This window comes from Callithrix jacchus, chromosome 5, assembly GCF_049354715.1.
Source record: "Callithrix jacchus isolate 240 chromosome 5, calJac240_pri, whole genome shotgun sequence".
Lineage (NCBI taxonomy): Eukaryota > Metazoa > Chordata > Mammalia > Primates > Cebidae > Callithrix > Callithrix jacchus.
The window spans coordinates 69,775,281-69,890,551 of record NC_133506.1 but is presented as its reverse complement, the minus strand read 5'-3'; the positions used below and the strand labels follow the sequence as shown (position 1 = coordinate 69,890,551).

Here is a 115,271-nt window from a genome sequence, read left to right as displayed (position 1 = left end):
AAAGAACATACTTTGTTTACTTTGAATCCTTTAAAATGTGTTGAGGTTTGTTTTACAGCCCAGAATATGGCCTGTCTTTTTCAACGTTTTATGTGCAGGGGGAAAGAATGTCTATTCTGCTGTTGTATAGATGCAATACAAATGTCAATTAGGTCAAGTGGGTTGACAGTGTTTTTCAAGGCTTCTGTATCCTCACTTGTTTTCTGTCTACTTGTTCTATTATTAAGATATGCATATTAATTTTTTTTGAGCTGGCATCTTGCCCTCTTTTCCAGGCTGGAGTGCAGTGGCATGATCTCAGCTCACTGCAACCTCTGCCTCCTAGGCTCAAGTGATTCTCCTGTGTCAGCCTCCTGAGTAGCTGGGATTACAGTCATGTGCTACTGCATCCGGGTAGTTTTTGTATTTTTAGTAGAGATGAGGTTTTGCCATATTGGCCAGGTTGATCTCAAACTCCTGACCTCAAGTGATCTGCCTGTCTTGAGATAGAGCTTCACTCCTCCCAGAGGCCTGCTGGGATAACAGGTGTGAGCCATGCACCTGGACGGAATATTAAAATACTTGACAATAATTGTGAATTGGCCTATTTCCTTTTCTTTTTTTGAGATGGAATCGCGCTCTGTCCCCCAGGCTGGAGTGTAGTGGCATGATCTCACCTCACTGCAACCTCCACCTCTTGGGTTCAAGTGACTCTCCTGCCTCAGCCTCCCAAGTAGTTGGGACTACAGGCACATGCCACCACGCCTGGCTAATTTTTTGTATTTTTAGTAAAGATGGGGTTTCACCATGTTAGCCAGGATGGTCTCAATCTCCTGACCTCATGATCCGCCCGCCTCAGTCTCCCAAAGTGCTGGGTTTACAGGTGTGAGCCACTGCACCTGGCTGAATTTGCCTATTTCACTTTGCAGTTTTATATATTATAAAAGGCTGGTTTTTTAATTCTACTTTTATAGTCATTTAAAATATATTATTCACATAACACAAATATACCATGTTAGAGTGTGAATACACTATGTATATCCATGTAATACAATACTGTTTAAATTTAAATATATCATTCACATAACACAATTCACCATGTTAAAGCTGTGTTGTGTAACCATCGCCATTTAATTTCAGAGCGTTTATATCTCCTGCCAAAGAAACAGTATACCCATTAGCTCTCCTCTCCCCTTCTCTTCCTTCGCCTCCTCTTTTATCTTTGAGTCAGGGTTTCACTCTGTTGCCCAGGCTGGAGTGCAGTAGTACACTCATGGCTCATGGCAGCCTTGACCTTCTCAGCCTCTTGAGTAGCTGGGATCATAGGTGTGCACCACCACACTTGACTAAGTTTTGGATTTCTGAAGAGACGGGGTCTCACCATGTTGTCCAGGCTCATAGCAGTTAGTTTCAATTTAACTCTTCCCACAATGCCTAGCAACTACTAATCTACTTTCTGTCTATAGATTTGCCTCTATTCTGGACATTTCATATAAACAAAATCTTTTAATATGTGACCTTTTGTAACTGGCTTCTTTACTTAGCAAAACATCTTCAAGGTTCATCCATGATGTGGCATGTATATGTATATACATACAGTGAAATGTATTTAAGGCCAAATACATTTCAGTGCATGTATATACCACGTTGCATTTGTCAGTTAATCTATCAGTGGATACTTGGGTTGATTGAACCGTTTTGTTTGTTTGTTTTTGAGACACGGTCTTACTCTGTCATCCAGCTGTAGTGCAGTGGGGCAATCATAGCTCGCTGCAGCCTCTAATTCCTAGACTCAAGTGATTCTCCCACCTCAGCCTCCCAAGTAGCTGCGATTACAGGCATGCACCACCAAATCCAGCTAAAAATACAAAAATTAGCTGGGCATGGTGGCAGATATCTGTAATCCCAGCTACTTGGGAGGCTGAGGCAGGAGAATCACTTGAACCCCGAGGTGGAGGTTGCAGTGAGCTGAGATGGCACCATTGTGCTCCAGCCTGGGTGACAAGAGTGAGCCTCTGTCTCAAAAATAATAATAGTAATAATAAAAATAAATAAATTCATAACCACAAACCTCAAATAGGTACTCCTCGTACCTGGCAATCCTACCAACGTTTTCTAGAAAGTTCATTTTCCTGTTCTCTGGGATGGCTTTTTCATACTCTCTTCTATCTGCACAAACTCCCCCACACGCCTCAGCTCATGGACCTGGCTCACCCTCCATTGGAAACTGGAAGCTGTCAGACCAGATCCACTGACCCTCCCGCCCCTGTGCCCCGGCTTCCTGCCTCTCCTCCTGCAACCACAGAAGAAGCCTCCTGCTGGAGTCTAAGGCAATGACTCTCTGCTGGGTCTCTGGATCCCAGGCCCTCAAGCAGGCTCAAGGCCCTTGATCCAGTGAGAGTATCCTGCTTTTCTCTGCATCATCATTTCTCCATTTCTGCTCTGTTATTCCTTTCTTTTTTTTCCTTCCTTCCTTCCTTCTTTCCTTCCCTCCCTCTCTCCCTCCCTCCCTCCCTCCTTCCCTCCCTCCCTCTCTCCCTTCCTCCCTTTCTCCCTCCCTCCTTTCTTCCTTCCCTTTCTTTCTTTTCTTTCTTTCTGTTTTGAGACAGAGTCACCCAGCTGTGTCACCTAGGCTGCAGTGCAGTGGTGCTATGCCGGCTCACTGCAACCTCTGCCTCCCAGGTTCAAGCAATTCTCTTGTCTCAGCTTCTCAGGTAGCTGGGATTACAAGCATGTTGCCACCACACCCAGCTAATTGTATTTTTATAAGAGGCAGGGTTTCACCATGTTAGCCAGGCTGGTCTCATACTCCCGGCCTCAAGCGATCTGCCTACCACAGCCTCCTAAAGTGCTGGGATTACAGGCATAAACCACTGTGCCTAGCCATCTGCCCTGTTGTTCTCAGTTGCACACAAGCATATTCTAATATCTCCCTTAAGGAAAAAAAGGAAGGGAGGGAGGGACCGCTCTATCAGTTAGGGTCCTGGCAGAAATCGGAATTCCCTCAGATGGTTCAACTGATGACAAGGAGCCTACTAACAAAGTTAATGGAATAAACAAGGATGTTGCAGTACTGAGAGACAATAAAGGTTTGTAGGGCGACAACTCCTGGCCCAGAAAGGACCAAGGGAAGAAATAGCATCCCAGGAGCCATTGAGAAAGCGGCAGCCTGGAAGGAACTGCAGGCGTGGAGGGGGACCCAGCTCCTGCCAGAGACAAAGCAGAGGGAGGGGGCTCTCTCTTTCCTCCAGCCTTCAGTTCTCCTGGCTTTGCCTTCCCTTCACTGCACCCACGTGGAAGTGTTCTAACTGTAAGAGCCCCGGTAATGCAGTGCAGAAGGATCTCTCTCCCGGGTCCCAGAGTGGGACACCAATGGACAGTGAATGATCTTGGGTGGGAGAATGGCCAATGCACCTTCCCTCATCCTCAAATCCCCTTCCAGTTTCTGCCCTTTTTCTGCTTACATTTATAGCAAAATATCTTGGAAGAGTTGTCTGTGCTTGGCTGGGTGCTGTGGCTCACGTCTGTAATCCCCACACTTTGGGATGACAAGGTGAGAGGATCACTTGAGCCCAGGAGCTCAAGTCCAGCCTGGCAAACATGGCAAAACCCCATCTCTACAAAAAAATACAATAATTAGCTGGGCATGGTGGCACGTACCTGTATTCCCAGCCACTTGGGGGACTGAGGTGAGAGATGACTTGAGCCTAGGAAGCTGAAGCTGCAGCGAGCCACGTTCATGCCACAGCACTCCAGTCTAGGTGACAGAGCGAGGCCCTGTCTCAAAACAAAACCAAAAAAGCAACACAAAAAAGTCCCACTGTTTTACTTTTGCAAGTCTGAATTTCCCCATAGACACCCAAATATATTACTGGGTCTTTTAAAGAAAACTTCCTTTCCTATTAAATATATAGTCATATATATTACACATGTATGTGAAATGTGAACAGAGAATTAGGCAATTTGGATTTGGGAGTAGATGAGGTGTCATATTATTGACATGTAGTTCCATAAATCAAAGACTCAGACTGTAGTCATCTCTTTGCCCCCTCTGGTTCCAGCCTCCACGAGGCAGCATGAGGAATGGTTGAAGGGCCAGGGACTGCAAAACAAAAAATAGTTTAAATTTCATTTCAATTTTTTTGAGATGGAATCTTACTCTTGTTATCCAGGCTGGAGTGCAATGGTGTGATCTCAACTCACCGCAATGTTCACCTCCTGGGTTCAAGCAGTTCTCCTGCCTCAGCCTCCCGAGTAGCTGGGATTACAGCCATGCACCACCGTGCCCAATCCATTTCTGTATTTTTAATAAAGACGGGGTTTCTCCATGTTGGTCAGGTTTGTCTTGAACTCTCGACCTCAAGTGATCCACCTGCCTCAGCCTCCCAAAGTGCTGGAATTACAGGCATGTGCCCCCTCGTCCAGCCTTAAATTTCATTTCTTTTCTTTTCTTTTTTTTTTTTTTTTTTGAGATGGAGTTTCGCTCTTGTTACTCAGGCTGGAGTGCAATGGCACGATCTCAGCTCACCGCAACCTCTGCCTCCTGGGTTCAGGCAATTCTCCTGCCTCAGCCTCCCAAGTAGCTGGGATTACAGGCACGCGCCACCATGCCCAGCTAATTTTTTGTATTTTTAGTAGAGACGGGGTTTCACCATGTTGACCAGGATGGTCTCGATCTCTTAACCTCGTGATCCACCTGCCTCAGCCTCCCAAAGTGCTGGGATTACAGGCTTGAGCCACTGCGCCCGGCCCTTAAATTTCATTTCTAACCCTCCTTTGCAATATGATCTTAACCAACTCACTTTATCGCTCTGAGCCTCAGATTTGTGATCTGTAAATATCTGAGTAGGGAATTTGTCATACAGATTAAGTGAGCAACACACATAAAGCTCCCAGCCTCTGAGCCCTGCATGAGTAAGCACACTGGAACAGCACCAATCATTTGCATAGCTAGGGTATTATTTTCCAGAATCTTGCCAGTGATCACAGGCTACAGAAAGAGGTGGTGCACATGGATTTGGGCAGTGAGTTGAGGGCTGGCAGCTGTTTCTGGAAGGTTGTTTGGAAGGGGATGAGGAGTGACTAGAAATGAAGAATGATGTAATGTCCTTCCCAGGGTCAAAGCATTGAAGGGGTTATGACATTCATTCCCACAAATATGAGTCAAAAGAAAACTAACACTAAAAACCACAAAACGTGAAATCTTAATGTATGCCGAAATGAAAACGGTCTCTTTCTAGATGTTCTGATTGTGCCGTTCTAGATAAATTCATTGAAGCCGAATTCATGTTTTCAATGCCCTTGCTCTGTTGCCTGCCTGCAGGAAATGCAACAGGTGTCTGAGCTCAGGGACGAGAATTCCTAGGATCTGAATGCCATGAGATACCTTCACACGTGTGAAATAAGTGATGATCATGATCATGCATTGAGTTGATTTTCTGTTGTCCCATTGTTCTTCAAATTCTTCAAAGTCCTTTCACTTATATCAGCTTGCTTAAACTCCACAGTGGTAGTCAAAAGGGAATCAGTATTAGTTCATTGAGTTTCATTCATGGAATAACCAGAAACAGCCTAGACCTCTTTGACATCAGCTGAACCATCTGCACTGATTATGATTCCTACTAGGACCATAACTGATAGAGAGGTCCCTCCCTCCCTCCCTCTACCCCTCCCTCTTTCCCCCCACCTTCCTTCCTTCCTTCCTTCCTTCCTCCCTTCCTCCCTCCCTTTCTCCCTCTTTCCTTCTTTCTTTCTTGAAGGGAAATACTAGAACAAGTTTGTGTGCAAATGAGAATAAAAGGGATAAAATGATTCAGAGAACAGCAGGATACTCACTGAAATGGAGGCCTTGAGCCCGTTCAAGTCATGGGATCCAGAGTCCCAGCAGAAGGTCCTCGAATCACAAGCCAATTGACCTTGATATTGGTCATTGCCTGGAGACCACCACCACTTTTCAGTCATACACAGCAATGCACCACTCAGGACTCAGAAGTCACCGCTTTCTGGAACCGCTCCCTCACCTCTAGGCTGGCCCAGCTCACTTCTTCCAAGCCAGGAAAGTCCCCCATGCTTGTCCTCAGTGTCAGGGGACACTCAAAACTCTCTGCTTTCTGCCTCTTACACTGGCCTGTGAGCTCTCCGCAGGAAGGGCCCCACTCATATATCACAGTGATCCAAAAAGCTTGGGGTTCATTGTTGAATTGAGTCAGCCAATTCAACACAGAGATCTTTCATAAGCTCGATTTAATGTCCTGGGAGGACCCATTTTATGGTAAGTAGAGTCAACACTAATCTCGTCCCAGGTAGGAGACAAAGACCCTTCTGCTGCCATCACCCACCCATGAACACAACACATATTATGATAACCATGGTGCCTGAAATTCCTACATTCAAGGTTTCTTGTCTTCTGACAGTCTTGTTCCCCTGGACAGGTGGGACTGAGTGATGCACTGGGTGGTTCAGTGCCTGGGTGGGGAGGGGTCTGCTAGAGACACTGGGGCTTATGATGACTGCCCTCCCTGCAGCTCTTCTCCCCATTTTATGGAGGCTGAAATCTGAAAACCCTCATCTGTTCCTGGAGCCCTGGGCATCTGAGAAGAACACTCAGTTGCTCAGTATCCAGGGTCCTTGTGCCAAAATTTTGGTGACACCATTCTCATTACCTTTTTCTTTAGAATTGTTGGCCAGGCATGGTGGCTTATGCCTGTAATCTCATACTTTGGGAGGCCTAGGTGGGAGGATCACTTGAGCCCATGAGTTTGAGACCCTTGGGCAACATGGTGAAACCCCATCTCTACTAAAAATACAAAAAAGTAGCTGGGCATGGTGGTCCATGCCTGTAGTCCCCACTACTCAGGAGGCTGAGGTGGGAGGATGCCTTGAGCTGGGAGGTGGAGGTTGCAGAGAGCCAAGATCACTCCACTGCCCTCTAACTGGGCAACAAGAGTGAAACTCCATCTCAAAAAAAAAAAAAAGTTGTATTGGCAGCCACAGCGTCTCAAAGCTGTAATGCCAGCACTTTGGGAGGCCAAGGCAGCGACTCACTTATGCTCAGGAGGTCAAGACCAGCCTGAGTACCATGGTGAAACTGCATCTCTACCAAAAATATAAAAAATTAGCCAGGCATGGTGGTGCCTGCCTGTGGTCCTAGCTACTCAGGAGGCTGAGGCAGGAGGCAGAGGTTGCAGTGAGCAGAGATGGCACATCTGTACTACAGCCTGAGCAACACTGTGAGACCCTACCTGAAAAAGAAATAAATAGGTTGTCTAAAATGTTTTAAGTTCTATTATTCAATTCTTGTCTCGTGAACGTTAAATTAAGAAATAAAGTCACATATTGCACTTTTTCTGTGGTTGTCAGTGACTCACTCTGTCAGGCTGGGTGTGAAGTGACTCAACAGGACATCCTAAGCTGCATTTCCCGATGGGATCGCGATGGTGCCTCGAGGGAGGGGTTGCAGTGTCTACATTTCTGTATGTGGAGGGAATCTGCTCTCAGCCCCCACACCAGTGAGGAAGCTTCCCTCCCTATCAAAGGGAGTAGAATCCAAGAACATCCTCATCCCAGAATGGCAGTCCCAGGAGAATTCCTAAGGAGAAGGCAGAAAAACTGAGCAGGAAACAGGGAGGGATTGGAAGCTGCAGGGCAACCTCCCCAGAGAAAGGGTCCCGCTCCTCTCCCATCCCCTCCCCACCCATCTGTGCCGACCTCACCCCATCTCAGCATGAAGTTTCAACAACCCCACACTGCAGCCAGAGCAGTCTCTCCACCCACAAGTGTCTAGTGCCTCCCTCTTCAACCTTCCAGATGCTCTCCTCCCACATTGTTGTGGACAGAAACCAGGCAGGGCCTGACAGGGCCAGCTGCATGGGCCTGTGACCTATGCAGTCACAGAGGGCCCCAGCGCTAACGGCCCCACACTTGGTTTAATGCTCTGCTGTAACTGCCTGACATTCCTTATGATGCACAACCAAGAGATCCACATTTCCATTTTCAGTGGGCTCTACAAATTATGTAGTCTGTACTGGTGCCCCGCCTCACCCACTGGGGATTAATCTTTAAGTCCAGGCTTCGAGGCTCAGGAGTGTAAATTAGGTCACATTTCTGTTTAATAGCAAACTTACCAGACTTGAAACTCTCACCTCCATAATCACAGTCTTCAGCCAGGCCCTATGCCTCAGGGTGTCTGGGCCTTCTGGGCCTCCCTTTTGAAAGCCGGGTCTGTTGCACAAACCTGCTGGCCTGGTGATGTGCCTTGGCCAGTCCGATGGTGCCAGGCTCTGGGCAGCAGTCTTCCCCCTGAGCAGCTGCCATCCTACACTGCCCAGGCCACCTGGCTGATGTGGGCTCCAGGTTCCTCTGTAGATGCTCTCACCTGATAGCTAAGGCTGGCGGGCAAGGCTTGACACTCCTTTAGAAGGTTTAGAGAGAAGATTCTCATTTTTAGCTAACATGTGCCAAGCAGCTCCTACACGCAAGGCACTGCTCTAAGCACGTTTAGTGCACACTCCAGGAACCTCACCGTCACAGGATGAGGGAAGTACTATTAATAATTAACGGAGGCTGAGGCAGGAGAATTGCCTGAACCCAGGAGGTGGAGGTTGTGGTGAACTGAGATCGCATCATTGCACTCCAGCCTGGGAAACAAGAGCCAAACTCCGTCTCAAAAAAAAAAAAAAAAAAATTAACGTCTTGTTATTACAAGGAAACTGATGCTCAGGAAAATTAACTGCACCTCGCTGGCCACTCCTTCTCGTCTTCCTCCTGGGTTTACCTCGTTGTCCAACCTCTAAGGGCAGAGGCCCTGGGAAGGCCTCGATTCTCTCCTTTCAGTCCACCCTCGCCCCTGGTGGTCTTCTGCAACCTCACCCAGCCACCTCATCTATCAAATGACTCTGAACTCCAGATTGCACCTGCCTCTCAGCATCTCCCCATGAATTTCTAACAGACAAGCTCAATCTCAGTGTATCCAGACAGAGCTCCTGATCCCCAACTTCCTGCTCCTGCAGACTTCCCCCATCTTAGGCACTTGCTTGGCCAAAACCATTGGAGTCATTCTCAGTTCTTCTCCACCCGATATCTAATTCATTAGCAAATTCTGTCAGCTAGACTTTAAAGATAAATGCACACACAGGAAATTATATGCAGCCGCTCCTTGACTTATGATGGGGTTGCATTCTAATGAACGCACTGTAGGCTGAAAATATCAGATAAAAACACATCTAGTCCACAACCTACAAAACATCATAGCTTCTCCTGGCCTACTTTAAATGTGCTCAGAACACATACATTAGCCTACAGTTGGGCAACATCTAACACAAAGCTTATATTATGATAAAGTGGTGAATATCTCATGTAATTGATAGAATATTGTATTGAAAGTGAAAAACACAATTTTTTTTTTTGAGATGGAGTCTCACTCTGTCACCCAGGCTGGAGTGCAGTATCGTGATCTTGGCTCACTGCGACCTTCACCTCACAGGTTCAAGCAATTCTCCTGCCTCAGCTTTCTGAGTAGCTGGGACTATAGACGTGCCATCACGCCTGACTAATTTTTTGTATTTTTAGTAAAGATGGGGATTCACCGTGTTAGCCAGGATTTTTTTTTTCTTTGAGATGGAGTTTCCCTCTTGTTGCACAGGCTGGAGTGCAATGGCATGATCTTGGCTCACCACAACCTCCGCCTTCCAGGTTCAAGCAATTCTCCTGCTTCAGCCTCCCAAGTAGCTGGGATTATGGACATGCGCCACCATGACCAGCTTATTTTGTATATTTAGTAGAGATGGGGTTTCTCCATGTTGGTCAGGCTGGTCTCAGATGCCTGAACTCAGGTGATCCGCCTGCCTTGGCCTCCCAAAGTGCTGGGATTACAGATGTGAGCCACCATACCTGGGCAACAGAATGACTTTATGGTCACTTGGCATGATTTCTACTACATGTATATGGCTTTCATACCATGGTAAAGTCACGAAAATTGTTAGGTTGAACCATTGCAAATCACAAAGTTCTGTATGTATAGATCTATGGATGGATGGATAGATAGAACACAATACAACTGATAAATTAGACTTGTTCAAAATTCAGAACTTTTGCACTTCCAAAGACATCATTAAGAAAGTGAAAATAGGGCAGATGCAGTGGCTCATACCTATAATCCCAGCTCTTTGGGAGGCCGAGACAGGTGGATAACCTGAGGTCGGAAGTTTGCAACCAACCTGGCCAACATGTGAAAACCCAACTCTACTAAAAATACAGAAATTAGCTGGGTGTGGTGGCAGGCACTGTGATCCCAGCTACTCGAGAGGCTGAAGTAGGAGAATCGCTTGAACCCAGGAGGCGGAGGTTGCAGTGAGCCGAGATTGTGCCACTGCACTGCAGCCTGGTTGATAGATTGAGACTCCAAGAAAGGAAGAAAGAAAGAGAGAGAGAGAGAGAGGAGAAAGACAGAGAGAGAGAGAGAGAGAGAGAGAGAGAGAGAGAGAGAGAGAGAGAGAGAGGAGGGAGGGAGGGAGGGAGGGAGAAAGAGAGAAGAAAAAGAAAAGAAAGAGGAAAAGATAGGACCAGGCTCCGTGGATCATGCCTGTAATCCCAGAACTTTGGGAGGCTGAGGTGGGCAGATCATCTGAGGTTGGGAGTTTGAGACCAGCCTGGCCAACATGGAGAAACTTCATCTATACTAAAAATATAAAATTAACTGAGTATGGTGGCACATGCCTGTAATCCCAGCTATTCAGGAGGTTGAGGCAGAAGAATCGCTTGAACCCCAAAGGCAGAGGTTGTGGTGAGCTGAGATCGCACCATTGCACTCCAGCCTGGGTGACAAGAGTGACACTCTGTCTCAAAAAAAAAGAAAAGAAAATTGGCAGGGCTCAGTGGCTCGTGCCTGTAATCTCAGCATGATGGGAGGACAAAGAGGGTGGACTGCTTGAATCCAGGAGCTCGAGACCAGTCTGGGCAACATGGTGAAATCTCGTCTCTACAAAAACGTGCTCAGAACACATGCATTGGTGGGAGAATGGCTTGAGCCTGGGAGGCAAGCAGAGGTCGCAGTCAGCCATGTTTGTGCCACTGCACTCCAGCCTGAGCAACAGAGCCAGGCCTTGTCTAAAAAAAGAAAGAAGAAAGAAAGAGAAAGAAAAGAAAAAAGAAAGGAAGGGGAGGGAGGGAATGAGAGAAAGAAAGAAGGAAAGACAAGAAAGAGAAAGAAAAAAAGCTTTCTCGGCCCTTTGCCTTACCCTTGAGGCTCTGCAAAATGCAGACAATGGTGGTGACCCCCTTCTATGGTAAACTCTGAGTAACTTTGCTTGTTCTCATTTGAGTGCTTTTTGTTTATTTCTGCACTTTGGACTAGGAGTGACAAGAGTCATGGGAACAAGGGGACAAGTTGAGGTCTATTTTGGAAATAAAACAGGCCAACCTTAATAATGGATTGGGAGGAGGAGCAGGAGGCAGGAAAGAAAAGAGGAGCATCAAGAAGACTCTTAGAGGCTGGTCGTGGTGGCTCACGCCTGTAATCCCAACACTTTGGGAGGCTGACGTTGGTGGATCTCTTGAGGCTGGGAATTTGAGACCAGCCATGGCCAACATGGCAAACCCTGTCTCTCCTAAAAATTCAAAAATTAGGCATGGTGGCACATGCCTGTAATCCCAGGTATTCAGGAGGCTGAGGCACGAGAATTTTTTGAACCCAGGAAGCGGAGGTTGCAGTGAGCCGAGATCACGCTATGGCACTCCAGCCTGGACAACAGAACGAGACTTTGTCTCAAAAAGAACAAAAATTAAAATTAAATTGAAAAAAGGACTCCTAGGTGTCTGGCCAGGGCAACTGGGTGTGTGGTGGCACTGTTTACTGAGATCAAGATTGGAACAGGAGGCTGGCAGGGTGGCTAAAAGCCAGAGTTGCGATTTTCCCATGAGATGCCTATCAGATGAAGGTGCCAAGGACGCAGTTACATCCCTTAGCCTGTGCTCAGAGAGAGACCAAGCAGGAGCGAGGACATGAGAGGGGCACATGGAGATGCTTTATACACCCAGGAACATGGACGATGTCACGGGAGACAGAGAGAGAAGAGACGAGGAGGTTTGGCTTTGGCTTTGGCTTTGGCTTGGCTTTGGGGCTTGGCTTGGCTTCCATGCTTGGCCTGGCTTCCACGCTTGGCTTGGCTTCCAGGGTTGGCTTGGCTTGGCTTCTAAGCTTGGCTTCCAGGCTTGGCTTGGCTTCAAGGCTTGGCTTGGCTTGCAGGCTTGGCTTGGTTTGCAGGCTTGGCTTGGCTTCCAGGCTTGGCTTCACATGGCATTCAGGCTTGGATTTGCTTGGCTTCCAGGCTTGGCTTCCAAACTTGGCTTGCATTCTTGGCTTGGCTTGCAGGCTTGGCTTGGCTTCCAGGCTTGGCTTGCAGGCTTGGCTTGGCTTCCAGGCTTGACTTAGCTTCCAGGCATGGCTCGCAGGCTTGGTTTGGCTTCCAGGCTTGGCTGTGCTTTCAGGCTTGGCTTTTAGGCTTGGCTTGGCTTCCAGGCTTCGCTTGGCTTCCATTGGCTTGGATTGGCTTGGCTTGGCTTCCACTGGCTTGACTTGGCATTGCTTGGCTTTCATTGGCTTGACTTGGCATGACTTGGTTTCCTTTGGCTTCCATTGGCTTGGCTTGGCTTCCAGTGGCTTCCATTGGCTTCCATTGGATTCCAGGCTTGGCATCCATGGGCTTCCAGGCTTGGCTTGGTTTGGCTCGGCTCGGCTTGGCTTCCAGGCTTGGCTTGGCCTCCAGGCTTGGCTTGGCTTGGCTTCCAGGCTTGGCTTGGCTTGCTGGCTTGTCTTGGCTTCCAGTCTTGGCTTGGCTTGCAGGCTCAGCCTGGCTTGCCCGCTCGGCTTGGCTTCCAGGCTTGGCCTGGCTTAGCTTTCACGCTTGGCTTGGCTTGGCTTCCAGGCTTGCCTTTGAGGTTTGACTTCCTGGCTTTGCTTCCAGGCTTTGCCTGGCTTGGTTTGTAGGCTTGGCTTGGCTTCCAGGCTTGTCTTGCAGGTTTGGCTTGGCTTCCAGGCTTGGCTTTGCTTCCAGGCTTTGCCTGGCTTGGTTTGTAGGCTTGGCTTGGCTTCCAGGCTTGTCTTGCAGGCTTGGCTTGGCTTCCAGGCTTGGCTTAGCTTCCAGGCTTGGCTTCCGGGTAGGCTTCCAGGCTTGGCTTTGCTTCCAGGCTTTGCCTGGCTTGGTTTGTAGGCTTGGCTTGGCTTCCAGGCTTGGCTTGGCTTCCAGGCTTGGCTTGGCTTGCAGCCTTGACTTGGCTTTCAGTCTTGGCTTGGCTTCTAGGCTTGGCTTGGATTGCAGGCTTGGCTTGCCTTCCAGGCTTGGCTTCCTGGCTTGGCTTGGCTTGCAGCCTTGACTTGGCTTTCAGTCTTGGCTTGGCTTCCAGGCTTGGCTTGGCTTGTAGGCTTGGCTTGGCTTCCAGGCTTGGCTTGGATTGCAGGCTTGGCTTGGCTTCTAGGCTTGGCTTCGATTGTAGGCTTAGCTTGGCTTCCAGACTTGGCTTTTAGGCTTGGCTTGGCTTCCAGGCTTCCCTTGGCTTTCAGGCTTGGCTTGGCTTGGCTTTCAGCCTTGGTTTCCTGGCGTGGCTTGGCTTCCAGGCTTGGCTTCAAGGTTTGGCTTCCACGCTTGGCTTGGCTTCCAGGCTTTCTTGGCTTCCAGGCTTGGCTTAGCTTCCATGCTTGGCTTCTGGGATAGGCTTCCAGGCTTGGCTTCGAGGCTTGGCTTCCATGTTCGGCTTGGCTTCCAGGCTTGGCTCGGCTTGCAGGCTCGTCTTGGCTTCCAGGCTTGGCTTCCAGGCTTGGCTTGCATGGTTGGTTTGGCTTCCAGTCTTGTCTTGCAGGCTGGCTTGGCTTCCAGGCTTGGCTTGGCTTCCAGGTTTGGCTTCCAGGTTCGGCTTGGCTTCCAGGCTCGGCTCGGCTTGCAGGCTCGGCTTGGCTTCCAGGCTTGGCTTGGCTTGGCTTCCAGGCTTGGCTTGGATTGTAGGCTTGGCTTTGCTTCCAGGCTTGGCTTGGCTTTTAGGCCTGGCTTCCAGGCTTGGCTTCAAGGCTCGGCTTCCAGGCTTAGTTTGGCTTCCAGGCTTGGCTTGGCTTCCAGGCTCGGCTTGGCTTCCATTGGCTTGGATTGGCTTGGCTTGGCTTCCACTGGCTTGACTAGGCATTGCTTGGCTTTCATTGGCTTGACTTGGCATGGCTTGGTTTCCTTTGGCTTCCATTGGCTTGGCTTCCATTGGATTCCAGGCTTGGCATCCATGGGCTTCCAGGCTTGGCTTGATTTGGCTTGGCTCGGCTTGGCTTCCAGGCTTGGCTTGGCCTCCAGGCTTGGCTTGGCTTGGCTTCCAGGCTTCGCTTCCTGGCTTTGCTTGGCTTGCAGGCTTGGCTTAGCTTCCTGGCTTGGTTTGGCTTGGCTTGGCTTCCTGGCTTGGCTTCCAGGCTTGGCTTGGCTTTCAGGGTTGGTTTGTCTTCCAGGCTTGGCTTGGCTTCCAGGCATGGGTTCGCTTGGCTTCCAGGCTTGGCTTCGGATGGCTTCCAGGCTTGGCTTCCAGGCTTGGCTTGCAGGCTTATCTTGGCTTCCAGTCTTGGCTTGGCTTGCAGGCTTGGCTTGGCTTCCAGCCTTGGCTTGGCTTGCAGGCTTGGCTTAGCTTCCAGGCTCTGCTTGCCTTGCAGGTTTGGCTTGCCTTCCAGGCTAGGCTTAGCTTCCAGACTTCGCTTGGCTTCCAGGCTTGGCTTGGCTTTCAGGGTTGGCTTGGCTTCCAGGCTTGGCTTAGCTTCCAAGACTGGCTTGGCTTACAGGCTTGGCTTTCAGGCTTGGTTTGGCTTACAGGCTTCACTTGCAGGCTTGGCGTGGCTTCCAGAGTTGGCTTGGCTTCTAAGCTTGTCTTCCAGGCTTGGCTTGGCTTCCAGGCATGGCTTCGCTTGCAGGCTTGGCTTGGCTTTCAGCCTTGGCTTGGCTTGCAACCTTGACTTGGCTTTCAGTCTTGGCTTGGCTTCTAGGCTTGGCTTGGATTGCAGGCTTGGCTTGCCTTCCAGGCTTGGCTTCCTGGCTTGGCTTGGCTTGCAGCCTTGACTTGGCTTTCCGTCTTGGCTTGGCTTCCAGGCTTGGCTTGGCTTGTAGGCTTGGCTTGGCTTGTAGGCTTGGCTTGGCTTCCAGGCTTGGCTTGGATTGCAGGCTTGGCTTGCCTTCCAGGCTTGGCTTCCAGGCTTGGCTTGAATTGTAGGCTTGGCTTGGCTTCCAGGCTTGGCTTGGATTACAGGCTTGGCTTGGCTTCCAGGCTTGGCTTGGATTACAGGCTTGGCTTGGCTTCCAGGCTTGGCTTTTAGGCTTGGCTTGGCTTCCAGGCTTCCCTTGGCTTTCAGGCTTGGCTTGGCTTGGCTTTCAGCCTTGGTTTCCTGGAGTGGCTTGGCTTCCAGGCTTGGCTTCAAGGTTTGGCTTCCACGCTTGGCTTGGCTTCCAGGGTTGGCTCGGCTTTCAGGCTTAGCTTGGCTTCCAGGCTTGGCTTAGCTTCCATGCTTCGCTTCCGGGATAGGCTTCCAGGCTTGGCTTTGAGGCTTGGCTTCCAGATTCAGCTTGGCTTCCAACCTCGGCTCGGCTTGCAGGCTCGGCTTGGCTTCCAGGCTTGGCTTGGACTGTAGGCTTGGCTTGGACTGTAGGCTTGGCTTGGCTTCCAGGCTTGGTTAGCAGGCTTGGCTTGGCTTGGCTTCCAGGCTTGGTTAGCAGGCTTGGCTTTGCTTCCAGGCTTGGCTTGGCTTTTAGGCCTGGCTTCCAGGCTTGGCTGTGCTTCCAGGCTTGGCTTTTAGGCTTGGCTCGGCTTGGCTTCCAGGCTTGGTTTCCTGGTATGACTTGGCTTGCAGGCTTGGCTTGGCTTCCAGACTTGGCTTGGCTTGCAGGCTTGGCTTGGCTTGCAGGCTTGGCTTGGCTTCCAGGCTTGGCTTGGCTTCCTTTGGCTTGGATTGGCTTGGCTTGGCTTCCACTGGCTTGACTTGGCATTGCTTGGCTTTCATTGGCTTGACTTGGCATGGCTTGGTTTCCTTTGGCTTTCATTGGCTTGGCTTTCATTGGATTCCAGGCTTGGCATCCATGGGCTTCCAGGCTTGGCTTGGTTTGGCTTGGCTCGGCTTGGCCTCCAGGCTTGACTTGCCTTCCAGGCTTGGCTTTGCTTCCTGGCTTTGCTTGGCTTGCAGGCTTGGCTTGGCTTCCAGGCTTGGCTTGGTTTGGCTTGGCTTGGCTTGGCATCCAGGCTAGGCTTAGCTTCCAGACTTCGCTTGGCTTCCAGGCTTGGCTTGCAGGCTTGGCTTGGCTTCCAGGCTTGGCTTGGCTTCCAGGGTTGGCTTCCAGGCTTGGCTTGGCTTCCAGGCTTGGCTTTCAGGCTTGGCTTGGCTTCCAGGCTTGGCTTGGCTTCCAGGGTTGGCTTTCAGGCTTGGTTTGGCTTACAGGCTTGGCTTTCAGGCTTGGCTTGGCTTCCAGGCTTGGCTTGCAGGCTTGGCTTGGCTTCCAGGGTTGGCTTGGCTTCCATGCTTGGCTTGGCTTCAGGCTTGGCTTGGCTTCCATTGGCTTGGCTTGGCTTCCATTGGTTTCCATTGGCTTGCCTTGGCTTCCATTGGTTTCCATTGGCTTGCCTTGGCTTCCATTGTCTTTCATTGGCTTGGCTTCCATTGGCTTCCAGGCTTGGCTTGGCTTGGCTTGGTTTGGTTTCCAGGCTTGGCTTGGCTTCCAGGCTTTGCTTGGCTTAGCTTCCAGGCTTGGCTTCCTGGCTTGGCTTGGCTTCCAGGCTTGGCTTCCTGGCTTGGCTTGCAGGCTTGGCTTGGCTTACAGGCTTGGCTTGGCTTACAGGCCTGGCTTCCAGGCTTGGCTTCCCCGCTTAGCTTGGCTTCCAGGCTTGGCTTTGCTTCCTGGCTTGGCTTCCAGGCCTCGCTTGGCTTCCAGGCATGGCTTGGATTTCAAAATTGGCTCCACGCTTGGCTTGGCTTCCTGGCTGGGCTTGCAGGCTTTGCTCTTCTTCCAGGCTTGGCATGGCTTGGCTTGGCTTGGCTTCCAGGCTTGGCTTCCAGGTTTGGCTTGGCTTCCAGACTTAGCTTGGATTGGCTTCCAGGCTTGGTTTGCAGGCTTCGCTTGGCTTCCAGGCTTGGCTTCCAGGCTTGGCTTGGCTTCCAGACTTGTCTTGGCTTGCAGGCTTGGCTTGGCTTCCAGGCTTGGCTTGGCTTCCAGGCCTGGCTTGGCTTCCTGGCTTGGCTTCTAGGCTTGGCTTGGCTTTGACCCTTTGCTTGCCTTCCAGGCTTGGCTTGGCTTCCAGGGTTGGCTTTGCATGGCATCCAGGCTTCAATTCACTTGGCTTCCAGGCTTTGCTTTTAGACTTGGTTTGCAGGCTTGGGTTGACTTGCAGGCTTCTCTTCCAGGCTTGGCTTGGCTTGGCTTCCAGACTTGGCTTGGATTGGCTTCCAGGGTTTGCTTGGCTTGGCTTCCAGGCTTGGCTTGGCTTGGCTTCCAGGGTTTGCTTGGCTTGGCTTCCAGACTTGGCTTGCAGGCTTGGCTTGGCTTCCAGGCTTGGCTTGGCTTGGCTTCCAGGGTTTGCTTGGCTTGGCTTCCAGGCTTGGCTTCCGTTGGCTTCCAGGCTTGGCTTCCAGGCTTGGCTTCCAGGCTGGCTTGACTTGCAGTCTCGGCTTGGCTTCCAGGCTTGGCTTAGCTTGGCTTGGCTTGGCTTCCAGGCTTGGCTGGCAGGCTTCACTTGGTTTCCAGGCTTGGCTTGGCTTCCAGGCTTCGCTTCCAGGCTTGGCTTTGCATTAAAAGTTGGCTTGGTTTCCAGGCTTGGCTTCCAGGCTTGGCTTCCAGGCTTGGCTTGGCTTGGCTTCCAGGGTTTGCTTGGCTTGGCTTCCAGGCTTGGCTTGGCTTGGCTTCCAGGGTTTGCTTGGCTTGGCTTCCAGACTTGGCTTGCAGGCTTGGCTTGGCTTCCAGGCTTGGCTTGGCTTGGCTTCCAGGGTTTGCTTGGCTTGGCTTCCAGGCTTGGCTTCCGTTGGCTTCCAGGCTTGGCTTCCAGGCTTGGCTTCCAGGCTGGCTTGACTTGCAGTCTCGGCTTGGCTTCCAGGCTTGGCTTAGCTTGGCTTGGCTTGGCTTCCAGGCTTGGCTTGCAGTCTTGGCTTCCCAGCATTTTTTGGCTTCCAGGCTTGGCTTGCATGCATGGCTTGGCTTCCAGGCATGGCTTTCAGGCTTGGCTTGGGTTCCAGGTTTGGCTTGCAGACTTGGCTTGGCTTTCAGGCTTAGCATGGCTTCCAGTCTTGGCTTGGCTTCCAGGCTTGGCTTTCAGGCTTGGTTTTCAGGCTTGGCTTGGCTTGCAGGCTTGGGTTGGTTTTCAGGCTTGGCTTCCAGGCTTGACTTGGCTTCCAAGCTTGGCTTTGCTTCGAAGGTTGGCTTGGCTTCCAGGCTTTGCCTGCAGGCTTGGCTTCTAGGCTTGGCGTGGCTTCCAGGCTTAGCTTGCAGGCTTGGCGTCCATGCTTGGCTTGGCTTCCAGGCTTGGCTTTCAGGCTTGGCTTCCAGGCTCGGCTTGGATTCCAGGCTTTCCTTGGCTTGCAGGCTTGGCTTGTGGGCTTTCCTTGCAGGCTTTCCTTGGTTTGCAGACTTGGCATGGCTTCCAGGCTTGGCTTGGCTTTTAAGCTTGGCTTGTAGGCTTGGCTTTCAGGCTTGGCTTGGCTTCCAGGCTTGGCTTGCAGGCCTGGCTTGGCTTGGCTTCCAGGTTTGACTTCCAGACTTGGCTTGGCTTGCAGGCTTGGCTGCCAGTCTTTGCTTATCTTCCAGGCTTCTCTTGCAGGCTTGGCTTGCAGTCTTGGCTTGGCTTCCAGGCTTGTCTTGGTTTCCGTCTTGTCTTGTAGGCCTTGCTAAGCTTCCAGGCTTCGCTTGCAGTCCTGGCTTGTCTTGTAGGCTAGGCTTGGCTTGGCTTCCAGGCTTGGCTTCCAGGCTTGGCTTGGCTTGGCTTGGCTTCTTGGGCCTTCTGAATTGCTGGGATCAGAGGTAATCACCACCATGCCTGGTTAAATTTTTTTGTAGAGGTAGGGTCTCGCTATATCACCTAGGCTTTTCTTGCAATGCTCTATGTCGTACAGTTTGTACAAACACATGACTTTAGACAAATAAATTCTTAGAAGTGGGGTTGTAGGGTCAAAAACAGTGAATGCTTTAATTTAATAGATGTTGCCAAACTGCTCTCCAAAGTGTTCAGGACAAGTTTTCCCAACAAGTGTGAATTAAATTCTTAGTTTATCTACACTCGTGCCAAGACTGGGCATTGTCAATCATTCAACTCGGTCAATTTTATAGAGAAAGTGATCTTGTATTACTGTTTTAATTTGCATTTCATAGAATAAAATAAAGTTTCCATCAGTTTTTCACATTCTTTGCCCATTTTTCTGTTGGCTTTTTAACCTTTTGATTTGCAAGTGTTCTTCGTATATTAGATCATTTTTTTTTTTTTTTTGAGATGGAGTCTTGCTCTGTCACCCAGGCTGGAATACAATGATACAATCTCGGCTCACTGCAACCTCAGCCTCCTGGGTTCAAGCGATTCTCCTGCCTCAGCCTCCCAAGTAGCTGGGATTACAGGTGCCCGCCACCATGCCCAGCTAATTTTTGTATTTTTAGTAGAGACGGGGTTTCTTCATGTTGGTCAGGCTGGTCTCGAACCCCTGACCTCAGGTGATTCATCTTCCCTGGTCTCCCAAAGTGCTAGGATTATAGGCGTGAGCCACTGTGCCCTCCTTAGATGTCTTATGTAGGTATTGTAAATACTCTTCATTTAAATGTTTTAGTTTACTTTCTTTCTCTAGAGACAGGGTCTTGCTCTGTCACCTAGGCTAGAGTTCAGTGGCATGACCATAGCTACCTCTAGGCTGAAATGATTCTCCCTCCTCAGCCTCCTGAATAGCTGGGACTAGAAACACACACAGCCACACCCGGCTAGTTTTTGCATTTTTTGTAGAGATGGCATCTCCCTTCATCTCTTGGGTGGAATCTCTTGCCTAAGCTGTTCTTAAACAGACTCAAGGAATCCTCTCACGTTGGCCTCCTAAAGTACTGAGACTACAGGCATGAGCTACTGTGCCCGGCTGCAAACACTCTTTATTGGCTGCTTTTTCTTTGCTTGTCCTATTTATTTTTTGTAATGTAAATATAGACAGGCTCTCTGTTGCCCAGGCTGAAGTGCACTGGCTATTTACAAGTGTAATCATGATTCACTGCAGCCTTGAACTCCTGGCCTCAAGTTACCCTCCTGTCTCAGCCTCCTGAGTATCTAGGATGACAGGTATGCATCACCATGCCCAGAGAAGTTTTGTTTGTTGGTTGGTTTGGTAGAGACAGGGTCTCACTTTGTTGTCCAGGCTGTTCCCTCAAGCAATTCTCCTGCCTCAGTCTCCCCCAGTTCTAGCATTACAGGCATGAGCCACCCTATCTGGCCAGCTTATTAATCTTTCTTTTTTTCTTTCTTTCTTTTCCTTCCTTCCTTCCTTCCTTCTTTCTTTTTCTCTTTTTCTTTTTCTTTCTTGAGATAGAGTTTTGCTCTTGTTACCCAGGCTGGAGTGCAACAGCACTATCTCGGCTCACCACAACCTCCACCTCCTGTGTTCAAGCGATTCTTCTGCCTCAGCCTCCCAAGTAGCTGGGATTACAGGCATGTGCCACCACACCAAGCTAATTTTGTATTTTTAGTAGAGATGGGGTTTCTCCATGTTGTTCAGGCTGGTCTCAAACTCCCAACCTCAGGTGATCTTCCTGCCTCGGCCTCCCAAAGTGCTGGGATTACAGGCATCAGCTACTGCACCTGGCCTCATTTTCTTAGATACAAGCATCTTTGAACCATCTGGGATTATTTTGGTATTGAGAGGCAGGAATCCAGCTTCTCTTTGTAAGTATTTATTGAATGAATAATGAGACATTCTGCAGCCCTAAGTAAAGTTGATGGCCTCCTAAGCGATTAGATTAAATGGTTAATAAAGTTGTTTGTCCACTCTACAAATATTTCTAAACCACATGCCAGCATGGCAGAATGCAATGGTGAATAAAATCAGAGTTTCCACCCTGTGGCTATTACAGTTGATGGGACAGGCAGATAGTAGCCAGATACCACAAATGGATGTAACACTTACCAAGGAGATACGTGCCCTGGACGACCATATAATTAAGGACTCTACCCTGGCCTGCGAGGTCAAGAAGGTGTTGCTGGTTAAATAATTTCCTTGGGAAATGCCCTGAGGACCAGCACCTGTGAGAGGGTGAAGCTACCAGGCCTGGCTAGACAGAGAAACTGCGGTGCAGTTGCAACAAAGGCCTTAGCCATTCCCACAGGGAGCTCTGGAGGGTAGATGACCCTTCAGAGTTGCACTGAATGGAGGCACGCGGTCTGGGCTTTTATTGCCCACTGCTTCTCCCTGCTCCAGTGGACTAGGCAGTGGGGATAGGCTGTCCCCAGGCAGCTCCGTCAGCCGGGACATTTCCCGGAGTGAGAATCATCTGCAAGCATCCATCTCCAAGTCTCCTAGCAGCTGGGGAATGAGGGCTCCGGTCCTGAAGTGGACATCTGGGTGGCAGGTCACAGCATCCACTGCAGAAGCCTTCCGTAAAGAAGTTGGGGAGACCTTGAGGACAGTACCGATGGGTAAGCAGAAGTCAACTAGGCTCAGAGAACAAAGACTTTTTCTTGGAGCAACCTGCTTTCTCTAGCACAACATGGCAGGCACAGGCAGGAGTGGAGGCAGGGAGAGTAATTAGGAGGCTGCTAAAGGAATTTCATACAATACGTTAAAATCTGGATATGAGCATATAAAAAATCAGCCAGAAAAGGGAAGTCTCCTGGTGTCCCCAGCCCTCAGAGACAACAGCTATTAAAGTTTCTTTTTGTTTTTTGAGATGGAGTCTCGTTGTGTCACCCAGGCTGAACAGCAGTGGCAAGATCTTGGCTCACTGCAACCTCCACCTCCCAGGTCCAAGCAATTCTCCTGCTTCAGCCCCCTGAGTAGCTGGGGTTACAGGTGCTTGCCAACTCACCCTGATAATTTTTTTTTTTTTTTAAGTAGAGACGGGTTGTCACTGTGTTGGCCAGACTGGTCTCAAACTCCTGACCTGAAGCAATCCTCCCATCTTGGCCTCCAAAAGTGCTGGGATGACAGGCATGAGCCAACATGCTGGCCTACTGCATTTGTTTTCCATCTTTCTTCTCTGCACATTTTATTGAAAAGTGAGGATTTTATTGTAGCTGTGATTTGGTTTTCTGCTTTTATCTATACATTTTTTTCTATACCTTTACCGTTCCTAATAACAAAAGCAGTGCCTGCCAGTTACATAAACTCAGAAAGTGCAAATTTGAATACAGAAATAAACAATACTTCCTACCAGGCGCCATAGCTCACACCTGTAATCTGGCACCCCATGGGTGCTTGTCCATGGTCCAGCTCAGCACCCGGCATGCCAAGAATAATTGGGAAATGCCAGCTATGCAGCTATGCACCGTCACCTCAGGAGGGCCTCTTCTCACTTCCAGAGCTGTCTTCTAGTGAAATGCACAAAGACACTGGGCAAGTATGTATGGAGCTTCTAATCTCCCAGATACCAGAGACACATCCATAGACTGACCGAGTTCCCTGCCTTTGTGCTGCGCTCCTCTTGAGGAGACAGACAATGGTGACATGTAAGGAGCTAAAATGTCCTGAGCTGTGAAGGGGGCAAGCACAGGCTGAAGGATGGAGGCAGCAGGGTCGGGGCAGGTGAAGGATGGAGACAGCAGGGTCGGGGCAGGTGGGGTGACTGGGATGTCTGGAGCCCAGGGCTGGGGCCAGACCCTGCACTGCTCTGCTTGGGGACCTCACTGGGCTCTGAGTCATGAGGGCAGACAGTGGCCAGAGTGAGGGGGCACAGTGCAGCCCTTTCCCCACTGCTGAAGATGCCGCCTTCATGGGGTGGGAGCACAGGTTTTGGGGACTTGAGAGCCATCCTCATCCCCAGGGTGGCAGTTTCTGGAAACAAAAATCCAGGACTTATAGTCCTGAGACAGGGGAGCGCTGGGGCTGCGCGTCCTCCCGTGACCTTCACATTGGGCGGTGAAGGCGTCTTCCTGTTGAGTCTGAGAGAAAAAGAAGTGGGGTCACTCAGGGAGTCAGCTTTCCTCTCACTTAGTCCTCACGGTGGCCCTGCGAGGTAAGGACTGCCAGCAGCCCAATTTACAGATGAGGACACTGAGGCTCAGAGAAGTTACATGGTATGCCCAAAGGGACACAGCTACTAAGTGGCTGAATGGATTGAACCTAGGTCTTTCTGAGACAGCCCAAGCTGCTGATGGAACGCTCCAGCTCACGGATGAGCAGGTAAAGTGCAGCAAACACTTGAGAATGATTTGGCAATATTCACCAAAGCTAGATATTTGCCTCCCAGGAGCTAGCAATGTCCTCCCTGTGCGTGTACCTTACAAGATGTGTCTATAACTTCACTAAAATACAAGTAAAACAATCCTCATAGCAGCACAATTTGTAATAGCCTCAAACTGGAAATTCCCAAATATTCATCACAGAAGAATGGAGTAAAAACCATGGTACATTCAAGACTAGAATATGATACAGCAAAGAAAATGAATACATTACGCCTACACATGCAAATGAATCTCGCACACCTCATGTGTGAGGGATAGAAGTTAGACCTATAAGGACAGATAATGTGTGATTCCATTTACACGAAGTTATCGTCAGTAATAGAAGTTAATCTCAGTAATAGAGTTTACCTGGGGCTGGGGTGCAGGTAGTTGAGCCTTTCGTGGGGCCTGAAATGTATGTAGGGAATCAGTTTCACCATCTCCCACAGATATCAAAATCCACAGATGCTCAAGTCCTGATATAAAATGGTGCAGTATTTGCATATGATCTAAGTACCTCTTCTCATATACTTTAAATCACCTCTAGATTACTTATGCAATCGCCTGTCAGATAACGACACTTCAGTCCATGCCAGAATACATATAGGATGGTGGTCCCATAAGGTTATAATGGAGCTGCCCTATACAGCTGTACAGTCTCTAAAAACTGATATTTAACAAGAGATGGGGTGGCCGGACATGGTGGCTCAAGCCTGTAATCCCAGCACTTTGGGAGACCGAGGTGGGCAGATTACGAGGTCAGGAGATGGAGACCAACCTGGCTAACATGGTGAAACCCCATCTCTACTAAAAATACAAAAAATTAGCCAGGTGTGGTGGCATGCACCTGTAATCTCAACTACTCAGGAGGCTGAGGCAGAAGAATCACTTGAATCTGGGAGGCAGAGGTTGCAGTGAGCTGAGGTCGCGCCACCACATTCTGGCCTGGGCGACAGAGCAAGACTGTCTCAAAACAAAACGAAAAAAAAAACGAGAGATAGGATGGGGTCTTCTTATGTTGCACAGACTAGTCTAGAACTCCTGGGCCCAAGTGATCCAACTTGGCTTCCCAGAGTGCTGAGATTATAGGCATGAACCACCTGGCCAGGTGTACCATTTTTATTGTTTATACTGTAATTCTAGGATCCTTTTCTGTGTTCACACAGATAGCCACCATTATGTTCCCATCGTCCCCAGTACTCAGTACGGTAACATGCTGCGGAGGCATGGAGCCCAGGAGCAATCAGCTCTACCTCCAGCCCAGGTGCGTGTTTGGCGGGACCATCTGGAGGAAGCCGAGAAGACATGAGCTGAAGGCAGAGGGTGAGTCCGAGGTGGGATCTTGGGACCGGTGTGAGAAGTTAGACAAAAATGGGTGAAATCTGAATAAATGTCACCATATTCATATAATTACTGCATTAATAACCTTAGATAATGGTTCACATTATCATTTAGTTAATAGGATTGCACCCTGTTAACTTCCTTTTTTTTTTTAACATAAAGCCTCACTCTGTGACTTGGGCTGGAGTGGAGGCTGTGATTGATCATAGCTCACTGCTTCCTGGAACTCGGGCTCAGGCAATCTTCCCTCCTCAGCCGCCTGACTCAGTGGGACTAGAGGCACACACCACCACGCCTGCCTAATTTCTTTGACTTTTCTCTAGAGACAGGGTCTACCTATGTTGCCCAGGCTGTTCTCAAACTCCTGAACCTCCCGCCTCCACCTATCAAATTGCTGGGATTACTGGCATGAGCCGCCACACCTGGCCTAAATTTCTTCCTTTTGACAAGTGTGCCATGGTAATGCAAAACGTCATTATTCGGGGCAGCTGGGTGGCAGATACACGTGCAAAATCTTTTCACCAGTAAACGTTTATTTTACAGCATAAAGGTGGTCAGCAGTGGTGTCAGCCTGGTGAGCCTTGGTAAGGGCAGGTGCAGGATGCTGAGCCTCTTTAGTCCCCATGCCCGTCTCAAGGCCACTTCTTCCGTGGGCCCATCCAGCAAACGAGGTGGCCGGGAAAGAAGCCGGCTCCATCCACAGGGTGTGCTGTTTTGCTCAGCTCAGTACCAACATCATCCTCCATTGTAATTCTCTTCGGTGGGAGTACTGGGAAAGCCTGCACTGGCAGCTGGAAGGCAGCTGGTGGTGGCGAAGCTGCAGCAGTGGCTGCAAGGCTTTTAGCCTCGTTCTGGGACAGTGGCAGAGCTCTCCAGTGCCAGGGTCCCCGGCATGGTCACGCTGACTACAGCTGGGAGCCCAACATACCCCTGGTGCCCCTCTCGTCCCAGGGTTGGGGGTCTAGGCCAGGCCCCTCTTGGCCTGGGAATTGTGCCTTGGGAGGGGAACACTCCCACAGGTTTGTACAGAGGCCCTGGGGCATGCTGCTGGCTGGCCAGGGCTTCGGGGATGCCATGCTCCTATCTCTCTCTCCTCTCTCTCTCTCTCTCTCTCTCTCTCTCTCTCTCTCTCTCTCTCAGTTTTAATGGGACAAGGCTCCCCATTGAACGGGATTTTCCAAGGTGTCTGGGGCTGCGGGGTTAGGGTTAGGGTTAGGGTTAGGGTCAGGGTCAGGGTTAGTGTTAGGATTAGGGCTGGGAGCCTGCGGGGTGCCCCCCTGGCTCCTTCCAGTCACAGTCATTTGGCCAAGGGGCCAAATACAGGTGCCCATGTTGCAGTGGGGATATCTCCCAACCTTCCTCTTAGTCCTGATAGGCCTGGGCAGGGCCTGGTGTCAGGGTCCCCATGGGCTTCCATGGTCCCAGGGATGTCCAGGACACAGTTAGAAGGGACACGGACCCAGCAGCTCTTTTCAAAATGATACCAGGGAAACCAAGGGCCCCCCACATTTAGGTCAGTCGGGAGCTGGGGCATAGAATTCCATTCTATGAATCGCCAGGAATGGGGGGGTCCTCCCTGAGCAAGGGCCAGGCTAGACACACCCTGAGCGCCCCCAGGGTAGGTGTTTTCACAGACAGCCCCACCAGGACAGGGTGTGAAAGAACAAGCTGGCCATGCTGGGGGAGCTGACCAACTGGGCCGCTGGAACCGAGTTGCTGGGCTGGGAGGGGGCTGACTGTCCCCCTTGCAGTGGGTGTTCCTGCCAGGTGAAGCCAGCATGGGCCTGGGTGCCGAGGACCCTTCCTCGGGTTTGGCTGAAAGGAAAACAGGTACGGTCGGCGTCTCCAGTGAGCCCATGCAGGCCTTTCCGGGCTGGGCCCCACATGCCTGGGTCTCTGCAGTCCTGGGGGGCTCTGTGTGGTCCCTGTGTCTGACACTGAGAACACACCTGTAGTCTGCTGATCCCAGAGGGAGAGGAGCATGCCACCTGGGGTGAGGACGCCGTCCGGGCATGGCAGGTGGCTCCTGGGACTGCCCCCTAGGGTTCAGGCTGGTTGGGGGCTTCCTGCCACACACCCTCCTCCCAGGACTACAGCCCCCAGGCAGAACTCAGGTGGGAGGGGCCTTGGCTGTCACCCAGCCCCCTTGCCACCTCCCATGGGGACCTGATTGGGCCTGGACGTGGGTCACCCTCTGCTCTCCTGATCTGCCCAGTCCATGCCAGCACTGACCATTCCCACATCTGGCTGAACTCTGGGCTCTGGCTCTGGGCCCAGGATCCCACCTGTGTCCTGTCCCTGAATGCTCTGGGGGTCAGGAACACCAATTCCCTTGTCTCCCTGGGTCAAGGTTGTGGTCCTGGCACCCTTGAAGGTGTGTGCAGGAGTGAGGGGCCTCTGCTGCTCTCTGAGGCTGTCAGTGCTCACAGGGAGGGACGGGGGCTCCCACAAATGGGTCTGGCTCCTCCAGTGCCCTCAAGGGCCCCATGAGGGGGACAATGGACCACCATGGAAAGTGGAAGGGGGCTTGTTGGAGGGTCTTGCCCACATTCCCCTCCTGCGTGCACAGCACGTCCAGTCCACACGCACTGAGCGCTTGTCCTGAGGACCGGTGGGCCTACTGTACTTTCTTACAGTCTAGGAGGAAGAGGAGGAAGAAAGGCTGAAGAGGGAGGGCCAGGTAGTAGGGTTGAGGATCCCAGGCATTCCCCCACTATTGACTTCCCCAGAGGGTGACTCGGGAGGGGACCTGGCACTGGAGCCCACCTGGGGATGGCAGGTCCTCGTGCTTCTTTCTCATTTTTTGCCTGGAGGTCCAAAGATCTTTCAACAGCTTTTCATCATTCAACACCCGGGTATGGGAAAACAAGTCCCGAAAACGTGCCCACAGGCCAGACCTTGATGTTCTCAGGAAGGGCTCTAGGGACAGGGTGGGCATCAGGCCAGGAGAGTTCCCTGGGAGGGGTCAGAGCCCATACCCCCTGGCCACTTCAGTCTCCCACTGGGCGGTGCCAGATCCTTTTGTGGCCACCCCAGGGGTTCAGATGTGCACAGGAGGCTGTGGCTGGGGGGCGGCCTGGGCAGGGCAGTGCTCACCACACTCCCGACTTTCATCTGGGTCATGTGGGGGATGGGTTCAGTGTCACTGTGCCCTCCCAGCCCACCCGGCCAGACCTCCCTCTGGGCCAGAACAGAGGATCATGAGGACAGTGTGAGGAAGCTCCCTCGGGTCAACTGGGTTCTGACCCCAGTGCTCCCCAGGTCACAGGTTGACTTACTCCTCTGAACCTTGAAAATGGTTCTCGTTATGGGCATCAGCGCCTGCTCCCCCTCCATGAGATAGACATCCCACAGGCGCAGGGTGAGGCCGAGAGAGATCTGTGGGGACAGCAGGTGTGTGAGGACCTGGCCCTTCCAGGCTGAGGCTGTGGCTCAAGCTGGGCCCATTGGGGCTTCAGTCCCCAGAGTCAGTGACCCTCCCCATGAGGGTGGCCTGACCCCTCCGGGAGGCTGGGTCAGACAAGGTCTCACAGCTCCTCATGGGGGGCATTCATTTCAGTGGGGATGTGGCTTTTGGAGAGAGGGGCTCGAGGCTTCCCTTCGCCCTCCCAAGTCAGATCCTGGGCCAGTCTGTCATGAGGCTGGTCCCCAGCCCCTGCCTCTGCATTGGGATGATACCTCTGGGGCAGAGGGTCTTGCTGTGTGTCCTGTGGGGACCCGCATGTGCCTCCTGTGGGCTGGGGGTGAGCAGGCACTGCACGGCAAGGAGGGTCCCCGAGACGCCCTGTGCCTCCTTACCTCATCATTGAGCATCTGGAGAAGGCAGCCTAATGAGGAACCCTGTGCGCCTCGTCCTTCCTTGTCCTAATGGAAGGAACAGAGGTTCTCAGGGCCCCCTGGGCTGCTCTAGAAACCTCCCTCTTCCAGGGCCCACTGAAGACCCCTCCCTAAGTGTAGTACACTGGGCGGTGTCCAGGGCTCCCCACAACACCTTCCCCTTCCCGCACTCCTGGGAAACACACTGCCCTTGGCCCTGATCTGCGGGAACTGGGTCTCAGTCCCTGTACCTCTGTCTCCTCCAGGGCTGGAAAAAAAGCCCCAAATCCCAGCCCACAGAGAACCCCATGTCCCAGGTCAGGCCCTGGCCGCCACTCAGCCTGTCACCAGCCCCAGGAGGGGCTCCAGCCCCCCTGCTCCTCCAGCCCTTGTGATGCAGGGCCTCTGAAAAAGAGTCAGAGGACCATAAACTCACCAGATGCCACATGGTCTTGGGTTGTGACGAGGGCGCCACATGCTCCTGATGGTCTTGGAGTCCCTGGACTGTCCCACCATTTGGGCTGTGGAATCCTGAGAAGCCCCCAGCCCATCATGAAATCAGAGCCCTCTCCCAAGATGTGGAGCCGTCAGCTGGAAGAGCTGGGGAGCTGCAGAAGCCCCCAATCCCTGAGGCCTCCCACCCTCCCATCTGCTGACCCCAGCATGCAGTTTTGGCCCTGGGGAGAAGGGGTGGGAACATCTCCTGGAGCCTGGCTGGAGGTGCTCCTGGAGGCCTCCTGGGCCAGGGTGCTGGGAGGGCAAGACTGACTTTGAGGTCAGGACAGAGGGCAGCCAGAACACAGTGGGTGCTGGCCTTCGTGGTCGTCTCCTGGAAGTGGCATCGGGCCAGAGGACACGGGATGGGAAGATGCTGCCCTCTGGGCTCAGTCAGCCCATTCGTGGGGACCAAGGGCAGCTGGAGCCCAGGCAGCTGAAGGGCAGGAAGACTGTCAGGGAGGGGAGAGTCAGCTGCACAGAATCAGAGCTGGAGGGCATGGCTCCAGGACACCGAGGTCAGCCATGGGGAGGGTGAGATGCCTTCTGCTGATGGGGATGAAAGGCGTCTGGCTTGGGCTCCGGGAGTCAGCCCCCAGCTCCTGTGGGACCCTCAGCAGAGACATCCTAAAGGCTCCCAACAAGCTGGCGACACAGGAAGATGCCTTCACTGAAAGTTGTGATCACCTGGCCAGGGTGGCCATCCCCAGGTTTGGTAGCAAGAGGTCCCAGGGGCACCTGTCCACCTACCCTGCAGGGAGTGCCTCTCAGTGGCCAGCAGCTGTGCCAGTGCCCAGAATGCGTCCTCTTCGGAAAGGTACAGCAGGAACAAGGCAGCCACCTGGCTCAGGTCTCTGCAGTAGCCCACCTCCTGCAAGAGCCAGAGTCACCGTGGAAGGACATCATCATGGAAGGATATCACCCGGGTGCTGAGGTCACCTGGGAGGACTCATGTCATTGGAGAGGACAGAGGTGACTGGGGAGGCTTCCTCTGAAGAAGCAGCTTCCTCGGGATGCAAATTCATTTCATTTCGTGACAAGAGCGATGTCCATCAGGCACTTCAGCAATTGGTCAAAATGTCTCCTGAGAGCACTGTCCTGCGTGCGACACCGCCAGGCTCCTGGGCTTTGGGGCAGCCCCAGGAGGAAGGTGTCATTTCTTGCTCTGTCAGGCCCAGGTGACACCAGGAGTCAGGGCCCTGACTCTTTTGTGACTCAGTTTGACCCCTTGAGACCACCCCCCTTGCTTGGAGGTTTATGCCAGCGGTGAGCTAGAGTCATGCCTTCTGTATCCTGGTGGCTCACAAATACTGACTTGGAAAGAAGCAACGACACCCCCACTAGACACCCACGCCAGTGATCATGGGAATATGACCCGGGAATATGGCCGTGAATATGGGAATATGGTCACTGCCCGGAATACTCACCGGATTATACTCTGCATAGGCCAGCAGGACGTGGAATAGTTCCTGCTGCCTAGGAGACAGAGAAAGGGGGCTTTCGTTTCTTTTGTGGAGATGCTATTAGTTTCACTTTGTCTACAAACCCTAACAGCAAATCCCATTTCAGGTTCAGATGATTCACCAGACAAGCAGTGAGCGCTCCCGGGCCTTTGACTGTTTAAGAAATCTTTCAGTAAAGTCCACATCTATGAAATGCACATATCCCAGTTGGACAGTGAGTTGAGTAATCATTTTTGCTTTGATTGATTTCTTTTTCAGTTTGCACACACGCCAGTTCAGTCTTTGGGTGTACAGTTCTGCCACCGTTCTAACCCAATGTGCAGAGTCTCCGGCCACTGCTCCAGCCCCTCCGGGAGCGACTCCTTCATCCTTCAAGTCTCCAGAGTGGCCTCTATGCAGCCCACCTTCCCCATTCCATCAACTCCTGGTCACCCAGACCGGTTCTCAGTCCCTCTGGTTCGCCCTTTTCCAGAATGGCCTATGAATGGGAATCCTACAGTGGTAGCTTTTTGAGTCTGGCTTCTTTCTCTTAGCAAAATGCATCTAGGTTCCACCCACGTTCATGTGGGCATCACCGGCTTGTTCCCTTTTCTCACTGCTTCAAGGCAGAACCAACCTTCCTCGCCCCATTCCCATGCTGACGGTCGTCCCCAAAGGCTCTGTGTGTGAGTGACGATGAATGAAGCAGTGAACGTGGCATGCAGGTTTCATGTGTACATCAGTTTCCAAGTCATTGGGTTCAATATCTGTGACACTTTGGGGACATGTGGTTCAAGTGCATTGAGCTTTATAAGCCACTGCCCAACTGGTGGCCAAAGTGGCTGTGCCATGTCACGTTCCCAGCAGACCTGGATGAGAGTTTCCAGGACCCTGAGTGCCCCTAGCATTTGGTGCTGTCAGTGCTGCCTGGGTCCCTCCATCCTGCCGCCCTCCCGTGGGTGCTACCATGGGGCCCCATGGGTCAGGGAGAGCACTTTCTCCCATTGTGCATGATTTTCTTTGCAGCTTTCTGTCTCCTCAGGGTCCTCTTGGGTTCTGGCCCCACATGTTCCAGACTGGCCCAGGGTTTGGAACCTGGGAGCTGCTCGGTCCCTGGTGCCAGGTGCTCCCTGGGGCAGGAGAGCCCTTGGCAGCTCTGTCATCCCTCCTGGGTGACCCTGGCTTCTGCTCCAGGGAAGTCCTCATCTCTCTGGTTCACCCTGCCTGTCTCCACTGGGGCCCTGTGGCTCCCGTGGGCTTACTTGAGGCCATATCGCTCCCGGAAAAGAATGTGTCTTCTGAGTGTCTTCCTCACATCCAGGTCGATCTGGTGCACCTGTTCACAGGACCTCTTCCCCTTCTCCTTCATGAGCTATAGGGCAGGGCCAAGAGGAGGAAGCAGCCTCAGAACAGATGGAAGACTCCCTGCCCCAAAGGGCAGTCGTCCCACAGTCAGCACTTCCAGAAGGAAGGAAAGAAGGGATTTCCTTCGGCAGAAAGCTGCTTTTTGGCTTGTTTCTGAAGCCAGAGAGCGTCCCCAAAGCCGAGCTCATCTGTGGTGCCTATGTCGCTCTATGCCCAGGATGTGCATCTGGCCAGCACACACACACCCCAAGCGGGGCTTGATGTTCGTTCCCTGCAGCTGGAGACCTGGGCCCCTGACATGGCTTGACCTGTTTGTTGTGCTCCGGCTTAGCGTACCTGGTATGTGTTGGGGTTTTTCCCCTTGATATCATCGATGTTGAGGAGGACTGACCACACCTGGCCCCGGATACCCATGGGAATGCCCTTGTAAACATGGCGAACCAGCTGCGGGCAGAAAACAATCTGGTGACTCGGACCAGGGGTGACCCCCGAGAGGACCAGAACCCGAGAATTCTGTAAATCATTAGTTTTGGCCCCCTGATTCCTCAGTAGAGGTGAGATCAAGCCAGGGAAGGGTCTCCCTTCCCAGGACTGAAAGAGGAAATGGGTACTCAGAGTCCTGAACTCTGATCTGGTCTCGATCCTTCCTTTAGGTCACCAGGAGGCTGCCCTTGCCCTGAGCTCCGGGTGGCCCCAGCCCTAGATTCAGATTCCCTTCCAGCAAGGTGACGCCCGCACCAATGGGCAGCAAAGCCTGCGACCAGGCTGCGATCCTCTGCGTGAGGACAGTGTGCCACCCCGCCCTCTGAGAGGCTGAGGGTGCCAGGCCACAGCCACGGGTGTCTGTCCTCTGTCCCTGCAGAGAGTGGTTCCAGGGCCTCTCCCTCCACACGTTACTTTTTCGCTGTTCTTGTATTTCTCCCATTCTCCCAGCATTTTCATCCACTTCATCTTGCGTCTCAGCTCCTGCCGAATTTGCTGTCAAGAGAGGAATGCTGGAGTTAGCAGAGCCACCAGGCTTCCAGAGCGGCCCATGAATGCTGTGTCTTGGGTTCTGGAGCCCTGGTGGGACCCAGCTGGAAGGAGCCAGGGAAGGGCAGACTCTAAGGGCTAACAGCCTTTGAGCAAATGAGTGCCAGTCAGCTGGCCTTGGGTCCCCGGGATGTGCCATCCTCAGGCAATACACACACCAGTCATAGGTCCGGACCCAGCCTCTAGGTAGGGTTCTGACACAAGTGGGCAGCCACCCCCAAGCCACGACTCTGGTTCTCACTTTGGAATTTCATCAAACTGCCAGAGATACAGTGACTTGGGGTCAGGTGCAGCAGGGAAGCAGTCCCTCCCAGTGACAGTGTGTTGCTCGCACCCGCCACCACCCAGGCCTGCTGCCTCCTCTGCCTCACCCACCACCTGCCCAGTCCCCCTGCCCCTGGGTCAGGCCCCCCATGCATCAGGGTCTTACCTTGGCTTCCCCAGAACTGACAGGAGGCAGTTCCGTCTCACTGTAAGGCAACCAAGCAGAGCTGAGGGCCTGCACAGGGATTGGAGCCGTCTGGTCTGGGAGCCGACCCCCAGAAAGAACTGGCTCTGTCCCATCCAGCTCAGGGCTCAGCCTGGGAAAAGGCACAGGGAAGGGAGGATGAGGGCTTTCCTGTGGGGCTGACTCCCGGGAGGGGCCAGGACCTGGGAGGAGCAGGAGTGCAGGGCCAGCCTGGCCCAGGTTACCCGGGCCCCTGGTGTGGGTGGGTGGTCAGGCTGCACAATGGGATGCTCCTCCTGGCCTAGAGGTGGTGCTTTCTGCTGCAGCTGAGAAAGGTCGGGCCTGAGATGGGATGGGGGCTGCCCAGGGTGGGTGACAGGGCCCTGACAGGAGTCCCTTCCAAGTGATCACGTGATGTGGAACTGCCAGGGTCTCCGGAGCCTGGCCTGAGACCTGTACAGTGCACCCAGGGTGTACCCAGGACCCATCGCACCCTACACGCCCAAGGCCTTCACAGGTTCTGACCTCCCAGCATCCACCTGCCTCTCCCTGCAGCCGAGCCACACCCCCTGCATTTTAGAAGTGGCAGGGCTCATAAGCTCCCTCCACCCTACCTCCCCCAGGATCCTCTGTCTCTCCATGCTATGATCCCTGAGGGATGGGCGCCAGGCTGGGCTCCTCTTACCTGGCCCTGGATCCTTTCCCAGCACCAGACCCAGGCTCTTTAGCTGCAAGCTCTGCTGCCGTTTTGGCCTCACCGTGAGGTGCCCAGAACAGGGTCCTGCCCGTCTTCTCCCTCATTCCCCAGGGCCACAGCCCCCACTGTCCCCATGCCTTTCCCCCTTCAGGGGGAGACAACGGGATTCTATGGCTCTAGGCAAATGGGGGAGAACAGGGGCAGGTGGGCCCTTGGAGACCTGCTGGACGACAGCCCTGAGGCTGGGCCAGGCGTCCCCTCACCCTGTGGCCACAAACCTTGAATTTCACTGGGGCTGTCGGTAAGTGGACAGGGCTAGACCCTCAGGCTGCCCCGCTCCTCTTGTCCTAACTTGGAGGTGGAACTGCTGAGAGCCCAGGGGCCCCATCTAGCCCCTTCTCCGTTCCCACCCGCTCCCTAGATGGGCCTCTCACCTCTGGCCCAACAACCTCAGGCTGGACCTGCAGGGGAGCCAGGGAGGAAGTCTGACCCTGGAAAGGAGTTTGGCCCGACCTGGGAGACATGGCTTCAGGGCCTCAGGAGGTTCTTTCTAAAAGCAAACCCACCCCTGAGCTGAGACAGGTGCTTTAGGGACTGATGGGAGCACGGAGGACTCACTGCACAATTCCAAACCGATCCGTGCGGTTGTAGATTTCCACAGGCTCAATCTCCATGTCTGCTGGCAGCCCAGCTCGGTGTCCCTGCAACGCAGAGGGAGCCTTGCTGAGGGGTCAAGGTAAAGTGTACAAGAGGCCTGGGGGCATTGGCCACCAGTCTTCACCCTGTGCTCCTAGGGAGCCCAAAACCCTTTGACCAGGGCACACTGGAAGAGGCCCCCTTCCAAGGAGCAGATGGACCTGTACCTTCTCATACTTGAGAATGATGTCCTCTCGCTCCAGTAAAGTATCCTCTTCCTCTATCCTCTCCATCCTGTGAGACAAAATCGTCTAAAGGTTACACTGCAGCTGAGAACTTCAGAGAACACCTGAACCGCTCCTGCTGGGCTCCCAGATGCTGGCTGACTGCATAACCCCCATTCCACCACTGCCACCAGTGAAAACGGGCCAGACGCAGTGGCCCACACCTGCATGGGTCTCTGGAGTCTCAAGCCCCAAGCAGGAGTGGGCATCTTCTCAAGGATGTGAGAACAGTGGGACCTGGTCAGAGAATCCCGTTGTCCCCAAATGCCATGAAATGGGGACACACCTGCCCTGGCAGGTTGAATGGTGTCCCCTTGCTGAAATCGAAGGGCCCATGATGGGCTACTCCAGACATGTGGAGGCAGACTGGGGTCAGGGACCAAGGGTCTCTGTACAGTCGGCCTCCTGGGATTCTCAGGGACCAGACAGATGTCCAGTTTTCCACAGGGAACAGGATCTCTCCTGACTGCTCCGTCCTACTCCAGTCATCACTTGGGCTACCGTGGCCCTTCAGTCGGAGCAGCGAAGCCACTTTAGGAATAACGCCAGTTGAGCAGGAGGGTGTTTGATTTGGGGCATGAAAATGATCTACTGTCTCCAAAGCAGCCTCTGTGCTTGAGGAAACCACGTCTCTGGGGAAGGGACGGCGGACTCCACCATTCTGAGCTCTCCATATAGGAGGGGGCTTCATCTCCCTGGGTCACTGAGGAAGAACAGTGGGTCCTTGGTCCTGGAGAACACCTAGATGGACCATCCCTCCTGGGGACACTCGGGGCAAAAGGAGGGTGAGGACTCGACAGGACCAGACAGAGAAGGAAATACTTGGGGAGAACCTCAGTGCCTGGACCCTTTGAAGAGGAGGAGAGATAGTCTCCCTCCAGCCAGCCCTTCAGGGATTCTTCATTTTCCACAACTGCCCAAAGGCCAAGGCTCCCCATTCACTCCTGGACAAGAGACTGTGTGTGTCCAGTGGGTCCCACAGCGACCATCAGGACCCAGCTTAGGCCACAGAGGTGTTTTGATGATTCATGCCAGTCAATTTGTGGATTCGTCCCAGTGGCTCTGCCAGGGCCAGTTTCTGCCCCATCGGGATGGAAAACCCTGAACAGATTTGGGATGTAGAGCAAGAAGGCCACAGGGTTCAGGCCTGAAGTCCCTCTCAGCACAAGGCAGGGCTGAGAGCAAAACCCATGGTCACGTCTGGATTCCCAGACTGGTTACTGCCTCTCTGACCCCAGAAGTCTCACCTGTCGAATGGGTACATTCAGGATAGCACCCCCCCTACAGAGCCACCATGGGGATGAAAGAGACAATCGTCTACACAGGGAGCATAGAAGAGGCACCCACTGAGTGCTCAGGGATCACCCTCCTTGGCAGCTGCCCAGAGGCCAGCACAGCCCACACCGTAGCCACTGTCCCCAAGTCAGCATGGAGAGAAGAGAGCAGGTCACACTCACCTGATTCTGATGAATCAGCTGGCCTGTGTTATACCTCTCAGGTAGAAAACCTTTAAGTACACAGAAGTGCTCACAGATACCACTGTGTGTGTGTGTAGCCGCTGTAGAACACAGAGGCAGGCCGGAGAGCAGCCTGCCCCAGACCCAAGTGGGACTGCCCCAGGCCAAGTGGCATTCTGAGGTCATGGCACGCATCACAATGGGGCCTTGCCCGGGTCAGCAGGGCCCAGAGTCAGCGTCCTCCACTACCTGAGGCGACAACACGCCTTTGTGCAATGTGTCTGTGCACCTGGGTGCTCACGTGTATGTGGATAAATGTGTCTGTGCACATGTATGTTGCTTCTCTGGCCAAGCCTGGCCACCCCACTCATGTGTGCACCGAATTCCTCGTCACTGTCACCCCCGGAGCCCAGGGCCAGCATCAGAGCATCCGTGGGTGCTCCCTGACCTCAGTCCTCCCTGCCCAGGGTGGTCCTGGGCTACACATAGGTGGAGGGAAATGACTGCTGCTGTTGAATCTCAGAGTCAAAATGCTAATACTATTACCTAATGGACTTTTTAGTATCTCTAATGGCCTTAAAATACTATCTCTAGTGGTATCTCTTTTTTATTTCCGATATTTTAATTGGGTGTTTCTCTCCACGACCCTTGATTATTCTAGCTAGAGGATCGGGTGGGGAATGTGCCCGGCACACAGTAGGGGCTCACTCTTCTAGACATGTTCTCTGAAATCTGGCTCATCTGTCCTTCCACCCAAGGCCTACAGGATGCCAAATTCCAGGGGACAGAAAGAGTTTGGGACAAAAAGAACATTCGAGGGGAGGGCTTTGACCTGGGCTGAGTCTGCTTGTGCCATCCAAAATGGGAGGCTCAGTAATTGAGACAGGGCATCCAGATGACCCAATGCAGGGCTCTCCTGATGGACACCTGCTCCCCTGTACTCATTAGCAACCTCACCCATCCTACTCTCAAAGCACAGTTAGCCCTCGTATCTGGGAGCTCTGCATCTGTGCATTCAGCCAACAGTGGATGGAAAATATTCAGAAAAGAAATCGGATGCTTATGTCTCAATGAACATGTGCAGACTTTGTCCTCATGATCATTCCCTAGACAATACAGTAACACAACCATTTATGCAGCATCTGCATTGTATTACGTATGATAACTAATCTAGAGATGGTCTAATGTATACGGGAGGAAGTGCAAAGGTCATATGTAAACGTGAGGCCATGTTATATCAGAGACTTGGGCATCCATAAATTTTGGTAGCCCTGGGGACTCTAGAACTAATCCTCCATGAATATCAAGGGATGACCGCATATACTCACTCAGGAAGGCTTCTCATTGGAGGAAGGACCCAGTTCAGGATAGGCAGGGGCATCCTCTGTGGACTACCGTCCATTCATCCTTCCATTCATCCATTGGCCCAAGGACAGCCCTAGCAGCAAGTGGAGACAAGAGAAAAGACCAACTCACGTCATCCAGCTTTGAGGGCCTAGAAGAAGTTGCACCAGTATGAGGATAGAGGGTCAGTTTCCTCCAGAATCCAGAGTACTTCAGGCAGCCTCGGGGTAAGGAAAGGAGCCTGGCCTCTCCAGCAGCCACACAGGCCCCCAGTAGGATGGAGCTGGACTGGCCACGTGGATCACTTGGGCCTAATAAGGGGAAAAGCAAGACCAGGGGGCAGAGGAGGAGCATGGGGGCAGCTGGTGGCCTAAGGAGAAGGCGCCTCAGGGAAGGGGTCTGCATTAGTTTGTTTTCACACTACTATAAAGAGATACTGGAGACTGGATAACTTATAAAGAGGTTTAATTGACTGGAAGTTCAGGAAACTTACAATCATGGCAGAAGGCAGAGGGGAAGCAATCACCTTCTTCACACAGCGGCAGGAGGGACTGCCACACTTTAAAACCATCCGCTCTCCTGAGAACTCAGGGGAACAGCATGGGGGACACTGTCCCCAAATCCAATCCCCTCCCACCAGGTTCCTCCCTTGACGCAGGAGGATTACAATTCCAGATGAGATTTGGGTGTGGACACAGAGCCGAACCTATGAGGGTCTCAGTCTGTCTTGCAGCTCCCCAAGGGCTGAGGCTGAGTACAGTTCTGCTGGCCCTGCTCTACAGCACGCAGAGCTCTGCCAGTGTGCCCCCTCTGCAGCTTCCTGGGGATGGTGGCTGCTTACTCAAGAGGATGGTGGATGTGTTCCCAAGCTGCCACCCGCAGGGCCTTGTGGAGTCCTGGCCATGTCCTCTGAGGGTTAGGGCAGGAAACTGGGATCCTCACCCTTCTTGCTGCTTGGTTGACAAGCATCCTTGCCCTTCTTTCTGCTTGGTTTGACAGAATTTGCCAAAACGCTCTCCTTTTAGAAGCATCCTGTAGGACGCTTTTCTTGAAGACAACTATTCCACGGACCCAGGAGAAGGGGAAGGGATGATGTGGAGATAGTTCTCAAGCCCATTTACATCCATTCCATGCTTTATTTCTGTTATTATTTCACTGTAATATATTATGAAATAATTATACAACTCATAATGTAGAATAAATGGGAGCCCTGAACTTTTTTCTGCAACTACATGGTCCCATCTGAGGCTGACGGGAGACAGTGACAGCTCATCAGGCATTGGATTCTCACAAGGAGCATGCAACCCAGATCCCTCCTGAGCCCTCAGGCCTTTGAGCTTGCTGCCCTTGTGGACTGGGCCTCTTGTTTCTTTGGTTCTTGCTTGCTCTTTTTCTCTCTCTTTTTTTTTTTTTTTTTTTTGGTGGGGGGGGCTTCTAAGGTTTTTTTGTTTTTTGTTTTTTTAGAACAGTCTGGTCCCTGGATGGGGGCCTCTCGCCCTGCCCCTCCCCAGTCTGGCTACAGCTCTGATGTCACTCGATTTTGAGAAGCTCCACCTCGAACACCAGGGTTGCACCACCTGGAATCTTTGGGGGAGCTCCCAGCTCTCCATACCCCAGCTTGGATGGGATCACCAGCTTGCTCTTTTCTGCCTCACACATCCCCAGCAGCCCCTGGTCCCAGCCCTTGATGACCTCGCCTGTGCCAAGGGAGAAGACGAAGGGCTTCTGGGGCAGGCTGCTGTCAAACTCCGTCCCATCTTCCAGCTTCTCCGTGTAGTGCATGTGCAGGACATCCCATTTCCGAGATTTGATGGGACAGTGGTCCACCCGTTTCTTGACCCCGATCTGCAGCTTCCTTTTGCCCTAGGCCCCTGTGGCTATGGCCCCAGCACTCGGGCAGATGGACAGTACTGTCAGGACCTGGACCCAGCTCAGCCTCATGTCTCTGTGGGCACAGACCCCGACCGACCGACTCCTCTCCGAGCCCCGGAAGTCAGCCCCGGTGGTGCTGCTCTGCTGTTTCTCTTCATCGTGTCTGTTCCAGCATCACTTCCTAGGAGAGGCCCTCTCTGCCCACCCCTGCTAACCTCCCCCCCCACCTGTCTCCACCATCCCATCGCCATGTTCTTTAAGGTTTTGTTTTTTTTTTTTCTTGTAAAGAAAAAAAGTGGGCCAAGCATGGTGGTAGCTCTCTTGTTAACTCTTGTTATCCCAGTACTTTGGGAGGCTAAGATGGGAGGATTGCTTGAGCCCAATCCTAAAAACAAACAAACAAACAAAAAAATTACCAGGGTGTAATGGCATGCCCCTGTGGTCCCAGCTACTCAAGAGGCAGAAGCAGGAGGATCCCTTGGGCCCAGGAAGTCGAGGCTGCAGTAAACCAGGATCACGCCCCTGCTTCCAGCCTGGGTAACAGAGCAAGAACTTGTCTCCAAAAGAAAGCAGACTATACAGGGATACATAATATATAATATATATTCATATATTTACTTGAGAATCATCATTTTTACTAAGGCTGTTAGATGTTAGCACATTACTGGTTCTATCAGTCTCTCCGCAGGCACTTGCTGTAAATAAAGCAGAGAGGTTTTCAGAGTACACATCACCCTGTTTTGGTTTCTCCATGCTGTTGTCTGGCTCCCCTTCCAAAACCTAAGTTCCAGGATGGCAGGAACGTTGTCTACTTGGTTCACACCCGACACAGTAAGTGCTCAGAAATGTCTAACGACACAGACCCGCTCCTCGGTTTGCGCTGGTCCTCCGTGGTCCCCTGTGCAGTGGGAGAAGGCAGTCCCAGCCCAGGGTCCAGGGAGAAGACGCGAATGGAGAGCGGGAGAATGCGGACCTTCCAGAAGCGCCGGGGCCCAGGGCTCTACGTCCTCCAAGCCCCTACCTCGGGCTCCGCCTCCTCCGGCGCTTGTCCCTTTAAGGGCCGCGCGCGCCGTTGCCTCGCTCTGGGGCCGGTACCTGCGCGCCCACGCCCCGCGTTCCTAGCTCCGCGCCCCGCGCGCCTCCAAGCGTTGGGGGTTTGTCCTTCGCCGCGGTCATGTCCACCGGCCGGCCCCGGCAGCCCCGCGCGGCCCAGGTCTCCGCGCCCACGCTGGGCCGGCGCCCTGGGCCATGATCCGGCTGGGCGGCTGGTGCGCGCGGCGGCCCCGTGGCGCGGCGGTTCCCGCGGGACGGCGCGGGGCGGCGGGCAGGCCGGGCCTGGCGGGCGGCCGCGCCCTGCGGGTGCTGGTGGACATGGATGGCGTGCTGGCCGACTTCGAGGGCGGATTCCTCAGGAAGTTCCGCGCGCGCTTCCCCGACCAGCCCTTCATCGCGCTCGAGGACCGGCGCGGCTTCTGGGTGTCGGAGCAGTACGGCCGACTGCGGCCAGGGCTGAGCGTGAGCGTCCCTGCCAGGCCCCGCGCCGGGCCCCCTTTCCGCCCGGGCCCAGACCCCGCGCTGCTGCGGCGAGAAAACGAGGTCGCCTCGCAGCCGTGGCCCAGGGCACCCCCTGCGCGGGCGACCTTAGACGGTCAGCGCCCCAGCCTCGCGGTGGCCCTCTGGTAGAATAGGGTCAGGTCGGGGTGAGGGGGAGGGCGAGGGCGAGGGGCCACAGCCCACCGGGAAGACGCAGCCCTGTGCTCAGGATCTGTTGGCTGCCATCCAGGGCTTCTGAAATGCGGGAGAGTACAAAGTGTTAATGTATCTGACTCTCTATCTAAAGCTGACTTTAACGTTAATTTGTGGTATATTTTGGCTTCAAGTCGTTTGTTAAATTTTTAGAAAAATAAACGTTGTAAGTTGTCCTCTTTCACCCAGATTGCAATCACGTTCCCACTTATTTGTCCTCAGGACTTTTATGGGTGTCTTTACCCATCTTTTTTGCCGTTGTCCATGAAAGCATAGCTTCCAGTGGTGTTTGAGGCCCAGAGAGGTTATGTGACTTTCTGGGGGTCACACAGCAAGTCGGTGGTCAAGGTGAGGTGGGATCCACCTCATGTCTTTTTTTTTTTTGAGACAGTTTTGCTCTTGTTGCCCAGGGTGGAGTGCAGTGGTGCCATCTGGGCTCACCACATTTTCTGCCTCCTGGATTCAAGTGATTCTCCTGCCTCAGCCACTCAAGTAGCTGGGATTATAGGCATGCACCAACTCCCTGGTCTCGAACTACTGACCTCAGGTGATCTGCCTGCCTCAACTTCCCAAAGTTCTGGGATTACAGGCATGAGCCACGCCCCCAGCTGCCTCATGTCTTATCCCCTTGCAGAGATGGCCTTCCTAAACACCTGAGCTCAACCCCTCCCCTCTGACTCCCGAGGTGTTCTGTCCAGGATGGGTAGAGGGGAAAGAAAGATCCAAAAGGGACGTTTACAGAGTTTGGTAAATTTGAAGTATTTTGCAAAATGAACAGGGGATTTTGGCATGCACAAAATTAGAGAGGCTGAGTGTTTTCTTACATCCCTTGATTGGCCACCTAGGGTCGCTGCCAGAGGTTTTGATAAAGAGAAGGAAGTTACAAGAGCCCTTTTTTTAGCCACAAGTTCACTGTGTCCTCTCTTTTGTTGGGTAGATATTATTATCTGTTTTCCAGATGAGGAAACTTGTCGCAAGTCACATGCTGCTCAGGGGCTCGGTCAGGACTCGAACCCAAGTCTGTCTGCCTCCCAAACACAGAGCTCCCCACAGTTAGAACTCCTGTTCTCTGTCCTGCTGTCTCTAACAAGTGACATTTCTTCTGACTTCAAAAAGATGCCTCATCAGTAATGGTTTGTTGAGGGACAGGTTTTAAAAAAGGAAACCAAGTGCCATTTGTCTCCGTCAACACCAGGCCCTTCAGAAGTTGACTTTCCCAGAGCCCAGTGTACCGAGCTCTTCCATGGCCAATACCTAATGATGAGCTTTAAACTGGAGAAGACATCCTAGTACTTTCTGCAGCCTCAGGAGTAGGCTCCAGTGTGCCATGAGCGTTCATGTATAGACAGCGCTTTGCATCGGGAGTCTGGGCACTGTACATCTGCCCGGAGTGTATTATCATGGAAACCAAGCCCACCCCCAACTCTGAAAAGTGCAGCAGCTTTTCCAGTTCATTGTGCAAATGTGCAGGCTCTGCAAGTGCGGGGTTACTGGTTTCCAAGCACAAGGCAAAGGCACGTGGCAGTAAGGAGGGTGCCCTGGGAGTAGTCTGCTGGCTTCCCTTCCTTAGGATGGTTTGCTGCTGCAGGCATCCCTGGGCCTCCCCTTGGCCAGACTGGCCCAGTAGCTGTGGTTAAAACAACACCCCGACATGTGGCTCCTTTTGTGTATGTAGGCATTTCTGTTTTCAAAATTCTGCTCTGTCTGTATTCCCTTTGAACTTCACAGTACCCAATGTGGGATGTGAGGATCAAAAGCGTTTCAGTAACAAGCTCGCATTTGCCTAGTCCCTGTGGTTCCTATGGCTGTTGCTGGTGTGCTCTCAGAGTGTCCTCCAGTCATCTATGGGACATGGTGGCATCTTTCATAGCGTGCAGAACCACCTGGTGGAGGCACTGCCTGCACTGTACTCGCAGGAGTTAGGCTCCTGCTTTTCATAGGCTGAGATGTGTCTGTCTCCCCTCTGATTGTCACATTCCCCTTGCCTGACCCTAGAAAAGGTGCTACCTTCTGGCCCATCAGCAGAAAGGAAAAAGGAGAAAGGCAGTGGGGGTGGGGCAGTGGGGAGGAGAGGGTTAGAAGTTGGAGGTTCTCCTCCCAGCTCAGCTGCTGTTTGGCTGTGTGACATCAGGTGGATCTCTTCCCCATTCTGAGCCTCAGTTTTCTCATAAGTAAAATGAGGGTCTGCATTTTGCTTTGCAACTCTAAAAGCAGCAGGGTCCTTTTTTTTTTCGTATACTTATTGGCACCTCAACATATAAAACAGATAAAAGCAATTTCTGACAATTGGTCAGGTCCCAGAGAGCTCCATAGCCCTGGCATTTTAGCTGGTCTCTGCTGGATCCCGACAGGAGCCAAGTCCTTTCTGGAAAGGGGCTCAAAGCCCACATACTCTCTGCACTTCCCCCAGGAAATATGTCCTTGGGTGTGTGTTATGTCCTTGGGGAAGTGAGAAGAATGCAGAACCACTCCCCCCATAGCCTGGATATACTCCCTGAGATGAGGGCAGTAAGGTGCTGAGGACCCCAGAAGTAACTTGTTTTTCTCAACTTCTCAGGAGAAGGCCATCAGCATTTGGGAGTCAAAGAATTTCTTTTTTGAACTTGAGCCTCTGCCAGGGGCCGTGGAAGCTGTGAAGCAGATGGCCAATCTACAAAAGTAAGTTTGTCTTCCTGGCCCTGCCTGACCGGGCCACTCAGCCCTGTACCTCCTTCCTGCTTCTTCCCTTCTCTACCTTCTCCTTTCTCGCTGCTTGGCCCTGCGCAAGGCTGCGTTTGCCTCATTATTGCTGAATTTGGGGAAAGCCACCGAGTAAAATAGACTCCAGGCAAGGCATGGTGGCTTACGCCTATCTTCCCAGCACTTTGGGAGGCTGAGGCAGGCAGATCACAAGGTCAGGAGGTGGAAACCCCATCTCTACTAAGAATACAAAAAATTAGCCAGGTATGGTGACACACACCTGTAGTCCCAGCTACTTGGGAGGCTGAGGTAGGAGAATCACTTGAATCCGGGAGGTTGAGGTTACAGTGAGCCGAGATCATGCCACTGCACTCCAGCCTGGGTGACACAGCAAGACTCCATCTCAACAACAGCAACAAAAAATGTGTACAGAGTTCTTCCCATTGAGGTACAAAATAAATGTGTGTAGGTTTCTTTTGGGGGTGATGAAAAGGCTCTGAAATGGATATGGTAGGTCTGGGTACGGTGGCTTATGCCTGTAATCCCAGCACTTTCGGAGGCTGAGGCAGGCAGATCACAAGGTCAAGAGATTGAGACCATCCTGGCTAACATGGTGAAACCTTGTTTCTACTAAAAATACAAAAAGTTAGCCATGCGTGGTGACACACGTCTATAGTTCCAGCTACTTGGGAGGCTGAGGCAGGAGAATCACTTGAACATTGAACCTGGTAGGTGGAGGTTGCAGTGAGCCGAGATCGTACCACTGCACTCCAACCTGGGCGACAGAGCGAGACTCCATCTTGGAAAAAAACACAAGAAACAAAAAATGGACTCCATTTGTAGGCTATGATGTTTTGATCCAGGAACTTGAGGAAATACCCAGTTTAATTTGGTCTGATTCCCTGGGTGTTCAAAGCTCATTTATTCAGCAAATATCTCAGAACTGACTGTGCTAGATGCTGCAGGCCCCAGGGATTCAGTAATGAGCAAAGCATAGTCCTTGCCCTCATGGAGCTTCCAGTCCAGGCAGAGCAGACATTAAAGAATCACAAAGTGAAAACAATCGCAGATTGTCCAAAGAGCTGAAGGAAAAGAGGGTCAGTGGGAAACCTCATTTAGAAAAAGGCATTTGAGAAAAGAGAAATGGTATTGCTTGAGATATTTCTGTTTTGTTCTGATGAAATGAGTAGTTCTGTGGACTGAAGCCCCCTACTCAGTGACCATTACACAGAGGCCACTGTGACCCATTGACAATTACAGAGGATGTGCTTCCCTTAGAAGCCTTACTGACGTATAAATGACGCACCATACAGTCTACCCATTTAAAGCATATAATCCAGTGGTTTCACAAAACCATTTGCAAAGTTGTGCAACCATCACCATGTCCAATTTTTTTTGACATGGAGTTTTGCCCTTATTGCTCAGGCTGGAGTGCAGTGGCACGGTCTCAGCTCACTGCAACCTCGCCTCCCGGATTCAAGCGATTCTCCTGCCTCAGCCTCCCAAGTAGCTGGGTTTACAGGCACATGCCACCACACCCAGCTGATATTTGTATTTTTAGTAGAGACGGGGTTTCACCATGTGGGTCAGGCTGTTCTTGAACTCCTGACCTCATGATCTGCCTGCCTTAACCTCCCAAAGTGCTGGGATTACAGGCATAAGCCACAGTGCCCGGCCCTACCATATCCACTTCAGAGCTTTTTTCATCGCCCCCAAAATAAACCTTGTACCCATCAGCAGTCACTCCTGTTCCTGCCCTCCCCTTTAACCCCTGGCAATCACTATTCTACTTTCTGTCTTTAGGAATTTGCCTATTCTAGGGATATCATATAAATGACATCATAGAATATTTGTTTTTTTGGGTCTGACTTCTTTCATTTAGCACGTTTCCAAGGTTCATTTGTGTTGTAGCATCTATCAATACTTATTCTTTTTATGGCTGAATAATATTCCAGCTATTTTATATGTATGGATCTAATATATGGATAGACAACATGTATCAATCTATTTATCAGTTGATAGATGTTTGGGCTGTTTTCACTTTTGAGCTATTAGGAATTGTGTTGCTATGAGCATTCTTGTAAGTATTTATTTGAATCTTGTTTTCAATTCTTTTTTTTTTTTTTTTTTTTTTTTTTTGAGATAGAGTCTTGCCCTGTCACCCAGGCTGGAGTGCAGTGGCATGATGATGGCTCACTGCAGCCTCTACCACCTGGATTCAAACTCTCCTCCTGCCTCAGCCTCTGGAGTAGCTGTGGCCACAGGTGCACACTACTACACCCAGCTATTTTTTCATTTTTTGTAGAGGTAGGATCTCCCTATGTTGCCTAGGCTGGTCTCAAATTTCTAGGCTCAAGCAATCCTTCTGCCTCAGTCTCCAAAAGTTCTGGGATTACAGATGTTTTCAGTTCTTTTGGGAATATACCTAGGAATGGAATTGCTAGACCATAGGATAATTCTATGTTTGATATTTTGAGGAAATGCCAAACTGTTTTCCAAAGCAACTGTACCATTGCACATTTCCCACAAGCATCATTTAAAGGTTCCAGTTTCTCTACCTCTTTGTAAATACTTGTTAATTTCTTTTTCACTTTAGCCATCCTGGTGGTTGTGAAGTGATTTTGTGGTTTCAGTTTGCATTTCTCTGATGGCTAATGATACTTAAGCATCTTTTTCTTTTTTGGTTGCCCAAGCTGCGGTGCAATGGCGCAATCTCTGCTCACTGCAACCTCTGCTTCCCAGGTTCAAGCAGTTCTCTTGCCTCAGCCTCCTGAGTAGCTGGGATTACAGGCCTATGGTACCATGCCTGGCTAATTCTTTTGTATTTTTAGTAGAAACGGGGTTTCACCATGTTAGCCAGCCTGGTCTCAGACTCCTGACCTCAGGTGATCTGCCCACCTCGGCCTCCCAAAGTGCTGGGATTACAGGCATGAGCCACTGCAGCGGCCACATCTTTTTCTTTTTAGACAGGGTCTGGCTCTGTCACCTAGGCTGGAGTGCAGTGGTGTGATCTTGGTCCACTGCAACCCCTGCACCTCCTCCACTCTCCCACCTTCCAGGCTCAAACGATCCTTCCACTTCAGCCTCCCAAGTACCTGGGACCACAGGGATGTACCACCATGCCTGGCTATATATATATATATATATTTTTTTTTTGTATTTTTAGTGGAGACAGTGTCTCACCATTTTGCCCAGGCTAAGCTCAAATTCCTGAGCTCAAGTGATCTGCCTGACTTGGCATGCCAAGTGCTGGGATTACAGGTGTGAAACACCACACCTGGCCTCAAACATCTTTTCATGTACTTATTGGCCATTTTAAATTTTCCTTCTTTCTTTTTTTTTTTTTTTTTTTTGAGATGGAGTTTCGCTCTTGTTACCCAGGCTGGAGTGCAATGGCGCAATCTCGGCTCACTGCAACCTCCGCCTCCTGGGTTCAGGCAATTCTCCTGCCTCAGCCTCCTGAGTAGCTGGGATTACAGGCACACGCCACCATGCCCAGCTAATTTTTTGTATTTTTAGTAGAGACGGGGTTTCACCATTTTGACCAGGATGGTCTCGATCTCTTGACCTCGTGATCCACCTGCCTCAGCCTCCCAAAGTGCTGGGATTACAGGCTTGAGCCACTGCGCCCGGCCCTTTCTTTTTTGAGATGCAGTTTCGCTCTTGTTACCCAGGCTGGAGTGCAATGGCGCGATCTCGGCTCACTGCAACCTCCGCCTCCTGGGTTCAGGCAATTCTTCTGCCTCAGCCTCCTGAGTAGCTGGGATTACAGGCAAGAGCCACCATGCCCAGCTAATTTTTTGTATTTTTAGTAGAGACAGGGTTTCACCATGTTGACGAGGATGGTCTTGATCTGTTGACCTCAAGATCCACCCACCTCAGCAAGTAGTGAATTTTATTCTGGTTTATGGTATGAACTTGATGGATATGTAGTGTTTCTGTAGCAAGAGTTTGAGAGGCAAAGAATATGTGTACAGCATTCACACTTAAGCTTTCAAAACCCTGATCACAGCCTGGATCAACGTGTGCTGTCCTACAGCCACATGGTTGTGTGCTGGGAAGCTGCAGGACATGGTGGTTTGAAGTGGGGTCCTGGACATAGGCTGCCCAGGCTCACATCCTTACTTCCCCAGAATCTCACTCTCATATGTCAGGCCAGTAATTAAACTTTCTGGGTCTCAATAAAATGGAGATAATGAGAAAGTCCTCAGTAGAGTGCCTGGCATATAGCAGGTGCTAAGAAAATGCTAGCTGCTGCTGTTGCCGTTCTGTAAGATTTAATAGACATGTCACAAGAAAAGACTCCTTGAGCCACCACAGTATGGAAAATACTGGATTGAACTGGCTTCTTCACCATAGAACATTTCAGAGCTTTTAACTGCTTCTGGGCTTTGTGACACTTCACTGGGGTAGTAGAAGATGCAGCTTTCTTCAAAAGTATTCTAGCTTGGGTGGGGTGTCGTAGCTTGTGCCTGTAATCCATCACTTTGGGAGACCAAGGCAGGAGAATCACTTGAGCCTAGGAGTTTGAGACCAACCTGGGCAACACAGCATGATCATGTCTCTACTAAAATAATAATAATAATAATAAAAAGAAGCCAGGCATGTTCACCTGTCCCTGTAGTCCTAGCTACTTGGGAAGCTGAGGCAGGAGGGTCACTTGAGCCCAGGAGTTCAAGGCTGCAGTGAGCTATGATCACGCCACTGTACTCCTACATGAGCAACAGAACAAGACCCTGTCTCTTAAAAAAAAAAAAAAAAGATATTCTAGCTAGAACATGTTTTCATAGCTTCTCTATTAACACCTTTGAAGAAATTCCAGTTTGGGAATGCAAATCTAGACCATACTCAGTGGTCCTTTATCTCCATTTGACTCTTAACTTGGTAGAATATTCCTATGGTCAGTTTGTGCCCAGTATCTAGACAAAGTGAAGGGACTTGTCAGTAACTGAGGTGATAACTGTATATCTGGTGCTGAAGTGGGCACTCTGAGTATAAGAGATGTGGGCCCAGCAGCAGAGACCAGGGCTGATCAGTCACCCTCATGACTTTATCCAGCACCTGCTGCATGCTCGGCCTTATTCCAGGGGCTGCGGACACACAAATAGGTAAGCGAGTTCTTACCTTCAAAGAGTTCTCTGGTAAGTAGGCATTGGAACATAGATCTCAAAGGAATTGTGGCTTTGGAGTGCAGGCAGGCAGAAACTGCTTCTCCCAGGGAGGCTGCACCATTGTGCTGCCATCTTGAGGAATGAAAAGGAACCTGCCAGGTGATGAAGGGTAAGGGGACTCCAGGTAGGAGGGGAACTGTTGAGCAGATGCCCAGAGGACTCTCCTGAGATGGCCTCTGTGGCATGTCCCGCCCTGTTCCAGCAGCTCTGTGCATGAGATAGGGCTTCCCTGGGCAGAGCCTCAGGTTCTGAAGAGCTTGGTTTGGAATATCTTCGGGGTGACCATTCTTTTTATTGTTCCGGAATACATGAATATGTATATATATTTGAGACCGTCTTGCTCTGTCATCCAGCCTGGAGTGCAGTGGCGCCATCTTGGCTCACTACAACCTCCACCTCCTGGGTTCAGGCAATTTTCCTGCATTAGCCTCTGGAGTAGCTGGGATTACAGGTGCCTTCTACCACACCCAGCTATTTTTTTTGTATTTTTAGTAGAGATGGCGTTTCACCATGTTGGCCAGGCTGGTTTCAAACCCCTGACCTCAAGTGATCCACTCGCCTCAGCCTCCCAAAGTGCTAGGATTACAGGTGTGAGCCAGGTGCCCAGCCATGAATATATTCTTATAAAAGACTCCAATAGCGTGAGCGTGTGTGAAAATGTGTCAGTTGCCCTCTCTCCCTGCATATGCCTGCCTTGGCCCACCCTTTCTGCCCTAGTTAAGAATTTGGTGTTTATGCATCCAGACCTTTTGAAGTGCACCCCCTACATATTCAGATATAGTTTTACAAATGTGTGTTTCCCACCCAGCAGCCAGTGATTTTTTTTTTAAACCAAATTCAGATGATGTTAGCCCCACTGCTTAAAGCCTTCTGCTGGCTTCATACTGTGCTAAAATCCTGCTCTCCCTCAGCCAGCCTGCGAAGGCCGTCTGCCTTCCCCTGGTCCTGCCTTCCCCTCTAACCTGTGTCCTTCCTCTGCTCCTGTCATGCTGGCTTCTTTCCTGCCCCTTGTTTCTGGTCTTAGGACCTCTGTTCCTGTCACATCTTCCTGGAATGTTTCGGCCCTAGCTCTTCTCACAGCCAGATTGTTTTTCTCTTTTATACTGAGTACCTTGCATGTTGCCTCCTCACAGAGGCCTTCCCTGACCACTGCAGCTGAGGTCTCTGCCCTCCCCTCCTGCTCCGTCTGTCCCATGACCCTGGGTTTGTACTCTAAGCTGAAATTGCATGTCTGTGTCTGTCTCTTCCTCTTTCAAATGTCAGCGTCCTGAGGTCAGGGATTGTCTTGCATCCGGCTCTGTTCTCAGTTCCCAGAATGATGCCTGGCACATCTATACACTCAAAATATTTGCCAAATGAATAACTTTATGTGCATAATCCTGTAGTAATTGTTGATTTTCAAAAACATGGGTTTTTTTTTAAATAACAATTTTGGATGAAACCACTCATTTGGAAGGATAAGAACTTAAAACTGATTTTAGCATGGTGCTCACTGTTGTGGAGCCTAGAATAAGAGGTATTTTATTCATGGGTTCGTTAAACAGACATAGTTTACCGCTTAATATGCACCCAGTACTAGGCTAGCACTGGGGATATATTTGGAAATAAGACACCTAAGGTTTCACACCTCAGGGAGTTTACATCACAGCAGGGAGGATGACAATATATAAATGAAAATAATTTCCAATTGTGATGAGCTTTATGAAGAACTAAACAAGGTGCTGTGCTGGAGAGTAAACCGGGAAGGGCTGCTTTAGGTGGGGTGGGAAACTTGCATCATCAGTCATTAGGGAAATGCAAGTCAAAACTCCAAGGAGGAGCCGGGCGAGTGGTGTTCACCTGTGGTCCCATCTACTCAGAAGGCTGAGGAGGGATGACCCTTTAGCCAGCCTAGGCAACAACATAGTGAGACCATCTCTAAAAAGACCACAGTTCACATTGTGGGTGTGAATATAAAGTGGTGCAGCTGCTGTGGAAAACACCTTTAAAAATATTTTCTCAAAATCTTAGGCCAGGCACAGTGGCTCATGCCTGTAATCCCAGCACTTTGGGAAGCCAAGGAGGGCAGATCGCCTGAGGTCAGGAGTTGGAGACCAGCCTGGCTAACATGGTGAAACCCCATCTCTACTAAAAATACAAAAATTAGCTGCGCATGGTGGTGGGCGCCTTGTAATCTCAGCTACTCGGGAGGCTGAGGCAGGAGAATCTCTTGAACCCAAGAGATGGAGGTTGCAGTGAGCTGAGATAATGCTACCGCACTCCAGGCTGGGTGACAGAGTGAGATTCCATCTCAAAAAAAAAGTTAGACATAGGCTTACTATATGAGTCAGCAATTCCACTCATTGATATACACCCAAAGGAATTGAAAACAGGTATTCAAACAAATACTAATACCCAAATGTTTCAGCAGCACTATTCACAGCAACCAAAAGGTAGAAACAACCCAAGTGTCTTTTAAGTGATTGATGGATTTTATTTTATTTTATTTTATTTTTTTGAGATGGAGTTTTGCCCTTGTTGCCCGGGCTGGAGTACAATGGTGCAATCTCGGCTCACCGCAACCTCCGCCTCCCAGGTTCAAGCAATTCTCCTGTCTCAGCTTCCCAAGTAGCTGGGATTACAGGTGTGTGCCACTATGCCCGGCTAACTTGTACTTTTAGTAGAGATGGGGTTTCTCCATGTTGGTCAGGCTGATCTCGAACTCCTGACCTCAGGTGATCTGCCTGGCTTAGCCTTCCAAAGTGCTGGGATTGCAGGCATGAGCCACCATGCTCAGCCTGGATTGATATTTAAGATGTCATGTAGCCACACAATGGAATATGTTTCTGCTATAAAAAGGCATGACTGCTGGCACAGTGGCTCATGCCTGTAATCCCAGCACTTTGGGAGGCTGAGGTAGATGGGCGGATTGCCTGAGCTCAGGAGTTCGAAACCAGCCTGGGCAATGTGGCAAAATCCCATCTCTACTAAGAATACAAAAAAAAAAAAAATTAGCTGGGCATCATGGCAGACACCTGGGATCCCAACTACTCAGGAGGCTGAGGCAGGAGAATGGCTTGAACCCAGGAGATAGAGGTTGCAGTGAGCTGAGATTATGCCATTGCACTCCAGCCTGGGCAACAAGAGCAAAACTCTGTCTCAAAAAATTTTTAATTTGATTATACACTTAAAATAGGTGAATGTTATGATATATAAATTATATCTCAATAAGACTTTTCTTTTTTTGTGTGACGAATTCTTGCTCTGTTGCCCAGGCTGGAGTGCAATGGTGATTTCTTGGCTAACTGCAACCTCCACCTCCCAGGTTCAAGTGATTATCCTGCCTCAGGCTCCCGAGTAGCTGGGTCTACAGGCACGTGCCTGGCTGATTTTTTTTTTTTTTTTCAGTAGAGACACGTTTTCACTGTGTTAACCAGGATGGTCTCAATCTCCTGACCTCATGATCTACCTGTCTCAGGCTCCCCAAGTGCTGGGATTACAGGCATGAGCCACTGCACCCAGCCCTCGATAAAACTTTTAAGAAATGTTTACTCAATTTAAAAATTAGGACAAATTATTGATACATTTATTTAATAATACGATGAATATCAGAATAGTTTTGCTGGATGAAAGAAGCCAGACAAAACAGAGTATAGACTATGTTTCCATTTAAGTTACATTCTGGAGAATACTATCCAATCTGCACTGATGGAAAGTGATGGGTGGTTGCCTGGGTCCCCGGAAGGGGTGACAGGGGACAGGGAGGGGTAGCTGGGAGAGGTAACAGAGAGAAACTTTTGGGGGTGGCAGGTATGTTTATTTTTTTATTGTGGTGATCTGGGTTTCCCATGTGTATCTTTTATTTATTTTTTCATATCTCTTTATTTATTTTGAGACAGAGTCTTGCTCTTTCGCCCAGGCTGGAATGCAGTGGTGCCATCTCGGCTCACTGCAACCTCCACCTCCCAGGTTCAAGCGATTCTCCTGCCTCAGCCTCCCCGGTAGCTGGGACTATAGGTGTGCACCACCATGCCTGGCTAATTTTTGTATTTTTAGTAGAGATAGGGTTTCACCATATTGGCCAGGCTCATCTCGAACTCCCAACCTCAGGTGATCCACCCACCTCAGCCTTCAAAAGTGCTGGGATTACAGGAGTGAGCCACCACACCCGGCCTCCCATGTGTGTCTTTATGTCCAAATTTATTGAATTGTACCCTTTTAATATGTGCACTTTATTGCATGTTGATTATACCTCAGTAAAGCTGTTTAAAAAGACTCAGTCTGGATGCTGGGTAGAAATGCTTGGGGGGCAAGAACTGGAAGTTGAGGATTCAGTGGAGGTGGTCGCGGCTGCTCAGTGGGAGGTGGCGCCTTTGGGTCTGGGGTGAGGTCTGTGGAGAGAGGCTGGTGGATGACGTGTGCTTTGGTGGGACCCACAAGACCTGTGGATGGATCTGATAATAGGGGTAGAAGAAAGGTAGGAAAAAGGGGTGATTTTTAGGTATTTTGCTTGAGTACAGCTCTGTCTTTACCATTTCTATTTATCTAAGATAGTCCAGGAACTGAGGGAAGACTCAGGGAGGGACAGGCTTTAGGAGCAGAGGATCACATGTCCCACATTGGAAATCCTGTGTGAGGTGTGTGAGGTGTCCTGGTGGGTGTGAGGCTGGTGCTGAGAGAGGCTGGGACACATCAGCTTGCAGAAGGTATTTAAAGCAGGAGTGCAGGCAGAGAGCCCCTGAGGGCCTGGACCCAACCTGGAGAGGTCAGCGGAGGAGTAGACGGGGAGTCTGGGCCCAGCAGCTGGCGAGGAGCTGGAATGGAGGAGGAAGAGAGCCCAGTGGCAGGTGAGCTTCCACATCCATGATGAGGTGCACTCAGAGTCTCACCCACAAGAAGATTGAGGAAATGAGGCAGGTGTGTCCTGGCTCTGCCCAGAGTGCCAGAGAGGGCACCGGAGAGAGCTGCCAGGCAACTGCAGGCCCTGCCTGGCTCAGTGTCAGGAATTGAAGATGCAATGGGTCCAACTGATGATATGAATTTTCTTCTCCAGCAACATTGAGTTGCTTGGGTGCAGATGGGAGCAGTGGGATGGCTGGGCTCCTTCAGGGGCCTGGCGAGACAGACCTGGGTGGAGCATGAGAAATGCAAGCAGAGGTTGGCAGCAAAGGCTGGGCCCCAGCTGGGTGAAGGCAGTTCGCCAAGCTGGGACAAGGAGGGTGTCTCCATGAGGCTGAAGAGTTGAGTGCAGGATGAGAGAACACACATGCTGAAGCATTGTGGATGGTGGCCAGGGAGGCAAAGCCTGAGACTAGGATTTGGGGGGAAGTGATTCCAAGCTCCATGGGGTGACAGTAGGAGATGTGTTGAAGGTTGGATGTTTGGAGGTGGAGAGGAAGGTGTTTGGAGGTGGGGAAGGTTAGGAACTGAGTGACAAGGTGTGGGATCTGCACCTGTGCACGCACATACGTGTGGACATGTGTCAGGTCACTGAGGACTGTGATGAAGCAGGAGTGGAGAGGATGGCGAGCCAGCCACAGAGTGCATAAGGGATAGTAACTGGCAATGGTGACAGTGGCCAGAAAGGGCAGCAGGGGTGTGCTATAGGGTGTGGGCACTGGCATCAGGGTTCTGGAAGGAGCAATGGAGAAGGAAGATGCCACCATCTCTGAAGTCTGTGGGGTGAGGAAGAGGCAGCTCGCACTCAGAGGCGAGTTGGGGAGGGGCACCCTTGATGTGAGGCCAGTTTCGGTTAGGGCAGGAGTGAGGATGCTGGCGAGAGGCTGAGTCTTTACGAGAGGGGCTGGCGTGGCTGGCGGAGGTAGTACCAAGAACAGGTAATGAGAGGGCACACCCTGTGCCCAGTCTCACCTCTGACTCTTGGGGCACTTGTTTGTCAGAGAGAAAGCATCAGCAAAGTTCTGTCTTCCAGAGGCTCAGCAAAACGCACAGGAGGTACAGGTTCCAGTGGCGAATGCCAGCCTCATGAGGGTGTTTGGGACCAAGTGGCCCCATTAGTGAGGGCTAGGGCCCTGTGGGCATGAGGGTGCAGGCACCTGGGAGGCTATTTGGGTCAGCTCCCCCATGGTTACAGCACAGCACTGCAACTCCGGGGACTTGGTGCTCCTCATTGCTGAGCTAAGCCAAGCCTGTCTTTCAGGGACTCAATCACTGCAGGGCTCAGCCCAGCATGAAGTAGGCCCCTTCTCTGTGTTCCCCAGGCCAGGGGACTTGCACACCAGAATCCTTCTTCCTCATAGATTTCTTGACTTACCTTTCTCCATGGCAGGAGGCCCTGCAGGCAGATGTCCAGCCCAGAGCTGGCTGCCTGGCCAGGGTAGGGTCATGTGGCTGCCCAGGGCCATGGGATAGGGCAGACACGCGAGGCCAACACCTCTGGTGTGGAGATAGTACAGGGTGGTGGGGGTCCCACAGCAGATGAAGGGTTCAGACTCAGAGGGTCCAGTCCTGTGAAGGCGGGGCAGGTAGGGAGGACCTCTGGTGGTGAGTCAGGGGGCTGCAGGCTCACCACTCAGCCGGGGCAGGTGGGGAGGGCCTTGGGTGGTGAGTCAGGGGCTGCAGGCTCACTGCTCAGCCTCCCTTCTCTTGTTGACAGCACTGACGTCTTCATCTGCACAAGCCCCATCAAGATGTTCAAGTACTGTCCCTATGAGAAGGTAAGGCATGCATCTGCTCAGCTGGACCTTACCCGTGTTCAAACAGGCGAGGGGTGTGGGACCCAGTCTGCCTGTGGAAAGGGGATGGACCCTCGCAGCACTCCCCTACCTCTGTGACAGTAGGCTCCCACTCCCCAAGGCCCACTCCAGCCCCAGCCTGAGGCTCTAGATGGGGACTCATTATGATGCAGGTTCTCTGACCATGTCAGGTTAGCCTGGCCCAGAGCAGGCCTTTGAAGAGTGAGAACCCCAGCTGGGGAGGGCCTGGAGGCATTAGATGTATTTCCATGGAAAGTCTCACAAAGGTGAGCTGGGTAAAGTTCATTTTGCTATATACTCACTTTATTATCTTCATTGAAAAGAATTAGAATTGCATGACATTGAGACCTTTCTGGAAATTGGGAACATGAAGTGGCCAAACCCAGAGGAAAGGTCTGTGACCCTGGAGGAGGTGCTCGTGCTGGAGGCCAGAGCAGCTCTTCCCAAATTCAGGAAGGCGAGATCTTCAGCCTGGAGCCCCTCCTGCTCTGGGGGCATCAAATCTTCAGGCATGAGTTCTTTCAGGGGTCTTCACATGATCTTTCTCTCTGGATTCCTTTTTTTTTTTTTGAAGATGGAGTTTTGCTCTTGTTGTCACCCAGGCTGGAGTGCAGTGGCACAATCACGGCTCACTGCAACCTCCGCCTCCCGGGTTCAAGCGATTCTCCTGCCTCAGCCTCCTCAGTAGCTGGGATTACGAGTGCCCACCACCACAGCCTCCTCAGTAGCTGGGATTATGAGTGCCCACCACCATGTTCAGCTATTTTTTTCTGTATTTTTAGTAGAGATAGGGTTTTGCCATGTTGGCTGGGCTGGTCTCAAACTCCTGAGCTCAGGTCATCCACCCACCTGGGCCTTCCAAAGTGCTGGGATTCCAGGCATGAGCCACAGGCCTGGTCTGGATTCCATATTTAAATGAAATTGACAGCCTGGCACAGTGTACTCCCAGCTACTCAGGAGGAGGCTAAGGCAGACACTTTTTTAGCTGGAGTTTCACTGGGTGGCCATGGTGGTCAACCAACAACTGTGGGAGTGAGATTAACAACGTGGCCTCATTCATCCGTTCCTGGGGATTAGATACTGTCTTTGCGCCGGTCGTCCCACCTTTGTAGCCTCAGCCCAGGACTGCCCTCGAGCTCCAGACACTCAGACCGGACGTATCTGTCCCTGGGATGCTGATTTCCTTGCCATGTCCTTCCTTCCCTCCCAGTGGGTGGCAGTGCTGTCTGCCGGCCTCAGGTCAGAAATCAGGGGCTGTCCTGACGAATCTTCTCTAACCACTCACCTCCAGCATGTCGGTGCATCCCATGTCTTGTGGGACTGATTTCTAAACCACATCTGGCACTTGTCTGCTTCTCTCTTCTCACTGCCACCACCCTGGTGTTTCCTCCCAGAGCAGCTGATGGGGCCTCCTAAACTGCCTGCTCCTCTCAGTTCCATGTGGGCTGACAAGGCCTCTCACACAGCAGATCATGGCAGCTCCTGACTTGAAACCTCTTTATGGTTTCCCTTTAGAAACCATGTACACGTGCCTGAGCATGACCTGCAGGGCCTACCAGGGCCCCCTCCCCATCTGCTTCTCCAGCAGCTTTTGGCTTGGAATGTTCTCCTCCCATCCCCAGCCCTGGTGCCTTCTCGTCCATGAGGCCTCCACCCAGAAGTCTCCCCACATTTTGTGACTGTCATGTCCATCTTGGTTTTTGGATAACACTTCCCACCACTTGAAATGGGTTTATGTTTTCATCGACGGCTTGTTCTTTGTCCATCTCCCAACTGGGCCAGGACCTGTGCCGGCTGGGCTCTCATTGTCCTGCCCACTGCCAAGCCCAGCGCCCAGCACAGGGTGGCACACTGTGAGTACTCAGCGTTTGTTGTTAGATGAGTAGATTCATTTGTCCAACAGAGAGTTACTAAACACCTGCGAGCAACAGGGCTTGGCGCTCATTTGATGCTTTGATATGCCAGGCGCTGTCCTATTATCGCTTTGGACGTTTATAACAGCTGCCTGTGAAACAAGAAAACTTCTGATTTGACAGATGAAGAAACTGAGGCTCAGAGGGATGAGGCAGCTCATGTACTGGGTCTGACGCTTGCCAGCGAGGCCTGCTCCAGGTCTGCCTGTCGAGAGCCTGTGCCCACCGCCTGTATGTTCCCTGGCAGGTAGCTAGCTTTCACTCACTAGAGAGGATTTGGAAACAGTGTGGATTTAAGAGGAAGGGGATGTCAGTTAGGACCCTAGTCCCAGCAACATCAACAGCCTCTGGCTAACTTGAACAAAGGCAGGACCGATTAGAAGGATGTTGCTTTGCTCAGGGAATCAAAGGGAAGCCTGAGGAAGCAGGCCTGAGACCACAGGGGCAGAGCACACAGACTCTCCAGCAAAGAGTCCAAGATGCTGGAACCCCCTTTCTCCATCCTTGGGTTTCACTGCCCAAGGTTCATAGTCCCAGGAGAAGGAGGCCCATCAGCTGAGCTTGGGTCCCACACCTAGCCCTGGGTGCCCTGACAGACTGTCCTAAGAGGCCACAGCTGGTGGCAGAGGTGTGACTTTCCAGAGGAGTTGAGGTGCCATTGCCAGAAGAAGGGGCACACTGATGGTGGATGTCCTGATCGAACTAAATGAAAGAGGAAAGGCAACAAGAATCCACATCTGCAGTCCCACCACCTGGAGAGGGATGCTGTTAGCACTTTGATCTGTTTCTTTCTAGCTTTTTTTGGCAGGGGCGGGGTCTCACTATGTCACTCAGGCTGGAGTGCAGTGGCGCCATCTCAACTCACTGCAACATCTGCCTCCCACGTTCAAGCAATCCTCCTGCCTCAGCCTCCTGAGTAGCTGGGATTACAGGTGCATGCCACCACGCCCAGCTAACTTTTTTATTTTTAATAGAAATGGGTTTCATCATGTTGACCAAGCTGGTCTTGAGCTCCTGACCTTGTGATCTACCCACCCCAGCCTCCCAGAGTGGTTTTTCTTTGATGTGTTTTAAATATAATACATGGGCCGGGCACGGTGGCTAACGCCTGTAATCCCAACACTTTGGGAGGCTGAGGCAGGCGGATCATGAGGTCAGGAGTTCAAGACCAGACTGGCCAACATGGTGAAACCCCATCTCTACTAAAAAATACAAAAATTAGCTGGCATGGTGGCTCATGCCTGTAATCCCAGCTACTTGGGAGGCTGAGGTAGGAGAATTACTTTAACTGGGACCCTGGAGGTGGAGGTTGCAGTGAGCCAGGATCGCGCCACTGCACTCTGGCCTGGGCTACAGAGAGACTCCATCTCAAAATAATAATAATGCATGTATTTAACAAAGCTTATGTCCTGTATGGTTTTCTTTTTCTGCTTAGGAATATATTTTTAGCCTTTTTTCTGTTATCAAACACTCTTCAGAAATAGGATTTTTTTTTTTTTTTTGAGGCAGAGTCTAGCTCTGTGGTCCAGGTTGGAGTGCAGTGGCATGATTTGGGCTCACTGCAACTTCTACCTCCTGGGTTTAAGTGATTCTCATACCTCAGTCTCCCAAGCAGCTGGAACGACAAGTGTGTGTCACCATGCCCGCCGAATTTTATATATATAATTTTTTTTTTTTTTTTGAGATGGAGTTTCGCTCTTGTTGCCCAGGCTGCAGTGCAATGGCGCGATCTTGGCTCACCGCAACCTCCGCCTCCTGGGTTCAGGCAATTCTCCTGCCTCAGCCTCCTGAGTAGCTGGGATTACAGGCACGCGCCACCATGCCCAGCTAATTTTTTGTATTTTTAGTAGAGACAGGGTTTCACCATGTTGACCAGGATGGTCTCGATCTGTTGACCTCGTGATCCACCCGCCTCGGCCTCCCAAATAATTTTTTATATTTTCAATAGAGGTGGGGTTTCACCACATTGGCCAGGCTGGTCTCAAACTCCTGGCCTCAAAGTGGTCTGCCCACCTTGGCCTCCCAAAGTGCTGGGATTACAGATGGAAGCCACCATGCCTGGCCAGAAACATTATTATTAATAGCTGATGGCATCTTGTGAGTAAGTCTTTGTATGGTCATGTCCTTAGGGTGAATTCCAAGAAATAGAACTCCTGGATCATGTGAGAAAAGGTAGGGTTTGGGTAAATATCACACAGAAAATTTATTCATTTCCACTGCACCAGCCGTGGGCAGGGTCCTCTCCTCCTGCCAGTGGGTAGGCTGTGCCACGTAGGGTCAGTCAGTAGAGGAAGTGGGCCATTGAACAAACACACGAAGACGGGAAAGTGCGCAGCACATTTGAGGAATTCGGGATGAATTTGTTGGCTGGTGGCTACAGGGGCTTGGGTTGGGCCAGGTGAAGTGGATTAGTTTATTCCAATCTCCCAGCTGTCGTCATGGTTTGGCCACACCACCACCTCTAACCCTAGAACTAAGACAAGGGGGAAAGTGTGGGCGAGATGTAAGTAAGACGAAGGTTGCTCCAGGCACCCCCTTGCCCACTGTTCATGCCCCTCCCATCCCTGTAGACTGGCACTTCTTCCCTGGCTGAGGGCGGGCAGGTATTAACAGTTCCTCTACTCCATGCCTGGGGCTGGCAAGGTAGGGCTGGAGGTGGGTCTCCAGACATGTCTACACAGGACAGAGGTCTCCAACATGGTAGCCCCAGTCTAGGCTCAGGCCCCAGACCATGCACACTTCCTCAACAGCTCTGTGCACCGAGTAGGATCAGCCTTTGTGGCCAGAAGTGGGAACTTTTATCCTTGGTTGATTTTCTTTCAAGACCCAGTCAGAGGACAGGAACCTGACTGCCATCAGCTCTCCCTCTTTCTCACATGGAGGGAGTTGAGTTGGGTAACATTCAGGTTACCAGAACCTTCTTTCTGGCTGGAAAGAAGGTTTCCAACATTCTAAACCCCTGGGTAATAGTTAACAGTAGATTAAAACTGGGTAATAGTTAACAGTAGCCAAGCTGGTCGTATATGGCTGCAAGGGCTTGCCCTGTAGTGATGCATTTAGCCTCATGTAGCCCTACACAATAGGTACTGTTATTATCCCTGTTCTACAGATGGGGAGACAGAGGCACAGGGTCAGTAGCCAGAAAGTGGGGAGTTGGACTTCAGAGCCCGGGCTCTGCTCCTCAGCCTCAGTGCCTCCTCTCGGACTCCCTGACTCAGAACTGAAGCAGCATGACCTGTACCTTTTCACCCTGCAGAGAGATTTAAAAATCCACAGCAAGTTCTTCATGCACAGGCATAACATTTTACTCTGAAATTTTCCCATTCAAAAAGGGGAGTAATCACAAGCCAAATTAAGGGAGGGTCTTGGGTATGAAGGGGGATGTGCTCTTCTGACTTGAAGTCTGGTTTCCAGATGAAATGTCTGCCTTGTTCGACATTGATTTTTAGAATAAATGTCAAAAATTCCCACTTCAGGCCAGGTGCAGTGGCTCACGCTTGTAATCCCACTTTGGGAGGCTGAGGCAGGAGCATCACTTGAACCTAGGAGTTGGAGACTGGCCTGGACAACAGAGTGAGACCCCATCTCTAATAAAAAGAAATGAGCTGAGTGTGCTGGTGTGTGTCTGTAGTTGCAGCATTTTGGGAAGCTGAGGTGGGAGGATTGCTTGAGCCTGGGAGGTCAAGGCTGCAGTGAGCTATGATCATGCCACTGCATTCCAGGCTTAGTGACAGAATAAGTCTCTGTCTCAAAAAATAAATAAATAACCAACCCACTTCTTAATTGAGCCTCTTCCTTTAACCTGAAATAAAAACCTAAAAACATATTTTTTGTTTTGAGACAGAGTCTCGTTCTGTTGCCCACTCTGGAGTGCAGTGCAACCTCCACCTCCTGGGTTCAAGCAATTCTCCTGCCTCAGCCTCCCAAGTAACTGGTATTACAGGCAACTGCCACCATGCCTGGCTAATTTTTATATTTTTAGTAGAGACGGAGTTTCACCATATTGGCTAGGCTAGTCTCGAACTCCTGACCTCGGGTGCTCTACCCACTTCGGGCCCCTAAAGTGCTGGGATTACAGATGTGAGCTACCACACCTAGCCAATATAGACCTTTTTTTAAACTTAATATAATGAATTTCTTTGCACATATATATGTAGGGGGGTGTGTGTGTGTGTGATTTTTTTTTTTTTTTTTTTTTTTGAGTCTTGCTCTGTTGCCCAGGCTGGAGGGTAGTGGTGCAATCTTGGCTCACTGCAACCTCTGCCTCCTGGATTCTAGCAATTCTCCTGCCTCAGCCTGTAGCTGGGAATACAGGTGCACGCCACCATGCCTGGCTAATTTTTTGTATTTTAGTAGAGACAGAATTTCATCATGTTGCCCAGGCTGGCCTTGAACTCCTGAGCTCAGGCAATCTGCCTGCCTCTGCCTCACAGAGTGCTAGGATTACAGGTGTGAGCCACGGCACCCAGCCTTCTTTGCATATTTTACTCTGAATTTTCAGTTGCTCCTGGTACCTTTTCCAGTTGCTCCCTGTAGGACTTATGCTAAAAGGCTTGGGACTTTCTCTTGGCACTAGAAGAAGTCCTAGGTTCTTTTGGGAATGGCATGGGGGCCACACTGCCAGCCTTCAGGAGCTTCGCCTGGAGTTCCTGAACCCCACTCTCACCCCCGCCATGCCATCTCAATGAGGCTCATGATGTGTTTTTTGGCATGTTTCTGGCCCATACCAGTGTTTATTTTAAAAATTGTCTGTTCCTGCTAATTGGCTTGAGGTTTCTTTTAGGGGTAATGCAAACATTCTAGAATTTAGATAGTGGTAATGGTTGCATAACATTGTCGATACACTAATGACCAATGAATTGTATGCTTTAAATTGGTGAATTTCATGGTATGTGAATTACATTTCCCGAGAAAATAAAATTGGCTGTTCAGATGGCTAATAATTCCAAAACTAACCCACTCCTTTTAGTTAGATCTGGCCATTTTATCATTGTAATAGGCATTGTAGACAAAAGCGCATGATCCCTTTATTTATGTAACTTTTTTAAAGACAGGGTCTTGCTCTGTTGCCCAGGCTGGAGAGTAGTGGTACAATCATAGCTCACTGCAGCCTCTTAACTCCTGGGCTCAAGTGGTCCTCTTGCCTCAGCCTCCCACTGGTTAGGATTATAGGCACATGCCACCACACCCAGCTAATTAAAAACATGTTTTTGAAGATGGGGTCTCCCTGTGTTGCCTAGGCTGGTCTCAAACTCCTGGCCTCAAGTGATCCTCTTGCCTTGGCCTTCCAAAGTGCTGAGATTACAGGCATGAGCCGTCGTGCCTGGTCACAATACCTTTAAAGTGTCCTAGATCAAGCCATTCATTCTGAAAACCTCCAGCTTTATGGTATTATTTTTCTAACTGTGTCATTCACCCACCTCTCACACCTGCATACCCCACCCTCCCTGATTTGAGGCTTGTCTTGAGATCTGCTCATCTGAGTGGAGCAGGACTCTGTCCCTTCCAACATTCTACCTGCCAGGGATTGTGTCTAGCTCACACAGCTCTAGTTCTAATGTGTGCATTTGGTGGTGGGCCTGTGAGCCACGTGGCACAGGGAAGGCGGGGAGGTAGGAATGAGAGCTGCCAGCCATCTGCCCCTCTGATGTTTTCCAGCACTGTTCTCTGCCAGCCTCCCCCTTTACTCCTGTGTCTTCTTGGTAATCACTGGTCTCTTTGCTCTCGAGGTGGTTCATGGACTTCCTGCCTGCACCCCTGGGTCTTGGAGAGAGGGCCTCCCCGGGAGTCCTGCCCACAGTTCTTTAGCTGCATGTAGTTTTAGGTTCCATGGCAGGCATTTTTTCTGATTCTGGTCTAGAACGACAGAACCGCTTTATGCTTGAATACCTTTACATTCACCTGGGCTGAACTATTTTCTCCCTAGAGCTTTCAGAAACCAAAATGGTGATCAGGTGATGAGCAAGCCTTCTTCCAAACAGCTGCTGATAAACCCAACAGATGCTTCCTTGTCCAAGCCTACCCTTGTCCACTGACGTGTCCCTCTGAGGCAAATCTGAGCTAAAGGCACAATGGCCCCACCAGCGTGTACATTGTTATACAGCTGATGAACCTACCTCTATGCACTATGGCCACCCAGAGCCCATAGTTTACATCAGGGTTCACTCCCAGTATCCTGCATTCTGCGATGTTGATAAGGGGGGAGGCTATGCATTGTGCAGCGGTGGAGGGTATATGGGAAATCTGTACCTCTGCTCAAGTTTTCTGTGACTAAAAAATAAAGGCTATTAAAATCCACAGTGAATGAGAGTCCCTCTTGCTCCATATCCTCTCCAGCATTTGGTGTTGCCAGGGCTCTGGATTTTGGCCTTTCTCATGCATGTGTAGTAGTGTCTCATTGTTTTAATTTGCATTTCCTTGATTAATGATATTGAACATCTTTTTAGCTAAATAGCCCTTTGCATGTTTTCTGTGATGAAAACATACAAGCCTTTTGCCTAGTTTCTCACTGAGTTGTTTGTGAGTTATGAGAGTTGTTTATATATGCTAGAAACAAATTCTTTATCAGATAATGTGTTTTACAAATACTCTCTCCCAGTCCGTGATTTATTTTTTTGAGATGGAGTCTCTCTCTGTTGCCCAGGCTGGAGTGCAGTGGCACAATCTTGGCTCACTGCAACATCTGCCTTCTAGGTTCAAGTGATTCTCCTGCCTCAGCCTCCTGAGTAGTGGGATTGCAGGCATGTGCCACCATACCAGGCTAATTTTTGTATTTTTAGAAGATGGGGTTTCACCATGTTGGTCAGACTGATCTTGAACTCTTGACCTTGTGATCCGCCCACCTTAGCCTCTCAAAGTGCTGGGATTACAGGCATGAGCCACTGCACCCAGCCTTCTTTTTATTTTTAATTTTTGGAGAGACAGGGTTTTGCTCTGGCACCCTGGCTGGAGTGCAGTGGCATGACCATGGCTCACTGTAGCTGTGACTCCCTGGGCTGAAGTGATCCTCCCACCTTAGCCTCCTGAGTAGCTAGGACTACAGACAACTGCCACTATGCCCAGCTAATTTTTAAAACTTTTTTTTGTAGAGATGGAGTCTTGCTATGTTGCCCAAACTGGTCTTGAACTCCTGGACTCAAGCAATCCTCCTGCCTCAGCCTCCCAAAGTGCTGAGATTACAGGCAAATTTTCTCAACAGAGTCTTTAGAAGAGCAGAAGTTTTATATGTTTAGATTTTTTATTTAGGTTATGATCTTTTTTTTTTTTTTTTTTTTGAGATGGAGTTTCACTCTGTCGCCCAGGCTGGAGTGCAACAACAAAAAAGAGGCTCACTGCCTCTGCCTCCCAGGTTCAAGGGAATCTCCCTGCCTCAGCCTCCCAGGTTCAAGGGAATCTCCCTGCCTCAGCCTCCTGAGAAGCTGGGATTATAGGCGCCCACCACCACACCCGGATAATTTTTTTCTATTTTTAGTAGAGATGGGGTTTCATCATGTTGGCCAGGCTGGTCTCAAACTCCTAACTTCAGGTAATTCACTTGCCTTGGCCTCCCAAAGTGCTGGGATTACAGGCATGAGCCACTGCGCCTAGCCACTCTAGCTTTATAGTAACTTTTGAAAGCAGTGTGAGTTTTCCAAAATTATTCTTTGTTTAAAAAATTGTTTTGGCTATTCTAGGTCCTTTGTATTTCTATTGAAAGTTTAGAACAGGCTTGTCAGTTTCTGCAAAGAACCTAGTGAGAATTTGATTGCAAGTGCATTGTAGCTATGGAGCTAAACAATATTGGATCTTCTGATCCACGAGAACACACACATCCTCATTTATATAGGACACCTTTAACTTCCCTCAGCAATGTTCTGTAGCTTTCAGTGTACCAGTCTTCCACATACTGTGTTAAATTTGTCTTGATTTCATGGTGTATTTTGTTTGGCACAGAGACTATCTTTATAAAAATAATTTTTTAAATTTTATAGTGGTAAATACACAAAAAAATTATCATTTTAGGTATACAGTTCAGCTGATTTTATTTATTTATTTATTTATTTATTTATTATAGAGACAGGGTTTCACAATGTTGGTCAGGCTGGTCTTGAACTCCTGACTTCAGGTGATCTGCCCACCTTGACCTCCCAAAGTGCTGGGATTACAGGTGTAAGCCACTGCACCCGGCCACAGCAGATTTTATTTTTAATGTTATTATAAACTTTTTTGTTTAACTGCAGTTTCCAAATATATACAAGTGGTTTTTTAATTTTTAATTTTTGTGGGTATATAGTAGGTGTGTCTATGAGGTACATTAGATGTTTTGATACAGGCATGCAATGTGTAACAAACACATCAGGGCAGATGGGGTATCTGTTACCTCAAATATTCAATCCTTTGTGTTACAGGCAATCCAATTATATTCTTAGTTATTTTTAAATGAACAACTTTTTTTTGTTAGATGGAGTCTCACTCTGTAGCTCAGGCTGGAGTGCAGTGGTACGATCTCTGCTCACTGCAACCTCCACCTCCTAGGTTCCAGAGATTCTTCTGCCTCAGCCTCCTGAGTAGCTGAAACTATAGGCACACGCCACCACTCATGGCTAATTTTTTTATTTTTAGTAGAGATGGGTTTTCGCCATGTTGGCCAGGCTGGTCTCGAACTCCTGACCTCAGGTGAGCCACCTGCCTTGGCCTCCTAATGTGCTGGGATTACAGGTGTGAGCCACCTCGACCAGCCATGAACAACTAAATTATTTTTTGACTATAGTCACCCTGTCGTGCTAGCAAATACTAGGTCTTACTCATTCTTTCTATTTTTTTGTACCCATTAACCCTCTCTACTTCCTGCTAGATACTCCTCCACTCGCCTTCCCAGCCTCTGGTAACCATGCTCCTATGCTCTATCTCCATGAGTTCAGTTGTTTCAATTTTTAGCTCCCATAGTGAGAACATGTGACATTCTTTCTGAGCCTGGGGTATTTCACTTAACATAATGACCTCCAGTGCTGTCCACATTGTTGCCAATGACAGGCTCTCATTCTTTTTATGGCTGAATAGTCCTCAATTGTGTGTATTTGCCACATTTTAAAAATCCAGTCATCTGTTGATGTACACGGAGGTTGCTTCCAAATCTTGGCTTGTGCATAGTGCTGCAGTAAACATGGGAATGCAGATACCTTTTCCATACACTATTTTCCTTTTTTTTTTTTTGGTGGTGAGGGGAGGGATATATAACTAGGAGTTGTAAGAGATAGCTGGATTGTAAACTATCTCTATTTTCAGAGGAGCCTCCATTACATTCCCACCAAGAGTGTACAAGGGTTTTCTTCTTATTCTCTCCAGCATTTGTTCCTGCCTGACTTTTGGATAAAAGCCATTTTTACCGGAGCGAGATGATACCTCCTTGTAGTTTTATTTGTATTTCTCTGAGGATCAGTGATGTCGAGCACCTTTTTATATACCTGTTTGTCATTTGCATGTCTTTTGTTGTGACAGGGTCTCGCTCTGTAGCCCAGGCTGGAGTGCAGTGGTGTGAACATAGCTCACTGTAGCCTCAATCTCCTGGGCTCTCTTTCTACCTCAGCCTCCTGAGTAGCTGCGACTATTGGGTGTGTGCCACCAAGCCCGACTAATTTTTTTTTTCTTTTTTTGAGACAGCGTTTTGCTCTGTCTCCCAGACTGGTATATAAGTGGTGCAATCATGGCTCATTGCAGCCTTGACTTCCCAGCCTCAATCAATCCTCCCACCTTAGCCTCCCAAATAGCTGGGACTACAAGTGCATGCCACCATGCCTGGCTAATTTTTGTGTTTTTTGTAGAGACGAGGTCTCAGTATGTAGCCCAGACTGGTCTTGGACTCCCAGGCTCAAGCAATCTGCCCACCTTAGCCTCCCAAAGTGCTGGGATTATAGGCGTGAGCCACCACACCCGGCCACCATATGTCTTCTTTAGAGAAATGTCTGTTTAGATCTTTGGCTCATTTTAAAATTAGATTTTTTTCCTCTTGAGTTGTTTGAGCTCCTTATATATTCTGCTTGTTAATATCCCCTGTCAGATGGATAGTTTGCAAATATTTCCTCCCATTCTGTGGGTTGTCTCTTCACTTTGTTGATTGTACCCTTTGCTGTGGAGAAGGTTTTTAGCTGGATGTGATCCCATCTGTCTGAGTTTGCTTTGGTTGCCTGTGCTTTTGGGGTACTACTCAAGAAATCTTCGTCGAGACCGATGTCCTGGAGAGTTTCCCCAATGTTTTCTTTTAAATTATTTTATTTTATTTTATTTTATTTTTGAGAAGGAGTCTAACTCTGTCGCCCAGGCTGGAGTGCAATGGTGCGATCTCAGCTCACTGCAACCTCCGCCCTGAGAGGTTCAAGCCATTCTCCTGCCTCAGCCTCCTGAGTAGCTGGGATTACAGGTACCTGCCACCTCGCCTGGCTAATTTTTGTACTTTTAGTAGAGACAGGGTTTCACCATCTTGCCCAGGCTGATCTTGAACTTCTGACGTTGTGATCCACCTGCCTCGGCCTCTCAAAGTTCGGAGATTACAGGTGTTAGCCACCGCGCCCGGCCTCCCCAATGTTTTCTTAGTAGATTTTGTATGTCTAGAGAGTGGGGTCTAGTTCAATTCTTTTGCATATGGATATCCAGTTTTCCAGTGCCATTTATTAAAGAGACTGTCTTTGTCCCAATGTATGTTCTTGGCACCTTTGTCAAAAAATGAGTTCACAGTAGATACTGTCTTTAATATCTACCATTAAATATCTGTCATTTATTAAAAAGACTGTTAATTGGTAGATTTATTAAATCAACCATTTAATATCTGCCATTTATTAAAGAGACTGTGTTTGTCCCAATGTATGTTCTTGGCACCTTTGTCAAAAATGAGTTCACGGATTTATCTGTGCATTTTCTTTTTTGTTTTTTTTTAAAGATGGAATCTTGCTCTGTTGCCCAGGCTGGAGTGCAGTGATGCCATTTTGGCTCACTGCAACCTCCACCTCCTGGGTTCAAACAATTCTCCTGCCTCAGCCTCTGGAATAACTGAACTACATGCATGTGCCACCACACACAGCTAATTTTTGTATTTTTAGTAGAGATGAGGTTTCACCATGTTAGCCAAGCTGGTCTCGAACTCCTGACCTCAGATAATCTGCCTGCCTCAGCCTCCCCCAAAGAGCTGGGATTACAGGTGTGAGCCACTGCGCCTGGCATGGTTCTATATTCTTATCCACTGATCTATGTGTCTGTTTTTATGCCAGTAACATATTATTTGGGATACTGTAGCTCTATAGTATAATTTAAAGCCAGGTAATGTGATTCTTCCAGTTTTGTTCCTTTTGCTTAGGATAGTTCTGGGTATTCTGGAACGTTTGTGGTTCTATATAAATTTTAGGGTTTTTTTCCTATTTCTATGAAGAAATTTATTGGCATTTTAATAGGGATTGAATTAAATCTGTAAATTGCTTTGGGTAGTATGAACTTTTTTTTTTTTGGCAAACCTCAATTTGATGCTTTATGTAGGAAAGGGATGTGTTTTAGAAAAAAGAACTCTTACAATGTTTGTTAACATTTTTTGCAATAACTGCATGGGCCATCTGCAAGCTCAACACACAGAACGGTGGGCTTTTCTGCTAGAGGGACTCCGTGGTGCTGACTGTGAGTCAGTTTGAAGGAGCTGGGATTCAAACGCCTGGGCATGACGGAGTGTGGCTCAGCATTGAGTAAGGGGCTCGAGTACTTCACATCATTTCTAAAGTTCTAGAGAAGGCAGGCATCACATCATCCAGTGCCTCCACCTCACAGACGGGAGAACCAGAGCTCAGAAATCCTGGGACTTGGCTGGTGTTAGTGTTCCCAGGATTTGCTGGTGGCTCTCCTCTCATCTCCTGGTCTAAGGAAGTACACACAAATGTAGGTGTCCCTCCAAAACCTGCAAGAATCTGATTCTGTGCTCGCCCAGGAAGCTCAAAGCCGCTGCTTTTGATTGTGTGTGCTACACCAAGCCTCCACAGTAGCCTCCCAGGCCCTCTGGCACCCAGCAGTGTAACCAAAAGGGCAAAGGGAGGAGCTGAATGAGACTGCGACTTGTAGTAGGGGTGGGGGTATTTGTGAGTGCCAAAGTCCAAAAAAAAGACCGTCAAATCGATCGATGGACTCAGCACAAAGTTCATACTGGATTTCTGCCTGGAATTGGAGATCACTGGCCCCAACCTCTGGTGTCAACCCCTTGCTCTGGGTGCTCTGATTGCTTCCCCCTCCCCTTGCCAATGCCAACTTGGCAGGGGCAGGAAGGGAGCCTGGTGGCCCTGGCATTCCCAGCACCCAGCTCTGGCCTGACAGGCCTCTGGTGACCTCACTTCCACCTAGCCAGTTGATCCCCTAGGGCTTTGCCTTCCACCTTAATGCTGAACTGTGTGGTCTCTCTGTCCACGGAGGATCCTCCTGCCCCCACGGACACTCCCACCACACACTGCCTCCAGGGAGAGCTGGTGCAAGCCAAAGGGGCCCTGGGAGGCTCAGGCCCTGCCCTTCGCAATGTGCACCTGAAGCTTCCTCACTCCACTCTTTGGGGACAGGAGGCTCAGCACAACTGTTTTGCCAGCTGCACCTCCTGCAGGTGATCCAAACTGGGATCCCATGGGCAAACACCAAACATGGGCAAAAAGCAACCGGCCTGCTGGCTGTGTGGGCACCAGAGTGAGTGTGGCAAGGCCAGGGCAAGACCACCAGCTGGCCATGTGCATCAGGAGCTCTCTCCCTTCCCCCAGCCATCTTCCCCTCCTTCCAAGGTCTTCCCCCTCCCCTCCCTGATACAGGCGCCTGCTCCTCACATTCCTGAGTCGTAAATCCTCCTGGGTGGCAGAACTACCACTCAGAGATGCCTTGGCTCCTCCTCTCGCCAAGCACCCCCACACCGCCCTGAGATGGTGGGGCTTTCTCTCCCTTGGAAGTTACATGGGACTCTGGGAGGATGAAGTCCAGCAGGGCTGAAGCTGATGGCACACACCGGCGGGCTGCGGGAGGGCCTCCTCACGCCAGGGCTCTGCATAGGAGGAAGGCTATTCCTCTGGCTTTTGAAATAGGGGTGGTGGAGGAAGCTGGCAACTCTGGGGCAGAGAGTCCTTCCTCCTGAGCCCATCTGCGGACTGGGGTGAACGAAGAGAGGGTGCCAGGGAGGGGCAGGATCGGGGGATTACGAGCAGACACTCACAGACCTGAGGGAAGGGGGACTGGGTTCCCCTGTGCCGCCCTCTCAAAGGCCAGGGAACAACAGGTGCAGGTGGCAAAGGTGCTCAGGCTCCCAGCACAGCCAGGGAAGGAGAGGAGGTTGCGGGACGCAGCCCCAGGCCTGCCTAGGATCTACCAGGGCGCCTGGTCAGAGGGCGGAAGTGGACTCCCCCTCGCAGCTAGAGTTTCAGAAAGACTACAGCTGGCTCAGGGCTGGACGGCCGGGGCGCCTGGGTCCCTCCGGATCCCCCTCTCACCCCATTCCAGCCGGCGCCGCCCGGGCCCGGCTTAGCTGCTCCGGGTGGCTCTTGTCGGCCTCGCTAGGCTCATTTTCGTTGCCAGCCCCCTGCACCTCGGCGGCGGCCGGCGGCTCAGCCTGCCCGGCGCTTCCTAGGTGCGCAGCAGCTCCTCGCGGACCTGGACGCCGAGCTTCTGCAGCTGCTCGTCCGTCTCGGGGTCTATCACCAGCAGGCGCACAGCATTGAGTGCGGCGGGTGGGTCTCCTTCCCCACGTTCTCGCAATTCACCTCCACCAGCCGGTCCCCGGCCAGCAGCCCCGCCTTTCCGCCGATGAGCCCGGCTCCACCAGCCGGATGTACTGGCCAACCGTGCCCTTCTCGCCGTGCAGGTGGAAGCCGTAGCCGTTCGGACCCTTCTCCAGGCAGCAGAGCCAGGGCAGGGGTGCCCGGCCACCACATCCGCGCTCATCTCGCCCTGCGACGGCTAAGCTGCGCCACTCCGGGTTCCGTTGGGGACGGGACGGCTCAGTCCTTCTTCCCACCCAGAGAACCGGGAGCGCGGCAGGGAAGCCCAGCACCGTGGGACTGGCGAAGCAAGCAGGTGTCCCGGGAACTGCTGGCCGCGAGCCTTGAGGAGAAAAGAGAGGAGCGCGGACCAATCACCGCTTCACGCAGCGTCCGACTTTTTTTTTTTTTTTTTTTTTTTTTTTAAGACAGAGTCTTGCTCTGTCGCCAGGTGCCAGGCTGGAGTTCAGTGGCAAAATCTTGGCTCACTGTAACCTCCGCCTCCTGGGTTCAAGCAATTCTCCTGCCTCAGCCTCCCGAGTAGCTGGGACTACAGGCATGTCCCACCACGCCCAGCTAATTTTTGCATTTTAGTAGAGATAAGGTTTCACCATGTTGGCCAGGATGGTCTCAATCTCTTAATCTCGTGATCTGCCCACCTCGGCCTCCCAAAGTGCTGGGATTACAGGTGTGAGCCACCGCGCCCGGCCAGTATGAACATTTTAACTATATTTATTCTTCGAATCCATGGACATGGAATGAATATCTTTCCACTTTTTGTATCTTCAATTTCTTGTATCAATGTTTCATAGGTTTCATTGTAGAGCTCTTTCACTTGGGTTAATTGCTAGGTATTTTATTTTATTTGTAGCTATTTTAAATGAGATTCCTTTCTTAATTTTTTTTCAGGTTGTTCACTGTTGGCATATAGAAGTGCTACTGAGTTTTGTATATTGATTTGCTATCCTGCAACTTTGCTGGCCATATCAGTTCTAGTAGTTTTTGGCAGAATCTTTAGGTTTTTCCAAATACAAGATCATGTGATCTTCAAACAAGGATAATGTGACTTCTTCCTTTCTAATTTGGATGCCCTTTATTTCTTTCTCTTGTCTGATTGCTCTAGCTAGGACTTCCAGTACTATGTTGAATAACTGGTGACAGTGGGCATTCTTGTCGTGTTCCTGATCTTAGAGGAAAGGCTTTCAGTTTTTCCCCATCCAGTATGATACTAGCCATGATAGGTCTGCCATATATGGCTTTTATTATGTTATGTTCCTTCCATACCCAGTTTTTTGAGGGTTTTTATCATGAAAGGCTATTGAATTTTATCAAATACTTTTTCCACATCAGTTGAAATAATCATATGGTTTTTGTCCTTCATTCTGTTAATATATCACATTAACTGATTTGCATTTGCTGAACTATCCTTGCATCCCTGGGATAAGTCCCACTTGGTCATGTCAAATGATCTTTTTAATATGTTGTTGAATTCGATTTGCTAATATTTTGTTGAGGATTTTTGCGTAAATATTTATCAGTGATATTGGCCTATATAGTTTTCTTTCTTTCTTTCTTCCTTTTTTTTTTTTTTTTTTTTTGATGTGTTTTTGTCTGGTTTTGGTATCATGGTAATACCGGGCTCACAGAGTGAGTTCGGAAGTATTTCTTCCTTCTGTATACTTCTGAATAGTTTGAATAGGATTGATATTAGTTCTTTAAGTGTTCGGAGACTTTTTTTATGGCTTCAGTTTTTGTTACTTGCTATCAGTCTGTTTGTTTTGGATTTCCCATAGTTCAGTCTTGGTAGATTGCACGTGTCTAGGTGTCTGTTTCTTCTAGATTCTAAGGTATTGGCATGTAGTTGCTCACAGTAGCCACTAATGAGCCTTTATACCTCTATAATATCAGTTGTGATGTCTCCTTTGTCAACTCTGATTTTATTTGGGTCATCTCTCTTTTTCCTTAATTAGTCTGGCTAAAGGTTTGTCATTTTATTTACCTTTCCAAAAAACCAACTTTTTGTTTCTTTTCACAAAACCAAGCTTTTGTATTTTTTGTTCATTTCATATTCATTTATTTTGCTCTGCTTTTTTTTTTTTGAGACAGAGTTTTCTTTTGTTGCCCAGGCTGGAGTGCAATGGCGCTCGCTGCAGCTTCCGCCTCTTGGGTTCAAACGATTGTCCTGCCTCAGCCTCCCGAGTAGCTGGGATTACAGACATGTGCCACTACACCCAGCTAATTTTGTATTTTTAGTAGAGACGGGGTTTCTCCATCTTGGTTGGCTGGTCTTGAACTCCTGACCTCAGGTCATCTGCTCGCCTCGGCATCCCAAAGTGTTGGGATAATACAGGCTTGAGCCACCATTCCTGTTTCTTTTCTTCTACTAATTTTGAGTTTCATTTGCTTTTTTTTTTTTTTGAAACAAGAGTCTTACTCTGTTGCCCAGGCTGGAGTGCAGTGGCACAATCTTGGCTCACTGCAACCTCTGCCTCCCAGGTTCAAGCAGTTCTTCTGCCTTAGCCCCTTGAGTAGCTAGGATTACAGACATGTGCCACCATGTCCAGGTAATTTTTGTATTTTTAGTAGAGACGGGGTTTCACCATGTTGGCCAGGCTGGGTCTCGAACTCATGACCTCAGGTGATCTGCCTGCCTTGGCCTCCCAAAGTGCTGGGATTACAGGTGTGAGCCACTGCACCTGGCCTGCTCTTGTTTTTCTATTTCTTTAGGGGGCATCATTATGTTGTTTACTTGAAGTTTTTCTCTTTAAAAAAAAATTTTTTTTTTAATTAGACCCCCACAAAAGTGTGTTCTTCTTTTCTGATGTGGCATGATAGCTAGAAACTTCCCTCTTCATCCTGCTTCTGCTACACCCCATAGGTGTTGGTATGTTGTGCTTCCATCATTATGTGTTTCAAGAAATGTTTTGATTTCCTTAATTTCTTCATTGACCCAGTTCATTCAGGAGCATGTTGTTTAATGTTTCTGTGTTTGTATAGTTTCCAAAATTCCTCCTGTTATTGATTTCTAGTTTTATTTCAAAAATACATGTGATTTTTGTATATTGACCTTCTATCCTGTTACTTTGGCAAATTAATAGTTCTAGTTGTTTTATGTAGATGATTGGGGGCCATTAAAGTTTAGTTATAATAATTACACTTATTTAGTGCATCTGTGTCAGGCACTGCTTCAGGCGTCCACACAGAGTTTTTACTTGACCATATCATATGTATCAGAAGCACACGGGGAAAAGGGGGGGCTTAAGGCCTAATTTTGCAGATAAGACAAAAAGCTAGAATCCTTTTTCTGAGGATTTTCTGGGTGCCAGGTGTAGTACTGAGACTTTGATGCACAGTTTTCCACTGAATCCCCAAAGGCACCCACGAGGTAGATGCTGTTCTCATCCCTGTGTCACTGCACAGGGACCAGGCAACCTGCTGAGGGAGAGACACTCACGTGAAAAGCTGGTGGTATCTTTGAGCAGTGGCCACATGAGTGCTCATAGCCAGGCTCTAGGAGGCTCCAGGGGAACCCCAGGCCTTTTTCTATTTTTACCTCCTACCATATATATATATATCATATATATATATTATTATTTTTTTTTTGAGTCACTCTTGTTACCCAGGCTGGAGTGCAATGGCACAATCTCTGCTCACTGCAACCTCTGCTTCCTGGGTTCAAGCAATTCTCCTGCTTCAGCCTCCCAAGTAACTGGCATTACAGGTGTCTGCCACCACGCCCGGCTAATGTTTTTGTATTTTTAATAGACATGGGGTTTCATCATGTTGGCCAGGCTGATCTCAAACTCCCAACCTCAGGTAATCTACCTGCCTTGGTTTCCCAGAGTGCTGGGATTACAGGCGTGAGCCACAGTGCCTGGCATCATATATAAAATTTAACCCCGGCCAGGCATGGTGGTTCACGCCTGTAGTCCCAGCACTTGGGAGGCCGAGGCAGCCGGATCACAAGGTCAGGAGTTTGAGACCAGCCTGGCCAACATGGTGAAACCCCACCTCTACTAAAAATACAAAAAACTTAGCCAGGCATGGTGGTGGGCACCTGTGATCCCAGCTACTCGGGAGGCTGAGGCAGGAGAATCACTTGAACCTGGGAGGTGGAGGTTGCAGTGAGCTGAGATCATGCCATTGTACTCCAGCCTGGGGGACAGAGCAAGACTGTTTCAAAAAAAAAAAATTAACCCCAAATGGGTTAAATACATATAAATACATAGATACATATAAAAGCTAAAAGTACAAAACTTCTATTCTTCAAAAGATCCTGTTCAGAAAATGAAAAGGCAAATCACAGATCATAAAAAAATTTGCAAAATGCATTGTCTGGTAAAGGACTGGTTTCTAGAAGACATAAAAACACTCACAACTCAATACAAACAGCCCACTTTGTTTTGCCACTTGTGTGACTGCTGGTGAGTCACGGACCCTCTCTGACCCTCAGTTTCTTCATCTGTACGGGATCTAGTCTCCACTGTTATGGCATGTCATTCTCCCACGCAAACCCTTTCTGCAGAGCAGCTCCGTATGTTGTCTGCAGGCTGGGGCCCATCCAAGATAAAATACAGAAATGGGTGTGTGTGACTGGAAACGTTCATGGGAATTTGACAGTGCTGCAGTGTTCAGGCACGTGATTTGATTTCACATCTTACAAAAGCATGGGTCACAATGCAGTGGAAATTTAAAAAACAAAACCTGATCCTTCTCTTCCCACACTCTTCCCCAGATTTTCCGTGTTCCAGCCACACTCCAGGGTTTTCCCCATTCCTCAAACACCTGAACACCTGCCTGCCTTAGAACATCAGCGTCTGTGGTCCCCTCTGCCTGGAATGTTTCTGCTGACCTGCGGAGAGCTGGCCGCCTTGTCAGTCGGGTCCAGAGCAGATGCCACCCTCTCAGTGAGGTCTCCCTGTGTGGCTGAAGCTCTGTGCTGACTGCAGAGCCCTCGCCCACCGGCGAGGCTGGGGTGTCTGTGGCCCGTGGGCCTCCTCCTGCTTTGTGCACTCTGTGGGTCTCCTGTTCACTGTTGTCTCTGGTTCCTAGAACTGTACCTCATGCAATATTGGCTAAATAACTGCACGAGAAAGGCACCCGCCACCATGCCTGGCTAGGTTTTTTGTATTTTTTTGCATTTTTAATAGAGACTGGGTTTCACCATGTTGGCCAGGCTGGTCTCAAACTCCTGACCTGGAAGATTGCCGTGAGGTTTAGATATGATGACAGACACTTCGTGCCTGTGCAGTAGGTCTGCTAAAAACGTTAGTCTCAGGCTCCTACCCGCGATCCAGCCTGCACAAGCAATTTATAGTCGAGTGGGGCAGATGTGAAGTAAGTTACAGAGATGTATAGCTCCGATTGTGACATTTGCTAGGAAGGACAGAGTGGGAAGGCCCAGGGAAGGCTGGGAGGATGATGGCTTTAGAAGGATAAGTGCTCTGGGCTAGAAGAAGGGCCCTGTGTGCACGTGTGCGTGTGTGCATGTGTGCACGTGTTCTTGTCTGCATGTGTGCATGCAGGTGTGTCTGCTGTGCATGTGTGCACACAGGCGTTCATGAAGGAATGTTCCAGTCAGAGGAAATGGCACATGTGAGGCTCTGAGCAGGAAAAAGCATAACCATCAAGCAGTGAGAGGAGGTTGTTGTGGGTGAGTGAGGTAAGTGAGGTGACCACAGAGCAAGGTGATGCTGGGACCACCACAGGGCTGGAGCCAGCCTGTGTTGCAGACCCAGCCTCATTCTCATGTCCTGTGTGCTGGCTGGTTGCAGAGGGTCATGTGGTGTCTGCCTTTGTGAAGTGGGCTTCCTGAATCGACTTGCAACTGGAAGAAAGCCAGCCCAAGGCACCCGTGTCCCATCCCCTTGTCATACACAGGGGAAAACGGAGTCCCTGAGAGGGCATGGACCTGTCCGGGCTCTGCCCCAGGGTGGTGGCTGATGCAATGAGCTCCCTTCGCAGACAGGGCCACTCAGTGTGAGTTTCTGTTTGTTTATGTAGGAACCAGAGGAGCTTTAGGGAAAAGTACATCCAGCCCTGACCCTCCTCTGCTGGGAGTCTGCTGCTGGTTAACATCTGTAGTTGTAACAGGTTCTGTGAGTTAAGGTGTTGGTTGCCAATGTCAGAAATCACCCAGGGTGTTGGAATCTGGGTGGCTGTAGAGACAGCCTGGAGCTGGGCAGGGCTGAGTCAGGGTGCCTGCGCCTCACAGGCCAGAGCAGGTGCTGTGCTTAGGCAGCGCTGCACTGGGGTGGTGAGAGCAGTCGGGATCTGCTACCCTGGAGGAAAAAGTCCGTTTCCCCAGGGAATCCAGGAAAGGGGAAAGGATGCTGAGAGCCCACCAGCGGCAAGAGGGTCCTGGTGGCTGGCCAGGCCTCCAGGTGGGCAAGGGCTCTGCAGTCAGCACAAAGCTCCCACCCCTGGGGAGCGCCAGCACCCCAGCTTGCTGTCCCTCAGCCCAGATACACCTTGCCCCATTTTCGTTAGCGCCTGGAACAAGCTGGGTGCTAGGGGTGCCCCTGGGGTCAGCTTGCCTGTCCTGAAGAAAGCCTTCCTTGGGCAGCCTGTGGCTTCTTTGTGGACCTGTGGGGTGTTATGTAACTCGTTGTTTAAGAGGGCTCCCTGAGGGCAGGAACTGCTTTTTGTCTTGGTTTTCTTTGTTCAATGCCTAACAGAGCGCACTGCCCGCATGCAGGTGGGGCAGGAGGAGGCAGTGGCCCAGCGGGCAGCAGGGGTGGCAGACATGGCTGCTCTCTGCTCCCTGCACCTGGGTGGTGCTGTGCAGTGTTCGCTGGTGTGTTAGGAGCAGGCCTGGGTTTGCTGTGACTGCTGCTTTCCTGCTACCGGGGTGTGGACCGGCCACACGCACTCCCTGAGTGCCAGCGTCCTGGGCTGGAGGGCTGGACTCTTCCCAACACTGACTGCCCGGCGCTGGACCTTGGTGTCAGGCCCCGTCCCTCCCTGCCCCTGTTAGCTGAGGTCTGGCTGACCCCTGCCCTGGCTCTTGGTCGACTCCCAGTTCTGATGTCACTTTCTTCTCATCACCCTCCCCCGCCTGCTGGCGTCCAGTATGCCTGGGTGGAGAAGCACCTCGGCCCTGACTTTCTGGAGCAGATTGTGCTGACCAGAGACAAGACCGTGGTCTCTGCTGACCTTCTCATAGACGATCGGCCGGACATCACAGGCAAGTGGCCTGCAGCAGGTGAGGAGCACGTGGGGAGGGCCCGCGCCTTGGCCCTCTTCTCCGGAGCAGTGAGCGCTCAGTCGCCTCCTGCCTGCACCCGCCCCTCTGAGTTACCAGCTGTTTGCCAGGCACTGAGCTCCTCCCCTCTGTGTGGACTGCGGCCTGGTGCTCCTGGGAGCTGGGAGGAGTGGGTGCCGGCCTCAGGGTTAGCTTGAGGGGTGGCCCTGGAGGAGTCCGTTCAACACCAAAGCCTTTACTTCCTCGTGTAACACGGGGACTCAATTCTGGTTTCCAAATGTTTGTATTTAACAACAAAACCCTTTTTTCCCCCAAAAGCAATGTGGACCAATGTAATGAATGACAGGAGGGCGGAGCAGAACTCCTGTGGGGAAGGTGGGTTGGGACAGAAGATCCCCCTTCCAAAAATCAAACAAGCCAGTCAGTGTCGAGCTGCATAGAAAGGAGAGGGAGACCGGTGTCGCAGTGACTCATGCCTGTAATCCCGGCACTTTGAGAGGCTGATGCAGGTGGATGGCTTGAGCCCAGGAGTTTGAAACCACCCTGGCCAACATAGCGAGACCCCGTCTCTACTAAAGATACAACGATTATCTGGGCGGGATGGTTCATGCCTGTAGTCCCAGCTGCTCTAGGGGCTGAAGTGGGAGGATTGTTTGAGCCCACGAATTGGAGACCAGCCTTGGCAACCTGGTGAGACTCCTGTCCCTACAAAACAAACAAAAAAATTAGCCGGTACTGGTGGCGCATGCCTGTGGTCCCTGCTACTGTGGTGGCTGAGGTGGGAGAATCACCTGAGCCGGGGAGGTAGAGGCTGCAGCAAACTGTGGTTGCTCCACTGCAGTCCAGTCTGGGTGACAGTAAGACCCTGTCGCAGAAAAACAGAACAGGAGAGGGGAAGCTTACTGGTTTACCTAACCGGAAACGAGGTAAGGAGAGCTTCAGCCGCAGAATCTGGGCATTGAAACTGCCCGTGACCATTGTTTCTCTGCCTCACGGCTGTGCCCTGGCCTGGCTCTCCAGCACCCACAGGCAGCCGCCTCCTCCTGGAAGCCATCAGTAGTTTCAGGTTACATCCTAGTCTTTTGGACACCCCAGTGGGAAAATACCTTCTAGTTTTTCCCTGATGGTTTTGGAACTGGCTTGGGAAACATGCCACCTCTGTCACTTCGTCCAGAGGGTGGACTCCATGAGTGCACCCTCCCCAGCCTCGTGGGCTCCCGGGAGAGCCAGGACAGACAGTGGCCTGTGGGGGCCCATGGCCTTGAGGGCCCAGAGGCCGGCTTGGCCTTCATCTCCAGCCACAGGGAGCTGGGGCAGGTGCATAACCCAAAGGGCAGCACCAGTGTGGACATGAGGGCTTGAGGCCTGGGAAGGCTGCAGGGCCTGTGGTCAGCGGCTGGGGAGCTGCAGAGCTGGTGCCACTTGGCCTTCCCACAGCAGGCCAGCAGGATGGCGGGGCACGGAGAGGGAAGTCGGGGGAGCACTGGGCGGCATGAACCAGCACATGTCCCTCGGCAATGCCGGTGGTGATGGCGGCCCGCAGTCAGTCCCTGTCCACTGAGCGCTGGCTTCACGTGCTGAGGGCCTTCTTGCCACATCTCACACCATCCTCACCCCACTCCACAGAGGAAACAAGTTTCGGCAAGGCCAGAGGCCTGCCTGGATACCCAGGTTTCCACCCTCAGCAGCTGCGCTCCAGGTCTCCACGGCTGAGCTGATGCTACTTTCCTACCCACAGGGGCCGAGCCAACCCCCAGCTGGGAGCACGTCCTCTTCACTGCCTGTCACAACCGGCACCTGCAGCTGCAGCCCCCCCACCGCAGGCTGCACTCGTGGGCAGACGATTGGAAGGCCATTCTGGACAGCAAGCGGCCCCGCTGAGCTGAGCTGAGCTGGACTGTGCTTCGTGGGGCTCCCGGCTGGGGGCCTGTAAGGCCCATGCACTGGCCTGGGGGTCCCTCCCAGACTCCGGGAGCCCATGACCTCCTGCTGCATGTCCCTTCCCTTCCCCAGCCCTGCCAGGCCTTAACCTGATCTCGGGGCAGGGCTGGGCCCTCTGGGCCCTTGGTCACAGACACGTGGTCCCAGGCCATTGAGCCTGACCTCAGGCAGCAGGCTACAAGCTGCTAGGAGCTGGGGGGCTCAGGACGGGGAGGAGTTGAGGCCACTGTTCAGGGGGCTGGCGGCCCTCTCCCTAGCAAATTCTCTAAGGCGGCGGGGGGGTTCCCTTTTCCTGGGTCTGCAGCCATCAGCAAGGAGGGCCAGGAAGCTGGCGACCAAGGTGCTTCCAGGTGGGGACGAGCCCCTCATGGTCTCAGCTATGGCACCCCTTATTCCAGCGGCCCCGCCCCACCTGCTCGCCCCACGCGATGCTGTGTATTCAGCAAACACTCACTAGGTGACAGCGGCCACCAGGCTCTGTGCTGGGGGACGATACCGGCCCTGGCCTCAACCAGCTCAGAGGTTTCTCGTACCTCTGTCCCCAGGGTCCCACTCAGGGCCCAGCAGAGAGTCCATAGGCTTGAACATGTGTTGAATGCATGAAAAATAAATGCTGTTCACGTGTGTAGCTCGGGGCTGTGGCCTGCCCCCAGGTCCTCTGGCGTCTGCCCTCCTGAGGACCGAGCTTCAAGTCTTGTGTCTGGGGGTTCCACTGAAGACAGGTGGAGGAAGGCATGACTTCAGCCCCTGCCTCAAAGGCTGGGCCCTAGCGGGGGTCCTCTCAGGCCACCCACCCACTCTGGTGGGTGAGGCTTAGGAAATGGGCCCTGGGCACTCGGTCCCTCTCTCTAGTGCCTCCTTCCCACACCTGCCCCAGTGCCCAGAGCTGGGTCCCCGATCCTCTGCTCTTCTCCCAAGGCCAAGTTTCTGTGGGATTGCAGGAGCCCTGGGGGGAAGGCTGGTGTCAGAGCCTCAGCTTCTGTTCCTTTTCACCCACTGGGGAGTGACAGCTTGAACCAGGTACCTCCCCACTGCCCTCTGGAGAGGTTTTGGGGCTGCTTTCTGTCCTTATGCCCTTCCCTTACTGTTCTGGCCACACTCCTATCAAGGCCCTTGAAGGGAACAGGGGTTTTCCATGCCCCTAACCTACCCCAGCTCTGGGCCATACTGGCAGGCCCTTCTGCCTTAATGTGACAGAGACGCTTTGGGCTGCCCTGGAGTCAGGGCCAGATAGGAGAGAAGACAAGGGGAGGTGCCCATGGCTCAAAGCTGGCTGAGCTTTTGGATGTTCCTGTTCTTACAGTCTCAGGAGCTTGGGCTCACCCACCTTAGTGAGGAAGGACTCGTCCAGGCACCATCACCCAGCTTAGGGAGGGAGGACTCCTCCAGGGTTCCATCACCCCAGATTAGGGAGTGAGGACTCCTCTAGGCACCATCACCCAGCTTAGGGAGGGAGGACTCCTCCAGAGTTCCATCAACCCAGATTAGGGAGGGAGGACTCCTCTAGGCACCATCACTCAGCTTAGGGAGGGAGGACTCCTCCAGGCTCCATCATCCAGTTTAGGGAGGGAGGACTCCAACAGGCTCCATCACCCAGCTTAGGGAGGGAGGACTCCTCCAGGATTCCATCACCCCAGATTAGGGAGGAAGGACTCCTCTAGGCTTGGCCAAAGGCAGATCTCCATGGCGCCCCCACCCCCCACCCACTGAACTGACATTTTTCTTTAGGGTGAAGGGGAGAGGCTGGACCAGGAATATATTTGGGGTTGCATCACATGATCTCAAAGTACCTGGTCCAGGCAGGGTGATGGCTGGAGGAGTCCTGGCCATCTTGCCACATGGCTCTGGAAGGAAAGGTGACCTGGGGTGCTGGCTCCCCAGCTACTCCTGAGCCCCCTGACTCTTCCTGCTGTCTGAGGCCTCACCCGGGAGGCTCTGAAAGTCCCTCCTCTTGAAGGGCCAGGTGAATGTGTGACGTTTATCTCCTTTCTTGTCCCCGGGGGGCCTGTCCACCTGCTCCACGCCCTCTGTCCTGGGAGGGACTACCCCACCAAGAGGTTCAAAAGACTCGAGTCACAGGGACTCTCCCGGGCCAGCCACACCCTGAAAACTTTGTGACTATAACTTGGGGTGCAGAAAGCAGCTTGGCTTGTACCTATCCTGGGGCCCTTCTGCTGGGGACAGAAACTCAATCCTCTGTAGGTTTTCTCAGCCGTGTTCGGGTTTCTCCCTCCCTCCTCCCGCCCAGGCAGAACCCCTGCCTGGGGGCTGACTTGCTGCAGGGGTGTGAGTCACGTTGCTGAGAGCGGTGTTCACGGACCCCTAGGGAGCTTCGGAGGGGCACTGAGATCTTCTGTCCACAGAGGGGAGCAGGGCCTGGCGGGGTCACTCCCTCCTGCCTCTTGCTGTGTGCCCTCTGCCAGGGGATCTTCCTTGAGTTCAGGGCAGGGCTGGGCAGTCTCTGTCCGCTCCTAACCAAGTGTTCGCAAGAATAATACGCTCTGATTCTTTCAGGAGACGGACTCTTCCGAAACCTTTTCTTTTAGACTGATAATTACCATCAGTTTTAAAAGCCAGTTGAGGAACTCCATTTTCCAAATTACCACATTTGCTCTCAGCTATCATCACTCACCCGAGGTGGGCAGCTGCTTCAGCCACATAATTTATTTAAAGAAGAAAAATCATTGCAGGGGCAAAAATCCTTCGGAGTATGGCCCCACCTGATGGATGCCTCAAAGCAACTTGCTGTGACGGTGACAGGTGCTTTGAGGGGCAGCTGAGGGACTGCCGAGGCACTGCAGGGCGGCAGGAGGAGACCCCGAGGGCTTCAGGTCCGGGCACGGTCCCCCAGGTGGAAAAGCGGGGCAAGCCCCTGGCTGAGGCCCCTGCAGAGGCCCAGGCCTGGGGGGAGCTTGCCAAGGTGAAAATATGAAGCAGGCGTGGGCGAGTGAGTTGCTGTCTGCACTCAGATGCTCAGCCAGCCGCTGAGTCCTCATTGCACTGGGAAGGGCAGGACACCCACAGCAGCTGATGACCTAGGCCAGGACCCCAAATTCATTATCATGTCAACATTCTCCTGATTGAGGCCGGGTGTGGTGGCCCACGCCTGTAATCCCAGCACTTTGGGAGGCCAAGGCAGATGGATCAGTTATGGCCAGGAGTTTGAGACTAGCCTGGCCAATACAGTGAAACACTATCTCTACTAAAAACACAAAAATTAGCAGGGTATGGTGGCAGGCGCCTGTAATCCAAGCTACTCAAGTGGCTGAGGCAGGAGACTCGCTTGAACCTGGGAGGCAGAGGTTGCAGTGAGCCAAGATCAGGGCACTGCACTCCAGCCTGAGTGACAGAGCAAGACTCCATCTCAAAAAATAAAAATTTCCTGATTGAAATGAAGGTAACTTTCTTGGAAGCTTGGGAAGCATGTGTTTTGCATCAGAACCAGTTTGTGAAGCCCAGGAAAGAAAATTCACCCCGGATAGGAGAGCTAGGCCTGGTTCTGCCCCATGGCACGTCAGCTCTGTCCCTCCCTTACCCACAGGGCTGGCCTCTCAGTGGCTCAGCTCTCAGTGGAAGTTGTGATTCATTTGAAAATGTTGGAAAGATTCAGAGCGTTAGGACCAAAGCCCCTGGAAGGGGCAACATCCCCCAGGTGGAGAGGGCGCTGGGAGAGCAGGTGTGTGGAGCAGGTAGGAGACCCAGCTGCACGCTCAGCTGTGTGGGGAACGTGCCCCTGCTTCTCCTCCTGCCACAGGGTGCAGGCATCTGACTCCCCGACTTGCTCTTCAGCATTGGGGCCTCCAGCAGCAGTGCCTTGTCCTTGTCCCCATGCTCCTCCCCCTTGGCCCTTCATCCCTGTCCGTACAGAGCATCCTCCTGTCCTTGGGGAGGGGCCACTGCTGCCTGGCCTTGCCCCCACCCAAGTTCCGCGCCGCTTCCCCACTGCAGCCCCTACCTAACTTGGGTGAGGTCCTTGATGTCCTGCCACCCCCACCTCTCCCTGGCCCCCTTCCAGGTTCCAGAATTCCACTTGCCTATGTCAGAAACCCAGCTCAAACCCACCCATGCACAAAGCTTGTGGGCCTGGGAGGCCCAGGGCATGCTTACCCCCAGGGGTCACACAGGCTGACCAGTGCTTTCTCTGCTTTCTCGTCCTTCCTGTTCTCTTACTGCCCTATCTACCTCTGCTTCCTGGCCTGTGGACCCTCCCAGGAGGGTGGATCAGCTGGTACAACCAACCCATGCTCTGAGCGAGCAGCCAAGCTCCAGCCCACAGTGGTGGCAGATGATGGTGCAGGAAGGGCTCAGAAATCGTGAGGGGTGGTGGTGGTAAACCCAGCAGCAGAGCCTATGATGGGTGCGGTGACGCCTCACAGCCAGGCTCGGGGCAGGTGGCCTACTCTGAAGTCACTGTAAGCAGAACAGCCTTCGCACCGGGACATGCAGGTGTATAACAGAGCCGGGCCCAGGCCGGGGATGATCCATGTTGCAGGGGCTCTGGCCGAGCCTTGGCCATTGCCCTGGAGGACAGGCATGGGAGCAGTCTCACCAGATGAAGTTTACTTCCAGTGTTTGGGTCTAAACCCCCCAAATGCACACATGGGCTGGAAGTGTGGCCTGCTGGCTTCAGGCAACAGAGACTGCTGTGTGGTATTGAGGCAGGGCCTGCCCTGCATCCCCTGCACCGAGGGGGGCACCAGCAGCACTTTCCAGCCCTCGGGTTCCATCACATGCTCTTCTTACATGGGCTGCTGGGGGAGTCACAGGGGGGTCACGTGGCTGTAAAATGTGTCCTCATGGCCAGGCACGGTGGCTCACACCTGTAATCTCAGCACTTTGGTAGGCTGAGGTGGGTGGGTCACAAGGTCAGGAGTTTGAGATCAGCCTGGCCAACTTGGTGAGACCCCATCTCTACTAAAAATACAAAAAATTAGCCAGGTGTGGTGGCAGATGCCCGTAATCCCAGCTACTTATTTGGGAGGCTGAGGCAGAGAATTGCTTGAACCCGGGAAGCGGAGGTTGCAGCGAGCTGTGATGGTGCTTGTTGCACTCCAGCCTGGGTGACAGAGCAAGACTCTGTCTCAAAAAAAAAAGTGTCTTAATTCATGGGGGCCTCCAATGCTGAGTGAGGGAGGGAGGCCTGGGGCAGCCCAGCCGGGCAGGGAAGCTTGGCAGTCGGAGCAGCAGCCCAGGGTGGAGGAAGGATGACCGCCCCCCCCAACTCCCTTCCCACGTAGACCTCCGTGCTCTGCGTCTGCGCCTGAGCCTCAGTGGGGGTGTTTTTTAAATGCAAAATGGACATTTTAAGGGCATCTCTCAGAGTGCCCAGCGTATAGACACGGTTCAAAAGATGGCAGCCGGGATGCAGATGGAGTCTTCTCGGCTGGCCTCGGCTTTAGGGCAGAAAGACCATGGGGTTTCTTCAGTTTTCTGGGTCAGAGTTTCCCATTCGTTGGGGCCCGATCCAGCATCACTACGACAATAGCTGTTTCTTTAGAGCTTACTCTGTCCCGCCCATGATCAGCACATTTCACGGCCATGGAGCCACCCTCTGGAGCAGTTCATGGTTGGGGATGGCGCCATGGTTGGGGATGGTGCCATCTCTGCACGGCCAGGCCTGCTGGGGCTGTCCTAGGTGGTGGCTGTGCTGGGCTGCGCTTGTAGCCTCCTGGCACTGTCCTCTGGCCTAGCATTCTCTTGGGGCCCAGGTGTTCCTGGGTAAAGCAGGGCCCAGGTTGGGAGCTGGGCCTCCATCTGAAGGGGGTTCTAGGTGCTCAGCTTGCAGCAAAACCACAGGACAGGCAGAAAGGGTCAGGCCAGAGCAGGCCAATTGTTAGAGGCCAGAGGGGCAGGCCCAGCCACTGAGGTGGCCTTGGGGAGGGTGAAGAGGGGATGGGAGCGAATTAATGTTCTGCCGTATGACTGGCCTGGCACTTACATATGCAATGGAGACAGCACTTTGTAGACAACTCCCATTGCCCCAGTTTTCTTCCCTGTCAGGCATGCCAATCAGGCCAGGTGATGACCCCGCCACCCCTTGGGAAGCTAGGGCAGGTGCTATCCAGGACAGGAAGTTCAGGGGGTAGGGAGGAAGATGACCTAGGGTAAGGTGCCACTAGACTGAAATCTGCCTCTGGTCCTGGATGGGAGGAGAGCCTTGGAAGGGCCACGCTGCTGGAAGATGAGTCAGGGCCCTGGGAAGTGACCCCCATTTGTCTTGGTTCAATAGTAGGTGTTTGTGTTGGGGGGTATGAGCAAGCGAACAGGAACCCCACAGAAACCCTGGCTGATGAGGGGCTGCTTCTGCGTGGCATGGGAGAGGCTGAGCAGGTGGGCCTCAGGTAGGGCCCCAAGGCCCCCTGCTCTCCCTCGGCCCGGAAAGGAAAAACTCAGGGATCCTAAGGGCTCATGGAGGAATCACGGCCAAGAACGCTGGTGGGCAACTGCCTGCTTGGTGAAGTGAGCTGGGACTGACGGTTGCAGAGGCCATGCAGTCTGGGGTGAGATGTGAGCTGCGGCCGGACCTGAGGGGCTCAGAGCACCCGTGGAGCCAGGCAGGACCTCACTGGCAGGCCCCTCGCTGCTCCCAAGTTTTGTCTCCCAAGATTTTAGTCTCTACTAAAAATACAAAAATTAGCCAGGCATGGTGGTGTGCACCTGTAATCCCAGCTACTCAGGAGGCTGAGGGAGGAGAATCGCTTGAACCCAGGAGGCAGAGGCAGCAGTGAGCCAAGACTGCACCACTGTTCTCCAGCCTGGGTTACAGAGCAAGACTGTCTAAAAAAAAAAAAAGAAAGAAAGAAAGGGCTGAAGGAAATAGGGGCATTTATTCCAGAATGTTGCTGCTTGATTGGGGAAACTGACTTCCTCTGTAAAGCAAGGCAGTGGGCTCAGTGGTGGGAGTCCCAAACGGGGAAAAGGGGCCTTCCACGGGAACTTAGAGTCCTTCCAGGGGCATTGTCCTGGTGTGGCCACCAGGTGGCAGCACAGTCCCCTTCAAAAGATGACACCGGTGCTTATGATGGGGGTGCATGGGCACAGGCCGCTGCGGGGAAAGAAGCGGGAAGGGCCCCATTCTCTATGTGTTCTTCTTGCCCTCCTGGGCCAGCTCTTCTTCCCCTTCCCCTCCGGGCTGCTGTGGACAAGTGCCTGATAGGCCCAGGGCTCCAGTGAGGACCCATGAGCAGCCTGCCCGGTCAAGGGGCTCATCCTTGGCCAGCAGAAACCTTGTCTCCAGCCATAAACTGCAAGCACCCACCACCAGCAAGACCTTAAGGAGGCCGGAAGAGGAAAGCTGCTCTGCTTCCAAGTCAGGGCTCTGCAGGGTGCAGCCGGCCTTGGGCTGCACCTCCCGCCCACTCACAGCTCCCTGTTATGTTGGGGATGAAGTGGGGTCTCCTTAGCTTAGCACTGAGGGAAGACCCTTCAGGACCTGGCCCTCCCATCTCCCCACTCTGGGCCCCTGGGGCTCCTTGCAGGCCTCTCACCTGCACCTTCGCACCTGCTGCTCACCTGTCTTTACCGGCGCTTTCTTCACTAGCCCTGGCTCTCAGTTCCCTGCAGCGGGGAGTCCGTGTGGGCTGTGTCGGCAACAGCTTTTGCAGTGTTGCCTTTATCCAGAGCTGCCCAGGCCTGGGGGCTAGGCTGAGGGTCCCTGTGGCTTTGGAGAGGGAGAGGCTGGCTCTCCGCGAGCACAGTCCAAAACAGAGTCGTCTTTTCCTCTGGGCTTCACAGACCCTAAGCCACATTATGCCAGGGCTGCCACAAGATGACGCTTAAGGACAGAATACATACAAATAGTAAACAAATCGTCTGTCCAGGAATCGTCTCTGCCTTGTTGGCAATTTGGGTAAAATTGCCAAAAAAAAGTCCTTGATCAGATTTGGCAAAGCTGGTTTGTACCCACAGGTTGGGGGCTAAAGGAACCCAGCAATAATCAGTCTCCTTAAAATGTAGAGAGAAGCTGGGCTGAGGAGATGCAGCCTGTGCTGCAAAGAGGCTGTGGGCAGAAATCCTGTATTCTCACCTGGTTTTTTGCTGACGCCTGGCGGTTTCGGCTCTGGAGAGTGATCAGGCAGTGGTGTGGGGCTGCAGTTTACACAAACGGCCACTGGATGGCACCAGAGGACCAGCTCTAGATGCTCAGGTCCTCACTGCTTCCCTGGAGGGGCCTCCCTTGGAGCCTGCAGTCACCACCCCACCACACCTGCCCCATGTTCTGGTCCCACAGGGGTGTTCCTAATGACCAGCATCTCTTTCTGACCCCAGGCACGTTGAAGCTCCTGTGGGCAGGCCCTGGGGACCTCAGTCACTTGGTTGACGGAGGAGTAAGATGAATTGCCTGAGCTGTGACTTCATCTGAAAGAGCAAAGTGCTGTGGGCATTCCCAGCTCCAGAGACAGACTGAGGGGTGGCTGGGGTCTTGCAAGGGCCTGGCTAGGAGAAAGGCAGGTGCTGAAAGACATCCACGCGTTCCTGTTCTCGTGGGAGCTTCCGTCTGCTGTGGGCCTCTCCCATGGTGCCAACACTGGGCGCCCACACACATCAGAGGTTGCCAACTGGCAGCCCTCAGAAGCGCTTTGGTGGCCCACTATTTTTTCATGGTACCTTTATATTCTCTACTGCAAGCCCTCAGGAGCTGGGCACAGACGGCTGGGCTGCTGGGGCAGTAACTAAACATCCTGCCCCAGGCTTCAGTCCCCAGCCCTCTTGGACCCAGCCCTGGTCACAGGTTTGTCACCTCCTGGCCCCCTATGACGTTTGAATCCCTGACTTCTGCCTAAACAAAGCAGACGATGGTTTTCCCCCAACAGTCCCACACCTTGCCTTGCTCTGTCCTTCCTGCTTCCCCCACCTCCACACTGAATCTTTTCCTTCCCTCCCCACTTATTTGAAGCCTGTTCTTCCTTGAAGGCCCTGCCCACCTCTTCCTTCCTCCAAAAGGTCCCAGATGGCTCCAGCCCCTGCCTCCCCAACACTGTGGTCTCTCTCTTTTGTCTGTGCAGCACTTGCTGCCTAAACCACTGACTGCAAACAGAGAGATGCTAGGGGAGGAGTTGAGTCCCTAGAGCGGCAGACAGGGGGAAAGGGGGGATCCTACAGGTACTGAGCAGATGCCGGACGCCTCATGAATACTCCCAGTGAGGATGAAGTAAGGTCCAAATATACTTTTTTTTTTTTTTTTGAGACGGAGTTTCGCTTTGTTACCCAGGCTGGAGTTCAGTGGCACAATCTTGGCTCACTGAAAGCTCCGCCCCTCAAGTTCAAGCAATTCCCCTGCCTCAGCCTCCTGAGTAGCTGGGACTACAGGCGTGAGCCACCATGCCCAGCTAATTTTTGTATTTTTAGCAGAGACAGTGTTTCACCATGTTGGCCAGGCTGGTCTTGAAATCCTGACCTCAGATAATTCGCCCATCTCGGCCTCTCAAAGTACTGGGATTACAGGTTTGAGCTACAGCCCCCGACCCACATAGATGCTGAATTCTGTGAAGAGTCGTGCTAAGAAGGTGCTGCCCAGGCTCAGCTCAACTCCAGAGCTGATGCCCAGCACCTCAGGCTACAGAGATTAAGAAACTCAGAGGCATGCCACAAATAGAAGGGGATGGAGTGGCAGGCCGACTCACACTCCCCCCCACCATTGTCCCAAATCCTCTAAGGGGACAGAAATGTTTTTAAAATTCACAACTACATTGGAAAAAAATGGTGCCCTCGGTTGACCATACACTATGCTGAAGGCCTTAAAGGTAGAAGGCTGGGGCCCAGGGTGGGAGAGGGTGGCTGCTGCAAAAGGTCGGGGGTGTTATAGGCCCCTGGGCCCTGATGGGATGATTGTTTAAGGTGCTCAGTAGGAGCCACAAGTAATTAAACCCTCTTCGTGACCACACACACACACACACACGCACACACACACCTGGGCCAAGCAGAGAACACAGGCATCTGTGTTTCGCGGAGTAGTCATCAGAAGTAATATGAGTGCAGGGCTTGAAGGGGCAGGCACTGTCCTGGAAGGCTGCTGAGTCCAGGGAGAATGGAGGCCCCATGCACAGAACATTAGGTAGTGGCTGGGGTGCATTCTCCTACCCCTCAAGTGGGGTAAGCTGTGGGAGAGAGCTGTGATGCTTGCAGGCTGGCTAACTGTGAGCTTCAGACACAGAGATGAGCCCTCAAATGACAGGCAGCAAACCCCTCAATGAGAGAATTGACACCCAAGGAAAGGGAGTTAATGCACCAGAATGAGGATTTAGAAAGGTGTAGTCAGTATCCCTGGAGAGATGTGATACGATATTGGATTCCCCAGAAAGATCAAATAGAGAATCTAGAAAGTTAAAATCTGGTCATGGACGCTGGGTGTGGTGGCTCACGCCTGTAATCCCAGCATTTTGAGAGGCTGAGGCAGGTGGATCACAAGGTCAGGAGTTCGAGACCAGCCAGGCCAACATGGTGAAACCCCGTCTCTACTAAAAATACAAAAATTAGCCAGGCCGTGGTGGCCTGCACTTGTAATCCCAGCTACCCAAGAGGCTGAGGCAGAAGAATCGCTTGAATCCAGGAAGCAGAGGTTGCAGTGAGCTGAGATCACACCATTGCACTCCAGCCTGGGTAACAGAGTGAGACTCCATCTCAAAAAAAAAAAAAATCTGGTCATTGAAAACTTCATAAATGGACTGAATAACAGAATGGACACAGCTGAAGAGCAAAGAAATGAGTGAGAGATTGAGCTGAGGACTTCTAGAATGCAGCATGAAAGGACACAGAGATGGAAAGCACAGAATAAAAGTTAGGAGACACGAAGGACAGAGTCAAAGTTTCATTTTCTGGTCCCCAAAGACACAACCAAAAGAATGCAGGGAAATAAATTTTCCAGAGCTGAGATTGGCAACATCCCAAGAGCTCTGCCAGTGCCTGTCAGGATGAATGAAGAGAGAGCCTCTACTGGACAGGCATGTTGGAATTTCAGAACGCTGGGGATAAAAAAGATTCTAAATATTTCAGGCTGAAAACAGACAACTTGCAAAAGAATGGAATACAGGAAGCCAGAAAATAAAACAACCAAGTAATTATCTTTAAAACCTGAAAAAAAGTAATTTCTAACAGAATTCTAAATGCAGCCAAATACAAGGATAAAAACTCATGCTGAGATATGAAATGGCTAAGATGTTTAGCATTGATAAATTCCTTTTTGAAAAAAGTATTAAATTATGTGCCCTAATAGGGCAAGAAGAAAAAGTAATCCAAGAAATGGAGGCTGAGTGTGGTAGCCCACATCTGTAATCCCAGCACTTTGGGAGGCCAAGGCAGGAGGATTGCTTGAGGCCAGGAGTTTGAAACTAGCCTGGGAATCCTAGTGAAACCCCATGTCTACAAAAGGTAGAAAAATTAACTGGGCATGGTGGTGCTTGCCTGTAGTCCCAGCAACTTGGGAGGTTTAGGTGGGAGGATCACTTGAGCCTAAGAGTTTGAAGTTCCAGTGAGCTGTGATTGCACCACTGTACTCCAGCCTAGGTGACAGAGGAAGACCCTGTCACAAAAAAGAAGTGGAATATAAGAGACAGTGAGGAACAAATAAACCAATAAAACTTATTAAATTTTTAATAAGTGTTGATTGCTTGAAAATTAATAACAATCTGCAACTAAAATATTAGATATTAGTTAAAGGATTGAGGTGTTTATGGAGCAGTAGAGAGTAAATGTGTGCTAAAGCACTTGTCTTGATAAAGGGTAGATATAGATTATGATTAATTATAGCTATTTATAGAACAAAGTTAAATAGTATGTGAAAATGTAAAGGAAATCTCCAGAGAAATAGAAGGAGAATGTGTAACTTATAAACTAGTAGAGGGAAAAACTGAAATGAGAAAAAATGAAGTCAATCTAACAAATATCAGGAAAGATACAAAAAACAAAACATAGGAAATAGAAAATAAAAACTTATATAAAAGGAATAAGTTCAAACATTTCAATACTCACATACAATAAATGTGAATGGGTTAAATTCGCCTATTCAGGAGTCTCCCTAGACCAAAAAGAAAAGAAATCCTGCCTTCAGAAAACACATATAAATCCTAATGACCCAGGAAGGTTCTAAACAGGAGAGTAGAAAAAGATATAATTTTTTTTTAATGTCATCTAGTTTATTCAACCAAAAATGGAGAGAGAAGGAAAGAATTGAAACAAACAAATGAAAGAAAGCAGTTCTTAAGACTAGCAGTAAATAAATTTGTACAACAATTCAGTCTGTATAATATGATGAAATAAATCTACATCTTTTCTTATTTTGGTGCTTTGAATTACACATACAAACGACAATTACAGGGACTTGTTCACAAAGCACGTAGGCCTGGAAAAGGGCTCTCTGAAACCTTCAATGGCAATTGGTGAATGGTAACACTGATTGCCCACAACTTGTATTTCCTTTGCAGAGGCCAACAGCTTTGAACGAATGATTCGCCTACCACATTTTTCTTTTTCTTTTTATTCTTTTAATGCAGCAAACAACTGTGGCCAGTGACAGGAAAGAAAACTGGCAGTTTGTCCATTTGAATATCAGACCTAGTTTCTTCTTAATTTCCACACTCTGTTTCCCCCATATTCCTTAAACTTCTTGGCATCCTTCATGCCTTACAGCTACCCAGATGCAATAAAGTCTTCCTCAAATGTACAGTATTTCTTACAATATAAGTTATATGTAATGTTCAGCATTTTTTTTTCACAGCACTAGAGACCCTGTTAAATAGGGGATATGAGTCAGAATGGCTTATTCACAGATGGGGTCCAGATTCAGTGGTTGGAACACAGACACCACAGTGAGCTCCTCTGCAAAGTGGCAACATAAATTCACTTTCTGCCTTCAAAACCATATATCCATCGCGTTAGGCTTCATGATACCGCTCCTGCGCCAATGCAAGTCAAGGTGGGCTGCAGGGCTCTCTCTGGGGCCCTGGGAGCCTCGAGCAGGGCTCTAACTCATGGCAGTAATCATACTGGAGGGAGGGTGAGGTCCGAAGGACAGGCGGGAGGGCGGGTGCCTTGGCGTGGGCGTGGCCGGCATGTGGCTGGAGTGGCTGAAGGACGAGATGTGGTTCAGGGAGGACATGTGTCTGGAGAGGGTGGCCGGGTTAAACGAGCTGTTCTTGGGGAAGTCCTCCAGCGAGTCATGCACTTTTTTGCACTTTTTGGATTTGCTGGACGTTTTTCGGTTTCTGGTCTGCTGCCTTCCTTCTTCATAGTCAGGGGTCTGTTAATATTGTACAGCTTGTAGTAGAGCCCACAGGCATTGCAGACGGGGTCCCCGTTGGCGTTCTTCCTCCAGAGCGTGGTTGTGGTGGTCTGACAGTTCGCACAGGATGTTCCTGCCCTCCTAGCTGCTGACAGCCTTCGCTTGGGCTTGATGAGGGGCGGGTTTTGTCCGTTCATTTTGTGGTGGAGCCCGCAGGCGTTGCACAGGTAGTGCCCTGGGCCGTCTCGCCGCCACAGTGGGGTGGAGGTTGCCCCGCAGTTCACACACCCCCTGCCTTCTGCGCTGGACCAGGCCTTGGGCCTGGACTTGCATCCCAAGCCCATGTGGGAGCCGCCCAGCAGGCTGGCTGCTTGGGGGGAAGAGTCCGGAGCTGTACTCAGGCACGTAGGGCGGGTAGGTGGTGATGGGGTGGGGGGCTGATGAAGAGGCGCCCCCTAGGGCAGTCATGCTGCCACGGGAATGCGAGGACTCCAGCTTCATGCTGTCAGGCAGTGGCACCAGGTGCTTGAGGCACTTTCTCATCCTGCCAGGCCGAGCTGGCTGAGCCCGGGGTGGACAGCGACGGGTCTGGGGAGACGTCCTTCGGTGGGGTGGGCGGGAAGGTGAAGAGGTGCAGGCTGGCGTGGCCCCCCAACCGGGAGGAGGATGAGGCTGGGCTGTAGACGGAGGGGGCCCCGGGGAGCCGTGGTGAATGGACGTCTTGGAGAAGGGGCTGAGGTTCCAGCGGGAGGCGGTGCGGTGGCTGCCCAGGGCTTTCCTGCCATCCAGCCAGGGCAGAGACCCGTGAAGCAGAGGCGGGCGGCACACCTTGCTCCCGTGGTGAGTCGGAGGGTACCTGTGCACCGTGGCCCTGACCGAATTTCCCTAGTAGGGAGGGACATGGTTGCCATGGCCATCGATGTTAACAAGCACATCCACCTCCTCTGGCAGCTGGTACTGCACCAGGTCCATGCAGCAGTGGCCGAGGCCCGGGTGGTGCGTGTCCGGGTGCAGCCCGTGGAGCACAGCGGGGTGGCGGTGGCTCACCAAGCGCCGCGGTCCGACGTCACCTCCATGGCCTCAGCTGGGCCCAGAACCCACGCGCAGAGAGGGAGGGCGGTCGGCCTGGGATGTCAGGGGGCTCCTGCCATCGGAGGGTCCGGAGTTGTCGAATGATTTGCTTTCGGTCGGGGGATGGGAAGGCTGGGAAGGAAAGGCAAGCAAAGGAGAGGGTTTTTACAAAATAATCTTGGAGGGGTCGTTTAGCAAAGAGAAGAAGGGGAAGGCAAAAATCCAAAAACTGGGTACAGCAGAATAAAAGAGGACTAGGTGGTAAAAGGGGGCGTCGACTCTGGAATTCTGCGAGCCGGGTTCCTCTGCACCGGGGTCCTCAGCCGCTCCGAGGCTGACTCCCTCCTCGGGTCACCTGGGTAGCGAAGAGCAGAGAGGAGGAGGCGGCGGCCTGCGATCTGCTCGGTCAGATTTCGTGGCTCGCTCTCGCTCGAAAAAGATGTAATTTTTAAAATTCTAACAGAAAGCTTTTGGTGAACATACATCAATATGAGACAAAATAGAGCTCAAAGCAAAAACTTTATTTAAAAAGGAAATTTGAATTCACTTTGCTGAGAGACAATATACCAGCAAAATAAAAATTATGAAATCTTATGCCCTTATCATAGTTTCAAAATATTTAACACAAAAACTCATAGAACTATAAAGAGAAATGGACAATTTTATAATTGGAGTGAGAGATCTTAATATGCTTTACTCAGAAATTGGCAGATGTAATACAATTTCTTTTTTTTTTTTTTTTTCTTTTTTGAGATGGAGCCTCACTCTGTTGCCCAGGCTAGAGTGCAGTGCCTTGAATTTGATCACTGCAACCTCTGCCCCGGCTCAAGCAATTCTCCTGCCTCAGCCTCCCAAGTAGCTGGAATTACAGGTGCTCACCACCATGCCCAGCTAATTTTTGTATTTTTAGTCGAGATGGGGTTTCTCCATGTTGGCCAGGTTGGTCTCAATCTCTTGACCTCGTGATCTGCCTGCCTCAGACTCCCAAAGTGCTGGGATTACAGGTGTGAACCACTGTGCCCGGCCACTATTTCTTTTCTGAACTGTTTAAATCTATATAGGTCCTAGTGGTTTTTTGTCTAGGGAGACTCCTGAATAGGTGAATTTAACCCATTCACATTTATTACATGTGATTGTTGAAATGTTTGAACTTACTCCTTTTATGTAAGTTTTTGTTTCCTACTTCCCATGTTTCTTTTTTTTCCTGATATTTGTTGGGTTGATTTCATTTTTTCAATTTCAGTTTTCTCTCTAATAGTTTACAAGTTATACATTCTATTTCTATTTTTATGGAGATTTCCCTTAACATTTCCCTCCCTCCCTCCCTCCCTCCCTCCCTTCCTTCCTTCCTTCCTTCCTTCCTTTCTTCCTTCCTTCCTTCCCCCCTTTTCTTTCTTTCTTTTTTCCTTCCTTCCTTTTTTTCTCTTTCTTCTCTCTCTTTCTCTTTTTCTTTTTCTTTTTAGATGGAGGTTTGCTCTTGTCTCCCAGGCTGGAGTACAGTGTTGTGATCTCGGCTCACTGCAATCTCTGCCTCCAGCTTTGAGCAATTCTCCTACCTCAGCCCCCTGAGTACCTGGAACTGAGCCCCACCATGCCCGGCTAATTTTTTGTATTTTTAGTAGAGATGGGGGTTCACCATGTTAGCCAGGCTGGTCTCGAACTCCTGACTCCAAGTGATCCACCACCTCAGCCTCCCAAAGTACTGGGATTACAGGTGTGAGCCACTTGTGCCCTGCCTCCCTTAATATTTTCACACATCTACTTAACCTTATTCTACCAATATCTAAAATTAAGCAGAATCTATATCCACCATCTAACAAGATAAATCTATAGATATATAGATTTGAACAGTTCAAAAAAATTATTTTCAGATATACATGGACTGGTCACAATATTTAAATATCAAAAATGAGATAAAGTTAGTTGTTTTGTAGACAATATGATTATCTCATTAGAAAAGAAAAAAAAGAACTAAGAAAGAATTTGGCAAGCTTGTTGGATTAGAAGACCAAGGTGCAAACACCGTTGCTCCCTTGGTAGTGAAAATGGGGAGGAGGATGGTTATGAGAGATGGCATTTGGAAGGCAGGGCAACAGGGCAGGGAGGAAGGGGACAGAGGCAGGGTGGAGGAGGACAGAGGCAGGGTGGGGGAGGACAGGGGCAGGGAGGGGGAGGACAGAGGCAGGGTGGGGGAGGACAGAGGCAGGGAGGGGGAGGAAAGAGGCCAGGAGGGGGAGGACAGAGGCAGGGAGGGGGATGATAGGCAGGGTGAGGGAGGACAGAGGCAGGGAGGGGGAGGACAGAGGCAGGGTGAGGGAGGACAGAGGCAGGGAGGGGGAGGAAAGAGGCCAGGAGGGGGAGGAAAGAGGCCAGGAGGGGGAGGACAGAGGCAGGGAGGCGGAGGACAGAGGCAGGGTGAGGGAGGACAGAGGCAGGGTGAGGGAGGACAGAGGCAGGGATGGGGAGGACAGAGGCTAGGAGAGGGAGGACAGAGGCAGGGAGGGGGAGGACAGAGGCAGGGTGAGGGAGGACAGAGGCAGGGAGGGGGAGGAAAGAGGCAGGGTGAGGGAGGACAGAGGCAGGGAGGGGGAGGAAAGAGGCCAGGAGGGGGAGGAAAGAGGCCAGGAGGGGGAGGACAGAGGCAGGGAGGCGGAGGACAGAGGCAGGGTGAGGGAGGACAGAGGCAGGGTGAGGGAGGACAGAGGCAGGGATGGGGAGGACAGAGGCTAGGAGGGGGAGGACAGAGGCAGGGAGGGGGAGGACAGAGGCAGGGAGGGGAGCTGAAGGCTGGGAGGGGGTGGTCTTTGGGAAGGTTGCAGAGCAGGTGAGTGTGGGCTTGCCGACATTCATTGGGTGCCAAGCATCTCCTAAGTGATGTGTGTGAATGATCTCGTCAAATCCTTGAGGTGGGTGCTATGAACACACCCGCTTCACAGATGAAGAACCTGAGATGCCCGCAGGCCTGGTGAATCCCAGCGCAGCCCGGATTTGGGCTTGGTCCATTTCTGACGCTCACAGCTGCCCTTCATCTCCACATCACAGACAGGGGCCCTTCACTCTGCTCAGGGTGCCCTCTGGAAAGAGTGTGATTGTTTTTTCTAATTCTCAAAGAAGTGTATGATCCAGAAAATACTAAGAAGCACTGCCTCATATGTTGGGATACATCCCAGCATTGGGAACGTGGGGTCCGAGGGCCTGGCATTGGGAGGATACTGGCTGCTGATGCCCAGGGGATGGTCCTGGGAGAGCCTGTGCTGGGTGTTCCAACATTCCCACGAGTCAGCAGAGGACATCTGGTTCCACTCAGACTCGGACAAGAAGAGAGAGACTCCTGGAGCTGCCCTCTCTGGTCCCACGCTGTTAAGAGACAGATATCTGGAGCCCAGAGAGGGGGCCACTCACCCGGGGTCCTGCAGCTGGGGGTGGCTGAGGGGCCAGGCCAGGGAAAGGCATGGTCCTACCCCAGAGCCGGTGCTGCAGGGACCACAGAATAAGGATAAGGGCAGACACGCCCATGAGTGCTGGCAGTCTCAGGGTGAGTTCACACGTGTGAGCTCATTGGGTTGTCAGAGCAGTCCCGAGAGGCAGGTGCTAACGTTGTCCTCATTTTACAAATGTGGAAATGAGGCTCAGAGAGGGCCAGCAGCCTGCCCAAGGCCACACAGCTAGGAAGTGGAGGATGAGAGTACGAAGCAAATGGTCTGTCTCCTCAGGGGCTGAGGCAGATCCTTGCGAAAAACAGGAAACCTGCTGACTCTGCGGAAATGTCTGGGCTTAGGACTTAGCTCAAGATCGGAGGAATGCAGGAGAGAGGGTGGCTGGAAGGAAAGGCACCTCTCAGGCAGGTGAGGTCAGAGCCAGCATCCCAAGGTCATCACATACAAAATGGCCAGCTGCCGTAGCCCCCATGGCCTTCAAGGCAGGGGAGTTGACAGGCAGAAGCCAAATGCAGGAGGGACTTGGGCATGGACAGATTGCTGCGAAAGGATGATAGTTCGGATGCCGTGAACCGGCTGGAATGCATGTCCCATTTCCTAGCAACCACCATAAGACTGACAGGCTCAGCCAGAGCTGCTGGAGAGCAGAGAGCAGAGATCCGTCCAGGAACTGAGTTTGAATCTGCAGCCTTCAGGCCCTGGGTGGGGGGGGGAGGGGTTGTGTAACCACATGCAAGGACTCGGACAGGAGAACCCCAGCCCCGGCCACTCCACAAGTTCCTCCCCGAGATGAAGGACCAGCACCCAGGGACCGACCCCCAGACTCAGGATGGCCCATTCCCCCAGGGCACTGATGGGCCTCTTTTTAAAATTTTTGTGGGTTTTTTTGTTTTTCGTTTTGGTTTTCTTTTTTTGAGCTTGAGTCTGTCAGTCACCAGGCTGGAGTGCAGTGGTGTCATCTCAGCTCACTGCAACCTACCCCTTCCGGGTTCAAGTGATTCTCCTGCCTCAGCCTCCTGAGTTGCTGGGATTACAGGTGCACACAACCATGCCCAGCTAATTTTTGTAGTTTTAGTAGAAATGGGTTTTCACCATGTTGGCCAGGCTGGTCTGGATCTCTTGACCTCATGATCCTCCCGCCTCAGCCTCTGAAAGTGCTGGGATTACAGGCATGAGCCATCGCTCCTGGCCTATTTTTGTTTTTGAAAGTAAGTTCATTAGAGAAGAAAAGAAACAGAAGAATGGGCCGGGCACGGTGGCTCACACCTGTAATCGCAGCACTTTGGGAGGCCGAGACAAGTGGATCACTTGAGGTTCAACAGTTTGAGAGCATCCCGGCCAACATGGTGAAACCCTGTCTCTACTAAAAACAGAAAAATTAGCTGGGTATGGTGGTCCACACATGTAATCTCAGCTACTCAGGAAGCTGAGGCAGGAGAACTGCTTGAACCCAGGAGGTGGAGGTTGCAGTGAGCCAAGATCATGCCACTGCACTCTAGCCTGGGCAATAGAGCAAGACTCTCCATCTCAAAAAAAAAAAAAAAAAAAAAAGAAGAGAAAGAAACAACAGAATGGCTACTCCATGGGCAGAGCAGCCACTGATGGGCCTCTTGTTCGGCCTCCTGCCCCGGCAGAGTTCTGGCAGCCACAGGCCCTCCTGCGGCATGGCCTTCACAGCAAACCTGGCATTTGGCGGCAGCTGCAGTAGGAGCCGAGCCTGGCCTCGGCTTGGGTTGAAGCTGCTGTGTGAGGGCAGCAGACAGATGGACGGTGGCGGGGTGGGCTCTGTCCTAGGTGTGAGACTGTGAGGGGCAGAACAGGCCGGGCCCTGCCTTCCTGAGCTCACAGCCGACACAAGCAAAGGAGCAAGTGGCTGCGGGCTGTCCTCACCCTAGGATGCAGGCCTTCAGGACCCTGACTCACTCCCTGCGTGGATTCTGAGTTGGCCAGGCCAGGGACGTGTCAGCAGGGAGTGGACCGGGACACCTGGACAGTTTAGCCTGGGGACCTTGGTTCTCATTATACCTCCTCCATGGGTTTTGTTGTTGTTGTTTGTTTTGAGAAGGAGTCTGGCTCTGTCACCCAGGCTGGAGTGCAATGGCACGATCTTGGCTCACTGCAACCTTTGCCTCCTGGGTTCAAGCAAGTCTCCTGTCTCAGCTTCCCAAGCAGCTGGGACTACAGGTGCACACCAGCATGCCCAGCTAATTTTTGTATTTTTAGTAGAGATGGAGTTTTGCCATGTTGGTCAGTCTGGTCTCGAACTACTGACCTCAGATGATCCAACCACTTAAGCCTCCCAAAGTACTGGAATTACAGGCATGAGCCACCGCACCCAGCCACATTAATGCTGGTCCATTTTGTGGTTTAGACACAACCGACCAGCATTAATCTTAAAATGGGGAACAGAAGATTGATGGAACAGACTTTTTGTGGCAATAAGAAATCAAATTATAAACAGGACCTAGGCCGTGCCAGGCAAGGGTTAAGTCACAAATTGTACACCTAGAGAATACAGGCACAGGCTTTTCTTTTTCTCTAGCAGCTGAACAACCACTGGCTTTGAGATACGCAAAATTAGAACAATTTGCAGCCCCACCAGCAGTAACTACAGGGGACCCCAGCCCTGTCCACCAGCCATATCTACGGGGGACCCCCAGCCCTGTCCACCAGCCATAACTACAGGGGAGCCCCAGCCCTGTCCACCAGCCATATCTATTGGGGACCCCCAGCCCTGCTCACCAGCTGTAACTACGGGGGACCCTAGCCCTGCCCACCAGCTATATCTACGGGCAACCCCCAGCCCTGTCCACCAGCAGTAACTACGGGGGACCCCCAGCCCTGCCCACCAGCAGTAACTACGGGGGATCCCCGGCCCTGTCCACCAGCTGTATCTACGGGCAACCCCCAGCCCTGTCCACCAGCAGTAACTACAGGGGACCCCCAGCCCTGCCCGCCAGCAGTAACTATGGGGGATCCCCAGCCCTGTCCACCAGCTGTATCTACGGGCAACCCCCAGCCTTGCCCACCAGCAGTAACTACGGGGGACCCCCAGCCCTGCCCACCAGCAGTAACTATGGGGGATCCCCAGCCCTGTCCACCAGCTGTATCTACAGGCAACCCCCAGCCCTGCCCACCAGCAGTAACTACAGTCTCCACTGGACAAGCGACTGAGTTCAGGAATTTTCTCCTGATGAGACCACAGACCATGGATGGCCTCTGGCAGGTTTTCAGAGGCTGCACACAGAGTGTCTTCATGTTCCTGTTTCACCATTTTTTCTTTTTTTTAAGACAGAGTCTCACTCTGTCACCCAGCTGGAGTGCAGTGGTGAGATCCCAGCTCGCTGCAATTGCTTGTCCCCCAGGTTCAAGCAATTCTCCTGCCTCAGCCTTCCAAGTAGTTAGGATTACAGGAGCCTGTCACCATGCCTGGCTAATTTTTTGTATTTTTAGTAGAGATAGGGTTTCACCATGTTGGTCAGGCTGATTTCTAACTCCTGACCTCAAGTGATCCACCCACCTCAGCCTCCCAAAGTGCTGGGATTACAGGTGCGTTCGGCCCCTGCTTCGCCTTTTGATGTGGAGGGCTGAATGGTAATACATTTAATTGTTAAGTCTCTGCCCCAAGGTGAGCACAACATGCAAGTAATGTGCATTGTGGGAAGCAGAAAAGTTCTTTAAAGTTTCCTTTCCTGTTAAAGAGTAAATCATAAGTGTGCTAATAACTCTTTGTGAAGCCCTATCGTATGTAGCTGTTAGACATGCCATGTTTACAGGCACATAGTATGTATTCTATGCCCTTGTAACTTAACCAAAATATCTGCTGGATGTGCTCACAGGCATGTCCTAGCTCTCCATGGCTTTTACCTGTTTAGAAAAGTTTTAAGTTGTCAGCCAAGCGGGGTTGAGTTTGAATTGTGAGGTCTGGCTCCAACCAACAGAAATCAGACACAGCAGTAAGGGTGACCCCAAATGCGTAAGGGATAAATACGTTTGTTTTTCCTTGTTCATTGTCTTCTCGTGGCAAGATGGCTAGCGAGAGCACCCTTCCTGCAGTCCAGGAAGTAAAAATTGCTTTGCTGAGAGATCGATTGTCTTAGTGCTGATTTTTCTGTGTGGCACCGAGCGTCTGTTTCCAGCATGCATGCCTGCCCATCACACATGTGCATGATCCACCCTCAGTTGAACACTCCTCTGACAGGCTGCTGAATGTGTGCACCCGGCCAGTCCGTTCCGCAGTGCCTGCCTCCGGTTTCGGCTGGAGGCCTGCTTCCCAGCCTACAGGTTGTCCCTTTATAAATTTTCCTCTCTACATTTATAAATCGTGTGATTTTTCAGTTGACAAGACGTTGCTGGGGGGCCACCACTCTGTGAATTCTGTGACACCACAGGCGCATTTCCCTCTAAGTGGGATTTGATACTTGCGACCCTCCCATCCATGCTTTTGTTCCTTCTGCAGATGGCTGTGGGGCCCCGGCCATGGCCAAGACCTCATCACTGCCTCTTATACTTGGCCCTTGAGTTCCTACGAGGCAGCCCCCACCCTCCCTTCCAACGAGCCTGCAGAAACCCACTGGACACGGCCTGGCCCCTCCCCTGAGCTGGATGCTGGGACACAGCAGGAGCCAGTGCACAGGGAGAGGACGTGTAGGATGGCTAATGATTAGCTCATCCCTTTCAGTAGTGCTAAGTTCTACCAAGGAGGACAGGGGCGTGGGGGTGGCCTGGCCTCCCTTCTCCTCATACCATCCCTTCTTTTTAATTTATTTTTTGAGACAAAGTCTCACTCTGTTGCCCAGGGTGGAGTGTAGTAGTGCGATCTTGACTCACTGCGACCTCCACCTCCCGGGTTTAAGCAATTCTCATGCTTCAGCCTCCTGAGTAGCTGGGACTACACGCACTCGCCACCGCGCCCGGCTAATTTTTGTATTTTTACATACAAAAATTATCTGGGCGCGGTGGCGAGTGCCTGTAGTCCCGGCGGGGGTTTCACCATGTTGGCCAGGATGGTCTCAATCTCTTGACCTGATGATCTGTCTGCTTCGGTCTCTCAAAGTGCCAGGATTGCTGGCGTGAGCCGCTGCACCTGGCCCACACTGTCCCTTCTAACATCAAATTCCACTGGCTTTGACTCCAGCTGCACCCTGAACGCAGCCTTGCCATCAACCATCACTGTGGCCCTGGGTCAGTTCCTCGCTGGCTCCTGCTCCCTCCCTTGCCCCCTAGAGTCTGCTCTCCCCCAGCTTAAGGCAGCTCCCCTCCCTCCTTTGCTCAAAACCCTCCCATGGTTCACACTTCGCTAGGCCAGAAGCCCAAATCCTCACCACGGTCCTCATCCGTTGCCCATTGGCTCCACCTCTGCACTCCCCTCAAAGCTCCTGCACCTGTTCTTTCTTCTCCCATGCGCTCTTCCCTGTGTGCAGGCTCAGCCCTCCCATGGCACCTCTAGGTCTCAGGTCTCCCAAAGAGCATCTTCTGCTTAAACTTGGACCGTCCTTCCTCCAGCCCTTCCTTGTTAACTCATTTGTTGCCATCTCCTAAGGAAGGGAGGCAGATTTAAACGGGACATGAAAAAGCAGTAGGAATCAGCTCGGTCTAGGAGGTGGTGGTGATGGGGAAAAGGGGTTGAGTGTGAAGACCCAGGGCAGAAGGGAGGGGGCCTGGGAGGGACTGAATAGGCCCATAAGGCTGTGTATGAAGGCAGAGGCCAGGCAGGCGGGAGAGCAGTCGAGGTGGCGGGGGCTCTGTTGGCCTCATCTGTCTCCGCCCCGCCCTCCCCGGTGGCCCCATCTTGTGATGGCATCTCAGGCCATCAGCCTCCTGCACACACCCTGTTCTCCTGTTCCCGGGTGATTATAAACATCCTCAAGGTGACAGCCTGCTCCTCCCAGCCTCATGTGCACCCTACAGAGTGAGCTCCTGCAGGACGGATAAATAAACAGCTGTGAGAACCAGTCAGCCAATCTCACAGCGGAGGCGGGGGTGGGGGGACCGAGGGTTAGGCAAGATCAAGGACCCCACAGCCCCCTTTTAGCCTTGAACTCCAAGGAGGGGTAGGGCAGCTGCTTGGGTGGGGCAAAGAGTGTATTTGAAGGAGCCAGGCAGGAGGAAAGAGAAAGTAGTTCTCCATGGCTCTCCTGGGAAGTGACAGACTGAAAACTTGGAGGGCTTCCTGGAAGAGGCAGACCCAAGGTAGCTGGCGGGTCTCACCTCACTGGGGAGCTTCTGTCCCATTCCTTCCAGATCCCAGAGACTTGGCCTAGGTCCTGCTGAGCCTGGACACTGTGCCCTGCTTCCCTTTAGGCAGAGCCCCTCTTCCCCAGATTCCCAGGCCCGGAGGGAGCCAGAGGAATTGGGACGAGGTGCTGGCTCTGTCTGCTCAGGGACATGAGTTAATTCATCAGGCTTTGCCCTTTCCTGGTGCTCTTGCACCCTGGAGCTGAATATTCAGGCCGGCTCCCTGACTTAGCTCCGGCCTGCGTCTGACTGGCTCTATTTTTAAAGCCCAGGGACAGCTGACGAAAATGTTTAAAAAGAAACTAAATGTTTAACATGTAAAAGCCTGGTGCTGCTGTTTTGTTCGGAAAGCAGGATGACATGTGATTTGCCCCTGTCCCCGGAAGGGTACAGGGCACTGCAGCAAGGCCGGGGGCTCAGGGAACCCAGGTTAGGCCCCAGCTTTACAACTTACCTCTGTGTGAACTTGGCCAGGCCCCTTCTCCTCCTGTGCCTCAGCTTCCACTCTGTGAAAAGAGAAGTTAGGATGAGTTGGATTTCCTTCATTAGACTTTGGGTGATTCAAGAGTCATTTTTCTTTTCTTTTTTTTTTTTTTTTTTTTTGCGACAGAGTTTTGCTCTTGTTGCCCAGCTGGAGTGCAATGGCATGATCTCGGCTCACCGCAACCTCTGCCTCCCAAAGTGCTGGGATTACAGGTGTGAGCTACTGTGCCCAGCCTCAAGAGCTGTTTTTCTGCAGGGAGTGGGTGGTGGGGGCAGGCTCTGTCCTCTGTTCCCCACCCTTCTTTGTCTGGCTAACTCCCCTAGAAAGCTCCACTTTCTAACTAGGAGGAAAGGCCTTCTGCAGGCCCCTCACAGCGGCTGGGGAGGCCTTGGGAACAGAAGTTGGCAGCCTTCATCTTTAATCTGCAGCTCACATGCAGTGTCACCATGTAAACTTCTGGGTCTCAGTTTTACATCTTTTAAAAGGGGAGTGGCAGTGCCCTCCCGGCTCACCTCACACAGCTGTAGCAGAAATCCGATGTCTTGGTTAATGTATGTGGTCGATGATACTTGGAGTTCCTTCAGTGCCAATCATTTCCATGTACTCTAATCCAGATACTGACTGAGCATGTACCAGTACCAACAAAACCCCATTACTGACATGCAGGGTGGGGCCAGCTACCTAGGTGACATGATTTCTGAGCTAGCCCCAGCAAGGAACAGCAGTATGTGTCATGCAGGCCACTGGCACCTCTCAGTTCTCCATCACAGGGCAGAGCTGGCGCCTCTCAGTTCTCCATCACAGGGCAGAGCTGGCGCCTCTCAGTTCTCCATCGCAGGGCAGAGCTGGCGCCTCTCAGTTCTCCATCGCAGGGCAGAGCTGGCGCCCCTCAGTTCTCCATCGCAGGGCAGAGCTGGCGCCCCTCAGTTCTCCATCGCAGGGCAGAGCTGGCGCCCCTCAGTTCTCCATCGCAGGGCAGAGCTGGCGCCCCTCAGTTCTCCATCGCAGGGCAGAGCTGGCGCCTCTCAGTTCTCCATCACAGGGCAGAGCTGGCACCTCTCAGTTCTCCGTCGCAGGGCAGAGCTGGCGCCCCTCAGTTCTCCATCGCAGGGCAGAGCTGGCGCCCCTCAGTTCTCCATCGCAGGGCAGAGCTGGCGCCCCTCAGTTCTCCATCGCAGGGCAGAGCTGGCGCCCCTCAGTTCTCCATCGCAGGGCAGAGCTGGCACCTCTCAGTTCTCCATCACAGGGCAGAGCTGGCGCCCCTCAGTTCTCCATCGCAGGGCAGAGCTGGCACCTCTCAGTTCTCCGTCGCAGGGCAGAGCTGGCGCCCCTCAGTTCTCCGTTGCAGGGCAGAGCTGGCACCTTGAGGACCTGGCACAGGGTTCACCCCCACAGGGTTCCTCCTGCAGTAATCTCTCTAGCCCATACGTCCTCTGCACATGGCTCTGTCTCTCCCCTTGATTCTGGGAGGACGTGTAACTTGCTGAGGAGCAACAGCATGTGTGAAGCAATGCAGCTTCTGCTTCATTTGCTGAAATGCCACATGAGCAGACCAGCTGCCCGAGTTGCTATGCTGTGAGGAAGCTCAACAAGCCACACAGATAAACATAAGAGGGAGAGGTGCCCGGCCAGAGGCTCAGAACTGCAAGCACACGATAGACTGTTTGGCCGAGCAGTCCTGGAATTCTTCAGGCACAAAAATTATGAGAAACAGCGGTGCTGTCTCTGCGGCTAAGTTTTGAGTGCTTTGTTTCACGGAGTAGTAATTTACTCAGAGGTGGTCGGCGCAGACTGGAGGGCAGGTCTTTCCTCAAAATTCTTGTCTGTGGTTTAGAGTTGGGATTGAGACTTTGGAGAGGTAAATGAAATGAGCACAGAAGTTACCAATGCCACTGCCTGGTGGAAAAGTCTGTGTGCTGCTCTCTTCCCTGCTTTGGCAAGCTTTAAAGCCTCCCTTTGAGGTGGGGATATCTTCTTTTTTTTTTTTTTTTTTTTTTGAGACAGAGTCTTACTCTGTCCCCCAGGCTGGAGTGCAGTGGCACAATCTTGGCTCACTGCAACTTCTGCTTCCCGGGTTGAAGCGATTCTCCTGCCTCAGCCTCCTGAGTAGCTGGGATTAGAGGTGTGTGCCACCAAGCCCAGCTAATATTTGTATTTTTAGTAGAGACGGTGTTTCACCATGTTGGTCAGGCTGGTATTGAACTGCTGACCTTGTGAACCACCCGCCTTGGCCTCCCAAAGTGCTGGGATTACAGGCGTGACCCCCCACGTCTGGCCAAGATGGGGGTATCTTAAGATGGTGAAACATGTTAGTCTGAGTGGGTCCCTGAAGATCTGCAAAGAGAGAGACCCTTCCCATCAAGCCAAACCTTAGTGGTAATAAGCCCTTGAAAATTGGGGGTTTTTACTGCAGTTTAAAATGACCTTTCCTGACTTATACTCAATACAAACAAATAACGAGAGTAAAATGTTTCCCGTGTTATTGTTGAGAGCCTGTGGTATTGAGAACATTCAGTTAACCATCGGCTCTTATTATAATACCAATTCCTGTGTCTAAATCCAGACCCTGACATGTGGAGTTGAATGCAAGAAGTTTGTTTGAAAACTGATTCCTGGAAGCACTGGTGGTAAGGTAGAGAAGTGAGATGACGAACAGAAGGAATTTGATTACGGGGTGCAGGGATGAGAAGCTTACTGCTGTTGGTAACCAGGGTTTGGTCCTTCTGGGGACCTCTGGAAGACTGTGTACAGCATGCTTTGGGTCATCCCAACCAAGAGGTATGGGAGCCAGGGATTTACCCACCTGCCCCCATCCATCGTTAGTTGAGGGCTGCTCCTGGGGTGGTGGGCTACTCCTAGGGTATCAGCTGCCAGGCCCTTGGGCTTGCCCTGGGCACACAGCAGCATGTTCTTAGGCCAGGGGAAGTCCTGGAGCTGAGCCTTGGCTTTGCAGGGAGGGGCTGTTGGGGAGAACAGACTTTGGCTGTTCCAGGAGTGTGAGGAGGCATCCTCCTTTACAGATAAGAAAAAGAGCTCTTGGGAGTCCTCTGTGCCACAGCCTGACCATGATCTCTGGCCTGTTTGACTTCTTGGCTTGTATTCTGGATCACTGAGGCTCTTGTGGGAAAACACAGAACACCAGGATGGGACCTCCCGTCCGGAGCCTCAGCTCTTGGTGGGAAGGGGCTGCATCTCTTTTGCTGTGACTAACAGCTCTGCATCTGTGGAAATGTCTCGCAGGGGAGCAACCTGAGACCCAGGCGTGCTCTCAGGGACCCTCACGGGCTGCCAGCTGGACAGCAGCCCAAGGATTTGATATAGGGCGCTCTTCATTGCTGTGTGAGTCTGGGACCTCTCTGAGCCCTACTTTGCCCAGAATTTTTGCACAGAGCAGATGACATGCTGAGTAGAATGCGAGGCATTGGAGCCACTGGGGACAGAGCTAGGATCAGTGCAGCGTTCTAATCTGTAGGGCAGTCGGCATGGCTGACAGGCAAAGCTGCCAAGGCTCAGCGAGGGAAGCGGGGCCAGGAGAGGCCGAGTCTGGGGCACACACTTGTCTGTCCTAGTCCCTGGAGGTGTTTCCTCTTCCCAGTCTGCCCCGCCCCCTGCAGCCTCCATACATGGCTCTCCCACCATTTGGACACATTTATTTAGTACCTTCTAAGGCCCTGTAGGAGGAGTCAAGCAAGGCTTCGAAGGGACATATAATTAATTAGGGTGAAAAGCATAGAAACAAATAATTCAGGACCCAGAAATGCATTTTGATTGACAAATCAGTCCTGCTAAGAAGTTGCTCCTGTGCTTGAAGCCCCCGGGGGAGGGACCTGGCCTGCCCTGGGATGAGTCTATACCCTCTCGATCAGGTTTTTGGATTTTAGGGATGAAAAAGAAAAGGTTCTTGGAGACGTTCCCAAGCGGCCTCTGACCCAGAAAATGGAGAGGGCAGGGCTAAGGGTCTGAGGTCTCCAAGACTGAAGCAGGCAGGGATTTTGGGGACTTGGAGACCACAGGATCGATGCCGCTGAATGCCAGGAGACACTAGGGTGCTGATCAGGGTGATGCCAGCTGGTCTTCCTCTGCGGAGGGTCAGGACTCACCCAAATGGTGCTGGATGGCCAGGTTCTCATTCATTCTGTGGGTCTGAGAAGGGAGGAGATTCCCACACCAATTCACTGGGTGAGTGGCTGCGCAAATGGGATTTAAAATGACTTTAGGCCAGGTGTGGCGCCTCATGCCTGTAATCCTAGCACTTTGGGAGGCTGAGGTGGGCAGATCACCTGAGATCAGGAGTTCGAAGCTAGCCTGGCCAACATGGTGAAACCCCATCTCTATTAAAAATGCAAAAATGAGGAGGGATAGCCTGGGGATAAATACCAAATGTGGGTGAAGGGGAAAAGGAAAGCAAAGCACACTGCCATGTGTGTACCTACGCAACTGTCTTGCATGCTCTGCTCATGTACCCCAAAACCTAAAATCCAATAAAAAATTAAAAAAAAAAATGCAAAAATGAGCCAGGCATGGTGGTGGGCACCTGTAATCCCAGCTACTTGGAAGGCTGAGGTGGGAGAATTGCTTGAATCCGGGAGGCAGGGGCTACAGTGAGCTGAGATCCTGCCACTGCACTCCAGCGTGGGCGACAGAGTGAGACCCTGTCTCGAAATAAAATTTTAAAAAGTAAAATAAAATGACTTTTAAAAAAATAGAGAGGTATGAATAAAAACAACATGCTGAAGCTTGGGGGATGCAGCAAAAGCAGTGCTAAAAGTAAATTTGAGACCTGTTAAATGCTTATGGTAAAAAATAAGAAAGATCTCAGATAGGCGTGGTGGCTCATGCCTGTAATCCCAGCACTTTGGGAGGCTGAGGTAGGCAGATCACGAGGTCAAGAAATCAAGACCATCCTGGCTAACATGGTGAAACTCCACCTCTACTAAAAATCTAAAAAATTAGCCAGGCATGATGTCACACCCTATAGCTCCAGCTACTCAGGAGGCCGAGGTTGGAGACTCACTTGAACCCGGGAGGCAGAGGTTGCAGTGAGCCAAGATGGTGCCACTGCACTCCAGCCTGGGTGACAGAGTGAGACTCTGTTTCAAAAAAAATCAAGAAGAAGAAGAAGAAAGATCTCAAATCAACAACTTAACTTTACAACTTAAGGAACTAGGAAAAAAAAACCACCAAAACTAGACTAAGCCTAAATTGCAGAAGAGAGGAAATAATTTAGATTAGAGCAAAGATCAATAAAACAGAGAAGAGAAAAGCAGTAGAGAAAATCAATGAAACAAAAGTTGATTATTTTAAAAGACCAATGAAAATTGACAACGCTAACTAGAATGACTAAGAAAAAAACTCAAATTATCAAAATCAGAAATGAAAGTAGGGATATTACCACTGATTTTACAGAAATAAAAAGGATTATATTTTGTGAACGCTTGTACGCCAACGAATTGGAAAACCTAGATGAGGTGGACAAATTATTAGAAATACACAAACTAGGATTTCCAGCTCTCTGGAATCCCCTCCCACATAATGGGAACTCAAAAAAAAAAAAAAAAGAAATACACAAACTATCAAAACTAAAACACGAAGAAATTGAACATCTGAATAGACCCCTCACTGGTAAGGAAGTGGGCTCCGTAATCAGAAACAGAAATCTCCCAACAAAGAGAAGTCCTGCATTGGTGGCTTCATTGATGAACTTTCACAGACACTTAAATCACACCTGTAATCCCAGCACTTTGGGAGGCTGAGGTAGGAGGACTGCTTGAGCCCAGAAATTTAAGGCCAGCCTGGTCAACATAGTGAGAGCTCCATCTCTACAAAAAGTTTCTTTTTTTTTTTTAATCTGGGTATGGTGGCAGGTGCCTGTAGTCCCAGCTCTTTGGGACTTGAGGTGGGAGGATTGCTTGAGCCCAGGGTTTAGAGGCTGCAGTGAGCTATGACTGTGCCACTGCATTCCAGCCTGGACAACAGAGCAATACCCTCTCTTTTAAAAATTGTTTATTAAATTCTGACTAGCTCACAAAGGGAGGACTCTCACCCCCATTTTAGACACATGGAGACAAGTTCAGAGGCAGAGCCAGGTCCGAACACTCGGGCTCCCAGGCCCACGCCATGCCAGCCCCCTTCCACCCTGGTTCCTGGCCTTGATGTGGTGAAGTCTGTGCTGTGGATGGGGTCCTCTAAGGCTCTTTCAACATGAGAAATTCTGTGACACCAAGAATCAATATTCGAATTTCTCAAGCTCAACCCAAACCCAAACACCAGTAAATCGTGACTTTTTTTTCCAAGACAGAGTGTCACCCTGTCACCCAGGCTGGAGTACAGTGGCTGGCTCACTGCAACCTCCACCTCCTGGGTTCAAGCGATTCTTGTGTGTCAGCCCCCCAAGTAGTTGGGATTACAGGTGTGCACCACCACACCCAGCTAAGTTTTGTATTTTTAGTAGAGACTGGGTTTCACCATGTTGGCCAGGCTGGTCTCAAATGCCTAACATCAAGTGATCCACCTGCCTTGGCCTCTCAAAGAGCTGGGATTACAGGCATGAGCCAGCACACCTGGCCACTTTTTTTTTAAGTACAGAAAATAGATCAATCAGACCACAACTGAATATAGAATTTCCTAAATCCACAAAACCCGAGCTTCACAATGTTTTTCAACCAGGGTCTGAGTGAGGATTAGAACGTCACGTGATTTTAAGCTTTGCTTAAAATCTCCCAGGAAAAAAAAGGCTTAGATGGCATGGCTCAGACTTCTGGATATGCACCTAATACTACTGAATCTCTCCACCTGGAGGTCTTGCAGGCCACTCCATCTCTATGGGACCAACGTGGAACTTGCCTCTTCTTTTGCCTGTCCTACACCAGTCATGATTTTTGTCGGGCTGGCATTTTTTAAACACCCTTTGTACGTATGGGGAATCTCCCTTGTGCTGGGCAGAAATGTGCTTCCCAGGACTCCTTGCACCTAGACAGGCACATGGGAGCTGGTAGGCAGGATGGTCACCAGCCCTGCATGTGGATCTGTAGACGCTGTGCCAGCTGCTCTGGCCAGGTGGCTGCCGATGCCCAGGTCCAGTGGTAGCCACAACATCTGGCCCCAGTGCTGGTGATGTGCTCTCCTGGGCTGGGATTTGCATAGACCTGTGGCTGCAGCCCTGCCCTCTGGGCTGTGAAGACTCTGTGAGCTGGCTCTCTCCTTCATTAATCCTTCACATGCTGAACACCTGGCACGGGTTGCAAGGAAGAATCTTGACTGATACAAGCCTCTTCCCCAAGCTTACTCCTCTTGTTTCCATCGGAGGTCGCACCCTTCCCCTTGCCCAAGTCTGAAGCCCAGCAATCACCCTATCTCCTCCCTCTCCGGTTCCATTCCCCCGACGACTCTACTTCCTACTTCTACAGCTCTGGAAGTGTCAGAGGTGTTTGACCCAAAGCAGCTCCATCTTAAATACCAGCTGGGTAAAATGAGGCCAAAACCTACTGGGCTGCATTCCCACACAGTTAAGGCTTTCTAAGTCACAGGATAAGGTAGAAGCTCAGCATGAAATATGGGTCACAAAGACCTTGCTGATAGAACAGGTTGCAGTAAAGAAGCTAGCCAGAACCCGCCAAAACCAAAATGGTGATGGGGGGACCTCTGGTTGTCAATGCTGAGGAGTGTTGCACACTTGCCTGGTCCCCACGTGGCAATCGTTCTGTCTGCCTTCAGGCTCCTCCACAAGCTGATGCTTCTACTGGGAGTTTTACTCCACACTCTCCTTCCTCCCACCTCTAGTTGGCCTTGGCTCTCAGCTTCTGCGGAAAGTCATTCCCAGCCCTCCCTCAGAGTAGCCATCTCTCACTGGGGCCTCCACCATCCCCTGTGCTTTTTTGGGCTGTTTGGCATGGGGGTTGCCTGCCCAGCCTTTGACACTTCCTTTTTTTGTGTGTGTGAGACGGACTCTCACTCTGTCGCCCAGGCTGGAGTGCAGTGATCTTGGCTCACTGCAACCTCCGCCTCCCGGGTTCAAGCAATTCTCCTACCTCAGCCTCCAGAGTAGCTGGGATTACAGGCATCTACCACCACGCCCAGCTAATTTTTGCATTTTTAGTAGAGACAGGTTGGCCAGGCTGGTTTCAAACTCCTGACCTCAGGCCATCCACCCGCCTCGGCCTCCCAAAGTGCTGAGATTACAGGCGTGAGCCATGGCGCCTGGCTGGCACTTTCTTTGACACTGAGGAGCTGTGTGGCCCTCGGCAAGTTACTGAATCTCTCTGGGCCATCCTTGAGTCTTCAGGTGTAAAATAAGGTTTGTGAAAGGAGAATAAATCTCAGGACCCCCAAATCACTGAGCCATAGGGAAAATCAAGCTGAGAACTTAGTCAGGCAAACCTGCCTCCGTTCTATTCCTAAATAAGATAGCTACGAAATTTTTTTTAAAAAGTCACATGCCACATTTTCTTTATCCAATATGAATAGCTGATAGATGCTAGGCTTAATACCTGGCTGATGGGTTGATCTGTGCAGCACGGCACCATGGCACACGTTTACCTATGTAACGAACCTGCACATCCGGCACATGTACCCTTCAAAATTTAAAATAAAAGGTGAAGAAAAAACTTACCACAAGGAATTCCTGTGGACGAGGGAACTCAGTCATCCCTTTGCCATCTGAGACGAATGCACCTCAGATTGCTTTCTTTGTCCTGTGGTTTCACTGAGCCAGATTAAGGTCTCAGAGACTCTTCCTCCACCCTCTGCTCCCAGGCGGCTCATCAGAGACTCCAAAGAATACAGCCATTTGTCTCTTATCTACCTATGATCTGGAAGCCCCACCCTGCCTCGGGTGTCCCCGCTTTCAGGACTGAGCCAATGTACATCTTACACATACTGACCGATGCCTTCTGTCTGCCTAAAATGTGCGAAACCAAGCTGTGCCCTGACCACCTTGTAGTCAGGTCCTCCGGAGGCTGTCACAGGTACATGATCATACAGCAGCATCATAGCTGTGTAAGGTCTCACTGCGCCGTGGATGGCATGGCGACCCCTATGAATGGCACACACATCTCTGGAGGGCCTTCTGGAATTAGAAAACTGAAATGGCTGTAAATCGTAGGCCGGGCTCGGTGGCACATACCTGTAATCCCAGCACTTTGGGAGGCTGAGGCAGGCAGATCATTTGAGCTCAGGAGTTTGAAACCAGCCTGGCCAACATGGTGAAACCCCATATCTGCTTGGAACCAGCTGCTCACAGGGTCACAATGGGGTGGCCCTGGGCGTGGTAGCAGCTGCCGACTGCTGCTGCCCTCTGGGGGCCTCTATACCTCTGGGCTGTTCCCTTACTTCTGCCTAGGGCGGTGCAAATGCAGGCGGGCCTCCTTATTACACTTTGCTTCACTGCCCTTTGCAGATACTGCATTGTTTTTAAGGGACTGGAGGTTAGGCAGGGTTTGGTGGCTCACGCCTGTAATCCCAGCACTTTGGGAGGCTGAGGCAGGCAGATCACTTGAGCTCAGGAGTTTGAAACCAGCCTGACCAACATGGTGAAACCCCGTCTCTACTAAAAATACAAAAATTAGCCAGGCGTGGTGGCAGGTGCCTGTAATCCCAGCTACTCCGGAGGCTGAGGCAGGGAGAATTGCTTGAACCTGGGAGGCAGAGGTTACAGTGAGCTGAGATCGTGCCACTGCACTCCAGCTTGGGTGACAGAGCGAGACTCTGTCTCAAAAAAAAAAAAAAAGAAAAAAAACCCTAAATAGATTGGAGGTTCGTGGTGGCCCAGCACTGAGCAAGCCTGTCGGTGCCATTTTTCCAGCAGTGTGGGCTCACTTTGTGTCTCTGCGCCACATTTTGGTAATTCTCATAATATTCAAACTTTGTCATTGTTATTCTATATGTTACGGTGATCTGTGATCAGTCATCTTGCATCTTAGTATTGTAATTGTTTTGGGCACCAAAAGCCAGTAAGAAAGTGAAGTGAAGGGCTGCATGTGTGCCAACTGTTCCACCAACTGGCTGTTCTGTCTTTCTCTCCTTGGGCCTCCCTATTCTCTGAGACAATATTGAAATTAAGCCAATGAATAACTCTACAATGGTCTCTAAGTGTTCAAATGAAAGGAAGAGTCTCGGGTCTTTTGCTTTATTTATGCATTTAGTTTTGAGCC

The 115,271-nt window shown here is 51.3% G+C and overlaps 2 protein-coding genes, 1 long non-coding RNA gene and 2 pseudogenes across 19 annotated transcripts; 1 reads left to right on the top strand and 4 right to left on the bottom strand.

Annotated features, from left to right (window-relative positions):
• Window positions 1-25,221: 25,221 nt before the first annotated feature.
• On the bottom strand, window positions 25,222-40,627 carry LOC100404031 (TBC1 domain family member 3K). Of its 4 annotated transcripts, XM_035299622.3 has the most exons (15): window positions 40,013-40,627; window positions 37,709-37,818; window positions 34,867-34,933; window positions 34,622-34,704; window positions 33,289-33,328; window positions 32,724-32,804; window positions 32,163-32,270; window positions 31,724-31,833; window positions 30,447-30,495; window positions 29,770-29,890; window positions 28,961-29,055; window positions 28,507-28,572; window positions 27,987-28,086; window positions 27,475-27,627; window positions 25,222-26,523 (listed from the first exon to the last, which is right to left on the bottom strand). In XM_035299622.3, the coding sequence occupies exons 2-15, from the start codon at window positions 37,780-37,782 to the stop codon at window positions 26,006-26,008; spliced, it is 1,665 nt and encodes a 554-aa protein (XP_035155513.2). In that variant the 5' UTR covers window positions 37,783-37,818; window positions 40,013-40,627; the 3' UTR covers window positions 25,222-26,005. The 4 variants fall into 4 exon arrangements, with proteins under 4 accessions (XP_035155513.2, XP_078228692.1, XP_035155516.1 ...); XM_078372566.1 differs by lacking the exons at window positions 37,709-37,818; window positions 40,013-40,627 and adding an exon at window positions 36,381-36,541; XM_035299625.3 differs by lacking the exons at window positions 34,622-34,704; window positions 34,867-34,933; window positions 37,709-37,818; window positions 40,013-40,627 and adding an exon at window positions 33,510-34,615 and having other exon boundaries at window positions 32,565-32,804.
• On the bottom strand, window positions 37,814-40,627 carry LOC144582546 (peptidyl-prolyl cis-trans isomerase FKBP2 pseudogene; annotated as a pseudogene).
• A 112-nt stretch (window positions 40,628-40,739) lies between these two features.
• NT5M (5',3'-nucleotidase, mitochondrial) lies at window positions 40,740-84,087 on the top strand. 13 transcript variants are annotated; one of them, XR_013535464.1, is made up of 7 exons: window positions 40,740-41,111; window positions 43,900-44,000; window positions 53,891-54,018; window positions 55,788-55,848; window positions 78,605-78,719; window positions 79,056-79,112; window positions 80,476-80,546. XR_013535464.1 is itself a non-coding variant. In XM_078372568.1 (6 exons), the coding sequence occupies exons 1-6, from the start codon at window positions 40,845-40,847 to the stop codon at window positions 80,616-80,618; spliced, it is 744 nt and encodes a 247-aa protein (XP_078228694.1). In that variant the 5' UTR covers window positions 40,740-40,844; the 3' UTR covers window positions 80,619-84,087. The 13 variants fall into 13 exon arrangements, 9 of the variants coding, with proteins under 9 accessions (XP_078228694.1, XP_078228697.1, XP_078228696.1 ...); XR_013535462.1 differs by lacking the exon at window positions 79,056-79,112 and having other exon boundaries at window positions 80,476-84,087; XR_013535463.1 differs by lacking the exon at window positions 79,056-79,112 and having other exon boundaries at window positions 78,605-78,737; window positions 80,476-80,610.
• Window positions 84,088-87,414: 3,327 nt separating this feature from the next.
• LOC118153687 (uncharacterized) lies at window positions 87,415-89,392 on the bottom strand. The gene is made up of 3 exons (XR_004743124.3): window positions 88,705-89,392; window positions 88,191-88,452; window positions 87,415-87,723 (listed from the first exon to the last, which is right to left on the bottom strand). It is a non-coding gene; the product is annotated as an uncharacterized LOC118153687 (long non-coding RNA).
• A 3,742-nt stretch (window positions 89,393-93,134) lies between these two features.
• LOC100406938 (trans-acting T-cell-specific transcription factor GATA-3 pseudogene) lies at window positions 93,135-106,627 on the bottom strand (annotated as a pseudogene). Its single transcript, XR_619989.4, has 3 exons — window positions 105,636-106,627; window positions 105,094-105,145; window positions 93,135-95,097 (listed from the first exon to the last, which is right to left on the bottom strand). The product of XR_619989.4 is annotated as a trans-acting T-cell-specific transcription factor GATA-3 pseudogene (transcript).
• Between the last annotated feature and the right edge of the window lie 8,644 nt (window positions 106,628-115,271).

Excerpts from the sequence above, each read along its gene's own strand:
- NT5M (XM_078372570.1), top strand. The coding sequence starts at position 40,845 with ATGATCCGGCTGGGCGGCTGGTGCGCGCGGCGGCCCCGTGGCGCGGCG. Across the intron at positions 44,001-55,787 it reads CAGATGGCCAATCTACAAAA|CACTGACGTCTTCATCTGCA; the intron begins GTAAGTTTGTCT and ends TCTTGTTGACAG. Across the intron at positions 64,982-78,604 it reads CCAAAGTGCTGAGATTACAG|TATGCCTGGGTGGAGAAGCA; the intron begins GCAAATTTTCTC and ends GCTGGCGTCCAG.
- LOC100404031 (XM_035299622.3), bottom strand. The coding sequence starts at position 37,782 with ATGGACGGTAGTCCACAGAGGATGCCCCTGCCTATCCTGAACTGGGTC. Across the intron at positions 28,573-28,960 it reads CCAAGACCATGTGGCATCTG|GACAAGGAAGGACGAGGCGC; the intron begins GTGAGTTTATGG and ends TCCTTCCATTAG. Across the intron at positions 27,628-27,986 it reads CATTTTCAAGGTTCAGAGGA|AGCCCTTCCTGAGAACATCA; the intron begins GTAAGTCAACCT and ends CCCTGTCCCTAG.